At 36.4% G+C, this 120,667-nt stretch overlaps 7 protein-coding genes and 1 long non-coding RNA gene across 17 annotated transcripts; 7 read left to right on the top strand and 1 right to left on the bottom strand.

The window, feature by feature from the left end:
- The first annotated feature begins 15,769 nt into the window (after window positions 1–15,769).
- LOC103425061 (uncharacterized) lies at window positions 15,770–31,979 on the top strand. The gene is made up of 16 exons (XM_070812793.1): window positions 15,770–15,987; window positions 16,249–16,399; window positions 16,524–16,592; window positions 16,688–16,721; window positions 17,645–17,810; window positions 17,983–18,030; window positions 19,215–19,304; window positions 19,404–19,559; window positions 19,659–19,814; window positions 24,625–24,637; window positions 25,111–25,741; window positions 25,960–26,175; window positions 26,302–26,376; window positions 28,063–28,138; window positions 29,972–30,959; window positions 31,596–31,979. The coding sequence occupies exons 1-12, from the start codon at window positions 15,770–15,772 to the stop codon at window positions 25,968–25,970; spliced, it is 1,743 nt and encodes a 580-aa protein (XP_070668894.1). The 3' UTR covers window positions 25,971–26,175; window positions 26,302–26,376; window positions 28,063–28,138; window positions 29,972–30,959; window positions 31,596–31,979.
- Window positions 31,980–53,704: 21,725 nt separating this feature from the next.
- LOC103401181 (splicing factor U2af large subunit A) lies at window positions 53,705–59,478 on the top strand. 9 transcript variants are annotated; one of them, XM_008339903.4, is made up of 13 exons: window positions 53,705–54,111; window positions 54,873–55,198; window positions 55,442–55,561; window positions 56,137–56,210; window positions 56,851–56,921; window positions 57,267–57,314; window positions 57,420–57,479; window positions 57,612–57,672; window positions 57,760–57,872; window positions 57,998–58,444; window positions 58,589–58,730; window positions 59,008–59,075; window positions 59,178–59,478. In XM_008339903.4, the coding sequence occupies exons 1-13, from the start codon at window positions 53,977–53,979 to the stop codon at window positions 59,313–59,315; spliced, it is 1,803 nt and encodes a 600-aa protein (XP_008338125.1). In that variant the 5' UTR covers window positions 53,705–53,976; the 3' UTR covers window positions 59,316–59,478. The 9 variants fall into 9 exon arrangements, 7 of the variants coding, with proteins under 7 accessions (XP_008338125.1, XP_008338126.1, XP_008338129.1 ...); XR_011575807.1 differs by having other exon boundaries at window positions 53,806–54,111; window positions 57,270–57,314; window positions 58,865–59,075; XR_003769441.2 differs by having other exon boundaries at window positions 53,806–54,111; window positions 58,865–59,075.
- Window positions 59,479–59,715: 237 nt separating this feature from the next.
- On the top strand, window positions 59,716–61,527 carry LOC103401180 (small ribosomal subunit protein mL103 (rPPR7)). Its single transcript, XM_008339902.4, has one exon. The coding sequence runs from the start codon at window positions 59,901–59,903 to the stop codon at window positions 61,116–61,118; it is 1,218 nt and encodes a 405-aa protein (XP_008338124.1). The 5' UTR covers window positions 59,716–59,900; the 3' UTR covers window positions 61,119–61,527.
- Window positions 61,528–69,786: 8,259 nt separating this feature from the next.
- Window positions 69,787–70,259, top strand: LOC139192102 (uncharacterized). The gene is made up of 3 exons (XR_011575920.1): window positions 69,787–69,914; window positions 69,982–70,057; window positions 70,141–70,259. It is a non-coding gene; the product is annotated as an uncharacterized lncRNA (long non-coding RNA).
- A 6,328-nt stretch (window positions 70,260–76,587) lies between these two features.
- Window positions 76,588–78,084, bottom strand: LOC108169458 (transcription repressor OFP7-like). Its single transcript, XM_029095156.2, has one exon. It carries the CDS (start codon window positions 77,643–77,645, stop codon window positions 76,644–76,646), a length of 1,002 nt encoding a protein of 333 aa, XP_028950989.1. The 5' UTR covers window positions 77,646–78,084; the 3' UTR covers window positions 76,588–76,643.
- An 8,722-nt stretch (window positions 78,085–86,806) lies between these two features.
- On the top strand, window positions 86,807–88,883 carry LOC103401179 (probable polyol transporter 6). The gene is made up of 2 exons (XM_008339901.4): window positions 86,807–87,195; window positions 87,383–88,883. The coding sequence occupies exons 1-2, from the start codon at window positions 87,060–87,062 to the stop codon at window positions 88,759–88,761; spliced, it is 1,515 nt and encodes a 504-aa protein (XP_008338123.3). The 5' UTR covers window positions 86,807–87,059; the 3' UTR covers window positions 88,762–88,883.
- A 2,158-nt stretch (window positions 88,884–91,041) lies between these two features.
- LOC103401178 (uncharacterized) lies at window positions 91,042–93,206 on the top strand. Its single transcript, XM_008339900.3, has 3 exons — window positions 91,042–91,450; window positions 91,765–92,106; window positions 92,539–93,206. Exons 1-3 carry the CDS (start codon window positions 91,163–91,165, stop codon window positions 93,019–93,021), a joined length of 1,113 nt encoding a protein of 370 aa, XP_008338122.1. The 5' UTR covers window positions 91,042–91,162; the 3' UTR covers window positions 93,022–93,206.
- Window positions 93,207–97,920: 4,714 nt separating this feature from the next.
- On the top strand, window positions 97,921–98,916 carry LOC103425055 (uncharacterized). 2 transcript variants are annotated; one of them, XM_008363133.4, is made up of 3 exons: window positions 97,921–98,137; window positions 98,435–98,497; window positions 98,604–98,916. In XM_008363133.4, the coding sequence occupies exons 1-3, from the start codon at window positions 98,048–98,050 to the stop codon at window positions 98,739–98,741; spliced, it is 291 nt and encodes a 96-aa protein (XP_008361355.1). In that variant the 5' UTR covers window positions 97,921–98,047; the 3' UTR covers window positions 98,742–98,916. The 2 variants fall into 2 exon arrangements, with proteins under 2 accessions (XP_008361355.1, XP_017184969.1); XM_017329480.3 differs by having other exon boundaries at window positions 97,921–98,286.
- Window positions 98,917–120,667: the final 21,751 nt, after the last annotated feature.

The following is a 120,667-nucleotide window of genomic DNA, read 5'->3' as shown; positions in this document are numbered from 1 at the left end:
GTTTGGTAACGATCCAACGGTCGGATCGTCAATTCACATTTTTACCTAAATGTGAAAACTATAAAACGTTATTCGAACACCTAACCAACAATCCTTAATAACTTTCTCATACGGTGCTCAATTTGGGTATATGAATATACCACGGTGATTTAATCGACGTCACGGACGTCGACATATTTTTAAAATAATTTTTTTTTATTTTTTATTTTTACTGTAGCACCTTCTTCTTCCTTGGGTCGCCGGACTGGTTTTTCCGGCGGCCGTTTTTCAAATTGCCATAACTTTGTCATTTCTCAACGAAATCAAGTGATTCAAAAACGAAAGTTGTAGCCCTTGAAGAGACAAAGAGAATGGTACCTTTCCCAACACCTAGTTCGCCGTAGTTTGGCCGGAAACTGCCTCGAAAGCCTCGGAGGTCGCCGGAAACTGGGTATTTTTCAAATGAGTATAACTTCTTCAATACTCAACGAAATTGAGTGAAACAAAAAGGAAAGTTGTAGTACTTGACGAGACGAAGAGATTGATACCTACCTCGACGCCTAACTCGCCGGGGATTCGCCGGAAAATGCCTCGAAAGCTCCGGCCAAACTTTGAACTTATCGATCTCCGTGTTCTTACGTCCAAAAACTTCCAACGAAGCACTCCGAGCTTCCTTGGAACCTCACTAAGCTCACTGTGAGCTTGGATTGTCCTAAAACAAAGTCAATTCGAAGATCATGAACAGTGCACTTTCACGGGGAGTTTAGAATCTAGGTTTTCCGAAGTAAAACTTACCTGAAATTGGTGTCTACGTGATCGTGGAGTCTCCAGGAGTTCGATGGTGGTCTTAACTCCGTCGTTGGTGGAAGTTTAAGGTTGTTTTGTGGTTGGTTTGTTCGAACGGAGAAGAAGAGTGACAGAGAGAGAGAGATTCGTGAGGGAGGAGAGAGAGAGACAGTATGCAGAAAATAGGGAGAGGATTGAGGGGTGTGGGGATCCCACGTGTCCAACTCAATCCAAATTGTTAAATTTTCGCCCCTTAGTCCCGTTTAAGGGCATTTTCGTCTTTTCATGTCCTCGGAATTAAAATTCCGGGACGGGCTGTGACATATATGTATGGGTACATTAACCAAAATTAACAAAAAAAAGTTATTGTACCAAAACATGGATACATTCTCAAATCAACGAAAAAGAATGTATCCATATAAGTTTAAACATGGATTAAAAAATTTGAAAGGATTTTATATTAAAAAAAAAGGTACATTTTAAATATAACAAATTGATATATTTGAGAATGGGTACATTTAAGATTAAAAAAATTGAAAAATTATATGAATGGGTACATTTAAGATTAAAAAATTGAGAATCTTTTTATATATATTTAAAAAAAACTAATAGGTACAAACTTAATTTAATTTAATTTAGTATTATTTTGGAAATGTTTGAATTGAAAATTAATTAGAAGTTTAATAGAGGTGTGAGTATTAAACCCTAAATTAATTACTAATTTTCATATTAAAAAATTATATAATAAACATGTAAATTCATTATCACATTAATGCTAGGGACTTGAATCAAAATTTGAGAACTAATAAGGTCTTAGTCAATGAACAGTAAAAATTAGGGACCGGATACTAATTTTTCCAAAAAAAAATATAGATATTATATGTTGTATGATCCGAACTCGCAGGTGCATAACGTAATTCATGTATAAAACAAGCAAATGGTACTTGGAATAGATGCGAGGACAAGGACGATGACAAGAGGACACAACGCAATCGACTATAAAATGACAAGTTAATTAATTAAGATGGAACAAAAGTCGTTTTGATATCCAACAAAATCACAAGAGTTGTCTTGATCGATGGAAAATGTGAATGTCTCATGTGAACTAGGTTACAAGATATAAGATGGGGTCCAATAAAAGAGAATTATTTAGACAGATCAAAGAGTACATGGATACAGTGATATCACATGTTAATCTCACTATTTACATAACACATGTGTGATAAACGGAAACGTCATCGTACCGGTTTTCCGATGCACCTAGATTACTCTCCCAATGAACGCAGGTCTTCGACGTCCAAAGAATGTAGAATAATTAATTTTCATGCAATTTATTTTTCGCGATTCATGCACTTTCTTTCTTGTCCTTGTTTACATGAACATGTTCCCACTTCCCTAATCATTAAGTGGAAATTAAGGAGGATAATCTTAAATAATAGGCTGAAATTTCATGGCCTTTTTTTTTTCTTTGGATACGACCTGGATGTCAAATAGCAATTAACACCATCATCCTTGTGGTCCAAACTCGAAATAGTGAAAAATCATTGTTGAAATTAAGCTTTAAAATTTTATATGCAAAAGTAAATATTTAACCAACTGAACTACAAACATCTTATCACAATAGTGATAGTTTAAACATACAACTATTACATTATTAGTTTTAAAATGTTTTTACTTTAAAAAAAAATGTATTTGAAAAAGGTTTTTGCTTAATACATAAGCTTTTTTCTTTTCAACAAAGGATTAAAGGCCCCAAGAAAAACTCAAAATATAATTTTTAAATTACGCGCATAGGCTTTGTGGAGTTGAATAAATATCTCATTTTGATTTTTGATGGGTTTGCAACCTGGCTGGTTGGGCATGAGAGTGGGGAGAAGGGAGCTAGGGTGGAAGGCCGTGTCATAACATAATTGGATAATTGGAGAGAAGTTTAATTTTTCAAATGTTTAACTACTTTTGTTATGATAATTATTTGACCCTAACTCAGCGACTAAAAAAAGGTTTTTAACCTAGTTTCCATAATAAATAAATAAAAGTTTTTAACCCATTATCTTTTGAATTTGGTTTTTTATTTTTTATATTAGAACATTTCTAATGGAAATTTGCAAATTTGAGATGTAAAACCATATTTACATTTCATTTTGCATCTCTAGGATTAGTGGGACCCACCTTCAATAGATGTAAAGTAGGGTTTTTGTCCATTTTTCGGCAAAGATGAATACTTTACATCTCTCTTTTGGAGCGTTTTTCGACCAACTAAAAATGTAAACTACACATTTCAAGGAATTTTGCATCTTCCATTGGAGATGCATGCTCTTAGTCCAAAGGTTAATACAATTACAGTAATTCATAGCTATCTCAACCAGTAACTTAGTGGAATAAGACTTTTATTGTTACAATAGCTATCTCAACTAGCTAACATATAACGTGTTGTGATCGTAAGTTAATTGAGTAAAGTTTACATGATTAATTTTTAGTTAATTAGTTCTTAATTAATTAAGTACTAATCAACTAAGCTTCCAATTATTTTGTTATGTGATGTTGAAACTATTCTCCTAAAAAGTTAATTTTGTAATTTTGGATATTATGTAGCAACTACATAGTAATTAATTAATAAAAGACAAGTATTCATTCATGAGTTTTGGCTTCATAGTATAGAGATAATATACTATGAACGAGTTCATATGATTTAATGTTAGAAGCAATGCCCTAAACGAGATTAGGGCAAAGAGACTTGTATTCCATAGTCACTTAGTCCTTAAACAAAGTTCCTAGCCTTTTGGAAAGCCAACTGGACAATGACCGGTAAGTGCAATGTATAATGCATTAAGGTTAGCATGGTTTCGTGTTACGCATGTTGGTCACGTGTGGATATACAAGTGCTTGTCCATTGAACAAGAAGCTTAAAGGTATGGACGCTTACCACATGTCAAACATTACAAAGTTTCAAGTTGCAGTATGCAAATAGTTCTTAGGCGTAAGGCATTATCGGATAACTTTGCTTATAGATATGAATTTTGATTTCACCTCAAAGCCCTCACTACTCTGCATGACCGATTGTGTGTTGCTTGGGTTTATGTAGATAAGTATGGGGACATATAAATGTGCAATAAGAAATCTATCACATTCTAGTAATTGTTCAATAGAAAGAGATATCCTTCAAAGCCACTTGAACATCCATCTCGAAAATCTATGCGCATAGTACTTGTCAATCAAGTTATGTTTGCAAAAACAGCTTCAACTTGAGATGCATCATGGTGATCATAGATGACTACATTTTCATCATTTTTTGTATATACTTCTCTTTTTAGCAAAGTGTACAAATATTTGCTAAATATATTGCCCGACTTATTTACTTGCAATGAAATTTTATACAAAATGTATTAGTACTTTTAGCTTTTTAGGTTTATGCTCTTTGCTTTTTTTTGACTATTTGCTTGAGGAGTGCGACTACGAAGTATTTTCTAGTTTGTTCCTGATTTAGCCCTGATTTGGTATTGAGGTGATTATGAAAAAAATGGCTATAAAAAAAAAGCTATGAGCTTTTTTATGTTTGGTAAACATTCAGCTTAAGCTTTTTTTCACAGTTTTTGGTGAAAAAAACCAAAAACACAAAGCTGCAAAACCCAACTTTGAAAAAACAGTTTTTTTTCACATCTGTTTTACATAAAAGTTTATCAAACACTACAATACTGTTTTTTTTTTTTCAAAAGCACTTTTACAAAAAAGTTTACCAAACATTCTGTTGCTTTATTTTACAGCTACTTATCCTTACAGCACAGTAGAAGCATTTTTTTTTTCAAAACACAACAATAGGCTGCGGAAAGTTATCACCTTCGGATCAACATACCAACTGAGTTTAACGTGAACGCATGTGGCTTTGACAAATTATCGATCACTTTTGGTTAAACATAGCACGTGAGAAAATAATTACCGTATATTAAGTTAAGTAGGATTATCTTTATTGTTAAATTTGTTTTAACATAAGCACCTTATTGAGGTAAAAATAAATAAAGATTCACAACTTGTTGATTATATTATTATTTAACACAATAGAAATACGATGTCATTTAGTTTATAAAATTTAGTCTACACATTTAGTCTCTCTAACATTACTCATAAGATCATCTCCAACCTTTGGGGATAAAGTTTAAAATTTTAAGCTAGCAAATTTTAAGTCATAACCCAGAAATTATTTTTCTTCTCCAACCCTTATGGCTTAAAATTTTAGTCCGATATTATTAAATAATGATTTTAGCCTAATTTTTTTTGTTTTGATAACTTTTTTGAAAATAAAATTTATGTAGATTATTCTAATTTATTTTTATGAACATTTTAATCTAAAATATTTAAATTCCGACAAGTAATTAAAAATCATACAAATACATAGGTATTTATAAAGTTTTTAAGTTTAATATGATTTAAATAATTTTCTTAAATTATTTTAGACTTTAGATTTAATTTTGGGCAGTCATATCTTTTTTTTTACCCTTAGATTTGATCTCATTTGATTATAGTTGTTAGATTATAAGTAAAAAACAAAATAAGGTTGAAATATGACAATTTGATGGGTCCAGAATAATTTAAGCAAGACTTAATACTCGGGGGAATCTAGTCCAAAGATATATTTTCTTCCCATAGCTTATTTTAGCACAATGGTTGGAGATGGTTTAGGGGTTTTTAAAGATTTATCCCATGGGTTAGAGATGGTCTAAGAAGACCTTTAAGGGAAGGCATTCCCATTTTTTTGTAAATTGAAAATAGTTTTGGGACCCACACCACATTGAACTTTAACGTTTCGAACCGTCTATTTTTTAAGTTGCACCTATTAGATCATCTTTACAAAATATTAGCCAAATCGGAAATATTTGATACATCTAATTGAGTTTAAAGAAATTAACAAACACTTTGTTCTATAAGAAATAATGAAATTTTATTATGATAATTAAATAAAAAAATGGTTTCAAATTGGATTGAAGTTTTGAAATGATGATCCATTAATCGAGCCTTACAAAATAGGTAGTTCAAATCGTTGAAGTTCGAAATCCCACGATTAATTCCTATTTAAAAATAAAAATAAAAATTTCTTATCTTAAAGAACCTCTTACCCAAATACAGATGCAGAATAGTGCATTGGAAAGAGATATTATCTGGATCTCTTCCTCCAAAACTCATGGATCAAGTGATCTGGGCTTTTAAAATTTGATCCAACGACAAAAAATTATTATAACTTTTAAAAGTTTTTACTAACTTCTTTGTTTTTAACCGTTTGATCAAATTTCAAAGATTCAAATTATTTGATTTGTGGACTTTGGAGGAAGAGATCCGGATATGATCTCTTTCCACTTGCATTGACTTGGATTGCAATCCTTTTTATCCTATGGATGCATGGGGCCCTTTGGATGGATTGCTACTTCGTTTAGAGACGGCAATGACCAATGACCATTCTTAATTTTGGATCACATTAAGATAAAAAATTTATTAGTACGCAAATACTTGACTACTCACCTTTTAATTTTGTACAATGATATTTTAACATATATTTTATTATTTTAAAATAAACAATATTTTTTCTTGAGCTTTAAAAGACAAAAAAACAAGTTGTACTTTTTAGTTGGGCCAAATTAAAAAGTGGGTACTTAAATATTATCTCTAAATTTGTACAGGCTTAGTCAGAATAGCAAATTCCAAATTTAAAAACTCACCACGAGCATGAGACTGAACATCTATCTATATTCTTTGATTTTATTATGTAATATAAGTTGATTTTACTAATAAAGTATACAAAACTGATTCTACCGATAGTTAAGCAATTGTTTTCATAAGATGTTCTTTCGTATGTATAAAAGCTTATTTCTATTAAAAAGTATACAAACTGGTTATGAGCATATAAAACTGATTTACATGTAGTTGATACAGCTTATGCGAAAATGGTCAAGGTTGGGTTGAGTTGGGCTAATGACCTGTATGTAATTTTATTAAAAGTATACAAACTAATTCTATCAAAAATATACAAACTGGAACTACTAAAAAACATACAAAACTAAATCTACATATACTTGAAAGTTCAAAATGCTTCTGCAAAAATGGTCGATAAGGGGTGAGCTGGTGGTATGTAAGTAATTGTGTTGAAAGTATACAAACTAATTTTACTAAAAAGTATACAAAATGGTTCTAATAAAAAAAATATATAAAATTGATTCTACATATAGTTAAAACTGCTTCTGCAAAATGGTCCAAAAAGTGTTTGACGGATGACATGTATGTAATTTTGTTAAAGTTGTGTAGGCTGGGGTCTGTTAACTAATGGGCGTGGTCAGGGGTATGGATAGAATTTTCAAAATTTGGTTTCCTTGTTTTAGGTTGGGTATAGTGGCATTTCCATAAAATGATTGAAAAGCAATGGAGTTTTAGGTAATGTAAGGTGTGTTGCAGTCTGTAGGCTCCCTAAATCAACCAACTTTCGAGAAAATAAATATGAAAACTAATAAAAAAGGTTTGAAAACTTTGAGTTTTAATGATAAAGACAAAATAAAAGGTAAAGTGAATAGTACCATGATTGACTTTTTAGGGTAAAAATGTGGTTTTTCATTAAAGTGAACAGTACCGGGTACTTTTCGTTAAAGTTCCCTTTTAATAAATTCATAAACTAGCTAAAGATCACAGAACCAGATTAAACAAATCTCTTGTGATATCTCACACTTTCTAATAGGTTCTTGATGGAACCCATTTCGTAGAAAGGAGAAAGAAAGGAGGAATTTAAAAAAATTAAGAAATTAAATATAATATTCTTCATTCGTAATTTCTTGAGATGAACATATGAGTTTAAATACATAAACGGATAGTTAAAGTTCAGTAGACATAATGGGTTTACATGCTTAGCAAGTACTAGTAACATATAGTGGTCCAAAGAATGCTAAAAATGCCGACTGACCCTTAAAAATAGGGTCCGCCCTTAGACCTTAACAAACAATCCAATATAATGGCAATTAGTCGGCTGAACCTTTTTGTTCTTTTGTTTTTTTTTAACGAACAATATTATTTATACTAAGGAAGAGAGGGTGAGCTTAGCCTTACAATGAGCTAGTAACAATTTAGTTCAAATTCGTCTTTGGCGAAAATCGAGCATAAGACCCCTCACAATGGCGGAGGCACATGAGGAATTAGGGTAGTCCTAGGCCTACCCTAACTCGAAAAAACAAGATTAGTCTTATACCTATATCTATTGCTTTGCATCCAATCATTTATCTATTTTTTCATCCAAATCCCATCCAAAAATTAAGTATAATATTTCAAATGGGATAGAACTTGGCTGCTGAAGAATCAGCAGCCAAGTCCCGTTCTTTCAAATGATCATTTATCACAAATCAATGACATTAATTAAAACCCGTCATTCACTTTTAATTTAAAAATTGCCTTTCACTTATGCACTGGTAGAGCTATTCACTTATTCTTCTTAAATTTCATATATTTAGCCATTCCAAATCCCAAACTTATTGAATAAAGAACAACAAGGTTTGTGAAACTCTATTATTCTCTATAAAATATTTGTTTCTATTCTATTCTATCTCTTTCTTGAGTTTTAGGGTTTGCAAATTTTTTAGTAATTCTCTCTATTGAGTTTAATAATACTTTCAATAGTACATATGAGATCATGCAATGGTTTCAAATTACGAAGTTCGTTGAGAATAATTATGGTTACTATAAATAGATAAAATTATTTATGCATATGTTAATTTTGACTATTTAATTATTTGGATATATATTATGATGTTTTGCATGAGCAAGTTTATACCACTATTCATTATGTCTTCTTCTATACTTGTGTGAGGCCCCTCCTCACTAGAAATTCTTGCTCCGTCACTGATATCTCACTTATAAGTGAAGAGGAATACCATTAAACTGCAATACTAATTGGCAATTTTAATCACCTCCAATGAAAATCTCTCATCCTTTGGTTCATGGTGAATGATGTCCATATAGCACAATACATTTGTTACTGTACCCACTTTCACAGTGGCCAACTGCAGCAAATCGGAAGGCCAAGCAAGCCACATAGAGTGTTTGCGTGAGACTCCATGTATTTTCGTTCACCTTAGGTACCGTTTGATACGCAGACGGGGCATAACAGATGTTCCATGTTATGTTTGCTATGCGCAGGACGGAATGAGACAGTTGTTCCGTTCTACATCTGTTGTTAGGTACAATATTTAGGCGTGGAATGGAACGCCTCGTCAAATGCAAGAATCTGTCATTAATGAAAAAGAAAAAAATAAAAAACAAAGAACTTGTCAAATGCAAGAACCCAGTTTGATGATTAATGGAAAAGAAAAAGAATAGAAAAAAAAAACAAAGTTGTTAAATGCTGGTCAAATGCAGAAAGAACCCAGCAGCCATTACACCAACGTGGGTGGATGAATCAAACAGCGGCGCGGAGTATAGACAGTGGGTTCAAGTGGTATAGGCTGAAGCAAAGGATACGACTGCAGGTTTCCAGGAGTAAGGTTCTCGGATCTGGGTTTTGGTAAACGGCGACAACAAATTGTGACAGATACGGAGTCTGGGTTATGAGCTTCAACTCAATGTAGCTCTATTTCAGACTTCCAACTCCTTCATGAAATCTCTCTTAATTTTGAATTTAATCCCCACACCCCAACAAAATCAATTAGCAATTAAGCCACAAACCCAAATATTCGAATCGTGATGCCCAGGAACAGAGGTCACAATGCCCACCTGGGTTCGATCTGCTACCTCCAGTTCTATGTTCGTATTTGCTTGATGTGGATCATTCAATCTGCTACCTCTGAATCTCTAATCGTATCTGCCTGGTGTTAATCGGAGGTTGCGACCTCCAAGAGCTGATGATGTAAATATTGAAAAAAGATAAAGGGGTATTTTTGTCTTAAAATGTTATAAATTTGTGTTTCACCGACGTGGAACAAGTCGTTCCAGGGGGTGGAGGTGGAACAAAAAAGCACCCAAAATTTGTCTAGTGGAACAACGCGTTCCACCCGTTTTAGGCAAATCAAACGTGGGACAAAACACCTCATCCCACTCAGTTCTGTCCCGTCCCACATACCAAACGGTACCTTAGGTATCGTTTGGTATGCAAACGGGATGAGACGGAACGGAACGAAATGGGATAGGACGGAATGGAGAGGGAGCAAAGATGCCCTTGGATGGAAACAAGGAGGAAAAAGAAGGAGACAAAGAGGTTATAATTTTGTGTTCTACGGATGTTGAACGAGTCATTCCAAAGGGGTGAGGTGAAACAAAAATTCACCCAAAATTCGTCCCGTGGAACAACGTGTTCCACCCGTTTTAGGTGCACCAAATGTGGGACGGAACGCCTCGTCCCACTCTGTTCCGTCCCGTATCACATATCAAACGGTACCTTAATACACAACCTCAAACTGTTTTCAAATCGTAGGTTCATTCTCATTGGACAACATTAATTACCAACAAAACCAGAAGAAAATGGACAATGGTTATGGCAGCGGATAACCGCGGTTATTTGCTCATAACCGTTTAGATTAATACCTTCATAACCGTTTACTCATTGGGTAATTTTATAAATGAATATACTCATAACAATAATTGTTTATAAACGAGCAACCATAATCGCATACCTATTTAACTGTTTATCCATTTATATTGACAAGTTGAAAATAAAGTAAAATTTTATTTTTATTGTTAAGCCTCTTAGGGCAGAGACTCTCTCTCTCCTCCCTCCACCGCTCTCCTAATCTTCCCCCTCCAATTTTGTAGATTATTTATCCCCTTTTGAATTTTGACTTCGTTTTTATCTAGAGTTAGCTAGGATTATGGATTTCTATATGGATCAGCGAGAATAGGTAAGCAATGCAGTCTTCCATGATGGCGCTGAGAGAATTGGATCGGGTAAAAGGTCCGTAGAGCCCTGACGACGACAAGAAGTTACGGCAACTCGTTCACCTCCACGGCGCTCGCAACTGGTTAGTGATAAACAAGTCAGTTTCAGGATGATCGGGCAAGTCCTGCCGGCTGCAGCAATGGTGCAACCAGCTCTCGCCGGAGGTGGAGCAGCGGGCCTTCACTCTTGAGCAATGTCTTAAATGCCGATAATATCGGCGATATTTCGCAGATATTATCGGTTTTTTGCTTTACCGATATTTTAATAGGTATCCAAGGAATTTTTGTCAAAATATCGCGATATTACCGATAATATCACGAAATTTTGGATCTGTGCAAATCGAAGAAGAATGCCGGAGCTTTTACAGCTCCGGCCGACTGTAAAAGAGCACCCTAGACTCCGATCTAGGTATCAAAATGAAATAGAAGACGAGAGGAATGTTTTTATAACTTCCGTTTGCCGTGAAACGGTCGGAGGTGTTCGGAAAGTTCGTCGACACTCACGGCCTCGCCGGAGCTGGGTGTGCCTTCCCCCGGGTCGATCTCCTTCTAAAACCTTGTTAAAAAAACTAGATAAAACTTAGTATATCTCGATTCTCAACCACACCACACAACATCCAAGATGAATTGAGGGCTTACCTAACCGGAGAAGGATCAAGAGAACTCGCCGGAGAGTTCCTGGGTTCCACTGTCTTAGCTGCACCAAGAGAAAGGGAGAGAAATACGATGTTTAGCTTGTCTCTGTGAAGATGAGGGAAGAGAGAGTGTTGTCGACGAATTTCTGCAGTGCGTCTGTGAAGATGAGGGAGGAGACGGTGCAGAGAGAAGCGCATCTGTGAAGATGAGGGAGGAGACGGTGCGGGGGGAGAGAGAGAGAGAGAGAGAGAGAGAGAGAGAGAGAGAGAGAGAGAGAGAGAGAGACTTTAACATACCACCCAAGGTGGACAGGTAGTGGACGAGAGACTTAAACAAACAAAACCATGGGCTCTGATGGTTGTAAGTTGTAACTTGTAATTATGAGGTGGACAGGTGACATGAAAGAAGTGAGGTGCACCTCTGATGGTTTGAACTTTTAATAATGAAGGCCATCCATTTATATTTTTAAAAGTTTAGGATATATATATTATATATATATATATATATATATAAATGTTATATAAATTATTTAGATAATTTTTTTTTTTTACTAAGCAAACAGATTATATTCGAACCCTCCCTTTGTCAACCACGCACCTGGGCCTTATCCAACTCGCTACAGATGTGTTTGTGATTACATATTCAGCCTGTAATATTTATATGGTCGTTAAGATGTCTACAAGGCTTGCAAGCTAATATTTATTATCTAGGATAAATTTCTATATTTTAAAAAACACCAAGGTGAACATTTTGAACCTCATAGGAACTCTATGTGGTACTAAGTCACTCATGTATCTTACCATGCAATGTATAAAGTGTAAAATATTGTACTAATTCATTATATATAAATGATTATGGTGTGTTTAAACTTCTTTCATTAATTACTACATATTTTCTACACTCACAATGTTTGCCAGCTCGCTATATAATCAACTTAAATCAGTTAAATCCATCATGCAATGCATTTCCTTCCCATTTTTGTGATAAACTAATAGATAATTGACTAAATAAACATCCTGCAAAGTTTCAATAAAAATTTCCAAGTTTTTCTTACAATTTCCGTGGTTTCCATATTATTTTTATCGATATCGATAATATCCCGATATTTCCATCGATATTTCCGTGTTTTTGAACTACCGATATTTCCAATATCATTGATATTTAATACCTTGCTCCTGAGGAGGATGAGATGATCGACGAGGCCCGCCAAGTACGGAAATAAGTGGGCCACCAACGACTGTACGAGCAATGCGATGTACTCGGCTCTCTCACCGAATTGGGTTTTTTTTATTTTTTTATTTTACAAATAAAATGAACTGGTTAAACGGGTACCTGTTCCTACTCGCAGATAATACCTATACTCACGGACAAGGATTGTCTGCCCTCCTTATTCTCGTGCCCTCCCATGCCTTTCTGTTTTTATGGTCACGATTAAGCCACATCAACATTTTATATTACTATTCATTTTATCTTATTATCTCTATAAAAAAAAAAATATAAAATATTAACGTGGCTTAATCAAGACCATACAAAACAGGAGGGCACGGCAACAGGGAGGGCAGACAATCCGTGTCCTATACTCACCCATTTAAGTTCATGATTAAATAGTTATACTCGTAACCATTTATTTAAATAAACGGTTTCCCATAACTATTACCGTTAAATATAAATGGGCGAATAATTGCAGTTATTTTGCCCATCCCTAAACACAACCTGGTTGCCTGTATAGATGCCCATGTTGTCCAGGACCTCTCCACATACATGTAGAATTATGAAATAATGCCGAAAGTCTGGAGCAACTCGATACGAATCCTCATATATGCATTTAAACAAGACAAGAAAACTGCTAGCTAGGAATTTGTGTTGCACATCATAAAAAATTTTAAAGTGCAGACCCAAGTCAAGTCTGAGGAATATGTAGCTTTCGCAATCACATTTTCTGCACATTCAACACACTTGAAACCCATTACGTACTGAAGAAATGTTGTCGTATATAGTCACACCCCGATAGCAACCGCAGCCATATCAGGGAATATAACCAGGTCACAATCTAATTGGAAAAGCTCTTGCGTCGATAAATTCACTTGGCCGAAAGGATCCTAACAGTTCCCATCTCCTTTGGCACCTTCACTATAAAAAGATGATTCCATCTCTTTTGCAATTGCGATAGGGACAACTGACAAGAGTTGGCTGGCTGGCTGGTGGTCACATTTTCAGTCCCGCACCCCCCACCAAAACAAACCAATTAACCAAGACAAAACAAGAAACCTTACAAAATAGTGCAATAAAGTTGCAGCCCTAGAAAAAGGAAAAACAAAATACAAATGATTGCGTATGTAAATATGAAAGCAATATCAATACTTCTACGTACATTATTAGATCAAAGAAAATATAGGTAATGAATTTGCCATTCACGAGATTCGAACATCTCACTTACAAAGAAAAATATCACTAGACTACAATGACGAGTGTCTCTCAAGAGACAAAAAAGATCTATACAAATAGTGTTAGTGCCAGTTATGTTTAAGTTGAACAGTAGTAAAACCAAACTTTAAATTCCACTAATCAGATAAAGTAATATGCGTATACGACTATACGAGGGTCCTTCAACTCGTCAACTCAACTCGACAATTATTTGGTGTTTCGCAATAAAGAATTACAGATTACATGTTGAATCCTTATGCATGGATGGTGCAGGGACATTCGTGGACCAAGATCGTCAATGACAGTCCATGCATTATATATGCCAGAATCTAAGAGCAAGTCCACCCCAAAGGACTTTGTGCCAGCACCCAGCGCATTTATTCACTCAAGTGAACAGTAATAGACCCCAGTGAACAGTAATAGGCCAAAGCATCTCCACCCCTAACAAAAAATAGCCTAGTCCATTTTATTAAAATATTATATTTTTATTATAAAATAATAATTTTATTTTTAATTTCTGAATTTATAAAAAATAAAATAATAATAATAATATCTAAATTTATTAAAAATTTCTGTATTTTTTAAAAGTGAAATTCTTAATTTTTTGGGGGAAAAAACGTGGACCGTTGATCTGTGATCAAACGGTCCAGATTAAAAGTGAAATTCAATTTTTTTTTACCGTTGGAAATCCAACGGTCTAGAATAACTAGCCGTTGGAAATCCAACGGCAGAAATTGGGCCACGTCGCCCACCCGGGGGGAGAGGTTAATGCGCCTGCAAGGCTGGGCCCCGCATTTGATTTTGCTGTCTGCTACTCGCTAGGGCGCCCGCGTGTAGAACACGCGCCAGGCTTAACAACACAAACAGCCCAGTCCCAAGGTCTGTAAAAAATGGGCTGGTCTGGAGACCAGCTTGGGCTGGGTGCCAGTCAAACACACGGGCTGGAGTGGATTGGCTGTGTCCCAGCCTGTTTTTGCCACTTGGTGCTGGGCTCTTTTTGCTCCGGTGGACTTGCTCTAAGAACTTCGTGGATGGGCTATTAAGCTTTAAACTTAATTACTGTTGGACATACAAAGTAAGTTGAGTAACAAGCTGTGATTCTTGCGCACAACATTTAAGTATTTTTCTGGAATTTACTGGTAATTTTACAAAAAAAAACGGTTTCAATTATTTTAAAAGCACTTTTAAATACACCTTAAATGGCAATGCACTTTTTTTTATAAATACTTGCAAACACTTCCTAAGTGGCAATGCTAAGTCTTAACCAAGCTAGCCATTTAGTACTACGGTCTAGTTATATTCATTTTTACTTGTAATTAAGAGATCTTAGGTTTAAGTCAAAAGTGAATTTGAACTACACTATTACTAGCTCATTGCGAGGCTGGGCTGGTTTGATATAGCTGTGCTTTGAAAAAAAGCTGCTTCTGCTGTGCTGTGAAAATAAGCAGCTGTGAAATAAAGCAGTAGAGTGTTTGGTAAACTTTTTTGTAAAAGTGCTTTTGAAAAAAAAAACAGTATTATAGTGTGTAGTAAACTTTTATGTAAAACAAATGTGAAAAAAGCCGGTTTCTCAAAGTTGGGTTTTGCAGCTTCCTGTTTTTGGTTTTTTTTCACCTAAAACTATGAAAAAAAAGCTAAAGCGGAATGTTTACCAAACACAAAAAAACTGCCAACTTTTTTTTATACCAGCTTTTTTAAGAATCACCTTAGTACCAAACCAGGGCTAAGCCCACTCATTCTCTTTAGTGTAGATAATATTATTTGTTTAAAAAAAAAATTATTAACCAAGCCTTAATACTTACGTGGCACCTTTGTAACGTTTGCCAAAATTAAAATTAGGACGAAAGTGAAAACAAATCAAATTACTTGACCAAAAATGTAATTAAAGAAACTTATAATCCCCACGCAAACTTCACCTCACCAAAACCCCCAAGAAAACGGCGAACAAAAACCTCATTCTCTCGTTCAAAAAAAAAAAAAAAACACCCACTCTCGCTGCTCCGCTCTCTGCCACCGTTCACCGGAACAAACAGAAATCACAGAGTAGCCAACGATGAACCTCGATGACCTCGACGCGCAGAGCCAGGTCCCTTCCAGGCCCAACCGGTTCGTGCCCCGGTCCTCCAAGGCCAAGCCTAAACCCAAATCCGAACCCGTCGCCAAACAAGAACCGGTTCCGAAGCCCGACCCAGAAAAGCCAGAGCTCAAACCTACGCGAGTAGAACTGGACGCCCTAACTGTGAAAAAGAAAGACGAAGAAGAAAGTGCGCCGTAGGCCGAGGATTCAAATGGCGGTTTGCAAACCGAAAACGACGATGTTTCGAAAGAGGATGATCCAATGGGAGAAGACGAACCGGAAGACGAAGTCGTGCGGGAAATGGACGTCTTCTTCAATCCAAAAATCGACGACAACTCTAAATTCTGTCATCCTTGATCTCTTTTGTGCTCTAAATTTTTGTTTTTTGGAAAGGATTTGCCTAAAATGTTGATCTTTTTTTGTTATCAGCTGTATGTATTGCAATATCCTCTTAGGCCATGGTGGCGGCCATACGACTTGGACAGCCGGTGCGAGGAGGTGAGGCTGAATCCCGCCACTTCAGAAATGGAGATTGATTTGTCACTTGATCGAGACCCGAAGAATTTCGATGAAGATTGCGCTAGCAGATTGAAAATGACAAAGCAGGTCAACTTTGTGCATAATCATTGTAGCTATAGCTCGAGTATGTTTTGGATGTTGTGACATTGTTGCCTACACTGTGATAAAATGTAATGTGGATTGGTGTTTTTGTGTTTGTGTTTGTTCTCAGACTGTGTCTACAACATGGAAGCCACCCGGCACAAGTGGCTATGCCGTTGGTGTTTTGATGGGCAATAAGGTATGCACTTTAACATCCTCGGTTTTATTTGAATCATGAATGTGGCTGAATTTACTTTAACAACTGTAGGTTTGTAAATGATTTAGTTTTTTTAGGCAATTTCTTATCTCAAGATAGCGTCTAATAAAGGTTGTTTGTCAAGCATTAAGATTGTTTGACAAGACCACATCCCTTGTTACCCTCAAAATAAAGTTTTAGCAAGTAAAAAGTTATGAAGGGCTCCTCCTGAGCTCGTAGGCCAGTTGACTTTTCAGTCACTTTCAGTGATCTAAACTGGATTTTTTTTAAGAGAGTGCGGTCATTGAACTTGCAAAGCAATAGGGTGCTATTTATATTTGGTCAGTAGTGTTGAAATATGTACCTTGGGAGTGTTTAGTTGTTTACTATGAGTGGTGTTAATTTATTGAAAGCTGGCTAGGTTTACATAGTTACTTGAATGGCCTTTGGACCCGAGGAAGTCCAATTCTAAGCTTGCATATAGTTTATTCTTGAAAAGGATTCTTGTGTAAATTTTAGATGCTAAATGCCGCTCCTCCTTATGTTATCTTTCTGGTCCAGACGAAGTTGGTCACGAATGAATTTTGTTGTTTGGGATTAAACCGAACATCTAAGATCGCAAATTTAACTCTCTTCTTCTGTTGTCATTGTGAAGTGTCATTTGTGTCACCAAGGCAGTTCATTCAAAAGTGGTTGTGAAATCATGACTATATGGGCTTGCTTGGTAGATATGAATTCTGCATTTGGTTTTCATTGGTTGTATGATCAAATTTGTTTTTTAATCCTTACTGCGCCATGGCTGCCCACTCATGGAAATTGAGAACGGCTGTTCTTCTCAGAAATGAAATGTTCCAGAGTCTAGACAAGTGCAGAAAAACTTGTCTTTCTGTTTTCTCTTTTTATTGGTGGTTTAAATATTTATTTATTCCAATTAAAGTTACTCGCAAATGTTGCGTATAATTAGTAACTTTTTAGTATCTCTTATGAAAGTAATTCAGTTTTATATTTATAGTATCTTACTATGTGAAACTGTTGGTTCTCTCTTCATTTTGCAGTTACACTTGAATCCTGTTCATGCAGTTTTGTGCAGCTTCGACCCTCATTGGATCATTTGAACTCCAGTGGCTCAAAACGGAAGAACAGTGTCAAAGGGGATGCAGAAGTTACAGTTAAGTTGAAGACTCTGGACAAGAAAAACCTATGGGTCCATCAAAGATGCAGGTTCTCTCTGTCATTTTGTTACAGAATTATGGCTCTTTAATGAAGAATTATTGGAACTTATCAAATCTACTGAGGATTTACTTTAAGATTTACAATAACCATGCACTTTTTTTAGTCATAACTGTTTACACAATAAGACTTGATTCTATGTCATGTGACTATTTTGTTTCAGAACAAGCGGATGGAGTCTTCAACTGAGAATAAAACTGAAGACAAAGAGGTATGAGAAAGTTGCTATTTGTAATCTGCAAACTTCTGTGTATAATGAGGATTATATATTGAACGTGGTTTAATATTATGAGTCCATTTATATGTTTAAAATCATGGAAAAACCTGTCATTCTGATCTGGCGACTATGAACAAATATAAGCTATTTATGAGCAGTTCCAGTGTGGTTTTCTATGCATTTTGGGTTCCTTAGGAGAAAATATTACTATGTGTTAGCATAATAATGTTTGGTGTCATCAGCCATTACAACGTTCTGTTTTAATTATTGTTTCTTTTTATTGTTCTTGATGTGGATTCCTTATTAGATCTGCTTTTTTGCTTCGGTTTACCTGTCAAAAAGATAATATCTTTTAGGAAACTCAATCAATGAGAAAAATGATTCTTCCCTTCTTGTTTTTCCATCAGATGAGAAATTAGTATTCAGATCATTAAGTTGAGTATGACATTATCAAGCTTATTTCTAAGTGTAGCTTATAGGTTAGAAGTTTCATTTATCCTATAAGACAAGTGTATATGTGGTAGTCTTTTGTTTTCATTCCCTGTTGAATCCTTTGGCTATTTATGGTTATACTGTTATGGGTCTTTGAGATTTGCGTAGTGCATTGGGTACTCCATGTCCTTTGTCTTCTAACGCATTAGTTGATTCTAGAACAAACAATTAACTCGTCTTTTCATTTCAAATCTTAATAAACCATGTCAAAGGATATGGATACATTCTTTGGCGTCTAAGTATTCTGGTGGTCATTCTTTATTTGCCTAATGTAGGTACAAATCTTCTTAATGTCGCGAGTGGAAAAAACTGGACATTTGTTCTCCCTGACATTATAAACATGTCAGGATCATTAAACATGCCACTTTTGTGATCATTAAACATGCCATTTTAGTGATTTTCAAACATTGACAACTGAGGTTGACTTCGTTGATTGGTTATTTGACATTTACAGGATATTTTGATCATATTGTTTTTTTATCTTTCTTATATTCCCTGGAATTAATGCTGTGGATTGTGTTTTTGTTTATGCCAGAAGGCAAATATGTGCTTATTTTTGTGAATGTTTGAGTTTCTGTAATGATCCAGGAGGTGCTACAGTGGTTTTTTTTTTTTTTTTATAGATTGGTTGTGATAATTAATTAAATATATAATGTATGATATCCATTTTCTCCACTGTCTTCCAGAGTTGGGTTCCACAGAAGTGATTTCTCGGCCAGATACTTATGGAAGATAGTGGTGCAAGAAAGTTCACATATAGAATTTACAATGAGCCCGTACGTTCTTTTCTTCCATCCTAGTACTTACCTTTACCCTCATTCTTTAAAAGCTCTAGATATGCTAGTTATAAATTTGAATATTGTTGTTATTTGAAGGCATGACTATGTTGACTCCTTGTGTCCTAAAACATGCAAAGGTTCTTCAAGAAGGTGCGGTCATCTTTACATTATTTACAGAAGTGATTTCTCGGCCAGATACTTATGGAAGATGGTGGTGCAAGAAAGTTCACATATAGAATTTACAATGAGCCCGTACGTTCTTTTCTTCCTTCCTAGTACTTACCTTTACCCTCATTCTTTAAAAGCTCTAGATATGCTAGTTATAATTTTGAATATTGTTGTTATTTGAAGGCATGACTATGTTGACTCCTTGTGTCCTAAAACATGCAAAGGTTCTTCAAGAAGGTGCGGTCATCTTTACATTATTTACAGAAGTGATTTCTCGGCCAGATACTTGTGGAAGATGGTGGTGCAAGAAAGTTCACATATAGAATTTACAATGAGCCCGTATGTTCTTTTCTTCCTTCCTAGTACTTACCTTTACCCTCATTCTTTAAAAGCTCTAGATATGCTAGTTATAATTTTGAATATTAAACTCAGGAAGGGGTAAATGCAAAGCTTAACCTTTGGAGAGAAGTGTTGGAATCTAAAGGTCTTCGCCTAAGCCGATCAAAGATAGAATATATGGAGTGCAAGTTCAGTGCAAATGGAGGCCAAAACGAGTTAGGGGTGAGGATCGGAGATCAAGAAATACCAAAGAGCGATCGTTTTCGTTACCTAGGATCTATCTTGCAAAAGAACGGAGAATTAGATGGAGATCTCAACCATAGAATTCAAGCTGGATGGATGAAGTGTAAGAGTGCATCCGGCGTGTTGTGTGACCGTCGTATGCCACTGAAGCTCAAGGGAAAATTTTATAGGACGGCAATAAGGCCGGCGATGCTGTATGGCACAGAATGTTGGGCGGTGAAGCATCAACACGTACACAAAATGGGTGTAGCGGAGATGAGGATGCTTCGTTGGATGTGTGGGCACACAAGAAAGGATAAGATTAAGAATGAGGATATCCGGGGTAAAGTAGGAGTAGCCGAAATTGAAGGAAAGATGAGAGAAAATCGGTTACGGTGGTTTGGACATGTGCAAAGAAGGCCTACTGACGCTCCGATTAGAAGATGCGACTATGGGACAGAGGTTCAGGGCCGAAGGGGTAGAGGAAGACCTAGGAAAACTTTGGAAGAGACTCTAAGAAAAGACTTAGAGTACTTGGATCTAACGGAGGACATGACACAGGACCGAGCACAATGGCGTTCAAAGATTCATATAGCCGATCCCACTCAGTGACTTGGATTTTCCAAGTCTCCAACCGAGAAGTTTTCCTCACTCGGGAAATTAAGGGAATACTACCTCAACCTACATGTTTCACTCACAAAGCTTCAACATACAAACTTCAACAAAAGAAAATTCAGAGAACTTAGCGAAGAAGGTTTTGGTGTATTTAACACAATACGTTGAAATGAAGGAAAGCTATTTATTGATATCCCCGATAAGTCACAAATATGTACATATACATGAGTCAAAATAAACAAACAAGAGGGAGCCTTCACAAAGGTTGCTTAGGAGAAGTCTCAGCAGTCGGTAGAGCCCCAGAAAGAGCAGGCACTGGAAGGGGATCATTTGGAGCCTCAGTACTGGACAGAACCCTAGAAGGAGGAGGCAACAGAGGTTGATCATTTGGAGCTTCATTACGCGGTACAGCCCCAGAAGACGAAGGCAATAAATGCCTTTGGAACAAACCCACAAATCTCTGATGATCAAGTAAAACCTGACCATCAGATTCCTTCATCTGGTCAAGCTTCCTCTTCATGTTTGTAGCATAGTCATGTGCGAGCCGGTGCAACTGTTTATTCTCATGCTTGAGCCCCCTAATCTCCTGTTTGAGACTCATCACTTCAGCCGCCAATGATTCAACTTGGCGGGTTCGAGCAAATAGGCGTTGGGCCATGTTAGACACAGAACCTGCACACTGAACACTGAGAGCCAGAGAATCCTTAACAGCCAATTCATCAGACCGTTTGGAAAGTAGTCTGTTATCTTTGGGAGTGAGAAGGTTCCTGGCCACTACCGCAGCGGTCATATCATTCTTCATCACGGAATCCCCAACGGTAAGAGGACCAGTAGGGGAGACGAAGGATGGGCGCCATATGTTGTCTGGAGAAGGCGTGGCTGCCTCTTCAACAAGGTTCAAGTCAAAACGACGGTCGGAGGGGCCAGACATTTTCAAAGGTGTTGAAGAGAGAAGAGGTCGAACAAATCAAGATCTTAGAAGTGCAAGAATGGAGCTTCTACTGGTGGAGATTCAAGTGTGCTTTGGAACTTAATGCCAGCCTCTATAAAAATCTGCACTCGACGGAGCTTCAGAAATCAAAGAGGCGTTTGCTTTCTCAAAAGCTGGGCTGCTCAGAGACCACGAGACGTTTGCTTTCTCAAAAGTTGGGCTGCTCAAAGACCACGAAGGCCGATCTCAGAAATCGAAGAGGCGCTTGCTTTCTCAAAAGCTGGGCTGCTCAGAGACCACGAGGGCCGATCTCAGAAATCGAAGAGGCACCTACTTTTCCAGCCTTGTCAGCACCTGTCAGCTTTGCGGAAATTATGGGCATTATGTCGAAGATTTCTGGTGAAGTAGAAAGCACATGAATCTTACTGTTCAATCACCCACTTCCCACACGCAACATTAGCTCATGGGTACCACAGATAACTTTGCCAAAGTTCTCTGACAAAGTTGAGACACGTGAAGCTTGCAGCTCCCACTACACCGCTCTGACCAAGAAGGGTAAAAGAATAGCAAAGAAACAACACTAACAAAGTTTAGACACATAAATTTTGAAGGTCTAGCTACCATATTATTATCCACAAGGGTAAAGGAACAGTACCACTGCTGGATAATTGGAAGGTCCCTGTGTGTCAACCTCTGTGCTTCGTGGCAAGATAGACTAGCAAACATGTCCAACCTTTTCTCACATTCGAGAAAACACTCCCAACAAGATTGCTTGCTCCTAAATCGAAGAGGCACCGCCCTCCGAATCTCGAGAGCCAGACTCCCAACATGATTACTTTCTCGAAAATCGAAGAGACACCGCTCTCCGAATCTCGAGAGCCAGACCCCTAGCAGGATTGCTTTCTCAAAAATTACACGCAACATCAGCTTTCCAGATACCACAGACCACTTTTTCAAAGTGCTCTGACAGAGTTAAAACATGTGAAGTTGGTAGCTCCCACTACCATGTTATGACCAAGCAGGGTAAAGGAATAGCATTACTACTTGTTGTTAGGGAGACTCCTATATATGTTGACCTCCATCCCCAACAGACAGGCAGACCTGCAAAAATGCTCAACCCTTCCTCATATCTGAGAGGGCACTCCCAAAGAAGCCTTTCAAAATATTCAGCTTTCTTTCCCCCCGATAATACCTCTGCAAACAAGCTATACTACAGCAAGAATATCTCATATCATCAGGGTTAAAAGCAAGAGTATCCCATATCATGTTTTTTCCCTGTCTTTTCCTTTAGCTTTGTTCTTACCTGCAAGACAAGGAGAAAGAGAGCAATCAGTCAGCACTTGGAATCAAGCTTCTAGTCAGGAACTGACTGCCTGGAACCCCTTACTTGATTACTTACCTGGCATTGCTCTCGAGTACTCATCTTCAACATCTTATGCTTCCAGGGAAGATACCGCATCTGCCTGAGGAACAGATAGGGCAAGTGAGAAGGATACAAGGAAGTATGTGGAGACAAGCGTAACAGCACACGTGCCGATACATCCACTACTCTGTCAAAAGCAAAAGTATCCCATATCAGCAGGGTCGAACGTACTATAGATTTGATGGGCTTGTTTTGACCCTCAAATTCTTCAGTCGGCCTTATACTCTGGAGGAAACCAGAAAACCCTCCAGCCCAGTTTAAGAATAAGCCTGTGGAAAGTTACTTCTTCAAAAGAAAAAGTATTCCATATCATCTCTTCTCATTTTTCTTCTCTTTATCCTTCATGCTGCCTGCAAGATAGGGAGAATGTGAACAATCAGCCGGAACTCGAAATCAAAGTTCTGATCTGGGACTGATTGCTTGGAGCTCTGATTGCTTACCTTGTCTGTCACCTCTTTCAGCAGATCCCCTAGCTCGGCGACTTGGAGGACTCCTACTACATGGTTTGTATCGCGCTTGACCAAGCCTGAAACTACAAGTAAGCTTCAAGTGAAATTGATACATTACCTTGTGCATCTCCACCAGTTAAAGATACCACCCCTGGATGGAGGAAGAGTACTTCCAGAGAAGATGCCACGTCTACCTACGAGACAGATAAGGCAAGTCAAGACGATATCACACTCCAGAACTTAGAAGTTTCGTGATTACGGGATCATTCTCCCACAATATTTCCTAATGTCATTTGTACTAAATCATCACTTGTACTCACTAAAAGAGAGCTTGAACCTATGTACTTGTGTAAACCCTTCACAATTAATGAGAACTCCTCTATTTCGTGGACGTAGCCAATATGGGTGAACCACGTACATTTGGTGTTTGCTTTCCTATCTCTATCCATTTATATACTTATCCACACTAATGACCGGAGCAATCTAGCGAAGATCACAAAAAGCGACCGTTTTCGCTACCTAGGATCTATCTTGCAAGAGAACGGAGAATTAGATAGAGATCTCAACCATAGAATACAAGCTGGATGGATGAAGTGTAAGAGTGCATCCGGCGTGTTGTGTGACCGTCGTAGGTCACTGAAGCTCAAGGGAAAATTTTATAGGACGGCAATAAGGCTAGCGATGTTGTATGGCACAGAATGTTGGGCGGTGAAGCATCAACACGTACACAAAATGGGTGTAGCGGAGATAAGGATGCTTCGTGGGATGTGTGGGCACACGAGAAAGGATAAGATTGTGAATGAGGATATCCGAGGTAAAGTAGGGGTAGCCGAAGTTGAAGGAAAGATGAGAGAAAATCGGTTACGGTGGTTTGGACATGTGCAAAGAAGGCCTACTGACGTTCCGGTTCGAAGATGTGACTACGGAACAGAGGTTCGGGGCCGAAGGGGTAGAGGAAGACCTAGGAAAACTTTGGAAGAGACCCTAAGAAAAGACTTAGAGTATTTGGATCTAATGGAGGACATGACATAAAACCGAGCGCAATGGCGTTCTAGGATTCATATAGCCGACCCCACTTAGTGGGAAAAGGCTTTGTTGTTGTTGTTGTTGTTGTTGTTGTTATTTGAAGGCATGACTATGTTGACTCCTTGTGTCCTAAAACATGCAAAGGTTCTTCAAGAAGGTGCGGTCATCTTTACATTATTTAGTTCTTTCATTTGATTTCACTTTAACATTGTGGAAATTATAATATGTTATTTTCCTTTAATAAATTCTTCTTTTCAAGACATTACCTTCAATTTTCAAAGAGTTAAGAAGATTATCAATTCCTCCCCCCCCCACCCCCCCCCCCAAAAAAAAGAAAACTCCTTTTTTAAAGGAGGACCACCTGGTCGCTGGCCAGATAAACAACTCCTTTTTAGGTCTCTGCTTTCCTTGCCTCTGGAAGAGCGTATCAAGAAGTTGATTGTTGAGGTTTGTTGCAATTACCGAAGCCACAAATTAATATTTTGATGATTATATAGTTGTAAATTTGAAGCTAATTTTTCAAACTTATCAGCATTGTTCCCATCATATGGAAAACAACTAATTTTTTTTATTATACAGTTCAAAATTTTTTAAAGTCATGACAATGAAACCGTAATTGTGCCATAACAGGAACCTGTAGCCTGCCGGTTCGGTGATCTTAAGAAGTACGTTGCTCCCGATCACACCACGGAAGAACTTCTGGATGTCCTTCAGAAGCATGCTCAGTTACTGCTGTCCTCTGGTCTTTGGGTTCCAAAAACCTTATTATTATATCCAAATAAAGATGATAAAGGCTTGGATATAAATCATATAGCAAATAAAGATCATAAAGATCGACAGACAGCTAGAAATTATGTCCTGAATTTATTTCGGAAGAACCCTGTAATCAGAAATTCTCATCTAGACCTCCAAGAGGGCATTAAAATTCATGTGTATGATTCCCTCAGAATACTAGCTGTCTCAAGACCTTCCACTCAAGATTGGAAATTCAAAGAGCAACCAGATATGTCATTCATGGAACTCTACCCGGACATTGTTAAAACCCAAGAACAGAACTGGGAAAGGATGGAAGAAAAGTTGAGGCTAGCCGTTAAATCTAATACTGACTGTTATTTGAAGAGTGCTAGTATGACTACTACACCTGGCAAATCACTGAATTCTGCTAAAGGTACGGCAGAAGGTGCAAGTGAAGTTCACACTGGGGGAAGAACCATGTCAGATGAAACTCGAGCAGCTCTACAAGAGGCTATAAAGGAAGCAAGTAAGTTTTCGAAGTTTTCAAGACTATCTTTTCCATCTTTTGTTTTGTGTGAAATTTTTTATTCTGCGTAATATGACTGCATACAGGCTGTTCTACACACCAAGTGTAGACTTTACATTACTAATGCTCTTTGTTCTTAATGTGATAATGCTGTCATGAAATTGATGGAAGTATCTCTCTCATTCTTGTCGTCTTGACTTTTGTCATTTTCATGGCAGCTTTCAGCTGATACGGAGAGGACTAAGTGATCTGGCAGTCAGAACATCTACTCTTCCAAAGGTTGATCCTAGAAGTAAAAAAGTGACAGCTGCACAATATGGAGTTCAGGCTCCTCAACTTGAGCTGCAGAGAGTAATAAGTGAAATTGCGATAGACATACATGGTTCGTATGTCTTGAAATCATCACCAGATCACCCAGAGCATGAAAAATTGAGGTTTTTCCCATTTTCTTCTATTTTTTAATTATTAAGTCGCTAAAGCATATGATGTTGTGCACCTTCACTGGGGATTTGACATATTGGATGATGTTGTTCTGTGCATGTTCCTTGGTGAATGCTAAGCTCAAAAGGAGTGAGGTTTCTGAAGCAACTAAGATTTCTCTTGGGAAGGAATTCACTGCCAACAAATTCAGCAAGGTCAGTTGTTTTTCATGCTTGTGATTCGACAGAGTTTACATTTGTTGTCAGGTTACCAAACACAAATTCTTTCTCCAATGTGCGACAACATGGTCCTCAACAAATTAGTATTTAGAAGACCCTAGGCTCTAAAAACCCTAAAGCAGACCATTGTCGTCTTCTTCATGTTGCCCGATATTTCCAACTCTGTTCTTGAACCACTTGATGGTTCTCGTATATCAGCAGCCCGCAAAACACGTCAGTTTCTTTTTGGAATCATGGTTCATGAAGTACTCCAGGTTATTGCGATGTTTAGTGAATGGTGTTGATGGTATATCAGTGCTGAATGCAGCATTGGCCTATGATACGATTTCTCGTGATAATTTCTTAATAGAAGTTGCTTTCTTGTGCATGTCATTAATGAGTTCTGCGTGTCCAGCGGTTCTTCATGGGTCTTAAAAAAGGGTCACGGCGGAAACTGATTTTGGAAACCTATGAAACAGATTGATTTGTTCGTTCTGTTTCCAGGGAATAGATTGTCGTAGACTCGTAGTATAATACTAGAATCGTAGAATGATAGTTTTGTGCATACACATACTCAACATGAAATTGTCTTGTCGTAAATCGTCGTCGTTCTATTATGAATGAAAGAAGTAAAGATTACAATTTGAAGGGACGTTCATCTGCCACTCATGAAAGAAGTTGATTTGCTGTGCTCCAATTGCTTGCATGAGGGAAGATATGTTGTTGAAAATTGCAAGTAATCTCTCAATAGGGAAAAAAAGAAGAAAACTAATTTAAAGGGTTTGAAAACTTTGTGTTTTAACGATAATGACAAAATAAGGTGTAAAGTGAATAGGATTAATTTTTTAGTGTAAAAATATAATTTTTCGTTAAAGTAAACAGTACCGGGAGTTTTTTGTTAAAGTTTCAAATGGCAAGTGCCCCCTACCAAAGCAGTGGAGATGAGTGTTGGCAAGTGCCCCTTACCAGAGCAATGGAGATGAGTGTTGCACTACGATGTGGGTTTAAATTCCGTCGATTTTTTAATCTAACAAATTTATTGTTTGACAAAAACAAAACAATAGAAAAAAGAAATGTAAAATTAAAAAAATTGAGCTTTAATGAAAAGGGCTTGGGTTAACTTTTATTTAATGAAAAACCACCATAAACTATTATTTAATAAATTTAATAAAAAGGGCTTAAATTTTAATCATAAGGACACAAAACTTTTATTCTAGGCCCTACAAAAACTAAAACACATGGGCTCACTAAAAAGCCCAAACCGCATAACAATTAATATTCCAAAATTGCCCCTAACGGAGCCTAACCTAGGCTATTAGCCAAAGTTACAGTTACTAAAATTCATTATCCCTCCCAACGCCATTAATGTTCACCAACCACTTCACACCGTACCAAAAAATCAAAACCTCCATTGCTTGAAACGTCAAGATCTCAAAGCATTTTCAAGTTTGATTCAAGTTTTCGAACAATAATCTACACATCAAATCTGGAATTTCTCAACCCAAGAACTCCATTTGAAGACGAAAAACTGAAAACATTCGAACTGTATGTTTGCAGAGTCGAAATCGGACAAACACATGTACGAACCTATAATTTCTGATATTCTTGATGATTTCTTACTTTAATTTACTAAATATGTACATTTGCATGTTTGAGATTCTAAAAAATGAATTATGTTTCCAGTTCAAAGTTCTGATTTGCATCCAGACGAAAACACACAAAAAAATTGGGAAATAAAAGCCACAGAGAAGAAACAGAGGTACGTACCACAAAATTTTTGATATTTTCGGTGATTTTACAGTAATATGTAAGTTTGCATGCTTCAAATTCATTGAATGAGCAATGTTTCTGCAAAATGGTATATTTTTACTTCACTTTGACAATTGCTCGTTTTCTTATAACATTTAAATGGTATTTTCTTGCCCTCATATGTTGGTTTCTTTGCTTAAATAACTTAAATATAATCAACATTCTATTCCGGTGGCGTTTTAGTTTAATAGATAGTGTTTACAAAATAGTTCACGATTTTTAAGTTTAATAAACAATGTTTACGAAATAGTTTACAATTTGCTTCATTTGTAAATAGAATTGAAATGTAAGGAAATAGTAACATCTGGGATGCATTCACAAACGAGTATAAACATATATTACGCTATTACACGAACTAGTGTGATTCTCTGTTAATAATTTGTACATTCAACAAACAGTATAGTTTGATAAATAGTGTAGTTTTTTTGTTTCTGTTTGATAAACAGTATGGATTCAGAATCAATATTGTATTTTAGTTCATTTTCTTAAATAGCATGCCCTACTTTGATGTAAATCTATCAATACTTTCAGTATTTTAAGTTTACGTTTCGTAAGTACTTTGAGTTATTTTGATTGATAAATAGTGTGGCCATGTTGTTGTGGATCCGGAATCAGTGTGGTTTTCCAGTTGTGATCTATTCAGATATAGATCAATAAATAGTTCAGTTTTCTAGTAAAAAAATTGTGGTTTTCTTGTTCGGTTTGCTAAATGGTTCAGTTTGCTAAATAGTACAGTTTGCTTTGGTAAAAAAGTGTGGTTTTCTACTTCAGTTTGATAAATAATTCAGTTTGCTAAATGATTCAGTTTGCTAAATAGTTTAGTTTGATAAATAGTTTAGTTTGCTTTGGTAAAAAAGTGTGGTTTTCTAGTTCACTTTGATAAATAGTTCAGTTTGCTTTGATAAAAAAAATGTGGTTTTCTAGTTCACTTTGATAAATAGTTCAGTTTGTTTTGATAAAAAAGTGTGGTTTTCTACTTCAGTTTGATAAATAGTTCAGTTTGCTAAATAGTTCAGTTTGATAAATAGTTCAGTTTGTTTTGGTAAAAAAAATGTGGTTTTCTACTTCAGTTTGATAAATAATTCAGTTTGCTAAATGATTCAGTTTGCTAAATAGTTTAGTTTGATAAATAGTTTAGTTTGCTTTGGTAAAAAAGTGTGGTTTTCTAGTTCACTTTGATAAATAGTTCAGTTTGTTTTGGTAAAAAAATGTGGTTTTCTAGTTCGCTTTGATAAATAGTTTAGTTTGCTTTGGTAAAAAAATGTGGTTTTCTAGTTCACTTTGATAAATAGTTCAGTTTGTTTTGATAAAAAAGTGTGGTTTTCTACTTCAGTTTGATAAATAGTTCAGTTTGCTAAATAGTTCAGTTTGATAAATAGTCCAGTTTGCTTTGGTAAAAAAGTGTGGTTTTCTAGTTCACTTTGCTTTGGTAAAAAAGTGTGGTTTTTTACTTCAGTTTGATAAATAGTTCAGTTTGCTTTCATAAAAAAGTGTGGTTTTCTAGTTCACTTTGATAAATAGTGTGGTCTATACAAATATGGATCATTAAATAGTTTACATTTATTAGTTCGGTGTCACAAAGTACTCTGGTGTAGTTTTGTTCTAATTTAAGGAACAACATAATTTTATTTTCGTTCTATTTCATGAACAGTGTAACCTATTTTGATGTGAATGCAGAATTAATGTGTTTTCATAGTTCACTTTCATAATAAAAAAATTGTGGTATATTTTGATATAGGTACAAAAAATAGTTGTAATAATTAAACTATGTTTATTCTTACAGATGGACGGAGCAAAGAAACCAAGAATGAAGACTTTCGCTATAAAGAGTCCACATAAGAAAGAGAATAAAAGACCTGCAACTTCTTATGTGCAATATAGATGCAATGTTTTCGAGTTTGCAAATTCAATGCAATTGTATAAACCAATGCTTCAACAACGCCATGATGTCTGCAATCATTTGGCCAAGACACCATTTTGGAGTCTGATCAAGTTTTACATGGATGATGAAATCGTTGCAATGGAAAGAAAAAAGAAGTCTGATATGGATTTGATCAAGATTATACAATGCTATGACTCCAAGCAACAAAAGTTCAAATTTGGAGATTATGAGCCAAAAGCAATAACAAGTGAAGACGTTGTTGAAATATTTGGATTGAACAACCAAGGGGTTGAACTACCAAACACAGACAAATTCACAAAGAACATGAAGGACAACTTTGTCGAAACATATTTCGTGAACAAAAAAATAGTGAAAAAAGGACATTCTTGAAGCGTACCAAAAATCAATTCAAGACGAAACTTCTGAAGGGGCAAAAGCTACTGCTTCAATCATATGTGTGCATCTGCTACAATCCCTCTTATTTGCAACCTCTGGAACTTACATCACGTGGAGCTCCATAACAATTTGTGCGGCATTGGACCAAATCAGCAAATACAACTGGGTAAAAGGAGTGAGGGACTACTTGTTCAAGAGGATTAACAAATCGAAGAAAAAGAGGAAAAATGGAGAAGAATTAGCAACAACAAGTGGATGCACTGCCCTTATTTTGGTAAGAAATAAGAACTATATTTTAAAAACATGAATTCTGTCTTATAAATTACACAATAAAGTAATTCAAAGTTCTTATTTCATACAATATTGGATTTGTCTTCACACCAATCTGGTGGAGACAATAAGTGGGCGAGAAAACATGATTCCTGCCATTGGAAGATGAGACATAACGAAAATTCACAAAGCAATAAGAGACATTCAAGTTGAAGAAATTGAGGTAAGGACAAATAATAAAAGTATTTCAATAAACAATATATTTTTGCACTGTACAGTTTCATAACATAATGATCTTTACAGTTTAAAGTTTCAGAAGTGGTGGCTTCATAATCATACAGAAATAGTTCAAATTTGAAGTTCAATAATAATTCAACTTTGCATATGTACCAACAATGAAACCTGCATAATCTCTAATACAACAAATCTAGCAATAGTGTCATTTATATAAAATAGAAATAGTGTCAAATCCAGCAATAGTTTCTAAATTTCTTGAAGAGTTCATGTTTGCAGTCTAAAAGAAAAGTGCATTTCAATAAATAGTGATCTATCGATAATGTAATAACACAAAATCCAGAAAATAATGTCATACTACTAATATTGTTAGTTTACAAGTTCAGAAATAGTGTTATAATAATGATATAGGAATAGTTTAGATTTCACGTTGTATGTATACTTTCTCTTAGCATTTCTATAAACAGTAATATATATTACTCTATTACACAAACTAGTGTGATTCTCTTTTAATAATTTGTACATTCAGTAAATAGTTTGCGTTTTTTAAAGTTTAATAAACAATGTTTACGAAACAATGACATTATTATGTAATTTAACAGCTATTTAATGTGTCACTGTGCAGATTGGTGGTGACATTCCTTGTGTTGAATCAAATGAGCCGATTGGTCGTGGTATTCCTTGTTCTGAAGAACCAATAGAGGAGCATTCCAACATAAACCAAGAAGAACGTAATGGCATTTCTTATCCTGAACAAAATAATGAGTCTTCCAAGAAAAAGGAAAAGAAGACATGGTAGTAATTATAACGCACCACAAAGTAGCACACAATAATCCTATTAATTTTCCTTATTAACACTAAGATTTGTCAATTGTAGCATATGAAAATAAGGGTCTTTCCCGCAGAAGATTGTTTTATCCAAATACTTAAAATGTCACAAAAACAGGTGGCTGTCTCCACTGACCAGCCACCAAACAATAATTATTAGACTAACTTATACTTATCCGAATGCAACGAAATTTTATACACATAAACTAGACACACCAAGCTATGCTCACACAAATTTTTGGGATTTTTGGAGTTGATTTTCTATTTAAATTAAATCATACAAAAACAGTACAGAAACCGATTTTAAATAATACCAATAGATTTTAATTCACAAGTTAAGAAAATGAGTTAGGGGACATGCTATCCACCACCAAATAATCATGTAAGTATGTTATGTTTCATTCAAATCCCTTTTATTTCTGGATGAAGATGCTCAAGTTGGCTCACTGTTAGAACTCAACCTATTACTCTTTCTTACGTAGTATGTTAAGAGAATGACGTTTTCAACTTAACTTAGTCCCTAGCATGCAATCTAGAATGGTGTGTTCATAGATTTAACAAGTAGAAATCATTAAGAATAAAAAGAGTTTGAGTCATCACAAGGCATCGTAAGTACTGGTGTTGTCTTACTTATCCTAGAAATCGTTTCACATGTTAACCACAATTAACAAGTGCTACTCTAGAACATATGTAGGTCCTCATTCAACAAGGGCAGGCAGACATATATTCATAGCATTAAAATCCTAGATATGCTCACTATGTATGCATCCATAGAAACACATAAAGAATTTATCAATGACATAAGTAGTGAAACAATTTTCATCCTTTCATAAAAGTCATTCAAACAAAATATCACAACAAATTTACGATCATATTCGGGGCTTCAAAACAGCCCCTAACTACTAAAAATTAGTTACACATTATTTTCAAATTAAACCAAAAGTTAAACATGGGTTCGAGAAGATAAAACCAAGAAAAATGGAGTGAAGCCTCTTCTCCCTGCTCTCTGCCGTGCCTCCTCCTTTGGATTGCTGTGCTACTGACTTTTCCCCTGCGTTCACTTCCCCCGTGCCTTCTCTCTGTATTTTTCTGTTTTTTCTTTCTCTGCACCGTGCTCTCCCTTTCCCTCTAACCTTCCTCGTCCGTCCACTCTCCTTCTTACGTCTCCCCTCTTTTTCGCTCTCTCTCTTCGACAGCCTGCCCTCATGCCCTTTTATTCTTTCTGCACTGCCTTAGTGCTCTCTCTCCACTCTTATTTTCTGCTTGCTGTCAGTCCTTGCACTTTTTTCTTTTATTTCCTTTCTTTTGTTTTCTGTCTGCCATGCCTCTTTATTTTCCGCGCCAGTTCATTTTCTTTTCTGCTATCCCTTTGTCAGTCCATGTGCCTTCTCTGTCAGTCTCCATGTCTCTCTTTTTATTTTCTGCATTCCCCGCACTGACTTCCCCACTTCTTTGCCAGCCAGTCCGAGTCCCACTCTCTTTTCTGTTTTTATTCCTTCTGCAGTCCATTTTCTATGAAAACAATGCTAAAACAAAAATAACTGTACATTAACACAAGGTAAGGTAAAATGCCACAATTTTAACATAAAAACATCACAAAGATTTTAGAAATGGATGGTATAAATGCATGAAATATATGAGTGATCAAGACAATGTGAAGGAAATGGAAGAGAACTGAAGTTGGAGCTCAAGAAGATTAAAGCATCACCATCACTGGAGCTTAGTTACAGTTTGATCAACTGTACAAAGAAGAATTGATAAAATTTGATGCAATTTATCAAAAGGACTTCATCGGGATTGATAACACATTAGGTGTGGAAGGTTTTGAAAAGTTTAAAAGATGTGCGAACATGGATCAAAAGAGGTATCTAGTCCTCAGTCACATGATGATATATGCACTCGACAACCTACACACAGATTCAATTGTAATGAATCAAACAACTGGAGCCCTCAACAGAAACATTGAAAAGCTTCTGCAAGAACGACATGAGGACAAGCAGAAGATTAGTTCAATGAAATTTGAAATGAAACAGTTGCAATTAAAGAACACATCAGCTTCTATGAAAGTAAATAAACTTCTGGATGAAATTGGAAGTTTGAAGAAGAAGTTACTGGAAAATCAAGCAATAGTACCAGATCTAAATGCTTCAACCAAGGAAGATCCAGAAGATGATGAACCACCTAAAGAAGATCCAGATAATGATGATCAAGTTGAAGAGCATACACATGATAAGGATACTGCTACTGAGGATCCAGTTCAAGAGAATGCAACTGAAAATGATGTGGCTATGGAGGATCCAAAACAAAGGCATACAACTGATCATGATCCAGATGAAAATGAGGAGGATCAAGCTAAGGAGGATCAAGAACATGAAGGAAAAGACACTACCACTGCAAAAGGAACCTCTGGAGTTCAACAAGATGTTCAAATGTAGACTCCAACTATCAAGGATCCTGAAAAGCAAGGAAAAGAGACTGCCAAAAAGAAGACAAGAACACTGGTTAAAAATATTCGAAAGAGGGATGATCGTAAACCAAATGTCGATCCACAGTATGATTATATCCCCATCCAGAGAAAACAAAAGAAGTCAAAATACATATATGTTATGAGTGATAGTGAAAGCCCTTCAATTGTTTCGTCAAAAAGCCAACCGTTGGAACCAATAATTGAGAAAGGAAAGGAGGAGCCAAATGTTGAATCACCCTTAAATCCAATTGCTAAAGAAATAGCTAACAAACCTGCAAAGAAGGCTGTAAAGAAACCTGCAAAGCAAAAGCTTGACAAACGGTATCATCTACCTGCATCAACAAAGGCGTACAAGTTACTTGAAGATGAGACAAAAGAAAAATTCAAGGAATATTACAGACAAGAAAAAATGTAAGTTTACATTATTAATCATAACTTAATACATGTGTATACACAGACACACACACAGACACACACACACACACACATATACACATAGATATATAATACGTTTTATTTTCTGATACAGGGACTACTTCTGGATGCAACCAAGGCAAAGGTCCATGGCGACTGACCTTGTTGTCCTAAAAATAGATATGACGTCATTGTTTGTGGATGGAGCAATCGACGCCAACATTATTGATGCTTCGTTCTACACAATGGCAGAAAACGAATAAAAAATAGGGCAACAACAAAATCTGTATCTTCCTTCATTCATCTTTGTAAGTGCCAAAACAGTTTTGTTTACAAAAAAAAGTGTAGTTTTCTAGTTCACTATAATAAATAGTTCATTTTGATATATAGTTCAGTTTTGTAAGTGCCAAACAATTTTGTTTACAAAAAAAAGTGTGCCAAACAGTTTGCTTTGGTAAAAAAGTGTGGTTTTCTAGTTCACTGTGATAAATAGTTCATTTTGATATATAGTTCAGTTTGCTTTGGTAACAAAGTGTGGTTTTCTAGTTCACTTTGCTAATAGTTCACTTTGATATGTAGTTCAGTTTGCTTTGGTAACAAAGTGTGGTTTTCTAGTTCACTTTGCTAAATAGTTCACTTTGATATTAGTTCAGTTTGCTTTGTATATTTGCCTCCTACAAAAGGCCTTGCATTCATTTTAAAATTTTAAATGTGTATTCTTGGTTTAGAATGATATGGAGATTGAAAAAAGCAAGAGTGATCAGGAGCACATTGACCAAACATTGAAGACAGTCTTACAAGATAATGTGGATAAAGTCGGAAAGGTCTTCATACGGATCAATCATTACTTCCACTTCAGCTTGGTAGTTTGGGACATTAAAAATGGAAAAATGACACACTACAATTCCAAACTACCGAGGGTACATAGGCATACAAACCAATACTTTGACCATGCTGTGAAGTGGTAAGAACAAAACTATAACTCAATTACAAACTATATTCTTATGCTGATAGGAAAAATCAAACTTCATAATACAATTTATTTTTTTGTTTTTGTTTTTGTTTTTTATGTTAGTTTTATTTGTTTGGTACAGAGACAAAATATAAGCATTTTACAAAGATTTCAAATGAGACAACAACCTCACAATAGATATTCAAAGATGCTTAACTTGCGCACAACAAAAGGAGGACTCGTAAGTACAAACAACAAGTTGATCTCTATATTTTTCAATCAAATTTATACATTCAAACACATAAGAAGGACCATGAAAATCATATATACAAACACAAGACTCATACTTGAAAAATAGTTTGCAGTTTGCAAAATAATATCATAAGAAGTTTCAGAAATAGTTGATTTTTCACTCTTTACACTTTATGAAACAGTATTACAAATCAACAAATAGTTCATTTTTTTAGTAATTATATGTCATCTAACTACAAATATATGGAAATGAGACACAAAAAACAGAAAACAAAATCATTCTAGGAAAATATACTATAAATTTAGACTTTGCAAAATAGTGTCATAATATAGTTTCAGTTTGCATATCAGTGTTACGAACAAGAAATAGTTTCATTTTTCACTTTTAATATGTCATCGAATGTTATAATATGATATCATTATCTATCATACTTATTTGTTTTTCCAAAAAAAAAATGCAGATTGGATTGTGGCATATTTGTCATTCAATTTGCAAACCAAGTGCAAGAGGGCAAACCAATAGAAGCCACCTTTGAGAAAGAAGAAGTATTTGCCAAAAGAGCTCAAATTGCAACTACACTTGTGAATCACGAGAATAGTTATGCAAATGGACTGAAGAAGATACTTGAAGACAAAAGACGACAAAATAAACTTGGTCAATATGATGACATTCTTGATGAGGATTTTATTACATTAGCATGAGTTTTACAAATTACATTTTATATCAATGTATATCTACATACAAAACCTCGAGCTCAGGTAGGCTTGTATCTACATACAAAACCTCGAGTTTAGGTAGGCTTGTATGCTGGTGCCCATCCCATATTTGCGTACATTTTATAATTTTTTTTGCCCTAGGGGGCCTAACACCATTACTCATCTAAAGAAACCATGTAAAAATGAAAAAGAAGTAAAGTTTAGTATGAAACCAATCAACTTCACATACTTGATTCTTTGAGTTATAACTTATAAGAATGAGAACTATATTAAAAAATTTCACATGCTTACATTTTGACACTTCCTTTTTGTTAAAGTTCCATTTTATTATCCAAAAAATATAGTTACCAAATTAGATAAATTTATGCAAAACAAAAAACTAGATAACTTAAACTGTTTCTGAAATACATGTACACAATATATCTAAAAAATGAAAAATAATAGTTTTTTTTTTCCCAGTTCCAAATCAGCACCCAAATTTCCCATCCTTAATGCATAATTAACGCCCAGCAAAAATCATCATTTCACTCTCGCACTAACTTCACTTTCTCTCCCTAACACCAACTCCAATTTTCACGCACAGATAAGCCATTCATGATGAAGAAACTACATGCACTATAAAAAAAAAAACCAGAAACCTAGCCCCCAGCTCAAATCATCCATCCTCATTTCCCGATTTCGTACATCATTCCAGTTCTTTTACGGACGAATTCATGCAAATTTCAACTTTGCTAAGCAACTTGGTCGCAGAAAATCATACGGTTCATTGTTTATATAACTAACATCTACTGGAATCAAGCATATAGAATAACATGCATCAACTTAAACAAAACCCAGATTATACTATTTGCTTAAATCTATTTTGTTATTTACTCTCAGTATGAATCCATCACAGATCCACCCAAAAAAGACTATTTACTAGCTAATTGTTCAATATATAAACATACATTATGCTATTACACGAACTAGTGTGATTCTCTGTTTGTAATTTTTACATTTGAGTAAAATAGTTCACGATTTTTATGTTTAATAAACACTGTTTACGAAATAGTTTACAATTTGCTTCATCTGTAAATAGAATTGAAATGTACGGAAATAGTAAAATCTGGGATGCATTCACGAACAAGTATAAACATATATTACGCTATTACACGAACTAGTGTTATTGTCTGTTAATAATTTGTACATTTAGTAAATAGTTTGTGTTTTTTAAAGTTTAATAAACAGTGTTTACGAAACAGTTTACAATTGCTTCATTTATAAATAGTATTGCAATTTTTCCAGATCTTACACATAATACACCTACTATTGTACATTTTTATTTCTAATTTATTTAGTTAAATCTTATAAAGATTTATACAGTTATAAAAATGTTTTCTATTTCCATAAATAGTAATTCACCTTGGTATGTTTAAGATATAATTGTGTACTCATACTGATTTTTATTTGTTTACAATCAAGTTGCATTCTAATAAAAACTATATTGACAGATGATTTCAGTTAGAATAATTGTACAAATGTCAAACTCAACCAAAGCCAATGTCAAAATGATATCCAAAACAACAAAGAAGACAGAACAAAGGAAAATGCTTGGAGAAGTACAAAACTTATCATGTATAAAGAAGGAGACAATTCATCTACAGATTGACACCACTACTGAAGAAGAAGTTGGAGAACCAATGCAAAGTGCAAAGAAAAAGGTGCAAAAAAAAAAAACCACTATAAAGGAAGAGGAACAGGGAGACACAACCTAAAGAACCGAACAATTGTGAATCAAAGATGCAGAAGAAAAGATGCCAAACACTCCAACCACCAACAACAATCAAGAGAAAGAAAAAGGAAAATGACAAACCAGTTTCAAAGAGAAAGAAAAAGGAAAATGCCAAATCAATTTCAGAATCAAACAAGCAACAAATTGAAGAATGAATAGTGCAAAAAGAGGCAATACAACAAACAAATGAGCATAGTGACAGATTTGACACATTGCCGGACAAAAATGTTTCACCAATGGCAAAAGAAAGAGAACAAGAAACATATATTGAGCTCTAAAAAGTAACAATGCTCTCAACAATAATGATCTACAAGTCAAAAAGCAAACATTTAGCCAAAAAGTAACAAAGTCAACAACAAAAAACAGAAAGAAAGTCTTGGGTGAAATTTCATCATTCAACCTAGATTTAAAAGATGAGCCTTTTTTCATAACTAGATAACCTTCCAGCAACAAATCACATAGATAACAATGTGAATTAAACACAACTTCAAGTGTACAAGATGCTGAAACCAGATGATAGAAGAAGAATAACTCAATTATGGTCAACATACAACATGTAAGTAATACAAAAAAAAAACTCTTAACTGAAGTTTTTTCACTCCCATAACTTTACAAGCACTGACGAATTATTGTATAACTAATACTTTTGCACTGTCCTGCAGCGATGAATATTGGACAGCTGAAACTACAAATTTCAACTATTACAGAATAATGGTGTTGAAAGAAAACCTGCACAATTTGATGACAAATAGACCTACATAAACTCAGATTGTTGATTCTTTCTGCTACTTGAAAAGAGAAAAAGAGAACATCACGAAACAAATGAACTTCTATGTCTCCACAACAATCTTTGTGAGCAAACAAAACAACTAATATTCTGCAAAAAATATTTACATATACATATAAAAATTAGAACAATTAATCTGTAATTATGATTTTAGATGATTTTCATTTTCAACAGCACAACATCAATGAACAAAGCATTGAAACAACTCTGCGAAACAAAGAAATGCTCTACAACCAATTGATGGACCAATATGGAAAAGTATCAAAGATTTTCTTCCGATTGTTTCATTACAATCATTTCTCCTTATTAGTTTTGGACACAAAAAATGCAGAAATGATTCACTACAATTCTCTTCGACAAAGCACAACAGATGAAGATCTAAACTTTGATTGCTACTGGGAAAATGCGTCAATAGTGGTAAGCAAAAACGCACAACCAAAAACTCTGTCATATTTATAGAAAACAAGAATCTTATTATTACATTATAAATTTTTGCAGGGCCACTTTGTTCAATATTGGCTCGATAAAGCAAGAAAATCAACAAGCAATTCAAATGCTATGGATTCAACTCAAACCACAATGAAGGAAATCAATTCCATTAAAAGTGACTTTAAATTCCAAGTCAAAGAAGACAAAACCTGTGCACAACAGAAACCAACATCGTACATTATAAAATTAAAAGCATTTTAGTTTTATATATGTATAGTTTGTGCTTACTGCAGTTTCAGAAAAAATATGAATAATTTGATACAGTTATAGAAATAGTTTGTACCACACACTTCATTTCATTTTAATACTCATAATCATTCCATGAATTTCTTTGTAAATCAGATTAGATTGCGGCTTATACATAATGAGCTTTATTGACCAACTATCAACTAACCGGAAGGTTCCAGGACGTATCAAGTAATGAAAGCAAGGAAAGATATCCTCGTGGGTTTTGATGAACCATGATTTCAGCTGGACAAAGGAACAAGAAGCATATATCGAAATCTCACAACAACTCACATGCATTGGACATTAGAATAAAAAATAAAAAAAATACGCATTATATGTAATTTTGATGCGGATGTACTTTTTAAGGTTCAAGATGAAAATCTGATAGATGGTGGAAAGTATTGATCTAAACTGAAGCAATACTTACATATTCAAGCTTACTTTTGCTATGATTTACAAATGTCATTGTCAAATATGTTTAACACAACTCTATATATAAATATATAAAAATATATATATATAAATAAATAAATATATATATATAAATAAATATATATAAATAAATAAATAAATAAATAAATATATATATATATAAATATATATAAATAAATAAATATAAATAAATATAAATAAATATACGTAAATATAAATAAATAAATATATATATATATAAATATGTTTCATGACTTAATCTAAATTTTAATTTATTTTGATAAATATTTCAATTTGCTTTGTTAAAAAAGTATGGTTTTCTAGTTCAGTTTGCTTTGGTAAAAAAGTGGTTTTCTAGTTCACTGTCATAAATAATTCATTTTGATATATAATTCAGTTTGCTTTGGTAACAAAGTGTAGTTTTCTACTTCACTTTGATAAGTAGTGTGGTTTTTTTTCATTTTCTCTTACCTAAAATGGAATATTAACTAGATCAAGAATGAAAGCCAACATACTTGCCTCCTACAAAAGGCCTTGCATTCACTTTAAAACTTTAAATGCAACACACAAACTTACATACAACCTACAAAACAGATATTTAAACCACAAAGCCATAAACTTAGATATGTATTCACTGTTTATCAAACTCAACATATTGTTTCATAAAACTGGAAATACTAAAACATTGAATTCATATTTATTACTCAAACATAATTCCAAATCAACAATTACATACTCCCAAACACCAATTGAAACAAAATAAAAAAAAATATATCCAAAATGAAAATCTGTTACATATCACCAAAAACTCCCATCTCTCAAAACAAAAAAGAAAAAAAAATCAATCCTCTTGTATAACAACTTTACATGAAACCTTGTTATGTCCCAAACAACCACACATACTACAAATGACAGTCTTTTTACTCCCACTGATTTCCTCAGCAGATTTGATCCTAGTTTTCTTTGGTATTCCAGATGGAATCTTTGTAATTGGAGGCTTCACACCATTTATGATAGTATCAACATTCGACTTTTCCAAATTTGAAAATGGATGCCTGACAAATTGATATGTTTTCCGATAAAAGCTTGATTTCCAGTAATCATCAACGTAATAAAAAACATCACGATTATCATGTTGCAACACCTGCAAAGCATGAGAACATGGGAAACAATTATGCTGCCATTGCACACAAGAACATGTCCTATTATCCAGACAAACAACAAACCTATTCCACTCCGTCTTAACTTCAAAAACATCCGCATCAGAACGACTAATCCTCTAATGCATGCCCTCCTTCAACATCAACTTCATCTTTTTTTTTTGTGGACACAAAATCGTATGAATTTTCTGACCAAATATTCTTTTCTTAGCCATACTACCCATCAACCTAACTCTAATGTCTTCAAGAAGATCCATAAGTGGCATACAACAACTATTCGACATCATGGTGTTAAAAGATTCTAAAAGTGCATTGCTCATCGATCCACATCTCTTACCAGGAAAATGAGCAATAACATAGTTCTCTTTTGGCAAATCACACAAAAAATTCTTCATATGCCCTTGCCCATTATCCTTGAATTCCGCCATGCAATCATCAAAATTAGATGGGGTACATGCGTACACACAATTTGCCAATAGATTCATTATTTTCTTCTTTAGTCCTTCACCAGCAGTATTTGGAAATAAAGTACTCACAGTCTGTTTCAAATGAACAATACAAAATGAATGTGGACACTTGGGAAAGAATTCTCGAATGCTCTTCAAAATATCATCATGTCTATCCGACATAAATGTGATCACCCTCTCTTAAGGCCTCAATATATCAGATAATATTGTCAATAACCATCCCAAATTTGCTATCTTTTCTGAATCAACAATAGCATAAGCAACCTAAAAAATCTCTACATAACATAAATGAAAATGCACTGTCAAATGTCAACTACTTATGAAACTGTAATTGAACTATTTAGTATACTCTATTTGAACTACTTCTGCAACCTTTTTTTCTTTATTTGAACATAAAATCAAAGACCAATGCACAAAAAAAAAAAAAAAAAAAAGATACAGTCAAACTATCACCTATTTATGAGACAGATTGAACTATTTCTTAAACTAGTTTTGGATATGTTTCTTTTGCACAGTAAGAAAACAAAAACAAACAATATCCAATATAAAAGTCGAAAATTATTAACTCACCATCGTTACCATTTTTTGCACAACAAGACAGAAGTATTCCCTTGTATTTGCTCTTGATAAAAGTACCATCAATGAATAACATCGGGCGACAAAACATGAAACCTTTTATCCATGCATCATAAGGAATAAACAAACGAAGAAATCTATTGCTCTTCGGTACAACTTCAAGCTCAAAAACAGATCCATGATTGCTTGAACGAGCAGATTCAACATACCAAGGCAAGAACTTGTAAGTATCAACATCATTACCATTTAACTCAAAAACTGCCATCTGTTTGCCAAAATATGCAGTAGAACAATCAATATCTAATCCATAAAACTGTTTTAAGTTTGAAATGATCTCCTTTGGTTTAATAAGAGGATTTGACTAAACCTTATCCTAGATGAGAGAAGCAACAAACTGTCGTCTAATAACTTTGTTTTTCTTTTTTCGAATCATACCTTTGCATGTATGTATATTATGCAACTTCTGAATAACAAAAAAGTCATTAATATCATACTTGGATGCATACACACGCCAAAGACAACCATCAGATTCCTTCCTAGAACACTCCGCACTAATGCGATTCTTATCATTCTTCAAATACTTCAAATCAAAACCACATTCAACAGAAAACTTCTTCAACTTATCTCGGAAATCAACACAACCTTCCCTAAAGACTTGCCCCTCAGATTCTATGTAATTGTCTCATTCACATGACATATAATTGTGCACACCGTAAGAACCATACTTTCCTAAATGATCATTTTCACTATAAACAATCATAGAGTCTAATGTACGGCAAGAAGAATATGTGTTTTCCGTAGGTAACTGAACTATGGGACCATCACATTTATCTATAACTAATATCTCTACAATCGATTTCCCAACAACATCAAGAACCATCAGCATGTTCAGAACATCGGCACCACAATCTAACACGCAATTAGGATTTTCATTCAAACCATATCGCAACTCAAAACAACCGACTCTCAAACCCTAAACCTAGAACAAAGATCAATGCAAATCTGATTGAAGGTAGAAGTTCATGAAATAGAACTAACAACGCATAAACCACCATATGTAAACTGAGCTAGTTTGCCATTCTCCATAACTGTTTATTAATTTGTTGCAAATCTAAATTCCAATCTTTGTAAAACAAATCAGTATCTAATAGTTAAACAATATGCATATAAAGTGAACAAAAAGAACACTATTTATAAAACACAACAATCACAAAAAAAAAAAAAACAAAAAGTAAACTGAAATATCCACTGTTTGGTAAAAAAAGAACACTATTTCTGAAAAATGTTAAAAACATAAAACGTGATGAACACTTATTAGTTAAACAATATACATACAAAGTGAACAAAAATTACACTATTTATAAAACACAACAATCACAAAAAGAAACAAAAAAAAAAACAAAAAGTAAACTGAAATATCCACTATTTCATAAACAAAAAAAAAACACTATTTCTGAAAAATGTTATAAACATCAAATGTGATGAACACCTATTAGTTAAACAATATACATATAAAGTGAACAAAAATTACACTATTTATAAAACACAATAATCACAAAAACAAAAAAGTAAACTGAAATATCCACTGTTTCATAGACAAAAAGAACATTATTTCTGAAAAATTTTATAAACATCAAATGTGATGAACACCTATTAGTTAAACAATATACATATAAAGTGAACAAAAATTACACTAGTTATAAAACACAACAATCACAAAAACAAAAAATAAACTGAAATATCCACTGTTTCATAAAAAAAGAACATTATTTCTGAAAAATGGTAACAACATCAAATGTGATGAACACGAATTAATTCATAATAAATTTTTGAAAAAGGAAAACAAAATCAAGATTTACATACAATATAAAAATTAAAAAAAATAAAAAAAAAATTAAAAAAATTAAAAAAATTAAAAAAAAACAAATCAAAACTTACTTGAGATTTTATTGCAGAGAAGCTCGTTCGCTTCAGAAGTGTGGATGCTATTGCTGAGTGTTGAGCAGCTGAGTCAACTATATGGGTGGGTATGAGACTGATCGAGTTAAGGAGGACCGAGGCATCCAGAGAGGTTGCTAACACGCTTGCCAGGTTCTTGTTTCACGGTCTCTACGAACAAATCCCTGACCGTCTGGTCTGGCAGTGCCATCTGCAATCTACAAAGTAAAGCAAAGTAAAGTAAAGTAAAGTAAAGAAAAGAGCTTTACTTTACTTTTGTTTGCCATCTGCAAAGTAAAGCAAAGTAAAGAAAATAGCTTTACTTTACTTTTCTCATATTTGTGACTCAGTCATACATGCGCACTCATGGAAAACAACCATAAAGATAAGACTCTTATCTTTACAGCCCATACCCACTGTATTTTATTAAGTTGTCTTCTGCAAACTGGAGCAATTATTATATAGTTATACTGATGTGTAAAGAATGTAGCATGCCAAAAAAAAAAGGGCAAAATGTCGGTAAACCCAAAATAGTGGGCTGTAATGTTATGTGGAGGGCGAATGCCCATATGCCCAAAAGAGCCAGGCCCTATGGCTTCAAACTCAAACCTCCACCCATCCACTTAAGGTTTACTCTCTATTATCACCAACCAGGTGATCAAAAGTACGTCCAGTACTCCAAAATTATTCGGCAACCTGCTGCTATTATCACTAACCAGGTGATCAAAAGTACGTCTAGTACTCCAAAATTATTCGGCAGCCTACCGTTATTATCACCAACCAGATGATCGAAAGTACGTCCAGTATTCCAAAATTATTCGGCAGCATGCTGCTACTATCACCAACCAGGTGATCAAAAGTATATCCAGTATTCCAAAATTATACATGAGCATCACTCATGTCAATCATACATAAACATTCATGAGCATCACTCATGTCAACATTCATGAGCATCACTCATGTCAACATCCATGAGCATCACTCATGTTAATTAGTTTCGAAGGCTTCATTTACAGAGTTACAGCTTCGAAAGCTTTATTTACAAGAGCTCCAACTTCGAAAGCTTCATTTACAGAGCTCCAGCTTCGAAAGCTTCATTTACAAAAGCTCCAGCTTCAAAGCTTTACTTTCAAAGCTTCACCTACAAAGCTTCAGTGCATGATATACAAATACCACCTCCGAACAACCGCCACTTCGGCTCATACATGGATTGAATTTGAAGTCTCCAGCCAACATACTCTATTGACTGAAGACTTGGGGGACTACACTATGTACTATATATTGGGCTTCCACAATTGGGCCTCATGAAAAATACTTGAGGGACTTAGCCCATTATTTATGTACTGAGGAGCGAACCCTTATTCTATAAAAGGGACTCCCTCACTTTCATTAGAGAACACCCATTATTCATGTATTGAGGAACGAACCCTTATTTTATAAAAGGGACTCCCTCACCTTCATTAGAGAGAGATTCTTAGCCCATCACTTATGTATTGAGGAGCAAACCCTTATTCTATAAAAGGGACTCCCTCACCTTCATTAGAGAGCATCGCCGCCAGCTGAGCAACCACCTCGCCGCGAGCATCACTCTTAACCCATCACTTATGTATTGAAGAGCGAGCCATTATTCTATAAAAATGACCCCCTCACCATTATTAGAGAGTATCGCCGTCTGCTGAGCAACCGCCTCACTGTGAGCATCAACTCTAGCTCATCATTTATGTATTGAGGAGCGAGCCCTTATTCTATAAAAGGGACTCCCTCACCTTTAACGCTACAAGCCGAGCCAACCAAGGCAATATAAGGCACAAGCCAAGCAGCCTCGCAACATGTGCTATTTCTAGTTGAGCATCATTTCACATTAAGCACCGCCTTATATCGAGTATCAGTTCTAGACGACATCTAGTTACTTCGGCCCACACATGGACTGAATTTCAAGTCTCTAGCCAAAAAACTCCTTTGTACCATATTTAAGGCCTCCGTATTTAGACCTCGTATAAAAACTCAGGGGACTCAAATGTAAATATGTAATAAATGAAGGAGCAAATATGTAATAAGTGAGGAGCCCTTATTCTATAAAAGGACTCCCCACTCTCCTCATTAGGGGAGGTGAAGGTTTAGGTCATGGGAAGAGAGAAAACATCTTAGAGAGGGCAAACACAGAAAATAGGCTAGAGAGCACACTATCTCTAGCCATCTTGTATATTCACCATTCAAAGTGAAACAATATCAACATCAGTGTGGACGTAGCCCAAACATTGGGGTGAACCACGATACATCTTGTGTTATTCACTTTCTTGCAGATTCACAGTCGGATTTATGTTGTTCCAAGACCTTCCGGTTTTGTGCATCAACACAAATCAACAACAATATATGAGTCAAATAAAAAGCTAAGCATATTACATGCAAAAACGAATTCAAAATCGAATTCCAATAAAAAAAAATCAAAACTTACTTGAGATTCTTCGAAATAAGAAACTCTTAACAGAAAATTTCACAAACTAGAATCAATCTGCTAATATGAAAACAAATCAACAATAATATATAAAGTCAAATAAAAAGCGAAGCATAACATGCAAAAACGAATTCAAAATCAAATTTGAATTAAAAAAATCGAATTCAAAATCGAATACAAAACTGCAAAAACAATGTCGATTACCTCCAAACGAAAATCTAACCAAATATGAAAGATGATCACTCTAGTTAAAATATTCAAGCACAACGAACAGCACCGATGACAACGATTCGATAGAATTTCAAAATATGCAACCACTGCGAATCTGTTATGAAACAAAGGTTTATTTCGAAAAAATCCCCCTAACAGGGACGAAGAACAATGGCGATCACGATTTCAAAATGCGCTCTCAACATTCGTCGGCAAGCATTACTCAAACCACTCAACCAGATTCATAAAAAATTGAAAATCTCTCTGAAACTGGTCTGCAAAAATAAAAATTCAATTAGTTTATAGGTTCGGCTAACCCCAAACTGACTAATCTAAAAAAAATAGTTAAATTAGGTTAACCACATCCGTTAGGGATAAAATTGACAAATCACCATGTTATTTAATCTAGGCTATTGTATATGGGTTGATATAAATATGGGCTTTGTACTAACCACTAAATAAACTTTCAATTTGGTTTTTGGTTAAAAGTTAAACTTTTCAAGTCCTTTTGGTTATTTTCCTTTAAAAAAAAAGGACACATGGACCCGTAAGAACCAAATGGGCTGGGCTCCAAGCCGAGCCTAAAATTGGAAGGGTCAGGGCGTACCCATTTGAAAATGAAACAGAGTAGGGCGAGGCTGATCCTAATTTTTTAAAAACAAAACCAAACCTATGTTGTGCCCACTCCTATGCCATTGTTTTGGAATTTTTTTTTATCACAAATGATTCCTTAACGTTTTGTCAACTCATCAATTTGGTCTTTTATGTTCCAAACTCATCAATTTCATCCCTTATTTTTTGCTTCGGTCATCAATGTTGTTCTTATCATCCAACTCCATTAAAAAATTCATTAGTGTGCTGACATGGCCGCGATGTGGAACCCACAAAACCAATTAGAAGATGCCACATGAATTAATAAACTAACAACCTCCTCAAGTTAGATATTGATGAAATAACATGATGTGGTTTGGTAGGATTAAAAGCACACCATAAAGTAGCACACAAATGTCCTATTGATTTTCCTTATTAATAATAAGATTTGTCAATTGTAGCATATGAAAATAAGGGTCTTTCCCGCATAAGATTGTTTTATCTAACTACTTAAAATGTCACAAAAACTGGTTGTTGTCCCTACTGACCAGCCACCGAAAAATAATTATTAGACCGACTTACACTTATCTAAATTCTACGAAATTTTATATGCAGATACTAGACACAAAGAGCTACACTCACACAAACTTTTGGGATTTTTGGAGTTGATTTGCTATTTAAATTAAATCGAACAAAAACAGGACAGAAACAGATATTAAGTAGTTCACAAATTAAGAAAAACGAGTTAAGGGTATTGCTATCCACCACCAAATAATCATGCAAACATTTTATGTTTCATTCAAATTTCTTTTATTTCCGGATGAAGATGCTCAAGTTGGCTCAATGTTAGAACTCAACCTATTACTCTTTCTTACGTAGTATGTTAAGAGAATAACGTTTTCAACTTAACTTAGTCCCTAGCATGCAATCTAGAATGGCGTGTTCATAGATTTAACAAGTAGAAATCATTAAGAACGAAAAGAGTTTGAGTCATCACAAGGCATCGTAAGTATTGGCGTTGTATTACTTATCCTAGAAATTGGTTCACATGTTAATCGCAATTAACAAGTACTACTTTAGAATATATGTAGGTCTTCATTCGACAAGGGAAGGCACACACATATTCATAGCATTAGAATCCTAGATATGCTTACTACGTATGCATCCATAGAAAACAAATAAAGAATTCATCAATGAGACAAGTAGTGAACCAATTTTCATCCATTCATAAAAGTAATTCAACGAAATGTCATAACAAACTTGCAATCATATTCAGGGCTTCAAAACAGCCCCTAACTACTAAAAAATTAGTTACACACAATCCTTAAATAAAAACAAAAGATAGACATGAGTTTGAGAAGATAGAACCGAAAGAAATCGACCGAGGCATCCTCCTCTCTTCCTTCCTTCCCTAATGCTGCTTTTAAACTAATTCTTGCTGCATTATTTTCTTCTCCTTAACTCACCCACTAATAGCCATTTAGTGATGACAATAAGTGAGAGGAAATGTGGTAAAACAATTGTAACACTTTAGGTAGCCTTTATGCCAATTACTCCCTCTTAATCCTCATTTTTAATTCCATTTCCTCTGATATTTGAATAGGTGTCAGCTGACTTGTTCTTGGCTGCATCAGTTTTGGATGTTAGATTTATTGGGTTTATTGCTTTCTTTGCAGTTACAAACTGCTCAGCCTCTTGGTAACCTTTCAGTGTTAAAACGGCCATAACTTCTTCTAGTAAAATGATATTAGCAATCCGTGAAATGCTCCAGAAAATAGACATCCGTAGCTTTCCAAGCATATAAGGTTCATTCTCTAATTCATTCTGAGCTGTTCGTAACTTGCTTCCAAAGTCAGCTGATCTGCACATGCAGTTTTGACGAATTTGTTACTAAAAATCCTACTTGTGCTATTTTTCTTTTATTTGCTTGACAAATCCCACAAAACACAAAAACAAAGTAAATAGCTCAAAAATATAAGGAACTAACTAAGAAAAGACAAGTGAATTTGATGTAAAATATATATAAATATGAGCTTATCATGGTTGGGCTGCAGGGTTTATATGGATCCTAAGAATCTTGCAATTGTGTCCGTTCATCGTACATCGTGTGATCAGTTTTCGTTAGGTACTATTCATATTTGAATTTTAAATTTTAAATGATTTTTGACCGCGCCGGATCCTTTTCCATATGGAGAAATATGCGGAAATCAAAAGATTGGATAAAGAGAAGTGGCGCTAGGTGAATAGTCGAGAACCTTATATAAAATATGAGTCTATACTATTAATGGATAATGAAACGTTGTGTGACGAGAATGGTTGAAAATATCAAAATATCATCGAAAATCTAATGCGATAATGATACATGGAGGATAAGATCAATAAAACATAAAAAAAATAAAATAAAACAAGATATTTGTAAATAGTGTTGAGCAAAAATTGTACATAATATGTAAACAAATAATTCACTCAACACAATTACACCCTTGTTCATTTTTTGAAGAGGGTTTTATTAATTTGAGTTCAACCCATTCTAGGCTACGCGCCTATTAATTACAACCCTTCTTTTGGGAAGGGAATACCCTTTGATTCTAATATGAATAAATCGTAACTTGGGGATTTGAGTGTTTATTTGATTTTGTGACTGTATCTAGGTAGAGCCCTAGATTGCCTACGTACCCTCGTTGAGGGATCAAGTCACTCGTAGTTCTTTATATCTTTGTTGGAGTTTGATGCCTTGTGCAGTTTCAGCTCGTGCGGGCAATGAGCATTTGATGCCTTATGCAGTTTAGGCTTTTATAGGCAGGGACTTTGAGTCACTAGGAGCTTTTGACGTCTTGTGCAGTTTTAGCTCGTGCGGGTGAGAACTTTGAGCCTTTGGAGCTATTGATGCCTTGTGCAGTTTTAGCTCATGCAGGCGAGGAGCAAGGACGTGGCTTCATGCCATTTGAGTCTTGTTACGGCTTCATGCTCTTTAATTCTTGATACGGCTTTGTGCTATTTGATACTTGATACGGCTTCGTACCATTTGAGTCTTGTTACGGGTTCATGCCCTTTGTAATTTGAACTGGCTTTATGCCATTTGAAGCGGCTTCATGCCATTTGAGGCTTTTCTTCGGCTTCGTTGCATGAGCAACATATATTAATTGTAAATCTAGGAATTGTGCTTCTAGACTTCTTTTTTACTTTTCGTAGAATTTGTAATTACTTGGTTAAAGTTGCAGAAGTGAATTTAGTTTATATAAACCAGGGATTCATCTTGATTTCTTGGTTGCCTCTAAAATTTGATATCAGACTACCTACGTATCCTTAACGAAATCAAACCGGCGTAGTTCGTAAAATATTTGATTTGGATTTGTAGACTTGTGTTCAGACTTGGTAAAATGAGAAGCCAATTGGATCTATTTAAAACCCATATATATGACCTTTGGTAATCGCCTAATAGACTTTGTGCAATAGGACTTTAATTTGTCTTCTCTTTAAGTAGCTTTGAAGACAGAAAATGAGACTTCCACAAAGGATAAAGTCACCCCACTTTTTTTATTTTCTTCCCTTTGAACTTTCAACTATTTTAACATGGGATTTTAAACCCATTTGGACAGCAAGCTTTACTCTTCTTTTTTAATGCCTTCAAAGTTCAACACCCACGTGAGGTGCAGACTGGACTCCCAATTTCAATACCCTCTATTCTTCTCCACGTGAGCAAACTTAGCCTTTATTCACTTTTTTCATTTGCTGTCGATGAGATGGGGTTGCCCATTTTTCCTTGCTTTTTTCTGGGACCTTTGTCAGTTTGTCCCCATACTTCAATTCTAAATAAAGCCTATAATTTAGATGGGGAAGTGGCCTTCTTTTGCTCTCCATGATTTCGGTGCTCAGCCGAAGCACCAAGGATAAATAAAGGCTTTGCCTTTTGGTGCATTAAACAAAAAAAGAATGCCCTTTTATTTAAATCCTTGAACTTCAGTGCCACCTAAGTGGCTTTCCTCATGGTGATGACGATCATGATTTGCCATTTTTCACATTTTCTAATAATATTTTGTCCTTTTTCTAGGGAATTGCATGCATGGCATCCCCATTTGTTTACTCTCTTTATCACGTGCTATTTGCATTCCTCATGGAACTTATGAAAGCTCCAGAGACTTCGATGATAAGAAAACAGCAGCAGCGTATCTTAAATCTTTGAAGCAGCAACATGTCTTAACACTTGGAGCAACAATCAACATGTGAGAGAGACACTAGGCATAATGGGTTGGCATTTGTTTCTCTATGCAAGTCATACTTCCAAACTTCTTTAGGCACCCATTCCTCCATGCAAATCAAACTTCCAAACTTTTAGGCACCCATGTGACTGGTTCTTCTTTTTGAAATTAGGTTGAATCCAATCAGCATGTTTTTGCTGAAATCTCCATTGTATATCGTCGCAGCTGTAGAGAGATGTGGTGGTTTTGTTGCGGTTTATTAGGCTGCAAGGGATTTTATTTCGTTCCATCTTCTCTAGCAATTTATGGAGTCAGGGCTAGGTTGTGGAGATTCTGAATGCGAAGATACCACTGCTGCCCTGTTCGAAACCATCATTTGCATTGTTGGCGAATCTGACTACTGTAGGCGAACGATGCTAGGTTTGGTTTGTTGACTTGTGGCTGGACTTTTGACGTCGGCGTTGATCGACGATTGGTGCTGCGAGATTCTCATCCATGGTTGCTGATATTGTTGCTCTCTTTAGATCCCATCACATAAGGCTTAATATCGTCGACCGTTGTTTTCAGTTTTGGTTTCATACGGACTCTGGGGAAGATCAACGACGACTTTCTTTGCCGTAGGGTTCAATGCTTGCTGCTGGTTTCCATTCTTTTTAACATGCTTTACTGAAATTCTTCTTCTTCCCTTTGAGACGAGGCGATATTTAGCTGGGCAGAGATGAGGGAGATGGAATTGTTGCAGTCGTGGGTGCTACACTGCTGGAGACTGGAGGTTTGGGGTGTGAGTTTTAACGGCTTGGAGGTCCCTGATATCGCTGTGACCATTGGGTTGAGAGGATAGATAAAGATCTTCTTCCTCGTTGGCTTCTGGGTTTTGGCAGTGGATTTTGTCGTCGGCGTTGATCAACGGTTGATTTTGTCGTCGGCGTTGATCAATGGTTGGTGCTGCATCAACACTTGCTGCCATCGACTGAGCAGAGAAGAGAGAGATTTCCCAAGCTTTCTTTGTGGGTCTCGGTGAGTAATTCGGGAGAGAGAGGGAAAGGATTTGGGGTTGCTTCTTTAGAGTCTCTACTCTTATTTTTTTTGCTTCGGGGAATGAGAAAGGTTGAAGATGCAAAATGCTTCTTCTTCTCCTGTAAAAACCGAGAGAAACCAAACAAAGAAATTTAGAGGGAGGGATTTGTACCTTTAAATGCTTTGTTTCTTTCCTTTGCCGTGTATCCGCTTCTTTGTTTGCTCTTGTCTCCTTGAATTTCCGCAGCAGTTCACCTCTTTGATTTCTTTCTTAATTTTTGCAGTCTCCTCTCTTTTTCTATCCCCTTCTTGTTGCTGGTGCCTATTTATAGGCATCCTAGGAAAGCTCTAGAGTTTTTTACGTAGGGGAGATGGAGGTCATGTTTCCTGCCACTTTCCCTTAAACTCTCCCCCCAACTGTGCAGTTTTTTCCAAGTCTCGTAGAAAACATAGGAGACCATACTTGCACATTACTTCCCCCTTTTGTAGGGAGAAATACATATTTTATTTTTTTAAATTTTATTTTATGGATGTTTAGTAAAACCCATCCTCATCTTTTGGGCTGTATTACATTTTTGTTTTGCCTTGTAATTTGACCCAATTTGTATGGATTTTATTTTTTTTCACGTAGCCAATTTTTCCTGTCATAAAAGTCTTATTAATTTTGGTTATTAATTTTTTCAATTTATTTGATTCGACAGTCAAAAATTGAATAGAGTGTAGAAAAAATAAAATAAAAATAGCACTCCTTAAATAGTAATGTCATTGCCCTCGCCGTCGCTTCGTCGTTAGGTGGTTGTCTCTGAATATTACTGCCTACAGCATATAGTAAAAAAAATTATAAAAATATAAAAATAAAATTTACCGCCCTCAGTAATCCCTTCCCCTCGCTGCCATTTAACTTGGAGCTGTATAAAGGGGAAAAAGCCCAATTATCCAGCCCTAGATTTCTCACCGCTCGCTCAGAGTCAATATAATCGCAGACAATTTTCCCGAGAAACAAACATCAAGTAGGTTTGCAACATCGAGACTTCAACTGCGAGGTAGCGGAAACCTATGATGACGGACTACGAAGGAAGGTACGAAGGCAACGGAGAGGACCCTGGCAACTACGCCGACGGTGGGTCCCCTCCTCAACCTCGTGCCGCCAACCATGGCGGTGCCGACGATTACAGTGATTCCAAATCTCAGGTACGCCTTGTGTTGCAAAAGTATACGATTGATTCCATAGATTCTTGTTTACTTTCGATTACTTAATTGTAAGATCGATGCAAAGATGTTGCGTTTATGAGAGTGTTTTAGGGTTTTGGTTGGGTTAGCCGAATTGGTTGTTAAATTAGGGTTCTTTGAACATATTGACTTCCGTGGGCTTTTTTTTTTTTTTCATCCGAATTTCTGTCTTTGTATGATCTACTCATTTTCTGCTTTGAATTTGTGTGCTTATATAACTATTTTATGGAATTCTTTTTAGCTGGTGAATTTTGGGGTTTGGGGGTTTCTATGGCGAGGTTTCTTTATAGAATTCTCTGTTAGTCAGGGTTTATTAAACTGGTTTAGGTCTCTTGCCTATTTGGTTGTTGATGTTTAATGCTTATAGTTGCGTACAATTTCTTATACACAAACTGAGGCTCTCACTTTATATATATAGATGTGCGCAATTGTCGCAATTATGCATTCTAGTATAGATGTGATGATGTACGTTGTGAAAGATGTTCTGGCTGTGTCGCTATTGTGCTGTAGACAATTCTCTTGTACTTATACTCAAATGTTGCAGACTTGCAGTTATGTATTCTGTTATAGATGGGATGACACTTTGATATTTAATAACACTAGAATGTACATATTTGTTCTGGTGAAATAATTATATTGAAGTATCTTGCGGAAAAGGGTGTATAGTAGCTTGGTTTCATCATTTATTTTACATTACGCTGATTTAATCGTCTCTTTTGCAGCATGAATATCATGATTATGAGAGAGAATCTTCAAAGAGCAGAGAAAAGGATAGAGATAAAGGGCGTGATAAGGAGAAGGACAGAGATAGGGACAGGGACAGGGACAGGGGGAGAAGCAAGGACAAGGATAAGGAAAGGGATAAGGACAGGGACAGAGATAGGGCTAGGGAGAGGGATAGGAATCGGGATAGAGAAAGAGAAAGGGACCGAGACAGGGATCGTGATCGTCATCACAGAGACCGCCACAGGGATCGTGAAAGAAGTGAGCGACGGAGAGATAAGGACGACGACGGCGATGATCACTACCGTACCCGGGACTCTGATAGGTATGACCAATTTGATTCCATTGTTTACCTTTAAATGAATTTTCTGTTAGGAGATGAGGAACTTGGTTGTGTAAATATCAATTGATTTTGATGCAATTTGTGCAATTAGGAATTTTTATACTGCTATTAACTATTATGCGAATTTGTCTGGTGAAGCTTATCCTATAAATTTCTGTATTAGAAACAAATCGTTGAGATTCTTTTTGTCCTATTACTATTATAATTTATGCATTGATTTTACAGGCGAAGGGATTATGACAGAGACAGAGAGGATAGGCACAGGCGCAAGTCGCGGTCTCGTTCAAGGGGTAGATCTGAGCACAAATCCAGATCAAGGTCACGTTCTCGTTCACGTTCAAAAAGGTATTTTTCTTCTTGAGAGGTTGGCAAAGGACTCGTAATTTTTGCACCAAATCCCAAGTATCTTGGAATAAACACTTGGTTGATGAGTTATTTGCATTAAATTTATTTTCCTTATTTGATTTTGGGTCTCTTTAACCAAACTCTTGTTGTTAATTTTGTTTATTTGCTGTCTTTATTCCTAATGATTGACTATGCATTAGCTAGCTAGTGTGGTGGTGAAAGATGTGGTTCTGTTTCATTTGTCTTGGAATGTAGATAATCAAATTTGAACCCCGCTTTTCACCACCACACCCCTGGATATATGAATGCCTGTCTCACCCCAAATTTATCCGTACAGATACCATTTTAGGTAGGTAGTGAACTGTCAACTTCTATGAAATTTGTAGTAGTGATTTTTTGTGTATGAGTTTCATGTAGGTATAAGTTTGGGGTGAGACACGTAACTTTGCGATATTATTTTTCTGTGGAGCTGTGATAACAACGTTTTGCAGAATGTAGGTTTTTGGTCTCGTGCCTTTAAGTTGTCTCTTTTATATTGACTCTGTTCTTGGTATCCTAATACTAATGACTTGCAGCAAAAGGATCAGTGGTTTTGACATGGCACCTCCTGCTTCTGCAATGTTAGCTGGTGCTGCTGTTGCTGCAGCAGGTACATTTATCCTCCTAGACTTGGGATTGTTATATTCTGTGTAACTGCTTTTTCTCTTTGTTGGACTAGTGTGGAAAGTTCATATCCAATTGCATGGTGTTATTTTGGTAAGCAATATTTTGTTTCTTCCCTTGTGCACATAGCCTTTATAAAGCTGTGGTCTCTGGAAGGGTTATAAGTTTTTTATTGTTTACTTGGTGAAATAATTCTGGGACTGAGAGATCTTTTGGTTTTTTCTTGTGTTTGGTGTTTTTGTTTGTTTGTTTCTATGTCTTGTCCTTTGTTGTAAGAAGGCAATGTTGGGCTACTTGCCCCACTGTGATGACAATGGGTGTGAGCCGACTTCTGTAGCTTTTATGTACAAGGAGGAATCAATGCACCGGTTTGATGGATCTTGTTCGTCTTCAACCGGCAACTATTGCCGTTTTTGGTAGTCTTACAAATATTTCCTCCAGAACTTGTAAATGATGTATTTCTTTCATCTCCTTAAACTAAATAAATTGAAGGCCTGGATATTGCTTAAACCTAATGAGTTTTCATGGAAAATTAAGTGGCAGAGGAGTCATTTGGCATTAACATTTTTATAAGTTTAATGTGGTAGTTCTCTTATGACTGCAATGTGATCCAATTTTGTCTGCAGGGCAAATTCCTGGGACTAGTCCTACCATTCCGGGGATGTTTCCAAACATGTTCCCTTTGTCGACCGGTCAGGTATCTCTTACTCTTTCTCTTGGTCGCTTTCTTTCCCTTTGTCGACCAGCATGCTTGAGTTTCACTAGTACTAGCTTCTTGCGCACTTGTACACATGTGCAATTGGCCTTTTTATATTATAGTTTATTTTTATTTTTTAATTTATATATACTAATTTTATATTTTGAAATTTAAAAATACGAGTGGGTGTTTATTTTAAAAATTCTAGTTTAACTTTTTAACATTTAAAATGTTATATTACTATTTATCTAATTAGGAAGGGGCATTTTAGGTGAATTTGAAAGCTTCACCATTTTAAGGTACTGGCATTATTTCACTAATATTATGTTTTATTTGTTCTCACAGCAGTTTGCACCCCTTCCAGTTATGCCTGTTCAGGCGATGACTCAACAGGTTGGCATGATTGAGATTCTATTTTTAGTTTGTATCAGTATATCCCACTACTCCCTAATCGTAACATGTGCTGACATTAATTGTTCTTTTATTTATAATTATCAGGCTACTAGGCATGCCCGACGGGTGTACGTTGGAGGTCTTCCCCCAACAGCAAATGAACAGGTTTACTCAACTCACCTTTACCATTTATTATTTTTTCCCATCTACCTTTAATTCAGCATGAACACTATGTTTTAATGTGTACTTAAGCTTACACTTTCTTGCGGATAATGTGGTTTTTCCTGTCATATGCAGTCAGTTGCTACATTTTTCAGCCAAGTTATGGCTGCAATTGGAGGGAACACTGCCGGCCCAGGTATATTGATTTTTGCACTCAAATTGGTATAATAAAGTCGCTTCCCTTTAGTTGATCGCTGAATTGTTGTTTACTTGTTTCTTGCAGGAGATGCTGTTGTCAATGTTTACATAAACCATGAAAAGAAATTTGCTTTTGTGGAGATGAGATCGGTTGAAGAGGCTAGCAATGCAATGGCTCTGGATGGAATTATTTTTGAGGTACTCTATTCTTCCCTTTTGTTTAGATCAGTACATGATTAACTTGAGCATTTTGGATTAAGTTCACTTTCTTGGTATTGACTCTTCTCTCTTCTTTCTTTCTTTTTTCCGGACAATTGCTACAGGGAGCCCCTGTTAAGGTGCGGAGACCTAGCGATTACAACCCATCTCTGGCTGCAACACTCGGCCCAAGCCAGCCCAATCCCAATCTGAACCTGGCTGCTGTGGGGCTTACACCGGGTTCTGCTGGTGGGCTTGAGGGCCCTGACCGCATATTTGTTGGTGGGCTGCCATATTACTTCACAGAAGCACAGATCAAGGAATTACTTGAATCCTTTGGACCTCTTCGTGGTTTTGATTTAGTGAAAGACAGGGAAACAGGAAACTCAAAAGGCTATGCCTTTTGTGTTTACCAAGATCTTTCAGTTACAGACATAGCTTGTGCAGCACTGAACGGCATTAAAATGGGCGACAAGACGCTCACAGTTAGGCGTGCTAACCAAGGTGCCAACCAGCCCAAACCTGAGCAAGAGAGTGTTCTGTTGCATGCACAGCAGCAAATTGCATTGCAGGTATGAGTGGAATTGCTAATTTTCCCCTAATAGGTGTGAAATTAGATTAAACTATATTTTAAATTGGCTTAAATTAATAATTTTTGGAAAGTTTAGTTTATCTGGGTTAGATTTAACGTCTTGAGGTGTTTGTTTCTTGTGCAGAGGTTCATGTTGTTGCAACCGCCTAGTTCTGTCGCCACCAAGGTTGTATGTTTAACTCAGGTAGTAACTGCAGATGAGCTTAGGGACGATACTGAGTATGATGATATCTTGGAAGACATGAGGCTTGAAGGCGAAAAGTTTGGTAAATAACTATCACTCAATGTTAACTCGCACTACTTTTTTTTTTTTGGTTGTTGGTTTCTTTTGATTAATTTAGAAAGTTTATTGCGATATTGATTTTCTCATTTTTTTTGTCGTTATCTTTCTGTTTTACAGCCTTTTTTGTAGTCCCACATTCTGCTATAAAGAATCAGGCCTAACAATTCAGACAGAAGCCTCCATAACCTTCTAACTGAATTCGCAAAAGATTTGTGTTGTTGTCTATTTTTAATAGCTATTTGATTATGACTGATGTGCAGGTACATTAGTGAATGTCATCATCCCGCGTCCAAGACCAAATGGTGAACTTGCCCCCGGTGTTGGGAAGGTTAGTGTCTGAAATCTAGTTATTAATACATTTTGTCTCGAAAATCTGAGTTTTTACAGGGGTTGGTCTTTCTACATGCTGAAAATGTCCTTGTATTTGCAGGTGTTTTTGGAGTATGCAGATACTGAGGGTTCTACAAAAGCCCGTACGGGGTTGAATGGCCGGAAATTTGGTGGCAATCAGGTGGTAGCAGTGTTTTATTCGGAGGACAAGTTTGGTGAGGGCGACTACGAGGGCTAGTTGTTTGACATGAAAGCGTTATTAAGTGATGTATTGAGATTTTTTTCTAAATTACAAGTATTGAGGTTGCATATTCATCATTAGAGTGGTATCGTGTAGCCTCCTAGTATGTATAACTAGGAATAACTGGTATTTCTTTTATTTTGTTGTTTTCGTTTGCAAAGTCTCTACTTTTTCAGTTGTGTTTGGTCTGTTTTTGGCATCCGACTGCAACCCGGCGAAGCACCTTGAGTTGAGCCATTACTTTTCAGGCAGACTAAATCCATGTGGTCACTATTCTCTCCAGTTACCAAAGCTAGCTTGCATAACACTTGCGAGAAGTTTAAAATTTAACAAAGTAATGACCTTTGTGACGAAACGTTTTTTAGTGCCTTTCTCGAGTTACATGGTGAAATTCTCGAGTTATGACATGTTGATGTGGAGTTATGATCCAGTTACAAGGTTTCCTGCGAAGTACGGGAAAATCCCCGGATTTGGTTTCCTATATCTTACGCGGCAACAGGACAAAATTAACTCTAAACCCTCAACATTTCTATTGAAAAGAGCTTCCAACCAAAACCCCCGAAGCTGCCAAAGCCCTAAAAAATGTCATCTTCGATTTCCCTCCGCCACCTCCGCCACCTCTCCACCACCGCCGCCAAGTCTACCCTCTCCATCTCAAAAGCCAACTCAAAGCTCCGAACCGAGTACGACCCGGACAAAGCCCTCCAGATTTACTCCTCCGTCTCCCAACACGATTCTTCTCCTACCTTGTCTCGCTACGCCCAGGATCTCACCGTCCGCCGCCTCGCCAAGTCCCACCGCTTCGCCGACATCGAATCCTTCATTGAATCGCACAAGAATGACCCCAAAATCACCCAGGAGCCCTTCCTTTCCACCCTCATCCGATCCTACGGCCGCGCCGGTATGTTCGACCAGGCATTGAGGACGTTTGATCAGATGGAACAGCTCGGTACTCCGAGAACCGCCATTTCCTTCAACACTCTGTTGTCTGCCTGCAACGATTCAAAGCATTTCGACAGTGTCCCCCAGCTGTTCGACGAAATTCCCAGCAAGCATGGGGTCTCCCCTGATAAAGTGTCGTATGGTATACTGATCAAGTCGTATTGCGCAGCGGATAAGCCCGACAAGGCAATGGAGACGCTGAGATTGATGGAGAAGAAGGGTATTGAGATCACTGCAGTGACGTTCACCACGATTTTTAATGCTTTGTACAAGAAGGGCAATGGCGAAGAGGCGGAGAAGTTGTGGGATGAGATGGTGAAGAAGGGCGTTGCGGTTGACGCTGCGGCTTATAATGTTAAGATTATGTATGTCCATGGTGGGAGTGCGGACAATGTGAAGGCTTTGATTGAGGAAATGGCGAATGCTGGGCTGAAACCAGATACAATTAGCTACAATTACTTGATGACTTGCTATTGCAGGAATGGGATGATGGAAGAAGCTTTCAAGGTTTATGAGGGGTTGGAGGGAAATGCATGTAATCCGAATGCTGCAACTTTCCGGACTTTGATATTTTATTTGTGTAAGAGTGAGGATTATGACAAGGCGTATGAGGTTTTCAAGAGGAGTGTGGAGGTGCATAAGATCCCTGATTTCAATACGATGAAGTATTTGGTGGAAGGATTGGTGAAGAAGAAGAAGATGAAGGAGGCAAAGGGATTGATACGCACGATCAAGAAGAAGTTTCCTCCTAATGTTTTGGTTGCCTGGAAGAAGTTGGAGCAGGGTCTAGGTTTGGCTTCTTCTGATACTGATGCTTCTTCGGTCACGGATGAGGAGGCTAAAGAGGCTACAGCATAAGTATTGATGGGGGTTCTGGTTCGTTGGTCAGAGTTCAATCCGTTGATTACTTCACCTGCGGCCGCGGCTGGTGAGCCGATATATGATTAAACTGCGAGCAAGGATGTCAATTGGCCGCAGCGAAGAAGCAAGTTTGAAGCTTTTTGGAATTGTAATACTGTATGAGCTTCAATTTTGATTGTTTTTATGTTAGTTTTCTTTTCGTTGTCTTCTATGTGGCAGTTGGTAAGATTTCTGTGTTCTTGCTCTCGCTGTCTTTTATTCAGACATGGAAGCAGGCCCATTTTATTGACATACCATTTAGGACCTTAGCATCCTGCATATGCCATCGCCAGTGTAGTTTGTAATCTTGTTTTTAGTAACATGTCTTATCTGGTTGAAACTTATTCTACCACATTTGGCCCCTGAATTCTGTGTTGTGCTTTGGCTTATGGATGTTTCTGAGTTTAATGGCAAAAATTTCAATATTGCAACTCAAACCAGATTGAGCTTAACAAAAAATATCTTGGTTCAAAACCAAAACAATTATTTGAGGGAGTTGCCAGATTGTAGAGGAGAGAGAACTGCCCGACTACTGGGGAGAGAGTCACCAAATTGCATATGAGAGATCGTAAAGGAGAGAGAAACGCTCGAATACTTGGGCAAGAGTCACGAAATTGCATACGAGAGTTGTCATATTTTAATGGAGAGAGCACATTATAGAAAGGGGGGGGGGGGGTCACTGAGGGGAGAGTCAAGCAGAGAAGAGAAATAGTCGGCTAAAATAAGTAAAAAAAGGTTTAAGCTTGAGAATCCGAATCTGTCAACTACTTGTGAATTTGTTTTGGTAAAGAAGGTGAGAAGGACAGAATTCTCCTGTAAAAAGAGAAAGAGGCAGAATGAAGAGTCCGCTCCTCCAGGAGAAGGAGCACCTTGCCAGCTTAACCCTTGTATTCATTGTTACGGTTTTTCCACCTGCATAGTCTCTGCAGGGATACCAGAAGAAGTTAAGCAGCTAATGTTTGCCAATGAGTAGTTGAGTTGTTGAATTTATGCAATTCCTTTTTTGAAGAATTATTTGTTCAAATTGGCCATGTTGGTTTACCCCTATTTTCATTTGTCTGCAATCAGTTTTAGTTGAAGCTGCATCCACAATAATAGCCTTGTCTGCAGAGAAGATTAAGCCTTTGTCAGGTCTAGATTCTGATGGCTGACACCTGTGAGTTGAACTCTGATGAAACTACATGAATTTGATTTTTTAAGAGATGTTGCAGTTTGAGCTCCGTCTTCCTCTTGCAGTTACTGTGTTTGCTCCCGAAGACACAGCACGAGAGGAATGCTCTCTTCAAGAACCATGAATTGAATTATGTTCAAAGAAAGTTTCTGGTGTAAACCTCATGATATCTTTCCCTATTGTGGTTTTGTGATGCTGACTGTTTATTTTTTATTTGGCCGCTGTAGAGGCGGTGAAGGTGCTTCATATGATCAAACTTCGTGGGAAGCCAATAGGTGTAAATAAGGTATTGAACTGTGTTTTCCTAAACCTTTATTATTTTTCTAGTTCTGTAAGTTTTGTGCCACATGGAAAGGTAGCAATTATGAAATGCCATTTAGTAGGGGAAAAGTATTTCCTTCGGTCTCTACGTAACAAATATCAGATATGTACTGTAATCTTGATGTATTGTCCAAGTTCTATGGTTTCAGGCGTTCCAAGACGAATAGAGCTCGGACGTAGGAGGAAATGGATACTCTAATTTAAACCTGATATCTATTGTAAGATGTGGATGAGAAGCTCCCTTTCAGTGAATTAGGAGTCATAGTTAAGAATAACGGTAATGCCTTGCCTGCGCATGTCCTTTTCATTTCCATAACGTTGTTTGTTCAAATTTTTCATAACCTAAAAGAACTTATTTCAAGGTTTTCAGTTGCGTTTTACATGTGTACAATGGTATTTCCTCATTGTTTCAACAAATGAAAAACATGACACTCTCGGGCAGGTTAGCTTTCTAGCTGCCGTGTTTGTAATACATGTCTCTTTGCCTCATGAAAGCTTCTGGTTGAATAAGTCAGGCTTACTGTTGAGCTAAGTGAGAAGATGATAGTTGCTAATCCGACGAAAAAAATGAGTGGAGTATATGTTCATGCCTGCGGCATTTGGGTTTATATTGAGCAGGTAGCAGAACTTGAATAGTGTTAGCTTTTATCATATCTCTACCTTCAAGTACTATAGCGCTTGTGAATCTTGATGAGACCGTTGTCGGATTAGCTTTAGAATTATTTTCGACTGCAGCAGGCAACCAGGACAAACAGCTACCTCTAGTTCTGCAGTTAATAAGTAGTGTGGTTACTCAAATTTAGCACAGCAAACATAATTGAATTGAAGTGATTAAGGTTTCTCCCTTCGTGAATGAGTCGGTTGTTTCATTTCATCTACCGTTCTCCTTGCAGCCAGCAATGATCGCAGAAGCGTACATTTTGCTCTACAGAACTAATTTTCTTTGTTTGCATGATTAATGGTTTGTTTATGTGCTACTCTTTCCGTGCTGTTTTGCAGAGAACAACCTTGTAAATAAGTGATTGCTCTCCTGCACAGAAGGGTGGAAAGGTAGGTCAATTTTGCAAATTCAGACAATTTTCTATACAATTGAAAGACTGTCCAAATCCAATATCTAGCAATATACCTACTAAATAGGAGGTAGAACCAACCAACCCATAATTTATCAATGGAATTCTCATATGCGAAGTTTTCATGAAATGATGAATCGAGAGATCCTTTTGGGTATGAGCTTCCATGTCATGTAGGGCTGGTCTAGTCTAGGATATCGAACCGAAAGCCGAAGTCTGAAAAACCGCATCGAAGAGCAAAAAACCACATTGAAAATTTTTGGTCCGATTCAGGATATCAATTTAAGGATGTGACAAGCACACCTCATGTGCAAGTGAGCCATGTCAAGTAAAATAGTACCATTCAACTCTAGCTTTATCTTCATGTATGCAATGGAGGTGTTATTTGCTCTAGCATTGTCAACGATATAGGTAAATATCTTGTCTATGTCCCAATCATTTAAGCATACCTCTAGACACAATCCACATCAGAATCATGGTCCCAATCATCTTCATGATAATTGTTCATTTGAGGGAGTTTCTGCTTGAGAGGGTGTAAGTGTACTAGTTGGCTTGTTTGTTTTTGTTTACCTAAGACGTAGGTGTACTAGGTTGGCTACTAAACCCGTCTATCCTAACAATGTAGCACATCTCCAATTCAACATATCCAATTCAAAGTAGCATATCTCTAATTCAACAAATCCAATTCAAATTAGCACATATCCAAATCAATTCAAACTAAGCACCTAATATTCAATCACATCCAATTCAAACTACATGCAAACTACATGGCTAATATTCAATAACATATCCAATCTATAAGCACATATCCAAATTCCAAATCAAAATAGCGCATATCCAATAAAAAATACCACAATTCCAATTTAAATTGGATGCCATTCCAATCCAAATTCCAATTCAGAATTCCACAATCCAATTCACTGACCTTGCTTGTTCCAATTCTTGTAATTCAAGGGCCTTGATTGAACAACACACACAAACATTATAAGAATGCAAGGGATGCCACTTGTCTTGTGTGTGTCTTGTACACACGGGTTCGAAGTCCCCTACCCAAAAAAATCTCCCGAAAATCAGGTGTATCCTAATCCCTGGGCCTCGTTGGACAAGAAAATCTAGAAATGACTATTAAGCTAGAAGACTACTGATTTAGTCGCCCATAGTCTTGTCCGATTCTGTTTTTTCTCTTCCTTCAAATACACGCTCCTCAATCCCAAGGCAGGCGGCACTAATAGTCCAAGGATAAGAATCCAAGGGTGGTTTGGACATATAGGTGTAGAACCGTAGGGTTACGAGTCCTTAGCTGCTCCCACAACTGGGACTGACTGATGAGTCTAATGATACTCTGCATGTTGTTGTTGCTAACTTGCTACGCTAATCGAAAACAAGATTGGGGATTGATATATAGATACATGCACTGAGCCCCAGCAGCTCTCATGCGCTAAGAGCAACTTCACCGTTGCCAAGGCCCTTCAGGGCTATTAACTATTTAATTCACTCAGTGAACAGTAACTGTCCTTAATGAATAGTAATTGATTTTTGCATTTCCACTCCTACACTGAATAGCCCTAATAATAGGCAATTAAATATTAGTATTTTTATTTATTTATAAAATAATACAAAATAATTTTATTTGTAATTTAGGATAAGATTTTTAATCGTTCTTGTTGCGACACGTGTCATTATCTGAAAAGATAATTATTGATGATGAATTTCGATAAGATATTTATCCAACGCCGTCATGCCACGTGTCGATACCTTTTCAGAATCGTTGATGATAGATTTCCGATAAGATTTTTAACCAATTACGTCGCGCCACATGTCACAATCTGTTTACAATCTTTGAGGATAGATTTCGATCATATTTTTAACGAATGACGGCATGCCACGTGACATTATCTACAACCTAATCCTTTCTTAATCCTCCATATAATCCATCATCCATCATCAGAAATTTCACACCAATTTTCTCAAGATCTCTATCATTATCATGGTACAAAATGCCGATAATATCGGCGATATCGCCGATATTATTGGTTTTTACGGGAACCGATATTTTTTTAACTATCCAAATGGTTTTCGTGATAATATCGCGATATTATCGAAATTATTGATAATATCGGAACTGGGCTACTCGGAGAAGAACGCCGGAGCTTCTACAGCTCCGGCCGACTGTAAAACAGGACCCTAGACTCCGATCTAGGTAGGAAAATGAAATAGAAGACGAGATGAACGTTTTTATATATTCCGTTTGCTGTGAAACGGTCGGAGGTGTTCAGAAAGTTCGTCGACACCCACGGCCTCGCCGGAGATGGTTGTGCCTATTCCCGAGCCGATTTCGTCCCAAAAACCTTGCAAAAACACGATTTTGAACTTAAATTTCACATATAAGGTTCAATCTAGAACAGAAAGAGGCAAACCTGAAGCTTACCTAACCGGAGAAATTCAAGAAACTCGCCGGAGTTCCTGCGTTCGCCGAGTTGCAGAGACGAGAAGGAGAGGGAGAAAGACGAGGTTGCTGATGATGATGGGTGTGCGTGTGTGTATGTGGGTCTCGGACCCTCGGTGCAGAGTGAAAGGAGAGAGACGGTGACGACGAGGGAGAAGCAGAAGCCGATGTGGGTCTTTGTGCGTGTGTGTGGGAGAATGATCGAGAGACCTTGGGTCTCTGTGCGTGTGTGTGTGTGAGATCTGTGTGTGTGGGAGTGGGAGATCTATGTGTGTGGGAGTGGGAGATCTGTGTGTATGGGAGAATGGAGAAGGGGGAAAATGGAGCTCAGAGTCAGAGAAGAGAGAAGGTTCGAGAGACTGAGAGAGACTGTATGCGTGTGGGGTGAGTGTGCGTGTGTGGTGGCATGTATATGTGTGTGTGTGGTTGGGTAATCTCATCTGACTCACCTGACTGATTTTACAATATGTCAATAACTTTTTGCAATTTCAGACCATGGACAACAAATAATAGTGCTTTCATAATGAAACCGTGTGCCACTGTGAGTCCGTGATATTCTTTCACATGCAAAACAGTGTGCCATTGTCTGTTATATTCTTTCACCTTATCAGAGGTGGAGTATCAGAGGCATTCAGAGCATTTTCGTTTCTTCTTCTTCCCTTACCATTTTCAAAGCCATTCCAGATCCATTCCAAAGCTTGAACACAAAGGGTTCCATATTTAAGGTAAGTTTACAAACTTATATTTATATTATTGTAATTTATACAACAACAAATAAATTTGTGTGGACTCGTATGTTAATTTTTTTAAGAAATTAATACTTGCATGTTAATTTTTGTAAGTAATTAAGTAATGTTAACAATTACATGTTAATTTTTTAAAGTAATTAAGTAATGTTGTATAATTATTCTATTCTTTCACATTCTTAGAGGTGGAGTATCAGAGTCATTCAGAGGATTTTCGTTTCTTCTTCTTCCCTTACCCCTTTCAAAGCCATTCTAGATCAATTCCAAAGCTTGAACACAAAGGGTTCCATATTTAAGGTAAGTTTACAAACTTATATTTATATTATTGTAATTTATACAACAACAAATAAATTTGTGTGGACTCGTATGTTAATTTTTTTAAGTAATTAATACTTGCATGTTACTTTTTGTAAGTAATTAAGTAATGTTAACAATTACATGTTAATTTTTTTAAGTAATTAAGTAATGTTGTATAATTATTCCCTAGGATAATTTTAATATGTTTAATATTATTTATTATTTTATTAATACTAGGTTTTATTATCAAATTGGATTATTATTCATTAATATTAGGTTTTTTTTTATTATCAAATTGAATTATTATCAAATTGGATTATTATTCATTAATATTAGGTTTTATTATCAAATTGGATTATTTTTCATTAATATTAGGTTTTTTTTATCAAATTGGATTATTATTCATTAAATTGGATTATTATCAAATTGGATTATTCATTAAATTGGATTATTATCAAATTGGATTATTATTCTTCACCATGTTTTATATTAGGATTATTTTTTATCAAATTGGATTATTATTCATTAATATTAGGTTTTATTATCAAATTGGATTATTATTCATTAATATTAGGTTTTTTTATTATTAAATTGGATTATTATTCATTAAATTGGATTATTATTCATCACCATGTTTTATATTAGGATTTTTTTTTTATCAAATTGGATTATTATTCATTAATATTAGGTTTTATTATTCCATATTATTTGTATAATTACTTAAATTTTTACAATCATTTTCTTTACTTCGTATTTAATTCTTCTATAGAATAACTTTATTATTTAGGTTCTCTTATTTTATCAAAAAATAATTGTCTAATTTTCATGAAAAATAAATATAGGTACGTTTAAGATGTCCAGTGGAGTTACTAAACGTGATCCAGCTTGGGAACATGGAGACCCAATAGACGGAAACAAACATGGCACAATTTGCAAATATTGTGGTCGGGTAATGAAGAGTGGTGGAGTGACACGACTTAAGTACCATCTTAGTGGATTAGATCCAGCAAAAAATATCCAACGATGTGATAATGTCCCCTCAGAAGTGAAGGCATTCATCAGCACATTATTAAAAAATAAAAAGCAGCAGAAGGAAAAGATAACACATGGAATGGAAAATATTCGAGCTGGGCTACGAGGAGAAGTCATTGGCCAATCGGTTGACAGTGATGATGATGACGATGAGGACGAATGTGATGATGACATCAGACCTGAAGAACGACGCAGTTTGAAACAAGCATTACGTGCCTTCAAACAGTCAGCATGGGAAAGAGAACACCTTCATAAAATTCCTAATAGAGCACAAGGTTCCGGGACAAGTGGTGGTGCACAAATGAGACGGGGAGGCAGTCTTAGAGAATCACAACCAACACCACCAATAGCCCCAAGTTTATATAAGTCATCCAAAGCACGTCAAAAGAGTGTTTGGAGTTATTTCACTGGAGGTAATGTGAAGGAGGGAATGGGACGTCTAATTAGCAAGTTCTTTATCTATGAAAATGTCCCTGCTAAGAAAACATCATCACATCATTTCAAAAATATGGTAGTGGGATGTCAACAGGCCAGTGTTGGAGTACAACTTCCCACTCCCTATGAGATAAGAAACAAATTTTTGGATATGGAGTATAAAGGCATTGGTGAGTATGTTAACAAGTTGAGGTCAAAGTGGGAAACTAATGGTTGCACAATCATGTGTGACGGATGGACTGGCCCGACCAGATTATCTATCATAAACTTCATGGTATACTCCAAGGGAAAGACAATTTTTTTGAAGTCTGTTGATGCTTTAGACCATATAAAGAACTACAAGTATATTTACAAATTATTGAGGGATGTAATCATGGAGGTGGGAGAGCATAATGTTGTCCAAGTCGTGACCGACAACGGTTCTGCATTTGTCAAAGCTGGAAAAAAGTTAATGAAGCATCATAATGTGTTTTGGACATCATGTGCAGCACATTGTATTGATCTCATGTATGAGGCAATGGGGAAGAAAGAGAATGTTGCTACTGTGGTCAAAAGAGCTAGAACGATCACAAATTATATTTACAATCACGGTTGGTTGTTGGCAAAGATGCATGAATTTTGCAAAGGAGAAATTATTCGTCCAGCTACCACTCGATTCGCCACCAACTATATTGCATTAGACAGCCTACTTAAGAAGCAAGCAGGGTTGAAGCAACTATTCACTAGTGACGATTGGGCCAACCATAATTTTAGCCGCTTAAATACAGGTCGTATGGTGGAAAGTATAGTGCTTGATCATGCTTTTTGGACTCAATCAGAACATGTGTGTCAAGTGTTTGAACCTCTTTACAAAGTTTTACGGATCGTTGACATAGAAGTGTATCCTACTATGGGGGCAGTATATGAGTTGATGTGTGTAGTGAATGATGAATTGGAAAGAAAACATGGTGCAAGGTGGGTCATAAAGATAATTGAAGACCGATGGTATAAAACATTATACCACGATTTGCATGCAGCAGACATAAATTATGTCATAATTTGCAATTCATTTCTTTAGTTGCATAAGCATTATTTCTCTTATTAGAGTATGTGTTTCTTTGAACAACATATTATTTGAATCATCGATACCAATACAGACCCGGTGTTGGAGATGATGGTACCCATATACGTGATGTACATAATGTATACTCTAAATTAGACCCTGCATCACCAGCAGTTGGCCAATTTGGAAATGAGGTACACAATTACTTAAATTATAATAATTACTTTGTTGGATTAAACTAACACGATTTATTGAATTCAGCTAACATGGTTTAAAGATGCAAGAAGAACTTTTGGAGAACCAACATCAATTGCTGCTCGAACAACAATGTCTCCTAGTGAGTGTAAACATATTTCACTATAAGTTTATAATAGAATTTGTTGGAGTTATTAGGCTTATCAACATTGTTTTTCATTGTAGCTGAATGGTGGATCATGTATGGGACCGATGCACCAACTGTGAGAAAGTTAGCAATCAAAGTATTATCACAAACAGCTTCCTCATCTGCTTGTGAAAGAAATTGGAGCACATTTGCACTCATACACCCAAAGCAAAGAAATAGGTTGGCTCATAGTAGGTTGGAAAAATTAGTTTATTGCTACTACAACATGAAGTTTCAAATTTGAGATAAGGAAGCAGAAATAGATCATGTCGACTGTGGTGACCCACTAGATGTGTTTGATATTGTTGGTGAAGATGATGATACAGATGGTAACCAACTTTATCAATGGATTAGACCTCTTCATTTAGATGATGATGAAGGCAACCCAACTCCCAAAGTTGCTAAAGAAGCACGTAATGAAGGGATAAATGTAGAAAAAGTATTAGAGGAGGGTGTGGGATCTAGCAGCGCTGACTCTTTGGAAGAACTTTTGCGCCCAAGGCCAATAAACATTGGAATTCCACCTTCTTCCAATCCTACACAACCACAATATCATGCTGATACTGATGATAGCTCTAGTACAAGATCAGGAGACTCACCTACCACCGGAGGTGGGAATGATGAAGGATATAGTGAAGCTGGAGGTAGTGGTGGTGGATATGGAAACTATGTTGGACCACTTCCCGAATTTATGAGCCCCTTCACTGGTAAGGCAAACTTCACGCATGCAACACAAGATGGTGACCATGGCAGTAGGCGGGCAGGACCAGGAATTGGTGCCATAGGAAAGAACTATACTCGTAGAGAAAGAGGCAAGGGGATTTTGTCAAGTCAAGAAAATGACTCGTTATCTAGAACTTCGGACTCTATTGGAGTGGGAAGTAGTAACTATGGTAATACTCATAACCAACCATTTCCCTACCCTTCATATCCCATTCCTGTTGGGATGGAATCGAGCGACTCATGGAAACAATCCGAGACTCAATCTTCAAATGATTTTGCTTATGAACAACGTCAACCAATCTCGGATCCATATGGGTGGCATGTTAACAATTACATGCAAAACTATTTTGGAGATTTATCATTTCATAACTACTCTTCACAATACACTCATTCTACAAATAGAGATGATGAAGATAGTGAAAAATTTGAACCTCATAGGAACTTTATGTGGTACTAAGTCACTCATGTATCTTACCATGCAATGTATAAAGTGTAAAATATTGTACTAATTCATTATATATAAATGATTATGGTGTGTTTAGACCGCTTTCATTAATTACTACATATTTTCTACACTCAAAATGTTTGTCAGCTCGATATATAATCAACTTGATAATGTTAAATCCATCATGCAATGCATTTCCTTTCAATTTTTGTGATAAACTAATAGATAATTGACTAAATAAACATCCTGCAAAGTTTCAATAAAAATTTCCAAGTTTATTTAATACCTTGATCATTATTCATAGTTCTGCTTCCTTCTTACAATGTCTTCTTCTTTAAGGATGATGTGGGAAATCGATCAGTAAGAGGAAGAATTGTTTAACCAATCAGAAGGAATGTTCAATCTTCAGGTGGCCCAAAATGAGATGGAAGAGGACGAGGAGCGTAGAAGGAGAGATGACGAAGCAAGAATGGCTAGAGCCTCACATTCCTGTCGAGTCATCCATGTTGTGGCTCAGATTTGCAGACCCAGCTGTTCCGCAAACCTTGATAGAAGCAGACAGCGACGAGGTACAGATCTCTTGGACAATTATTTTGTCCGGAGCATTGCATTTCATAATACGTACTTTAGACGTCGTTTTAGAATAGAACAACATTTGTTCAACAAAATCATGATTGCTGTTTGCAACCATGATTTTTACTTTGTGCAAAATCATGGAGTATCTGCAGACCAAGTGGATGAGATAGCGAGGATGGGGAAATCATGATTGCTCTTCCATATACTTTGCATAATCATTCTTTGAAGCACTCATTTTTCTCTTTGAAGCCTTCTTACCTTGAGGCCTAATTGGATAACGGGTTGACCCCGACACTCGTTCAGGGGGGCGTTTCGGGCACTTCTTCTGCATCATCTTCATGAACATGCGAGGAATGATCAGGCGTAGAGTGTAGAGGGGTGCTGTTCATGAAAACTTTGGGACCAATAGGCACAACTCTGAATTTAGTACAATCTTTGCCAATATTCCAACATTCCCACGAGGTGAATGATTGCTTTTGGTTTTTGGACTTGGCATTATACCAAGATTGTGCTTGAAGTGTCTACATAATGCGGGAGAAGAAATCATTATAATCAAATTAGCTAATGTAAATTTGGGTATAGTACAAACAAATAAATAATATACTGTTACATGATCCGCTAAATTTTCCCCACTTAGAAGATTACTACTAGCTTGTGCCAAGACGTCTCTCCACATACTAAACGATTGGCTAAGTATTTTCCAACGACTAGACATCAATCCTTTGGTTCTTTTCCCACCAATTTTCTCAAGATAATTGGTATGAATAAGATTCTACATTTCTCGCAACTGCATCTCATTACCCGTAATCGGATCATGAGTAACTTCAACCCAGCTAGTACGCAACGCAATATCTTCAATAAGCGTCTAATTCGTACCTGCATCAATAGTCATTTTGTTGAAAAAAAAAATTGGATTGAAACTTTGAGAGAAATATAGGAATGTGGTTGAAAGTAGTTGAGAAAATATGAAATTGTAGTGTAAGGTAAAAGATAATGAGAAGGTATTTATAGAAAAGTAAAATCAATTTTTTTTCTTCGGATTTTTATTAATTTTTTACATTTTTTTTAAATTTTTATTCACATAATTAATCTCTGCCGTTGAATTAAAAAAAAAAATTCCAACACTCCAGATTGTGCCATGTGGCACAACGGTAAGATTTTCAGAATTTTAAACTGTTTTTTTTAATTTATAAAGGCAAATAACGTGGACCGTTGATCTCAAATCCAACGGCTGCAATTAAATAAGGTTTTAAAATTATTATTGTTGTTGGAAATCCAATGGTATAGAAAAAATTACTATTGATATCCAACGGATGCAGAGGTGCCACGTGGCCTCCCCAACGGTAACATTTTCAGAACTGCGCCGCGGGCCCCATTTTTGCATTCTTGTCGGATGACGCGCGCCAACGTGCGCTTGAACCCCACGTGCCTGACGCAAAACAGATACAAAACGTGGCTAACATCGCTTCACGTCAGCCTTGCCATCGGGCTCTCGGGCCGTCTACTCTCGCCAGGCCTCTATCTTGGGCCCCCTTGGGTACAATCGCCTGGATGGGCTGGATGTGGTTGCTCGGGCTCTTCCCTTTTGTTTTGGGGCCTGTCGCTGGGGCTACTCCACATGGTGGAGTTGCTCTAAAAGGAAGCTCTACCTACTTTCTGCCCTAAAAATCTCTTGAGCCAAGTGCTGTTGTGGTTTTTGATTTCAGATTTTCAGTTTTTCCACTTTGGCTCTTCAAATTTATTTCGTCCCAATTTGAAGTCCCTTTTTTTCAATTTTTGAACCCTAATAAATCTTCTTGTATCAAAATAGTTTAGAGGGCATTTTGACGACTCGTCTACTTGACTAAAATGTCATTCATCTACTGACACGTAATCATTTATTTTTTAAGAGTAGTCATTTAATATGTTCAAAAGCGTACATAACAACCAATCCGAATATGTTTTCACCTTAAAAATTGATTTCTTACTCGTGCTTCCATCTGAGTTATCGTTCTTGCATTGTTCGGGAATGATCTTAACAATGAACGTCTTCCGATCTCTTTGTGGTCTACAAAAGCCGTGACGGTTTGGTGTTAGTGCAAAAGGATTTTTTGTTAACATAGTTGGCATTGAGGTTTGTTCGAACCAAAAAATAACTAACCACTAATTTTGTCAACTTTTGTAACTAATGTCACTATTATCTTCATTTACCACATTTTTAAAAGTTTATGCACCAATTTAGGGAAAAAAAGTATATGACCAAAGTAAAATAACCAGTTAAGTTCATGGATACATTTGTAAATTAACTCTTTCAACTTTGAGCCAGATAAAATTAAAATTTTAGTTCTGAGGTTGGTAAAGAATCTCTGATGGCGTGTTCCTTCCACCCACTGAAACCTACCCATTTCCAGAACAAGTTCATTCTCTTTAAGCAGAGTAATGCTAGGAAGATTAAATTTTTAAATCAAATTTTCAAACAAAAAAATATGTCACCAATAAGAAATAAGCACGTTAATCAACACTTAAATAATAATCTAATAATCAACGTCCATATTATTTGGTTTACAAAATTTGATCAAAAAATTTAATCTCCCTAACCTTACCATTAAATTAAAGACAGCCTTATGCATTTTCCAGCCCCATCAAAATTTACTACTAACTGAAGTCTTGCTTTTTACTACAGTGCTGGGTCACAATTGAAGAGAAGGCTCTCACCACCTGACTGATCACGACCGGTGAGAGAGAGAGAGAGAGAGAGAGAGAGAGTCAGTTATCAGTTGGTCATGTCGTCGTGGGTGGTGGGATTCGATTCCATTGTGTTTGTGGTACTTTACGTTACGTGAAGTGTGTACAATACATATTGAAGGGGAGTTTTCTTTCTTTCCATTTGTGCGTTAAAAAGAAAAGGTGAAAGGAATAGAAGTAACTGGCAATACCTATAAAAGAACGAGGTAGTGGAATGAACAAGCACATTGCACATTGGTTTAATGGTGACGTTTTTTGTTTTAGTCCTTGAGGTAAGTTATAGTTAGTTGCTCATTCGTATGTATGCGGATTTGGATGATTGATGCATGTAGAGTTTACGTTGTTTGTAATAGTCAAAATTATGCTCACATGTAAATGGACGAGATGTTAACAAAATTCATATAATCCTCATGCAACAAAACAAATGGATTAATTAGTGGGCTGAAAAGGTTTTGGTACAATCCCTCTTATATATGGAGAATGTCTTATTAACTACATGTAATGGCACAATCAAACAAGGTATTGATTTAACAAACAATTAAAATCCTTATTCATGAACATTTTCTTGCATGTTTTCAAAAAAGTTATGCTAGTGACAATCGTCCGCATTCAGATAGTTAATGATTAGCACTTGCAAGAATTATTTGCATATTTTAGTGGTATATATTAAATAAAAAAAAACAATCTTAGTAACGAACATTTCAAATAAAGATTAATGGCAGTCTTCTTTCATTTTTCATATTTCAAAAATGCAGACTACTTCAACTAGAAGTTCATTATAACTACGAGCTGGTGACCCAGTGGTAAATGACGGATTGCGAGGCTTCCTTCAAAAAAAAAAAAAGAGTGGACTGGCTGGAGATGGCCAGCCCGATGGCCTGATTGGCTGGTTTTGGCCTAGTGGGGCCCACAAGCCCTTTGGCCTAGCCCTTGGTTGAAGATAGTTTTTGTGTCATTTCGAGCTATTTTCGGCCCTATGATCCTCTGGCCAGATTAGTTAGAGATGCCCTTATATACTTCCATTTTCCATATGGAGCTAGCGTGCATCACGGATAAAAGGATTAGCTTTATTCATTCATGTTTAAAGTTGCAAGTTACAACATAATCATTACATGCAGTCCAGAAGGCTGGCTTTTAATCGCTAGTCGGTCCAAATGCTTAATTGGTCGTCGTCAATATTATTGATTATGAATCCGCCTGCGTTTACCGATCGATATGAGGCTAGCTCCTCATCCTCCGCCTCCTGTCAAACGAACAGGGCATCAATTAGTATCATGTCTTGTCGACCAAAAGTGCAAACTCGTTTATTAGCTATTGCAACTTTCCATCCTCCATAGGTCCATGGGGTTTCCAATGCCTCCGTTCAACACGGCTTTCATGACCTACTATTTGCTTTATTGACTCAGCGAGGAGTTATACAATAATTGAACCTGATTTATACCATGCGAAGGCATAAATCAACACTATTCCTATAAAACTAGGTCACATTCTTCTTTTTAAGTGATCAGTGACGAAGCTAAAATATTGTCCTAGTCAAGCGCGATAGTAAGAGAAGCTCCAACCAAATCTCACAACCCCAGTCTTCCCGTTTACTTTTAAATGCAAGCATATCTTTAAATCAAATTTAATCAATGAGATGAAGATTAATGAAATCATTTGACCACCCTTGGCGGAGGTTTGTCATTCCGAATCCAAGGCCTTCTAGAATCAATAGTCTGATACCATGTTAAGCACTTCCAAAAGACTAAACTCTAAGAAAATAGATCCATGTTAATGTATGTCAAAATATTTAAAAGAAAAGGACAAAACTAAGATTGTGGAGCATTTTTTTTTACGTTCCTTTGATAAGATACAAATTATGTTTTATATTTGGTACTTCCAGTTAATAATTAACATGTGTTTGCTTGCTTCATCATGCATGCCAACTACCAAGTACTACTACAAAGTGATCATCTGCTTTTACGTAGAGGAAAAATGCATGACAATACCCAATTAACTAAATTGTGAAGAAACTAAAGAGAGTAATTTTATTTTCCATTTCATTGATTAAAAGTTAAAACACTAGTTAATCATTCAAAGAGCCCTAGAAACCCTAGCTCCTGAGGATCTTGCACTACAACAGAACAAACCCTCCCAAATCTCTGTGAAAACTTCAACAATAACCCTATGATGCTCTCTCGAATTCAACGACAAGAAGCAATGCAGCAGTTGCTCCAGCTCCCTCTCCTCAAACATCTGCTTCTCCAAAACCATCTCCATCATCGACCTCTTAAAATCCTCGTACGGATCCTCTGATTTCTTCACCACCGCGAAGCTCTCCCTCACTTTTCCCTCCACCCTGCACGGTATCAACCTCTGAAACATCGACAGTCTTGCCGGCACAGCTTCGCTCTCCCCAGCCGCAGACTTCCTCGAAAAGCTGCGTCTGACGGCGCTGCTGCTCCGCTTCTTTTTTCTTCGCCTTGTCGGCGGCGAGGAGTCGGTGGAGAAGCTTCTGGAGGATGATCTGGTGGAGACTAGGGTTTCGGTTTCTTCGCCATCGTCGAAGCCGCCGCCTTCGCTGCTGAAAAGTCCTGTTTCGAACGAGGACGTGCTGATACGGATGCGACTCGTCGTTCTTTTCTTCTTTCTGTTGACTCGACGAGTTTTCTTCTTTTGTTCCTTCTCTATGGCGGAGGAGGGAGGAGGTGAAGCGCCGTCGTTTGCGTCGGATTCGGGCGAGGCGGAGGAAGTGTAGATTTTGCGTCGGGGGGTGATGTCGTAGACTTTGGCCACCACGTGCCACTTGTCCTCTCGGTCCCACTCGAACTTATGAAGATCGGGCGGTGATTTGGTGTGGTCGTCGTCGGAGAGCGTTGGTCTGGGTCTACAGCCGCAAAATAACACGTGGCGTTTGATGGATGAGGAGTGGTGGTGGGTTTTGGAGGGTAGAGGTGGTGTCGGGGCCGTGGCTAAGGGGGGTGGACGGAGGAATGAAGGGACAGGATTTGAGGGGAGAGTGGAGGGATCTTCCGAACGGCAGGAATGGAAGGAGGTGATGACTCGGGAGAATCGGAGCTTGAAACGTTTTGCCATGAGTAAGTTTCTTAGTAGCAATTAGCTCTGTGTTTGTGTTGTAATTGGAGAGAGTTAGGGGCGAAGAGCAGCAGTGTGAACAAAACATTGAACTGTTTGTGTGTTGTTAAGAGGTGGTGGGGCTAGTATATATATAGAAACAGCAGTGCTAGGTAGACAACTTTTTAACTATACTCATAAATAAATAAAAAATTCGATGTTACGTACACTAATTGGCATAATATTTTTTTTCAAGCTTCCAATCAATTATATTATTAGACTTAGTGTACTTAGGCCGTGTTCTCGACACTGAAAAATTTCTCCACTTATAGAAAATAAGCACATTAACTAACACTTAAGTAATAATTTAACTATCAACAAATACATCATATGATTTATAAAATTTAATTTAAATAATTAATCTCCCATAAAAAAAGTTGTGTGCCCATTTATCACAACTTCTGTCCAATTCCACCCATAAAAGAAGGACAAAGAAAAAGAAAGTAGTACCACTAATATTGATAAGTTATAACAATACGCAGTTTCAATGTCACTTATATAATAACTATAACTACTTCCAATTTTTTCTTTTGTAAGTTCTAATATAATGTTTGAGAAATGCTTTTTCATCAACTGTATAGTAATATATCTTGTTAGACTCCGTTCTAGTTAACTTTAACTGTATTTTGTCTGGCAACATAAATCTTCATTTATCCATAAGAATTATAAAAGACATGATAATTAACAGTTAAAAATATGTTTTTTCTTGTTGAGAAACAATAAACTATGTATGTTGTGGGTTGAAAACATGCCAGTTATCATGACCATTATTAGTCATAGTAGAGAAGGGGAATTACTTGAATACAAAATATTGATCATAAGTAGTCCAAATTCAAAGCCCTCCAACATATATAAACATTCCTCTAACAAGAAAACATTATTTTGTGATGCTATATTTAAGTTATCGAGTAAGGAGCATAACATATGGTCTTTAGGCAAATATATGTTGAAAACTATGAAAGAAAAAGATACAGTAAAAGAGAATCTATATGGTAGGATATGTTAACAGGGTAACCTATATATTCTGTTTGGCATTATACTCAAACTACAGGGGAGGGTGTCCCTCTTTTTCTCTGTGGATTGCTGTGTTGCTGGCATTTCTCTCTTCTTGTATTATTTTTGGGAGACGATCATCTGATCTTATATAGAAGGCTGAGGGAGCCGACTTCCAAGATAGTAAGACAGTCATGATTATATGTGACCAAAGATCTCGGTGCATGTAATGCAACCAGTGTAGTATGCATGCAGTAGTATCCAGCCGTACGATGATGGATTCTTGGAAGATGATCATGGATTACAAAAATGTTGATACATCAACTGGTATTATTATTATTGTTATATTCTTTTTGGTGGGAAGAGTCAATAGAGTCATGACAAAGTTCATATCTAAAGCTGGATTTTGCACCTTGCAGAGCTTGCATACTGTAATATTGTAGGGTAGATCAATAGACGATGTGCCCCTAGGCCCCTACCCATCATCACCATTGAGTTTTATAATAAGCACATGAGGGATGAGGCCATGCGTTTTTTTTTTTTTTTTTTTTGAGTTTTAACGAAACATTTCCGGTACTGTTCATTTTTTTTACGAAAAACCATATTTTTACTTTTCTCTAGTACTATTTACTACACCTTTATTTGTCATTTTTCATTAAAACTAAATATTTTTTAGACTTTTAGACTTTTCAAGTTTTCCTTTTTTTTTGTTGGTCGGCAGGCCATGCTTCTAATTATCTGCCTATGTGAATGGAAAAACCTATACCATTTCCCATTTGTACGGGATAAGAAGTTGGAGTGGACTATCTTAGTTCATATTTTAGTTCAATAAAACTATTTAAGCACACAAAATCAATACATTTATACATTCTTAAATTTGATTAGTTAAAATAAAGATTGAATTGAATTAAAAATAATTTACTCTATTTTCCCATGTTATCGGTCACAAGAGAAATTGAGCCTCAGGTCTTGGATTCGAAGTTAGTTAGGGTTCAAAGTTTGGGGACTAATTAATAAACAAGGTTAGAGTCTACGGTAGTGTGTGTCCAACCCTAACTTGGAGCCAAGAACCATGGTTCGGCCGCCGGCCGGGCCTAGGTCTGTTGTTCAAAGCTCGGTGTTAGGATACCAATATCTCACATGCATTAGAAAAACATGAGGTTTTGGAGTAGTATATGAGTTCTGAGACATCTTTCCCTCTTACAAGCCAGTATTTTGACTGTAATGTACAGAAACCCTAGCTATATATTAAGTTCAATTTGCGCATGATAGCGGCATTATTGGGGAAGGAAGTCGCGTGCACACCTTACCCAAAAGGACAAGTAGGGAAGGAGATCAGGAGCCATCTTAAGAGACAAACTTCAAATTTTATAACCCAGATGGGTGAAAATTTTAACATCTAGGCTGCTAGGCCCCTACACTGTAGCACCTGGTGGTGGATACAAATTCAAAATGATTAGTAAAAGTAAGCTACTCTTGTCCCCTTCATGCTACTATTGCCATGCCAGCATTGAAATTGAATTTACGTATAACGTTACCAAATCGTGAAAAGTAAAGGAGCCTAAGCTTTTTTTATGCTTGAGATTCAATGGGTGGGCACTGGGCCGATTGTATATAAGTCAAAGAAAAGTCAACCAGAAGAGAAGAAGTATTTCATCAAACGCGTGGTGGGGATCCAAGGAAACAAAATCATATTGCATGCAAGTGTCTCTTCTTGTTTCCCTGGTTTTTTCTTTCTGTCCTTTTGGACCATGCTCTTTGGCAAGCAAAGTTAATGCTCCTTTTTCTATGTACAGTAGTCTCTCAGTATCTCAGATGTCCCCCCACCCCAGCAGCAATCAGCATGGCGCGCTCTGAGCATCCCAGTCGTGACTTGCGGAGCTCGATTCATTTTGCTTTGCATGCTTAAGCTAATGTCCTTTGTTTCTCTTTTTCTTCAGCTTGCTTTATTTATGTTGTCTTCTGAATTTGAAATTTGAATACCCTGTAGTAGTTTTGGTGGGTATTTTTATATCTTCACAACTACACGTAGTATTATTATTTTAGAAGGAAAGATCAATATGATATTATTTAAGAAATTTAGAACTCCATTTCAAAAGAGAGCAAATTAATGTAGCCTTACGGCCCTTACTCTCATCCCGCATAAGATGATTAGAAACAACTAAGATTTCGAATTTATTGTAGGCTAATTCCTTTATACTCGAGCTATTAGAACTATCAACCTTCCAATAAAGATTCTGTCCCTCAAGCTTATCCAGTTCAAATCATAAATTACATTCTTCAAAAAAAATATCAGGAGCTAAATCCACGACTCTTCAAACAAAGTGCTTGTAAAACCATTAAGTAGTCCATAACGTGGAGAAATTTTTCTAGGTGGCTGGTGTGCAAGTCCCATGACCCACTTCATCAGTTTGACAACAAACATGGGTGAAACTAACTCCAGTGGTCCCCAATGCCAAAGCCTTTGCATCCTCCACCAGCTGCCCAATCTTAGACGTGTTTGGTGACGAATCCCGCAGTGCCATTATGAGTGAATCACTCTCTACACATAGATTGTTAAAACCCCTTCTTGTCACCATTAACAAACCTTGTCGCATCGCGACTGCTGCTGCTTGAAGAGAGAATTATTCTTCATTGCTGAACCCGCTACAAAGAGACCATTTAAATCACATATTACTTGGTAAGCATATTAACCATATCAAACATTCATATCAGAACATGTGAATTAATAATATTACATGACAATATGACCGTTATATGCAAAAAAAAAAAATAATAATATTAAGGAAAAACTAAGCTTAATTGTAGTTGAAGTGTCATGTTCTAAATTGCTAGGTTGTTATAATATCTTAGATGTAATGAAATACGGGTAAATAAATTAAACTTAAATGTAGAAACTCGTGATGTCTTTCATATTTAATCAATTTTGGAATAAGTTAATTTGAAATTTACTGATAAAATTTTAGCATTTCTTTCCAATTTTGTGCAAAGTGTCACGTGGCCACCATTTAATGAAATATTGTTGATAATTTTGTGTTTATAACATAATATATCGATACTATTGCGTGATTGCACAATATTCACACTGAAAAACTTCCCCTCATAAAAAGTTTGAGCTTACTTTAATTTTTCTCTCTTCTACTTTTTGGGCTAATATTCAAAAGTACATGGCAAACCAAATCTTAAAAACTGTTGTCTCTAGGCCCAAATCTCAACTCTCATGCCAATTTTAAGCTATTCTCGTTTATATTGCACATCATTTGCTCGGTCGGAAACTTTGAACAAAATACAGACCGTTACCATCTCCAACCGAAGGGTCCAGATGGCCGAAAATAGTCCTAAGACCGTCTCCAACCTAGGGTCAGGCCAAAAGGCTAGTGGGCCCCACTGGACAAAAAAGGCCCAAATGAGCCAGCCAGCCAGCACTGGCTAAAAATTTTGAATCTCATGAACAGCTAGCTGACGTCAGCTAGCCGTTATTTTTGATTTTTTTTTTGTGCCAAAAATTAAAAAAAAAATATTTAATTAAGGCCCAGAAAGGTGATTGGTTATATGTGAGGATGTTGCTTTTATAAGCATGTTTGATTGCTCAAACCTCTCTCATAGTCGATGTGAGACAAATATAATAGGTGTCACACATGCAAGCTTTTGCTTCCTCAATTCTCTCCCGATGTGGGAAAAATATAATGGGTGCCCCAAATATAAGCTTTCTATTAGAGATGGTAAATGTGCATTTATACATGTAACTATCTCAAACTAAGTTGTACTAGTAATTGGACACTTAAATTAAAAAAATAATTTAACAAACAATTGTTAACCGCCGCAAGTAGACATGAAAGCAGCACCAATTACTATGACGAAGTAAGTGTTTTCACAATTTATTTTAAATATTTAATTATATTTCATGTAATTTAAGTTGTTGTAGTTTTTAAATTTAAATAATAAATTATGTTTGGCCCTCGGTTGGAGATGGTAAGAAATATGGCCCTGCACTGTTCATTAAAATATTAATTTCTTGAAGGGCCAGAAGGCTAAAACGAGCCCTCTGAGGCCATCTCCAACCGAATGCTGGCCAAATGGCTCGTTTTAGCCCTCTAGCCATCCAAGAAATTAATATTTTAATGAACAGTACAAAGCCATATTTGCCTCCATCTCCAACCAAGGGCCAAAGGGCCATAGCGCTCGTTTTAGCCCTGTCACAAAAAACTGTCTCCAACCGAGGGCCAAACATAATTTATTATTTAAAAACTACAACTTAAATTCAAATACAACTTAATGTTGTTTCATGTTACTTAATTTAATTTAATGTTGTATAATGGCTTAGGAAGTTATAGGAAAAAAAAATAGAATTTAAAAAATATATGAAACAAATTTTGTAAAGTAGAAGTCATTGGAAAAAAATATAATTTAGAAAAAATATAAAACAAATTTTGTAAAATAGAAGTTATAGAAAAAAAAAATAGAAGTTATAGGAAAAAAATTGTGTTAAAAAAAATATAAAAAAAAATGTAAAAAAAAAAATTCAAAAATAACGGCTAGCTGACGTTAGCTAGTTGTTGCATTTGAAATTTGGCCTAGAATTCATGTCGGATATAATCGACAGGAATGCTAGAATTTCTGGCCCAGCCCAGGGTTGGCTGGATTGGGCCAGCCAGATGGCCCTTTGGCCCTTTCAGATTCCGTGGGGCCCACGAGTCCTCTGGCCTAGCCCTCGGTTGGAGACGGTTTTCGGGCTATTTTCGACTCTCCGACCCTCTAAACCCTTCGGTTGGAGATGGCCTTATTGCCTTATTGGTCAAGTTTATTGGTGCTACATAAAACTGGTACAAGATTATTGGTCAAGTTTGCAACCAATTTCCTGGTTTGATCGGTCAAATGACATCGTACCTAATTACCATATATTTTCGTCGTGCTTTATAGCATATATCTTTTGTCGTGCTTTATGACACATTATATATATTGTTGTCACATTGTTCAGTAGGTTTGATTTGCGGGATTAAAAAACTAGTTCAACAGATTTGATCAAGCTCTAAATACCTTTATTTATTTATTTTTTCTTTCTATTCTGTAAAATTATGGTATAGTTTATGGATAAGTCTTCATTAAACGTTATAACAAACACTTGGGTGAGTGTTGTTCGACTCTCACCTTCCTGTTTATAAGGAAGTATAAACTCTCGTCGAATTTTTTTGGATCGCTACAATTTTGAAAATATAGGTAATGCCTCACAACGAAGAGTGTTTTTTGTTTTTTTGTTTTTTTTTGTTTTTTTTGGTCGAACATGAAAATCTTACATGAGGTAAACTTAAAGAAAAGCTGCTAGTAGGTCAAGTGGACAAAGAAGCCCAAGCAAAGCACATGATGACCCAATTAGGTTCCGTTAGTTGACGGAATAGTCTTCGAGCACAACCACTAAGTACCTCACAAATTCACCATTCAGGTCATGCATGACCAGTACCAACAAAACATAAGGGCCATAAAATAATACCACAAATGCAAATAAGTCTCAAATGAAGAACAAATTTAATCCCTACTTTCACAACAACAAAGATGCACAAAGAATACAAATTTACCTCTAAGATACTCAACAAATGAAATAAGCAACCAACACCAGTAACCATATCCACCACCCGAGGAAAAGCAAGAGAAAACTTTTGATGCCAACAAAGCAAGAAGACTAAACACCATCAAAACCATAGAAGGAGGCGGCACAGAGACCCAACTAGTTGCAAATCGATCGGTTTTGCACACATTCATTTGAGTGAGTGATGACTCGCTCTCGAGGTGGGGAGCAAATACAATGCCCATAAGAGACTTCTCAATCGATAGCAAACATCTATCAAACAAATGGAGGATTTGTGGACAGAGGAGTGGGAGGGTATAGGAGAGCACTTGTGTCATGCACAAAGAAAGGAGATCTAAGTAGTTGTTAAGGCTAAATTGAATCTAGTGCAGCAAATTGAAAATCTCTAAGAAGTGAGCAGAAAACCAAAAAGATGGAGATGAATCAAAAGAGTTACAACATCATATCCAAAAGAGTTACACGATCACATATTATTCAAAATTAGCAACCTTAGATGGAAACTGAAAAGACCTTGAAAATTATGGTAAATTGAATCAAAATTTTATTTTACCATTAATTCGTCTTCAATTTGAATGTCTTATAAAAAAAAAACTTCATAATTCTTATCCAGAAAAAAATCAGTTGACTCATCCGCTGAAAATGGAAAATTGTTAAATTGGAAAGAAAGTTAGACCTAAATGAAATATAGCAAATCCGGATTATTCCTAATAATCTTATAATTATATCTAATTTTATGTTCTTTTTGCATGTGTATAAACATAATTTGATAATGCGGGACGCGATAAAATACACTGTAGCCTACTTCGCCGCCCAACCCACTTGATAAGTTAGTACCACAGCTGGTACTCTATAGTGCGATATTATTTTATGCCATAAGTGAAAGCGATTCTAATTTCCCATGTCACTATCCAAAGAAAATAAAAAAATTAAGGGATAATTTGATTGCGGTCCCTAATCCTTAACATTCTTTGATTAAAACCTTAATAGTATTCAAAATTTGATCAAAGTCCCTTGACTTTGTACACCTCATTATATTACTATTAATATTTATATTCTTATAGTTTTGCAATTAATTGTTTGATATTTTATGAGATTTATAATCCTATAAATTTAAAATCATTCATTATAATACTATTAGAAACGGTTATAATAAAAAAAATTCAAACATTTTAATTGAATAAATGGATAAAAACTGTGTAAAAATAAGAAATAATAAATGGCAAAAGAATGTATCCATAGTGTTAAAAAAAATTGGTACATTTTACAAAAAAATTGGTACATTTCACATATAACAAAGTGGTACATTAATAAAGAAGAATGGGTACATCATAAATAAATTAGGGTACAAATAAAAGATTAAAAATTATGAGTACAAATGAATTTTTAAAAATATAGGTGCTAAAAGAAATTAATAAATGGGTACAAAATAAAACTAAAAAGAAAATACTACAAATTTAAAAAAAAAATGTTGCAAATTAAAAGTGGGTACAAACTAAAAATATAAATATATGGTACAAAGTTTAGGCATAAAACATAAATATACCATATGTAATTTTTCTATCATTGATTAAATTTACAATGTCACGTGATGATATACACATGGGTACAAACACAAATAAAACTTTAAAAAATATGGGCACAAAAAGAAACTAATATATGGGTACAAATTAAAAATGAAAAGAAAATTGGTAAAAATTAAAAAATATTTGCAAATTAAAAATTGGTACAAACTAAATATAAAAATATATGATAAAAAATTTAGCCATAAATATAAATATACTAATTGTAACATTTTTAACACTAAAGGAATATATTTAAAAATAAAAATATTTTATTATTCAAATAATTAATGATGTTATTAATACTAAGGACCTTGATCAAAAATTAAAAATGAATAGGATTTTAATCAATGGAGTAACAAAAAGAAGGATGTGAACCTAATTTTCCCAAAAATCAATTTCACCAATATTACTAGCAATAATGCATGGATGGTGCTAATCTTCCAGGTGCTTTTCTGTTACACTTTTTACATATTAAACAATTCAATCCTTAGTACCACAAATTTGAAATACCAACTTATTCGATCCCACCAAGAGTTCTTATCCAAATTTATTGTGTTTTACTCTTTTTCCAAATATATATCTGTATTAGTGTCTAAAGCTGCCTTGGTCAATGGCACATCAAGCTGGTGGATTTGGCCGACTATACAAGTGACCTATCAACGCGCTGTAAGTATTTTTCTTCAACTAGGCACTTTCCTCATCGTGGTTTAATGATCATGCTTCTGAAAGTGAAAACTACTAGCAAAAGCGGCCTAACTTTGAACAGATTTGGTTTTAATTTAAAGCGTGTTTTTATCACACTAACTAAGAGAAATATATACCAGTTTATCAATTCAAGTTTGTCACGATTTTGCTGGCATACTGACGGCTATCCATTTCCCACATGGTGTTTCCAATATTGTTCCTACCTTTAAAATACTCTTTATTGCATGAATTCCAAACTTGGCCTATTTTATTCCTATATAAAGCTAATCTGTGTAGCCAGAGTGACACATAAGTTTCTCCTGTCTATCCTTCCTAAAATTTCTTTTGAGTGTTCATGCATCTGAGATTTTATATCCAATTGACGATACTATATTATCCAGGGAAACTTTCATACACAGTACCCCAATCTTATTGTTTTTTCATGAATGATTCCTAGTGTTATAGAGGAGAGATATAATATTGGTAGTGGTACCTAGATATAGATTGTGACGAACACACACTACAAGCTAGAATACTCAGACGAGCGCATCTATGCCGAAGCATACTACTACATCCCCGATGGAGGTGGAGGGCAGTGGCGAAAGCTGCGAAACACCGGAAAGGATAAACAAGATTGCTTGTGCTTGTGCTGTGGTAGCCTCCATTATATCCATTATATTTGGCTATGGTATGCTACATTTCACATTTTTCTTTTTAATCCGTTATGTTTGTAGTTTAATACCCCCTTAATTAGATCAATTGGCTTCTAAACAATTTGGTTTTCCCTTATAATTAGATTTTAATTAAACATGAACGCATGATCCAACAATTTATGAATGTGGTAATCATGAAAACCAATTTCTTTCTCAATCTAGATACTGGTGTGATGAGTGGAGCCATGATCTTCATCAAGGAAGACCTCAAAATCAACGATGTACAAGTTGAAGTACTTGCAGGAATACTAAACATTTGTGCTCTAGTGGGATCCCTAGCAGCTGGAAGAACATCTGATTACATCGGTCGGCGTTACACTATTGTTATAGCCTCCATTATTTTCTTAATAGGTGCAGTGCTTATGGGGTATGGTCCAAACTATGCAGTCCTAATGACTGGGAGGTGCACTGCTGGTGTCGGTGTAGGGTTTGCACTAATGATTGCTCCAGTTTACTCTGCAGAAATTTCATCTGCCAAATCAAGAGGCCGTCTAACCGCGCTCCCAGAGCTTTGCATAAGTCTTGGAATCTTACTAGGGTATGTATCAAATTATTTGTTTGGTAAATTCACTTTGAAACTCGGATGGAGATTGATGTTAGGAGTTGCTGGACTTCCTTCTATTGTCTTAGCTTTTGGGATTCTCAAAATGCCCGAGTCCCCAAGATGGTTGGTGATGCAAGGTAGGCTAGCAGAAGCCAAGAAAACTTTGTTACTAGTTTCTAATTCCAAACAAGAAGCCGAGCACCGTTTTCGCGATATCTTGGTTGCTGCTGGAATCAACAAAAATTGCAACGAAGATGTGGTGAAGGTCAGTAACACCACTAGGGGTGAAGGGGTTTGGAAAGAACTATTTTTGAGGCCAACGCCCGCCGTCCGCAGGATTTTAATTGCAGCGATTGGAATCCACTTTTTTGAGCATGCGACAGGGATAGAAGCTGTTGTGTTATATAGTCCAAGAATATTCAAAAAAGCTGGGATCCTTGGCAAAGACAAGTTATTGCTTGCCACAGTTGGAGTTGGGCTCACAAAAACTGTGTTTATATGTGTAGCCACACTGTTCCTTGACAAAGCTGGGAGAAGGCGCCTACTGTTGACCAGCACTGGTGGCATGATTATAGCCCTAGCAGGTTTAGGGTTTGGTTTGACCATGGCTGAGCACTCCAAAGAGAAGCTGACTTGGGCTCTAAGCTTCAGTATTGTGGCAATATATGTGTTTGTGGCATTCTTCTCAATTGGGCTGGGGCCCATAACATGGGTTTACAGTACTGAGATTTTTCCCTTGAAGCTTAGGGCACAAGGTACCAGTATTGGGGTGGCTGTGAATAGGCTTATGAATGCAACTGTTTCTATGAGCTTCATTTCAATTTACAAGGCAATTACAATTGGAGGGGCCTTCTTTATGTTTGCAGGCATAGCTGTTTTAGCCTGGATATTTTTCTTTTTCTTCTTGCCAGAGACTAAGGGAAGATCCTTGGAAGAGATGGAATTGGTTTTCAGCAAAACTAGTGATGCTAGTAGGTCTAGAAATGGTACTGTATGAATGGGTTCAAGAAGTAATATGTAGAATATGACTAGTTTGGGGATAAAATTAGTGGAACCTGGAATTTGGAATGTGTGTCTGTCAATACATTATGAAGATCTATAATTGTCGGTTTTTTTTTATTACAAGCAATATTATTATTTTAAACTAGACTAAAGCGACGGAGAGAGCTTCAACCCAGAACACAATGAATTGAAAAAAAAAAATTCCTATCCACTAGGTCAATCCACCATTTGCCGACAGTTATTCATTAATTAGTATATTTAATGTATTGATTATGTTATGCTTTTACCAATTGCAATGATGTAGTGAAAGAGATTTTATTTATGTTTTATTCAAAAGCTTAATTATGAAGTGATTACAATCTTTGCTTATATAGCAAAAGATTCCAATTCACACTACTAGATTAAAGGCCAAATGCCGTAATTCACCTTGCTTTAATTTTTGGGATGACAATTCAAACAAAACAAATTAACTACTGTATATAGGAGGGAGATATTATTCGTATGCGTTGAGAGAAATCCTGCATCAAGGAAAAAAAATCTTGCATGTGCTTATAAGTAGTTGAGTTTCTCATTGTATTGTCAATTGGTTTTATGGTGGAACCTTAACTTTCTTCATGGTCTCAGAATATGTTGTTCCATGTGTGAAGCCCAATAGCTACACATGCTCCACGTCATCCGATTAGCGTTGTTCATGTGATTAGCTTGAAAATTTGTCAGACATGAAAGTGTTGAGAAAAATCCACATTAGAAGAGAATGGATCTTACATTGCTTATAGCCTTATAAGTAGTTGTTTACTTTTCATATTTTCAATGAATTTTACGGTGAAGAAATCTCAATTTCCTTCGTTATGTTTGCAGGCATTTTTGTGGTCGCTTGGGCCTTGGGTTTTATTTTTTCTTTCTATTTTTGCATGTCAGGGAAGAGACCAAACGAAGATCTGTTTTTTGGTCAACTAAAATAAAAAACCTTTATTAAACAAACAACACAAACTTTCAAATCACTGGCCCACAGACAAAATATACAAACAAAAAAGGACTAGCCAAAAAAACAGAAAAGCCCAACCAAAGGTTGAGCCCAAACCAGAAAAAACCGAGAACAACCTAGAACTTTGCTACAGTTGTTTCCACACCAAAAAATCTCGTCCAGCCGATTCCATGCTTTCGACGAAGCATCCCCACCCCAATTGCCTCCATTAGCTAAGAACATCTCTTTAATAGCAACCACAAGCAGGAAAAAAATCAGCCATGAAGCCAATGAACATCCACATGCAACGCTGCCAAAGGCACAGAGAGAGAAGGTGATGGTGTTGATGACGCCCGAATCGGTGAGAACATCGAAATTTGACACACCGACTCGATAAATCGCAACGAATCGTGATGAAAAGTGGCTACAAATCAAATTGGAAATGTCCCGGAAAAAGGGATGCCAAAGGATTGTACAGAATAGACTAAAAATGATTGATAGAAAAGGGAAAACACAGTAGAAAAACATAAAGGAAAAAGCATAACAAAAAGAGAAGAAACTGCCACAATCCTTTTCTGTAGAAACACTTGTGATGATGATTCTAAATTTGAAGTTGCAAATGGTGTTGGAATGCAGTAAAAAAAGCAATGGATAGCAATTTACCATTTAAGTTTGGGTTTTTAGTCAAAATAGTATATGAGATTGTTCTATGTCAATCATTGGTCATTTTGTGAATAATCTTAATTAAATTGAAGAAATCACCAATTCAAATAGAATGGTTGATTTGACAAAAATATCCTCAATTTAACGAAGATTTTTCATAAAAAAGATCAAAATGATTGACGGTGAATAATCTCAGGGATCACCTCTATTAATTTTAAATCGCAGGGGTCACTGTGATGAGTTATGCCAGTTTTAGGAATCATTTTGGATAATTTTTTTTATAATTTGAACAGAAAATTAGGTGAAACTTTGTATATATGTCAATAATTTCTTGTCACCTCATAATCATTTACTTCTCTTAAAATGAGACGAGAATAGTTTTGTAATTTGAAGGATTTAAAGACACAGATATACAATTGTTCAAGCGGACATGTTAGACTATAGGAATGCGAATTTTCTGACTAGTAAGAATACAATTATTGTTATTCAATTTAATTTAAGAAATATGGCTTAACTATGCACCTAAAATAGAAAGTTAAATCAAATCCATCTAATCTTGCCCACATGACACCTACAAGCAAGGAGAACCTCTGGCAAATTCACATCCACTCCCATCCTCTCACCATCTCCACTCTCTCCACTTAGTTCCCTCTTTTCCCTCATCAGGTTTGAGGAAGGAGAGCAAGGCGTTTTAATTAAGCCCTTGACTCTAAGTCTCTCTCTTTTTTTCTTCCTTTTCCCTTCTCTCTTTTATGAGATCGTAATACACATGAGGAAGCTTTGTCCAAATATTGATAAAGAAGATGGCCTCGAGACGGTTCTTGAGGTCCCCATACCAGAAGAGATGTTCACGAGTATGGGAAGCAACGTGCATTTGCGATGGCAGAACATGTTAACGTGGATGAAGGCTCAAACTTCCGACAAATGGTCTGCGCCGGTCATCGCCGGACGCTTAAACGAGCTGCGGTTCTTGCTTTACCTTGTTGGCTCTCCTCTCATCCCTCTTCAAGTTCAATTGGGACATTCCGTCCATCGTCCAGTTAGAGATTCTTCCATCGTAAGAATCATCGATCCTTTTCATAGTTATTAATTTCTTATACTTTGTTACGGATTTCTATTGTTGTTGCTGAAAATGCATGGTTATAAGGCATCCACCATCTTTACTTATTACATTAATATTATTGACAAAATCTCTAACTAATACCAGTTGAGACAATTCATTCGAATGAATACCTAAAGAGAATATACGTATTGTAAAGAAAGAATCAACATTCAAATACATCGTGCAATAGTTCCAACACAATAATGAGAATCTGAAGATCACTTCCTATGCTTGAAATAATCACAATAATTCTACTCAATATGTTACAGCAAGCTTCCACAGCCAAATACATCGTGCAACAGTACACAGCAGCAACCGGAGGGCAACCAGCACTGAACTCAGTGACCAGCATGTGTGTGACCGGCGAGGTAAAGATCAGTGCATCGGATTTTCACCAAGGGGACGTGAGCGTTGAGGTGAAAAGGAGCTCAGCCGAGAGGGGTGGTTTCGTGCTGTGGCAAAAGGATCCGGACTTGTGGTGCTTAGAGCTTGTTGTGTCTGGCTGCAAGGTTATCTGTGGAAGCAATGGCAAGCTTTCATGGAGGCATTCCTCTAACCAACAAACAGCCGTCTCTCAAGGCCCACCTAGACCATTGCGCCGTTTTCTACAGGTACATATACATATATTCTTCAACATATTCTGATTTCTTGTAGGAACGAGAACGAAACTTTTTGCACCACATTTACGGAAATTCGTCTCAAACAGACATGCGCATAAAACTATTCCACTTGAATCGGTACCTCAAAATTTGTATTATATAAGCAAATGGAATTAGCCTAGTGACGTGGTATAAGCAGGCTATCTAGGTTTAGGATTCAAAATTCTATAATGTAACAAAACAAAATCTATGCTAAATAGATCCACATACCTGATAGAATTAATTTGTCAATACAAGTGGGATCCCATTGACAGATGTAGTGTGTGAGTAAATGTGTGAAGATTTTCTTCTTAAATATTTGTTTTTGCTACATTTCTTAAAAACTGTTCAGTAGGGTAACTAATTTCATGGAATTGAGAACTGATTTGACGTGAACATATGCAGGGTTTAGACCCAAGGGCCACGGCCAATCTATTCGCAGATGCAATGTGCATCGGTGAGAAGATCATCCACGACGACGATTGCTTCATCCTCAAGCTAGAAACAAGTCCAGCAATTCGTGAGGCACAGAGTGGTCCAAACTATGAGATAATTCACCACACAATATGGGGATATTTTAGCCAGCGATCGGGTCTACTGGTGAAATTTGAGGACTCAAGGCTACTTAGCATGAAAAACAAAGGGGACGACACGGATGTGTTTTGGGAGACGAGCACCGAGTCGGTGATACAAGATTACAAGTACGTCGACGGCATCAACATTGCTCATAGTGGGAGGACTAGGGTTAAGGTGTTCAGATATGGTGAGCAATCTGCCAACCACAAGAGGGAGATGGAGGAAACGTGGAAGATTGATGAGGTGGATTTTAATATATGGGGTTTGACAATGGAGAGCTTTATGCCCCCCGCTGAAATGAAGCAAGGATAGTTGATTTGATATGAGAAATTTTGTTTCTGTTTTTAATTTACAAAGAGATAGCTGAAAGAAAATTAAAAAATGTGTAAATACTAGTGAGCGTGGAAGTGATACACGTATGGCAAGTGATGAAAAGATTTTGTAAAAACAATTTTGTTAAGCTGCATAATTGAATTGAAATTTTGTTTGTACGTTAATTGGCTTTGCATATAAAAGGGTGTGGTTATAATTTCCCGTAGTATAGAATGCTTCAAATTTATAACCGTAAAATATCTATTTTGCAATAGTGTTCTTTTTTTTTCTGTTTGTATGAACAAATGATATTATCTATATTGAAGGAAAATTATCAACTTAGCTTGACAATGGGTTAGTAATAATGCAGTTCAAATTCTCCTTTAGTGAGAATCAAACCTAAAACCTCTCACTTACAAGTGAAGATGAATGCCATTAAACCATAATACTAAGTGACACTTGCAATAGCTTTAAATCTCAATGTTTAAGAGCTCGTTTGGAAGTTCTTTTAATATGGCTGAAAGTTTTTTTTTTTTTTTTTGTGAAAATATTTTTGGGACCAATATCTAGTAAAAATGTAAGTGAAACTTGGAAAAACACATGAAGTGCTTTTAGAATAAAAAAACATTTTCTTCAAAAACATGCCCTAAATCTGATTGTTCATTTTGTGAGCATTTAATGGTTGCATTGTAAAAAGATTGATATAGTTAGTGAGCATTTTGTGTAATTTTCTATATTTTTAATGAAAATTTTATTTTCTGACCAAAGAAATAAAAAAGAAAAGTGGTTGGTCTCATAAATTCCGCTAGCTTGTCTTTAAAGCCTGTATAAAACTCCCATACGGTTTAGAAGCTGCTTAAAGTTTAGCGCCTCAAAATTCAGAGAGTTTAGCTATTCAACCATTAACGCTTTCACTACCAGCCATGCAAATGGAGGAGGAAGATCTTCATTGTAGGGTCCCATTATTAACTGTGCTGGGAGAAATTTTGGGCCCCGACGACAACCTTACAAGACTCTTGATATGTCATGCTAATCTTGACTTATTCTTTGATATCACTTTCCTCACACACCAACTACAATTCGGGGGAGGTAGATTGTTTACTCTCCTGTTTGGGTATCCTTTTCATCTCCTCTTATTTATGCGGTCATGATTAAGCCACATCAACATTTTATATTCTTATTGCTTTTTGTCTTATTATCTCTATAAAAAAATTAATATAAAATGTTGACGTGGCTTAACCGTAACCGCATAAAATAAAAGGAGATGAAAAGGGCACCCAAACAGGAGGGCAGACAATCTGCGTGCCATGTCAAAGACCATCTCTTGTGCTAGAGGCCTTCTTCAAAGTTTATTAATTGAATCAAGATCATAGAGAAGCAATGAGACACTATATCGTACGAGTTCTCCAACTTGATTTGTGACTTGTTTTAAAGGATAAAATTATTTTGTAATTATAGTATGGGACGCTCTTTTTTTTTTCAATCGAGTTGAAATCACTTTTAAAATTTTATCGATGTCCGAATAAAATGCAAGTCCATCGTTTGTTGTATTTATCCATTGTCACAGTACGATTAGTGTATAGGATCCTTAAAAAAATAGGAAAACTAATGAAAAGAGCTTGAAAACTTTGAGTTTTAATGATAATGACAAAATAAAGGGTAAAGTGAATAGTACCAGAATTGACTTTTTAGTGTAAAAATGTGGTTTTTCGTTAAAGTGAACAGTACCGGGTGCTTTTCGTTAAAGTTCCCTAAAAAATATTAAAAAAGGGTAAATAGAATAAAATAAAAACTATTCAATTAATACCACATGAAATACGACTTCCTGTTCACCAAATTTTAGAGGGCAGCTTTGTATCTAGAGTTTGAGGATGTGAATTTACACAATATCTACCATCAACATAGATGGTTGATCTGTTGTATAAACTCGAATTTTTATCAAGTTAGTCATATGTTTTATTTTTGTTTCATCCATTAAGGTTACTCTGAAACATTAAATAAATAATAAATAAATAAAATAAGTAAAAAAACTTATTTTTAGTTATGACACATATATTATCCACCAAATCTCACTTTATTTTTTATATATTTACATTGACTCACTTAACCACGTGCACTCTTCTTTTGTGTTTCACTTTACCTCCTATACTCTATATTGTCTTACTTTAACATTTGCATTTTTACTTAATGTCCCATTTACATTATTCCGTCAAATAAGTTTAAAGAGTTGTTAATTGTAATAACATGGCATAGAAAATTTAGTCTTTTCAAATACGTTGGTTGTCTAGAATGTTAGGTGGGTTAAACTCAAACTAGGTCTTAATTATTCAGATTAAGAGAAAATATAAGAGAATGTTGAATTTCAAGATTCGTGAATTAAAATATTGTTTTTGGACCTTTTTACAAAGATTCGAAGAGTTCTATCATCAGAATCTCTACTTCTATCGCAATCCTCTTTCTTTTTTTTTTTTTTTTTTTTTTTTAATCTGGAGAAATCAAACCTATTTCAATTTACCCCACATCCTTACACTCCAGGATCTTACCAACATAGTTGAAAAGACTAAATTGTTCATGCCACTGCTAGCACAATTGATGGCTATTTTTAACTTATTTGACAAAATCGGGTAAATAAGACATTGAGGAAGAGTGCAAGTAAGACCATACATAATGTAGGGGTAAAGTGGACACGAAGAAAAGTGTATGTCATAAAGTAAGTCAATATGTAGTGTAGAAGCTAAAATGAGATTTGGTAAAGAGCAAGTACGACAACAACAACAACAACAAAGCCTTATCTACTAAGTGGGATCGACTATATGAATCCTACAACGCTATTGTGCTTGGTTATGCGCCAAGTCTTCTGTAAGGTCTAAATACTTCATGTCTTTTCTTAGTGTCTATTTCCAAGTCTTCCTAGGTTTTCCTTTAACCTTATTGCCCTAAGCCTCTATCTCATAATCATATTTCCTAACCAGAATATTTGTAGGTCCTTCGCTCACATGTCCAGACCATATTTTCGACCCTCAAAATAGTACAAGCCGGAAAACAGACCACGAAAGCCCAATAAAAGTCAAAGGCCAAAGAAGAATAGGAAGCCCAAGGCCTAGTAGAATCAAAATGAGGCATGTCCGAGTGCTATAACCAACCACTCACCAGCCTCGTTCGACGAAGGACATAAAGTACTTTCTCACCACCAAGGACACGTGGGGAGACCGACAACTTAATGACACAAAACTTTAGGGGCAGGCCTACTCAGACACCAGTCAAGCCATATGTCAACCACCAAATAAAAGTAGGAGTCTAGGATGGGACGTAAAGGCAATCAAACCATTGCTCGGGAATGGCATCGTTGACTTATCAAGGCCAAGCAGGTTGCTCGCCACACATTGAGCTAGAAGGACGTGCAATTTCGACTGAGTAAATGTCACTTCATCAGCGAATATCGACTAATAGTGAAAAATGTTATTAGCAAGCAAGCCTATTTAAGTGGCTCATTAGATGCCATAAAAGTAAAGGTAGGTGAGCCCAAGGTTTTTTGGGTTCACTGTATATAAAGGGGTGTGAAACTCTTGTAATGGGGTTGGATAACTAAGGGGGGTGTATTCAATTGGGATTTTGATGAATTTTAATTCTTTTAATGAATCTAGGGGTATTCAATCAGGATTTTAAGTGATTTTCTGAAATTCAAGGTGTATTCAATTAGAATTTTGAGATAGTTTATTAAAATCCTTAGAAATACGGGTGTATTCAATTAGGATTTTAAATAAGTTTATAACATTCCAGGTGTATTCAATTAGAAATTGATTTTAAAGAATTTGAGAAAGTTGAGGAATTAGAGGGAATTGGAGAGATTTCGTAATGTATTTTAAGCATCCACAAATCTCACCTCTCCCTATGAGATTTTGAGGGAATTGAATCAAAATTTTATATGGAATTTCTACAGATCAATTAAACTCCATAAAAATCCATGAATTTATAAATCCATTAAAGTCTCTCAAATTCTCAATCGAATACACCCTCCTAAAAGAAGAGAGTTATTGTCTTTACCCTAGCACTACTTGTAATATTTGAAATCAATATATTATGAGCAATAAAATGGATGTAGCCCATTTTTAAGGGTGAGTTCATTATGGCTTTGATTCCACACCCACCAATGACTAATTATTTTAGTTTGTTAACCTATAAGTTTTGAGCGTTAACACATGTTAATTAACTGATTTTCTCTCATCTTATCTTAAATGAGCCATTCATAATTTCTCTAAGATATATTTGTGTTTAATCCTGTTATTTGTTGTGTACCTAATTATCCAATAAAACATTTTCATTTTCGCTATACTTATTTTTTACCTGTATTAATGTAAGATCATTCAATATTCCATGCTATAAAGCATCCTATAAAAATTTTCTTTGAACGTTATTGACAACGATTTCACAACACACGTGTTATAACTGAAAAATAAGTCGAATAAAAATTTTAAAAATGAAGCGGCCAGAACTTTCCATCGAATATGTTCTTATATTCCTGAATCAAATCCGTTACTTTTGAGGCAAACGAAACGCCTTCGTGGTCCTCCCTGGTTGGCCACCGTAGGGCGCAGCACCACGCCGACAGGTGTCCCCAAGAAAACCGCCATAAGTTACCCCATTTGGAAAAAAAATGTGGGGACCACGGCCATTCCAGAGTTTCTGCATAAGGAAAAGGTAACCAACAGCTGCCACGTGGGGCATCCTCATGTTCCCAATGCCACGTACTCGAATTTCTGCGGTGTATTACTGGCCACGTAACGTTACGTGGTGATCTTGCTCATCCGTGCATTGGCTCACTAGAGTCAATCAGTCAATGAGTCACGACCGACCAAATAAAAATGCAGAGTTCTTATAAACACTTCCTCTCACAATACTTTGTTTTCTTCATCAGATATCAATCGCTACGCTTATCTGTTTCTGTCTCCCATCTCCCAGAAAGCAAAAGAAAATTTCTGTTTCTCTCTCTATATCTTTCTGTCTTGTCTCTCTCACTATTAAGAAAATGGAGGCTGCACCAATTCGGATTGATAGGAAACCATCCATAGAAACCGAGCCAAGAACGTTGGGAATGGAACAAATTGAATTTGCAAGGGTACTTATGTTAATTCTTTTCTGGGTTTTTGAGACATGCATATATGCTCCTCCTTGGCAAGAACAGTTCACTTCGTGATGGCAAAAACGGGACGATTTACTATTTACCGCTCTTGTACTAAGCAGAAGGAAGAGAGTAAAGTACACGAGGTTTTATATGGCGAATACAAGATCATTTCTTTATCCCTTTTTGCTACAGTATATGGAATGAAAATTGGAATTATGAGTTTGAATTTTTTTTAAAAATTATCTTACTTTTTATGGGTTTGTAATTTATAAGTGTGGTGATATCGTGCAGGAGGCAGCCAAGTATGTGGTGAATACAAAGAATATGGAAGAAGCAATGCGCATTTTCACAGAGGTTTGTTGTGGTTGAAAAAACCCTTTCAATAATTTTTTGAATAAATATTTTATAACAATATTAGAGACCAAGATTTAAATTAACTAAATTATTATTAATTTTGCAGGGTTTGGAGCCAGTGGTAAGTTCGATCCAGCAAAGTGGTGATGAAGTGATGATGGCTTCAGTTGAGGAGCCTGAGTACTCGGAACCTTATTACAGAAGACCACGAGGACCCAGGGAGATTGTCTCAGCACCTTTTTAGCTGGTGATCAAATACTTTTGTAATTTAATTACTGCAGGTGTTTTGAATGTAAAATATTGTACAGGATATGGATTGCTTGTTTTTGTTTTTCCTTCAGTCGGTCTTTTTGTAACTTGTTCTTCTTACGATGCCGAAAAAGTTTTGAATTGATTGAGATTTTCCTAAGTATAGCAAACTTGGACTTTTTCTTCTTCAGATTGTTTTTCTTTTCTTTTTAAAAGGGACCAACAGTTGACATCGCCACCGCAGTTCACTCTTTTGGAGGCTAAAAGAGCTCATACGGCATTTCAACTTCATCTGGTCATTATCGTGTGATTTATAAACAGTCAGGAATAGAACTGAGGACGTGTCATGTGAAACAAGAGTCTAGAATTCATCTTCAATTACTGACCACCGTGGTAGTTTCTTGTAGACTGTTCGTTTATTCTTTTCCGGCTCGTGCATGATCGTGGATAGACTTTTCAATGTTCTAAAAAAAGTACAATAATATAATTGATTAAAAACTTTAAAAAATATATATAACCAATTATATCATGACATTTAGTGTTTTGTGCTGTATTCTTGGGTACCCTAAAAAATTTCTCGTGACAGTAATCTTTAACTAATTAATACTCTCGTGACAGTAATCCCTAACTAATTAATACTGATTCTAATCTAACTACTAGTGACAGTGACCCCACTGGTACTGATTCTAATCTAACAACCAATACACGTAGTAGGGATGAGATATTCTATGAAAGGTTTATTCTCTTTCATAAATTCAATTATTCAACTGAAGTATTTACTGCGATCAGGTTTAACATGATGACTATCTTAGTAGGTGCATGTGGAATGTCCTCTTTTATTTTGGATTTTAGGGATTTGATTTGCGTATCTTAACTTAGAGCTGCAGAGTTTTTTTAAGCTCATTTTCCAATTCGAGTTGAAAGAAGGATCGTCCTGATATCACGTTAATGTTTCAAAGATTTTGAAAATTCACTACTAATTATATCGATATTGTCATTAATTTATTTATTTTGAACTTCAAAATTGAGTTCGAGTGTTTTAACTCAGGATGTAGATTTTTAGTTCATTGTCACATTTCGGCTCAATCGAACCCAGAGGATCACTTGCTTTAATACTATGTCAAAGTTTTAGATACTCTAGTGGCCAACTAATTAATATAAATATTTTTCTTAGCTTGACCACCTATGAAATTAGATGCAAGTAGAGATTTTATACGATTAGTAATGGAACCTCAATATGATTTTTTGTGTTGTCTAACGTTTATGGGCTTCATATTTGATTTTCTGTTTCGGGTTTTGTTGTGATTTAGGCCTCATCTCTTTCGTAATTTTTTTAACAAATGATATTATCTACACTAAAAGGAGAAAAAGTAATGAACTTAGCCTCACATTAGTAGCCCATTAATGTGGTTCAAATTCACTTTTGGTGAAAATCGAACCTAAGACCTTTCACTTCTCACTTCCAAGTGAAGATGAATACAACTAGACCCTAATACTAGGGGGTGTAGTCAATTTGGATTTCATAGGATTTTAAAAGACTTTTTTAAGTGACAAATTTCAAAGGATTGTAGAATCCTTACAACTTTCAAATGGATTTTTAAGGATTCTTATGGATTTTGATTAAAGATTTGAAAGAATTCTTATCGACTTTGATTAAGGATTTGACTGGATTTTGAGAGACTCTCTTGCCATTTTAAAATGTATTTTTAAATAAAAAATAAGATTAATCTTGAAAGTAAATGAAGAACTGTGCCCAGTTCTCCTAAGTAACCCCTATCCTCCATGTCCATGATCTTCCACGGCAGAAACCTTCCACCATAATCATTCATTTATGAAAGCGCTTCCGACTTTTGACTTTTTTCTAAAAGGTGATTCCTTTTATTCGAGAGAGAGAGGAATGGATGATGCAAATGTAGGAAAAATGAAGGAGTCTATTAGCAAATGCGAGAGAGAAGAATGGATGCTGCAAAGGTAGAAAAAATGAAGGAGTCCATCAACAAATGCAACTCAAATCCTTCAATTATCCACACCCCTTCTCTCGCCTTCTTCAAGTCCTATCTTCAAAGGTATGATCAACTTTGCTATCATTATCCACACCCCTTCTCTCGCCTTCTTCAAGTCCTATCTTCAAAGGTATGATCAACTTTGCTATCTTTGTATACGATCGTATATATACAATGGTATATTGATTGTATATTGAGAGGATGGGGTGGGTGGCTGAGATGTCAAAAGGAAGGAAGGAAGGATGGGTTTCTTGGAGAAAATAAAGAGTGAGAAAGAAAGCTCGAGTTGCAGTGTGAGGAGAGAGAAAAAGAAAGTGAGGGGTTGAAAATAAATCTTAGGGTTGGAGGTAGGATTTTGTTATGCTCACCATTCATTCTCAAATCCTATAAAATCTCTTATTGAAGGAAGTCCTTTAAAATCTATGATATTTTGAATACCTATAGATTTGTATGGACTCTATAAAAATCTTTTAAAATCCTAGTTGACTACACAAGGATTCTAAAGTCTTTCGAAATCCTTTAATTGACTACCTCTATATTTGAATAGACTCTTTTAAAATCTTGTAAAATCCTAATTGACTATACCAAGATTCTAATGTCTTTTAAAATCCTTTAAAATCCTTATTTGACTACACCCCCTAATGACATCTCATCCGCAATATTGAAAATGAAAATAATATACCGTGATTCTCCATAACATGTTTTTCACAAATAAATGGTTAAGATTTAACTAAAGGAGATTTAGTTAAATCTCAACCACCTATTATTCTCAAATCATGCTTAGAAGAGAACAACTCGAACAATATATTTCTATATATCTCAAATTAGTTGATAGTTATAGCTTCCTTTCTATTTAAGAGCATATCTAGTGGAATCCCTAAATATGGACAACCACCGTATAAAATAGGTATAAAACAAATATAGGGACAAAATAAATTTCTAATGGATCAAAAAGTGAGTTCTTAATGTATAGGGACTTATCGGATACATAATGTATGTCTTCACACACAATGATTGTACATGGACAACCTTGAGTGGAAAACGAAGCCCACAATCTTGATTGTAGCTTTTAATGCTTTTAATTAATTAAAAAATGGTTAACATAAACAAAAAAAGCACCTTGAGTGGAAAACCGTACCCACGATATTGATTGAAGAATTTTTCTTTTAATGTTTTTAATTTTAATGCTTTAATTAATTAAAAAAAATGTTAACATAAGCAACAAATGTGCACCAAATCAAATTATCACATAAAACCATAAAAACTTCAAATTTAAGGATTCTACTATAAAAACTCTATCATTGGAGGCAATATTCCTTTAGAGATACAAAGATTCCCTTTAAATCTTTAAATGAGTACTAAAAAATGGTGGTAGGAGTCCCTAAATAGGGACTTCCATTAAAAATGCTCTAACTAGCCATCATGCACACACTCTTGCATTGAAAGGCCCTTTATGTTTTGAAAGCACGTACTTCCTTTGGAAGCTTTTTTATTATCCTCTCTAAGGACGGGTGCTATATATCATTTTCTACTATTGATTATAACTCCACTTTCATAAATCAAATTTCTTTCTTTTCCTTTATTTTTTCGGCGCCAATAGGTCACAATAATTACACAATTTACACAAGTTCCTCAAAATATTAGCACAATCGGATTTCAACTCAAGGTTTGCCTTGGGATTAGACTTAGAAACAAAATACTAAGAGACGATTTATCTTAATATTGTGTTCGACAACGTTGAATAAGAAGTTACTTTGCAATATGCAAATTCTTATGCAATAATACATTGATAAATGGGGGTGCACTGGCAGTATATTTTTAAATAAAATAAAAATCACGATATATATACACTATTACATTTAACATAGACTAAGAATTAAAAGAAAAAATTAGTCTCTGTTTTGATGGATTACAAAAGCGAGCATCTTTTAGTATGTATTATTGTATGATTCTGTTTTAAGGGTCAAATTTATCAATCTTTGGAAGACACTTCAAAAGACAATTGGCAAGGCAGCAACATTGCTGCCAACATTATCTTTGTGCAATCACATCTTATCGGTATACACTTCAAAATAATAGTCTGATCTCCACTAACCAGTAATACCTTTGTTGAAAGCAACTTGTAATGCATCTGTATAATATACACAACCAAAATTTTGTCCGCAAGAAAAAGGAAACTTCATGTTGCTTATTCTCTTTTCTAATTTTGGTAGATACAACAGCACTAGAATCAAACCGCATGTAAGCAACGCGTAATCAATTATAACATGTTATCAAACATAAATTATATTCTATTGCAGCCTACCTTCAATTACCCAACCCGTTAACCTATGTAATAAAACAAGCGGACCTGCATGTCCCATATCATCCATTTTACCACTGCAGCGATGGTCCGAATGCTCTATTATACAAACCAACCCCGTAACTCAATCATCCCAAGTACCCCTTTTGTTAGTCATTGCCATGACCCAAAAATGTAACGTGACAGCGTCGCGAATCTTAAAAACGCATAAGAGTTGCATGCTTCGTCTCAAAACACGACAATTCTCTTGTATCTTTAACATACGCAAGACCTCTAATACTATTAACAAAATAAATATCAGAGTTCAAGCAAAAGCCATAACATTCAAAACCATTTCAAAAGCAACATTTTTACAAAAGAAACCCCAGAAATATATATTTATTTATATGGAGTTTGTAAAGGTTTAGGAAAAAAAAAATGAGGCAAAAGGAATGGAGAACATGTGAGTTCAAGAGGATTCTTTTATCTTCTTGTTTTCGGTGCACTGCTTCCCAAAGGCCAGAAAGGAAGAAAAAATAGCCATGGTTCTTCTTTAGGTATCAAAAGAAGAAAATTCATAGGTTAATCTCTAGACATCCGATTTGCAATCTGTTTTTGCCTCTATGATCACAACGTTAAGCTCTACAAACAAAGGTAAGAATTCAGAGCTCATTTGCAAATTTGAAATTTTTATTAATTGGAGATTTCATGTTAATAAGTTTTAAAAATCACATTTGAAGTGCTGCATGGTTGAATTGAGAGTTTTGAAAGTCTCAATAGGTAAAATTTTAGTTGATTTTGAGTTATTGGATTCAATTGTGCATTGGTTGTTAGATGACATTGGGTATATGGCTAAAGCCATGAATGGATTTCATGGAAAATGCTAATTAAGCTGGGACTCAATATGAATAAATATTAGATTTGGTCATTTTGGGACATACATGCACTATGTTAGATGGAATTGTGAAGTATTAGTATGTGTTGGTGGTGCATGTGAAGTGTGTAATGATATGTTTTTTTTTTTTGTTTTTTTTTTTGCATGTTAGGAAAAAGAGTTTTGATTTCTCTAGCATGTGATTTATGTTATTCTATCTTGTACTGACTACCTGAGAGTGAAGGGGGCTGTGACTACCTTGGGCTTCGATCCCCTAAACCTGTGAAGAGTCCTATACAAATGGACTCGTACCATTAACCGTAAGGGGAGGGTACTTGTGTCTATGTGGTATAGGTTGTAAGTGGACACTTTCATTACCCTATCTTCTGTTGGTATTATTTGAGAATATTTTTTTTAGGTATGGGTAGTTGGCCGCGTTTTCGATTGTCAGGACAAAAAGAATCTAGGGATCCTGCTATAGTTAACTTGCATGAGCATGAAATAAATTTTAACTCAAGCCAAGGGTTTTTTGTGTGCAAATTGTTTCTTTTATACTTAGTACAAAGGTATATCTAGTTTCAAACTCAGCTAGGGTGCCTCCCGAGGGGGTGCAAATGATTGTATGTGATGCTCACCCCTACATTTTCAGGTGCTGTGCGAGATTGAATGGAAGAGTTGGACTAAGGTGTGTGGTTGTAGCTTGTTAACCTCAAAGCTTTCGAGTCAGAAAATCAGCTTTTGAAATGTAAATATTGATTTTCTGGTTTCAGTGGAAAATGTTTATGTGTAGCCTCTTTTGCTTATGTATATATTTATCTAAAACTTATGATTTTCTTGTCTGTTGTAAACTAAATTTATAGGATTTCTTTTGTAAAAAGGTTGCTTATGAAATAGTTCTGAATGTTATGGCTTTTGCTTGAACTCTGATATTTATTTTGTTAATAGTATTAGAGGCCTTGCGTATCTTATTGATAAAAGAGAATTGTCGTGTTCTGAGACAGAGCATGCAACTCTCATGCGTTTTTAAGAGTCGCGGCGTCTTAAAGATACAAGAGAATTGTCGTGTCTTGAGACAGAGCATGCAACTCTCATGGGTTTTTAAGATTCACGGCGCTGTCATGTTACATTTTTAGGTCTTGACAATCATCTTGTTCTTTTCTCGGTCGCCAGAGTCCTCACTACTTTGTATCATTCCTATAATTTCACTTTTGTCACCCTTGCTAGTTCCACAAGAGTTGAAACACTTCCGTATATATTCCAATAAAATCCATCCACCCCAATATGCATTGACACATGCATATAATCAACATTATGACGATATCCACATTACCAAAAATAACAATAATATGTCAATGTTCTAATATAAACATTTATATCAGTTATAAACATACCAAGTATAACACATATTTCACAAAGCTTAAACAAGACAAATAATAAGTTCTATAAGAAACCTCCTACCCCGATTCCAAAACTAAAACAAAGATCCACGTCACTATCGCAATAGCTAGACTCCACGTACTTGTGCAAGCTCCTCATCACTCCTAAGCCATGTATTTCCTCCACTCTAATTTCTTTTCTAATCACACTATAAACATGTACACACACACACACACACACACATATGTACCAACCAACCTCTACGTAAACTAATGCAAGCATTGCATGCCATCCTATTCTCACTCAAGTACTTATTGGTTTTGAAAAGAAATGGCGATGAGCTTCTCCTGTTTATACTAGTAGAGGCTGTTAGTAAATTAATAACTAAGTAAAAGTAGTAATAAAATATGGAAATTTAAGACCGGTTCTTATCTTAATGGCAATGAGCGGAAAGGGATCCTCTTCGGATCACTTCCACCTAATCCTCCTCATCAAACAATCCGGGCTATTGAAATTTGATCCAACAGCTAAAGTTATTTAAGACCGGTTCTTATCTTAATGGCAATGAGCGGAAAGGGATCCTCTTCGGATCACTTCCACCTAATCCTCCTCATCAAACAATCCGGGCTATTGAAATTTGATCCAACAGCTAAAGTTATTATAACTTTTAAAGTGGGCCCGTGTTTTTAGCCGTTTGATCAAATTTCAAGGGCCCGGATTGTTTGATGAGGAGGATAGCGGCGCCATCGTCTCTTCGATGCTGCATCTTGGCTGCTATTGCATTGTTAAAGGGAGAGAGAATACGGGAGGGAAGGAGAGATAGTAGAGGAAGAGAGAATCAATGGGCTAAATTAAAAAATTAATTTGTTTTTTTAAATCCATATTTGCCACATCAGCACACGAACAGATTTTTAACAGAATGCAGAAGGAATGATGACATTGATCGATTTTCAAATTTCAATGACCATCTTGATGGGGTAGGTCAATTCATTAGATCATTTGTGATAAAAACCCAACTTTGTTAAGGTGATACAGGAAAAGTAAGGGAAGAGGTTTAAGTGACTAATGTAAAAAAAAATGGGGATGTGCTATCCACACACCCATTTTTACTTCTCACACACCCTCTTAATTTCCGACTGTCGAGTCGAATGAATTGTAGATCAAAATACATAAATTAATAATGAGTGCGTGAGAAGTAAAAGGAGTGTGTAGATATCATATCCCAAAAAAATACAAAAATCATGCTTAAAATGTATGTTTAACTTTTTGGTTTTTGAAAAATGAAAAAGTATATGAAAAAATAAGGAATATAAGGGGTATTGCCGTATTGGAATCAATTTTAGTTCACTCTTGTTGTTACGTTTTCTAAAATCTGCCCCACTGCTTAAAAATTAGAAATTAAATTAGATTATTTGACTCCATTTCCTTTGGAAGAAATAGTAATATTTATTAAAACAACTTTAATAGTATAACAAAGACACGTATAAGACGAGATCAAATTTTCTGCATACAAATACCATACATACATACAAAGACTGACACAAATAGCATACATATCATACTAACATACATGCATCGGAGAATTCCCAATTTCAGATCAAACTGTATAAAAACCTCAATATCAGAATCAGAGAATCCCCAATCTCAAAATCTCAATCCCTAATTTCAAAATCAAATTTCAGAATATCAATCCCTAGTTTCGAAATCAAATTTCAAAATATCAATCCCTAATCCCCATTTCAAACTTTGGAATTTGGTATTAGGCGGAATATCCTGCAAATAAAAATTTAACTTTGCACAGTAGATTAGTCAAATGAGCTAGTCAAATAACTACAAGTTAGTCAGTGATATAAAATGCAGTTGTAAGAACAAATCCAAATTTAATATACGTCCAACTAATCAGAGTCTGCCCATATTAGTTCACAACAATAATTCATAAATTTGAACACATTTATATATTAGTTCATTATGCAAACAACAATTACAAAGGAATTATGAATTAAAGTATGCTGGATTGACTAGTCAAACTCACCAGTCAATTTAGTACATATTCGTCAGTTAATTAAATGCAAATCTACGAATCAAACTTAATTCACTACATGTTATCCTAGTCAACAACGATTCAATTCATTGCTCATAATATGCAGTGTAAACTTAGTCGCTAACACATATCAAATAACAACTTATAAGACACATGAAACATAGGCAAGTAATAAGATATGTGTACAAGTTTAAGAGACAAAGATTGCAAGAAGTTTTTTCCAGGGAAAACCTACTTCTAGGTTAAATAATCGGGGACTCTCTACTGAGTCCAATCCACTAGTACAAATAAGGTTCTTACAAAGTACCACGCAAAACTAAATTTCTAAACCTAGTCTACAAAGCAGTTTTACCTTTGTGCAACATTGCTTTGCACAAGTTGAGAATTTCTTCAATCTTCACGAAGTGGCAGCTCTTCCTGAGCTCTTCACCTAATGGCACCAAAATGGAGTCGTCTCCAATCTTCACAAGATGACAACTTCTCCTAAACTTTTCATCTTGTGGCACTGAAACCAACATCAACAAATGCACATGATATGATAATGATGATAATGTGCAATCTGGATTCAATCACTAGTTAGTTTCTTGAGTCAAAGAGTTGAAGGAAGAAACTGACGTGAATCCGAAAATGGGGTCAGTTTAAAGATTTGAAACTCGAAGAACTTGATCACCAAATTAAAACAAAGCCATGGAGACAGTGCTACCCTACTATGCAATGATTGGATATTTGGTGCATGAACATGGTTTTGTGGCTAGGGTTTCAATGAAAAACACAAGAGGTAACTCAGAACTAAAAACACTATTTTTAGAAAATGTAAACTTTCTAGCCAAAACAAACGAGCATATAAAAATGATTTAAGCAAACAATTTCAAAGATAGATTTATAAATATCCAATGAAGAACATTACCTAGAAAATATGCTTGGTGCTCCCAGGAAATTTGAGATGGAGATGAAAAAAAAACTCTAAAAAATTTTCCAATCTTAGCCCAAAAAAACAAATGAACCCTAGATGAACTATTTAAAGATGCTCGAAAGTTTTAGACAAAAAGGGAGCAAAAGAACACGTGTAACGACCCGTACCAGATTTTACAAATCGAAAAGGCAATTTTGTAATTTCACTTTGGTTGGGAGATATTTTGAAATGGTTGCTTTTTGGATCTTGTTTGGTATGCAATTTGGGGCCCATTTTCCTTTTTGGTCCCCCGGCCCACTCACTCTTCCTTTCTCTTCTACCCATGACTTTCTCTTAGACATATTCCTTATCTCTTCACTCTCTCACCCTTGCTGCACCCTCTCATCCCACAAGCACCACACACACACACACACACACACATACACACAAACAACATCGACGACGACAGCAACACCACCACCAATCACTATCGCAAACATAGAGTGTAGCCTAAGATCTCGAACCTTGCAGTGAGTTATACACTGTTCATCATCGTCCCCAAATGAAACCTGGCGAGTTCTCGATTTTTCCTGACGTGGGGTAAGCCTCAGGGGTACTCAGATCCTTCTTTGTTCATCATTGTGGTTTCGTTCTAACCTATTTTAGGCCTTTTGAACGACAAGATCGCATAGGAACGAAAGAAGTAATCAAACCTAGTTTTCCAGCGAGAACCTGAGCCTTCTAGGCAATTTTCTGGCCAACTCTGGTCATGACCTGACTCCAAACTGGTACAAACCTCTTCCTCTCTCTCTAAGCTTCATTTCATTAGCTTGTACATCGAAAATGGTGTAGAAATGAGCTCGAACAGAGCTCGGGAAACTTTACCCAGATTCCGGCCGAACCCACAGCCTGAAACCAGGTTGACCCGACTTGCCACCCTTTAACCCGGATCCAAACCCAACTATTACTCGGCCCAAACCTTTGGGCGATGCTACCCGACCCAACCCAAAACTTCGCCCCACTAAACCAAGCTCAAACCTGAACCAGAAACCCGCCTAACCCAGAAAACCCAAAACCCGGATCCTACCTGACCCACCCCAACCGGATCCCAATTTCCAGTCAGGGCATGGGTCCGTGCGTAGGTGCTTGTCTTGGCCGGCGCGTGGAGCGCACCCACCTCCACCGGAGTGTGGACGGTGCCGGTGATTTTTCCTGCCAACTTTTTGGCAATCCAACTTAGTGCGTGGTGGTGAGTAGGGTTACCCGAGGTTCCCTTTTAGGTTTTTTGATGTCCTGAAGTCGTTTGCGACGTCCGTTTTCTCAAATTCAATCATTATAGTATAATTTAATTAATTGGTCCCTTTATGTGCTTAGGTGCATTGTTAGTGGCATTTCCGTCTTCTCTAGTTTGCATGGCTATTCGACAACTGGGTAAGGTGAGTGGACCCCTTCCAAAATGCATGATTTTATTATTAGAAATGCATACATAAAAGCATGATTTTATGACTACGTTTTATGAAACACTTATGAGTAAATCAAATACATGCTTTATGAAATATCATGCTTTATCAAATAACTGTTTACCGAGATATTTATGATATTTTGTTTGAGCTATTGAGCTCCGATGAGATATATTTTGAACAAATAATGTTTATGATTTTCTATGCTTACATATGGATAATGATATTTATATAAGGCTTCGGCCGGGTGATGTAGTGGTCAAAAGATAATTATATATGGCTTCGGTCGGAATATATTTATATATGGCTTCGACCGAGCAATGTAGTCGCTTTGGTCAGAAGATATTTATATATGGCTTCTGCCTGGTGATGTAGTGGCTTCGATCGAAAGATATTTACATATGGCTTCGGTCTGGTGATGTAGTGGCTTCGGTCAATTGTGATACCACTATTAAGCACACTATATATGACATATGTTCTATGAAAGCTTTTATGGCATGCTATGATTTTCGAAAAACCTATTACTTATTATGCTATATGAGTTTTCCAAACTGGGGGTTAGTTCATTATTGAATAACTGTTTAGTATTATTTATATATAACTTGGTTCACTCATGTTTTGTTTTGCGCCCCCTCAGGACTTAGAATCGAGGTGTACAATCCCGATGTCAAGGCACTCCCACATCAATAGCTTTGAGTCCTCTCGATGTAGGACCCATTCCTCTGTTCATACATTTGTATATTATTCCTTCTTCAATGTTCTGGTTTAGCTGTATACTCTGAACATGTTTCACAATTGCATATTCATTATAATTAAATTTACAAGTTTTATTTATGTTCGTTCTTTCTTCATAGTTCTTATACATTTTAGTATGGCTTCGTCACTTTCGGGTGTCGGTCAACACGTGCTTACCCTGGTGTTTGGAGGATATCGGGGTCAATTGTGTCAATTTGGTATCAGAGCATGGTTTGTTCATAACATACTTAGGATATTTTATTGTTGTGGTAGCGTGTCAGCCTTGACATCATTTGGATGTCACGGTTTCCAGATTTGGTGCCATTCGACGTAGTTGTGCAAACCTTTTTCTGTCTAAATTGTCACATTCTATTTGAAATACAATAATTCGTGTCAGGATTGTGCCTCATCGGTGACAAAATGGAATGATAGATGACTTTCAATAATGGACCGATACTCTACAACATGCGTTCCCTAGGAATGGCGGGCAGAGTCGTATTTATATTGAAGTGATGTGAAATACAAAATCTCAGTAAGAGGAAGTCTGGTTAAGACCAGCTGCTGATCCCAAACAAGGAAGATACTTTGTGATATGTGTTCCTTAGAAATGGCAGACGGAGTCGGATCTACATAAAAGTGTTGTGAAATAGAAAAATCTTAATGGGTTAATGTTTGGACCATACCAGCTGGAGTGTTCTGAAATGATGATGTTAATCTGCGATATGCGTTCCCTAGGAATGGCGGGCAAAGTTCTATATGGAGATTGCTCAAAACATCCGAAGTTTGGGTTGAAGAAAGTGAGGAAGCATCAGTTATATGCGCAATTTAGCAAGTGTTAGTTTGGTGGGATCGAATCATGCTTTTGGACTTCTTGTTTCCTCAGAGGGAATTTGTGTGGACCCTAAGAAGATTTCTCGGTGATTGTCTTACCGATAACCTTCTTGCTTACTCCAACAATGAGGTCAAGTTCACTAAATATCAACAGTCAGCTTTACACCAAATTCTTCGAACGTTGATTTTGTTTAGATTAGATACTTTTCTTGGAAGACTCTTTTGTAGTAGACATTATTCTCATCGATTTCCAAAAGGGTTGCAACCGTTAGAAATTGAAAATCCACACAAGGTGTTGTGAAATACGAAATATCATTGGTCTTGTCAATTTTCTATAGGCAGTTCTTAACGATTCTTTATGCTTAGCCCTATTCCTTTTGGCTAGGTAGCAAGTCAATCTTGTTTGAGATGTTGATGGTGAACAAAGTTTTTGACAACTGAAGTATTGTTTCACTTGATCATTATTCTTACACTTTTTGATGACATCGACAAATTTTGAATTTTACGGTGATGTATTATTGAATATTTAGCTGCACGTTGATGCAGAAACGCGTGTGCTTCTTGACGGTTGGAACCGTATGAAGTGAACCATCCTATCTACGACCTTGAGCCAATGGTTACAGTCTTACTTGAAAACCTAATGACACCCTTTCTTTGTAGAAATTATGTGGGACGAAGGTTGGGAACATAACTTTTGGAGTTTGGAACATCGTCTTACTTATGCTCCCGTCCCTGTTTTGCTTGACATTTTATTGCATTTTTGTCACATTTAGGGTTGTTTTCGGATGTTGAATGGGAAGGTCATCACCTATGCTCCGGACATCTTAAACCTCACGAAAAGAATTATCCTATTCATGACCTAGAGCTGATAATAATCTCTTTTGCTGTAAAATCTGGTGATGTTTTCTTTACAGCGAGAAGTTTTGCATCCTTTATGACCAAAGAAGTTGTGTGCGTTCACATAAAAATGGTTGAGTTTGAGAAAGAAGAGGTGGATGGAACTTATTGATGATTGATTGCACTTTTGAATACCATCTTGGTCAGGCAATTGTCATAGTTGATGCTCTTAGTAAAAAATGCTAGGGACAGTTTACCTTTATCCGAGTTATCCTTGTTCCACTATTGTTTCTCTTCGTGGAATTGGGTCTACTTTGGCACCCGATCCATGGTGAGTATTGTCGGCTCACTCCTAAGTCAAACTAGTATCGGTAGATTTCAGGTATGAAGCCCAAAAGCATCAGTAATGTGCAAGTTTGAATAAGCAGGTGTCGGATGACATGAGATGAGATTTGAAGGTCCGAGGAGTTGGAACTATGTTGATAAGAAACAAATTGTTATTGACTAAGAGTAAGAAAGCTGTGAATATTGGAATAGGAAAAGGTCTAAGTCACTGCCTATCAGATTACTTTGAACTACCACTCAAGTCGAGTCCACACTCAACCATCTCGACTTGCCATAAAAATCAAGTTAGGTACTCATACGTGTTCTTGCATCAAAGTTATGCATTCAATCCTATTATCTTATACTCTAGATTTGATGGACTTGTTTGACCCTTAAATTCTTAAGTGTTCTTTTAGCCTTCTCGACATAGCCTTTTGCTAAATCCGACAGAAATTTTCAATGAATCAGTTCATTTAGGCTGTGTGAATCATAATGTTCGATTTTTGGGTATGCCGTCACTATTGTACCTCATCGTGATGTGCGTGTCACTCCAAAGTCTTGTGAAGCTTTCTTGAAGGCCTTGAGTACTAAGTTGTTGTCCAGTACTACATTTCATTCTCAGACTGTTGGACAGTCTGAACAAACTATCTAGACCTTAGAGGGCATGTTGTGTCCATTCGTTCTGTGGTTTCAGCATGATTAGAATTTACACTGATTTCTTTTGGAGTTGTTCACGATGACATTTATTATTTTCGGTTTGTGTATGGCACTATGTGAGACTTAGTATGAGAGATTATACAGGTAGCACTTGTTAGATAGAAGAGTATTGCGAACTATGTGTCACCTTGGAGTTTAAATAAAATGGTAATTTTGTATCCCTGGGAAATTACTACTTGGTTATTGAGACAACAATGTGTTGTCGATATTACGGGCTGTAGACTATAATATCAACAGTTTATTCGTTGGGTTCATTAAGCAAGTGGGTAGGTAGACCTGTCTACAGTAGTGGTTACTGATTAATTATTGTTGGGGCTCGACCTAAAGACACACACGTATTTTCGGAGTATGTGACTTTACGAATGCTTAGGCGAGACCCATTCTCTTTTTTGGTTTTAAATTCTCGGTGCAAGTAATTTTAACTTACTTATTATAGTTATATATTTGTACCTTTGACGTCACAATGTTTGAGCAAGCCATTTCCACTTTCAGTTTTAAAGTCAATATAAGTTTTCGACTTCTGTGTGTACATATCTATCTTGACGTTATCGTATTATGCATACATATTTTTTACCTTACATTATTATATATTTTCGACTTTATATCTTTTTAAAGTATGATACTACATTTTTCTTGATAGGGGAAGAAAGTATGAGCTTGGAGGCATGAAAGAGGAATCATTGCAACCCGATCGTGACGATGTGGCACATTCTCTTTTATGCAACCGCTCTGACTTGATTTCTTCTTTATATATACTCTTCTTCCTATCTTCGAGTATTTTTGTATAACAAGTTATTTCAAATTTCAGGGATGAAATTTTCTTAACGGGGGTATATTGTAACGACCCATCCTAGATTTTACGAATCGGAAGGGCAATTTTGTAATTTCACTTTGGTTAGGGGATATTTTGAAATGGTTGCTTTTTGGATCTTGGTTAGTGTGCCATGTGGGGCCTACCTTACTTTCTGGTCCCTTGACCCACTCCCTTTTCCTTTCTCCTCTCCCCGTGACTTTCTCTCGAACATCTCTCTTCACTCTTCACTCTCTCTCTCCCTTGTTGCACTTTCTTTTCCCCCGAGCACCATACACATACGCTCACACACAAACAATAACAACGATGATGACAATACCATTACTAGTCACCACCGCGAATGTGGAGTCTAGCCTGAGATCTCAAACCTTGCAACGAATTATACACTATTCATCATCGTCCCCAAACGAAGCCCGCGAGTTCTTGATTTTTCCTGACGTGAGGTAAGCCTCGAGGTACTTAGATCATTCTTTGTTCATCATTGTGGTTCCGTTCTAACCTAGTTTAGGCCTTGTGAATGACAAGATTGCGTAGGAACGAAGGAAGTAATAAAACCCAGTTTTCCGACAAGAACCTAAGCCTTCCAGGCCATTTTCTGGCCAACTTCGGCCATGACCTAACTCCAAGCTGGTACGAACCTCTTAATCTTTCTTTAAGCTTCATTTTCATAGCTTTTACATCAAAATGGTGTAGAAATGAGCTCGAACGGAGCTCGAGAAACCTTGCCCAAATTCTGGCCAAACCCACGACCTGAAACCGGGTTAACCCGACCCACCACCCTTGAACCCGGATCCAAACCCAACTACTACCTAGCCCAAACCTTTGGGCCATGCTACCCGGCCTAACCCAGAACTTTTGCTTACTAAACCAAGCCCAGATCCGAACAAAAAACCAGCTTAACCCAGAAAACCTAAAACCCGGATCCGACCCAACCCAACTAGATCCAATTTCCAGTCAGTGTGTGGGCCTACGTATGGGCGCGTGGAGCACACGCGCCTTCATCGAAAGTATTATGCTCCACTACCGTCCATGGCGCCGTCGGTGACTTTTCTGGCTAACTTTTTGACGACCTAACTAGGCGCGTGCAGTGGCGCATGACCTTCCGGGCTGTCACAATGTGGCGGCACGTGGGGGTACCCGAGGTTTCCCTTTAGTTTTTTCGACATCCTGAATCTGTTTACGACATCCATTTTCTTAAATTTAATCGTTATAGTATAGTTTAATTAATTGGTCCCTTTATGTGCTTAGGTGCGTTGTTAGTGGCATTTCCGTCTTCTATAGTTTGCCTGTCTCTTCGATGACGGAGTAAGGTGAGTGGACCCCTTCCAAAATGCATGATTTTATTATTAGAAATGCATACATGAAAGCACGATTTTATGACTACGTTTTATGAAACGCTTATGAGTAAATCGGATTTATGCTTTATGGAATATCATGCTTTATCGAATAACTGTTTACTGAGATATTTATGATATGATGTTTGAGCTATTGAGCTCTGATGATATATATTTTGAAGAGATAATGTGTATGATTTTGTATGCTTACATATGGATAATGATATTTATATATAGCTTCGGTCGGAAGATATTTATATATGGCTTCGGACGGGTGATGTACTGGCTTCGGTCGGAATATATTTGTCTATGGCTTCGGTCGGGTAATGTAGTGGCTTCGATCGAAAGGTATTTACATATGGCTTCGGTCTGGTGATGTAGTGGCCTCGGTTGATTGTGATACCACTACTAAGCACATTATATATCATATATGTTTTATGAAAGGTTTTATGACATGCTAAGGTTTTCGGAAAACCTATTACTTATTATGCTATATGAGTTTTCCAAACTGGGTGTTAGTACATTGTTGAATAACTATTTAGTATTATTTATATATAACTTGGTCCACTAATATTTTGTTTTGCGCCTCCTCAGGACTTAGAATCGAGGCGTACAATTCCGACGTCAAGGCAGTCCCGCATCAATAGCTACGAGTCCTTTTGGTGTAGGACCCATTCCTTTGTTCGTACATTTGTATATTATTCATTCTTCAATGTTCTGGTTTATCTGTATGCTTTGAACATGTTCCACAATTGCATATTCATTATAATTAAATTTACAAGTGTTATTTATGTTCGTTCTTTCTTCATAGTTCTCATGCATGTTAGTATGGCTTCGTCACCTTTAGGTGTCGGCCAACACATGCCTACCCTGGTGTTTGGAGGATATCGGGGTCGGGCATGTCAACACGTGTCAAGTGAAAAAGCAGTGGTCTAAAAATCAGCCTAGGTGTCGTTGTGCGGATGCGATAAGGTTTGAAACATTAAGGAAAATCAAGGAGTTGTTAGGCACCTACACACTTCTAGACGATCTAGGTGGAGTGAAATGGTTTCCTGGGAAGAAATTCCAAACAGAACCAGAATTGTAAAAGATTTTGCTCCGCTTCAACTCATTCTCTATGTGCACCACGACTTGCTTGGCCATTACGACTCCCTCTCTTTGAAATCCATCGAAGCAGAGGAACTTGCAAAGCAAAATAGAAGAAGGGAAACAAAAAGAAATAAAATTTATAGAGGGAAAATGGAAAAAGGAAGAAGATAAGGAAACGGAAAAAAGACGATGACGATGAGGAAAAGGAAAGAATAAAAATAAATCAAAGTTTTCAGTTTTCAAAGGGTCAAAGTGGTCTCCTTCGTTCGGGAGTCTCTTGGGTGATGTGAGGGTTGGGGTGGAAGGGAAGGATCACACCTCACACGTGAGGCTTTATGAAATGGGGAAGGATGCAACTACCTAACCCACATCGTGGAATTTTCACTTATATTTAAAAAAAAATAAATTAATTACTAATAATTCAAAATATCTTATTATTACTTTATTTTTATAACTTAATATATTTCTTTTATAACATACAATAAATTTTCATAAAACCCCCTAAGCGTCCGTTTAGGCCCGCCTAGCCACCTAGGCGCTAGGCCCCAACCTATCGCCCGACTAGCGCCTTTCGTTTTTTAGAATCTTGTGCACAAGCAATCAAGAAAGATATAGGGTTAAAAATCACTCTTGGGAAAATGGTGTCACTTGACTCATGTGGACTGTCTTAAAGTGTGTGCCCAACAAACTGGAAAATAGCGAGAAAATTTGATGAGACAGAACCACTAGACATAATGAATTAGAAATAATAACATAAAATGCATATGTACGAACAAACCTTTGATATAAGAAGTTAGCTCTTGAGAGAATATTTCCAGTAGCAAGATCCCAAAAGTGATATTGAACCCTAAATCTATGTAGAGCATGTGTGTGGTACAATTTACAAGATTTGATAAGGAAAGCCAAATAATAATTCTAGACTTCACAAAATCTCAATCCCTAATTTCACACTGATCCCCGATTTTGGAATCAAATTCCAATTTCAATTCCAATTCAAAGTTGGCAATACCTGGTTTCGAAATTACAATCTCTAATTTTAAAATCACAATCCCTAGTTTCAAAATCACAATCTCTAATTTTAATACAAATCAGAAACCCTCATCCCAATTTAGAATCTCTAATCTCAATTCAAATTCAAATCAAAGTTGACAAATGAAATGAGTTAGGAAAGTCATAGTTTTCTTACCTTTAGACTTATGGAGTGTAGAGAAAAATTGAACAAGAGATCGAGAAAAGTCTTAAGTGAGAAAGAGAGAAAGAGACCGAGAGAAGAGACTAACAGAGGAGTCTGGAGAGCTGTGTGTGTGGATGCAAATTTCTTCCTCCTTCTTCTTGGACAAAATCGCACCTACAAAACAATTAACACCTTAGAGTCAAGGCCAAGAGCCTCACGCACCCACGATGAATAGGGGGCTTTGGCCGAAGAAACTCCGATGCGAAAGTTAGGAATTTAGAGAGAAAAAGTGTTTAGAGAGTTTGTGGAATTTTGCAAGAGTGTTGGAATGATTTTTTGGTGAAAATGGAAGTCTATGCATAGGGATAGGCCGGTCCCTTTTGGAGAGGGAGTGGCCGACCACTAGGTAGGGTTTTCTAGGTTTAATTTTGGTTTAATTAGGCAACTTATTATGATTAATTGCCTAATTAAACATAAAGGGAATATTTTGGTGGTTATGAAATTAATTGGCTAGCTAATTAGTGTAATAAAAAGGGAGAAATGATGAAAAAAGGTAGAAAAAGTGGTGGACTCCTTTTTGAATGGGGATGATCGGCCTTTGAGTAGTTTTGGGTTTGAATGAGTGATTTAATTGACAATTAGGGGATTGATTAGGCAATTAATCCCTTAATTAGTCAATTATTATGTTTTTAAAGGAAGATATTAGGAAATATGAAAGGAATATATTATTTAGCTAATTGATTAGCTAAATAATGGAATATAAAACATATAGAATAAATTAGGTTTTGGGAATATCTTATAGAAAGGATTTGATGAAATAGGCTTTAAATTGTTACCTATTTTGGGCACTTTTGACTTGGTTGAAAGATGATTACCAGCTGCTCGCGCGTAGGAATCCCGTTATGCCTCAAGGGTATTTTTGTCCTCTTTTGTCCAAAAATCCACGTGTCGCCTAGTGAATATTTTTGGCTCCACAAATGCCCCCACACCTATTGGGCTGCTCATAGAAAAGGGGCAACAGGTGTAGAGATTCTCTTGCTTTAGGAAACTTTAAATTGCTTCCTATTTTGGTGATGATTTTCTCTTTTAATAGGAAATTAGATCCTTCTAGGAGAGGGGAAATAAATCCCTCTCAAAGTTTATTTAAGTCCACCTTAAGTGGATTATTAAATCAACTTCTTGAGAGAAACTTATTTCACCCTACAAGCGAGAAAAAGCTTAGAGGGTATTTATTCCCCCTCCTCTAGCCATCTTCTACATCTTGCCCATGCAAAGGATCGTCTTTCGTTGCTTGCTTCGTCTTCTCGTTGCTTATAGGTAAGAAAAAATTACTTTTCTTGTCTTCTTGATTTTTTTTAATACCTCGAGGCTTGAAATTGTCTTGACAATGGTCGAGGAGATTTGACAATGGACCTAGGGAGGTTGAGGCACTGTTGCCGTGGGTGGTGGGAGCAGACAAGCCATGCCATGGAGTTTGGCATGGGTGCTATGCTTCCTACGACTTGGACCATGGGTTGGTGCTACAGTCTGGGCCTTTGTGCCTGGGCTGTGAGAAAGGAGAAGGTGTGGGGGCGCCTGCCCCCTGTCAGCTGAGCTGGGCTGCAAAGCCTTGGACCGTGGAGAATGATGGGGGAGCCAGCGTGGGCTGGGCTCCATGTTTTGCCACACATTTTTTTTTTGTTGGGGCTTGTGCCCTAGGAAAGAACAGAAGGGCTTTATGTTCTTTTGGGTTTTTTGCGGCTAGGCTTTAAGCCTTTTTTTTTATTTTTAAAACAACTCTCTAACGAATCCCACTTGTGCTTTTTGTAGAATTTTCAAGCATGTCTTCCTCGAGCCATAAGAATGATGATGGTGTGCCATCATTGTACCGTTAAGGCGGGTCTTTGAGCAAGGTTGGCTACTTCAAAGCTGCTCACTTCAAGATTAGCTTCGATGATTTGTTTAGAGATTTTCTTGAAGTGTATTGGCATGCCATTCCGTCGGGAGTGCGTGTGAAGCGAGTTAAGGATGGTAACAGCCGGGAATCATGCAGTGGAACTCGGAGAGCCATCAAGTTCCACCTCTACTATTTTGTGTGAGGGTTTACTTTCCCTATGCCGCGTTTCTTCCAAGAAGTGCTTTGTTCCATGAGATGTACCCCCGCACAATTTTCCTCAAACGCGGTCCGTGTGATGGTGGGATTCCACAATCTAAGCCAATTCTTTGACTTAGATTTAACCGTCAACGAATTTTGGTACTTCTTTGACATTGGTCACATTGGCGGAGTTGGGCAACTGCGATCTCGTCATAAGCTTTTTGATAACTCGAGCAAAGGAGATCATGACTGGGCCAAAGAGACTTTGGAGATAAGTGGAGAATAGGAGTCTGATTTTTCCCCCAAGCTGCGTGTTCCAACAGTCTTCATATCTGGTAAGCAGGCTGCTTAACTTCTCGGCTGCTTTGCTTTAGTGCCAAGTTACTCTTCAATTTTTTGATTATCTTCTATTGTTTTTTGTAGATTTGAAATTTGGCTCAATTCCTAAGGTTTCTCTGGACATGAAGAAAGTACATGTCGCTCTGGGTATCCCTTCCGAATATCGTGAGTGGCCTTGGCTGCTTAGTCCTCTTCGTAGGAAAAAAGTAGGCTACCCCCAAAAGAGGAGATAAAATCGATCAAGATAGATGCGATGACTCATCCTATCACTGTGGTGGAGCCTGCTATCAATGAAGGTGGGAAAAGGAAATATTCCCAGCCTGCTAAAGAGATGCCTGCTGAAAAGAAACCGAAGATGGCTCGCGGGGATTATCCGGCTGCTCAAGAAATACCTGTTGAGAAGAAACCAAAGATTGATTCCGCTGCTTGTGAAGGTTTATCAACTGTTCCTAAGATTGTGATTAACTTGACTTCCTCTAAGGGCGAGAAAGAAAGAATTGCTAGATTTGTGTCGGTAACGCCTATTGCTCTGAAGGCTACTAGCTCGATTGCTGAAAGGATTGCCCAGCCTAGAAGTTCCTCCGTGCCTCTGGTGCCAAAGTTTATGCCAAAGCGTTCGTCTGAGGCTAAGTCTGGCTCATCTTTGGAGAGGCTTGCTACTATGAAGAGTGATAAGGTGCCCCTACCTGCTAAAGTGGCACCAAAACCTGCTTCCTCCAGTTGCTGTA

Source organism: Malus domestica, chromosome 15 (assembly GCF_042453785.1).
Source record: "Malus domestica chromosome 15, GDT2T_hap1".
NCBI lineage: Eukaryota > Viridiplantae > Streptophyta > Magnoliopsida > Rosales > Rosaceae > Malus > Malus domestica.
The sequence above is the reverse complement of the archived record's forward strand: the minus strand, read 5'-3'. Positions and strand labels throughout refer to the sequence as shown.

What these genes read in the sequence shown, in the direction of transcription:
- LOC103401180 (XM_008339902.4), top strand. Translation starts at nt 59,901, where the DNA reads ATGTCATCTTCGATTTCCCTCCGCCACCTCCGCCACCTCTCCACCACC.
- LOC108169458 (XM_029095156.2), bottom strand. Translation starts at nt 77,645, where the DNA reads ATGGCAAAACGTTTCAAGCTCCGATTCTCCCGAGTCATCACCTCCTTC.
- LOC103425061 (XM_070812793.1), top strand. Translation starts at nt 15,770, where the DNA reads ATGAACCTCGATGACCTCGACGCGCAGAGCCAGGTCCCTTCCAGGCCC. An exon ending in GACGAAGAAGAAAGTGCGCC is followed by an intron (nt 15,988 to 16,248) that starts GTAGGCCGAGGA and finishes ATATCCTCTTAG; the next exon opens with GCCATGGTGGCGGCCATACG. An exon ending in GTGTTTTGATGGGCAATAAG is followed by an intron (nt 16,593 to 16,687) that starts GTATGCACTTTA and finishes TAGTTTTTTTAG; the next exon opens with GCAATTTCTTATCTCAAGAT.
- LOC103401178 (XM_008339900.3), top strand. Translation starts at nt 91,163, where the DNA reads ATGAGGAAGCTTTGTCCAAATATTGATAAAGAAGATGGCCTCGAGACG. An exon ending in CAGTTAGAGATTCTTCCATC is followed by an intron (nt 91,451 to 91,764) that starts GTAAGAATCATC and finishes AATATGTTACAG; the next exon opens with CAAGCTTCCACAGCCAAATA. An exon ending in CATTGCGCCGTTTTCTACAG is followed by an intron (nt 92,107 to 92,538) that starts GTACATATACAT and finishes GAACATATGCAG; the next exon opens with GGTTTAGACCCAAGGGCCAC.
- LOC103425055 (XM_017329480.3), top strand. Translation starts at nt 98,173, where the DNA reads ATGCATATATGCTCCTCCTTGGCAAGAACAGTTCACTTCGTGATGGCA. An exon ending in AAGAGAGTAAAGTACACGAG is followed by an intron (nt 98,287 to 98,434) that starts GTTTTATATGGC and finishes GATATCGTGCAG; the next exon opens with GAGGCAGCCAAGTATGTGGT. An exon ending in CAATGCGCATTTTCACAGAG is followed by an intron (nt 98,498 to 98,603) that starts GTTTGTTGTGGT and finishes TTAATTTTGCAG; the next exon opens with GGTTTGGAGCCAGTGGTAAG.
- LOC103401179 (XM_008339901.4), top strand. Translation starts at nt 87,060, where the DNA reads ATGCCGAAGCATACTACTACATCCCCGATGGAGGTGGAGGGCAGTGGC. An exon ending in ATCCATTATATTTGGCTATG is followed by an intron (nt 87,196 to 87,382) that starts GTATGCTACATT and finishes TTCTCAATCTAG; the next exon opens with ATACTGGTGTGATGAGTGGA.
- LOC103401181 (XM_008339903.4), top strand. Translation starts at nt 53,977, where the DNA reads ATGATGACGGACTACGAAGGAAGGTACGAAGGCAACGGAGAGGACCCT. An exon ending in TGCTGCTGTTGCTGCAGCAG is followed by an intron (nt 56,211 to 56,850) that starts GTACATTTATCC and finishes TTTTGTCTGCAG; the next exon opens with GGCAAATTCCTGGGACTAGT. An exon ending in TTGCCCCCGGTGTTGGGAAG is followed by an intron (nt 59,076 to 59,177) that starts GTTAGTGTCTGA and finishes TTGTATTTGCAG; the next exon opens with GTGTTTTTGGAGTATGCAGA.